This window comes from Pyrgilauda ruficollis, unplaced genomic scaffold (genome assembly GCF_017590135.1).
Source record: "Pyrgilauda ruficollis isolate IOZ18807 unplaced genomic scaffold, ASM1759013v1 scaffold120, whole genome shotgun sequence".
Classification (NCBI taxonomy): domain Eukaryota; kingdom Metazoa; phylum Chordata; class Aves; order Passeriformes; family Passeridae; genus Pyrgilauda; species Pyrgilauda ruficollis.
The window spans coordinates 1095399-1239577 of NW_024510322.1; the positions used below are offsets into that span (position 1 = coordinate 1095399).

Here is a 144179-nt window from a genome sequence, read left to right on the forward strand (position 1 = left end):
ATTCCGCCAGTCCTGTCCTGGTTTATATATTCTCCCTGAGGAAAAGTCCCTCTACAAATTTTACCCAGATACCAGAAAAAAAAGATATTTAAAATAACTTATTTCTGTAGAAAAACCTGGAGTTCTGGAAATGCAGGTGATTTCTGGAATCCTCAAAAAAAAATGTTTCCAAATACCCCTCTGACATTCAGGCATGCCAGATTGCCATATGGATATCAGCATGAATATTTGAATTCTAGCATGAATGCATTTTAATTCTAGAAAGTTTGGTCAATAAATTTTCCAAGAGTCTGAAGATAAAAACCACAGCAATTGCAAAGAAAAATATTCTAGTAAATCAAAAGCATTTGCTAACAGGGAAGAATACATAGATTTATGAGATTTCTTTTAAAGATTTGCTGCTTCCATAAAGTTTGCTGCTTCAAAGACTCATTTGTCTTAGCCAAATAGAAGTGTGCCTTGCTTAAACAACAGCCTTTTTGAAGTCGGGGTCAGTAAAGGGAAGCCTCTAGACTCACATTTGTGTTTTGCCATGCGTTTCTGCTAAAGAGCATGTAGCCTTCCTGAAGGAGTAGGTTTGTGCCTGTTTCTCAGATTATCTGGGCTGGATTTTTTAGTTGCAGCAGTTGTATGGGAGGTGGGGATGACAGCATGAGCTGGATGGCTTCTTTCATTACCTGACATCCATGATTACTGACATACACATGCATTTTCATTAGGAAATCAAAGCCAAGAGTAAGTCGAGGGCCTGGCGGGCAAAGTAAAACCAGCACATTTTTTCACTGTGGTCATGCACTAGGTACAATTTTCTCTGATAAAGGAAAGAACAGAAGAGCCAGGACACAGCCAGTAAAAACTTTCAAGTCTGTATTTGTCCTTCCCAAAGAGAAGAGGTAACTGTGTAGGCTTCATAATGAGTATTCCTCCCCATGGACATGCTGGAACTGATCCATCCTGAACCCTGTAATTCAGACACTGGATGGTCCTCACTAGCTTTGCTTTGCTTCTCCTCATGCCCAGCAGGAAGAGTCCTGCACAAGAGCAACTATTTAACTAGATGGACCAGATTCCTAGCTAGTGACAGACAGCTGGACATCTCTCCCAAGGACTTTTCATCCACATTGCATTTGGAGAAGTGACTTGGGAAGAAAGAATCAGGACACCCCAAGGACACCTTGCAGATTTTTTTCACCAGCCAGCTTAGGGAGTGCCGCCAAATTGGGAGCTGAATACTGCTTTTTTTTTTTTTTTCCTTTTGTGGCATTCATTCCAAGACAGAAGGGTCAGTTCATATCCTTTGATATCAGGAGGGTTGCAATTAAATTTATTGGTCTTGTTATTTACGAGCTCATGATCCTTAGGACCTCCCTTTGGACTGCAGGGTTAGAAGAAACAAGGGGGAGAGGAGAGCCCTGACATAACTTTGCCTCACATCCAGCCATGGTGTAGGCTTTTTCCTGATGCAGATGGGGTTTGGCTCACCCTTTGTGTACTGTTATACCCAGTCAGAAGTAATTTCTGTTCACAGCATTTTGGAGAATAAAATAAAGAAGTTCACCATATGACAAAGAAGTCTGTGTGTGCCCACCAACAAGTAACTGTGTTTGCTTCAAAATAGCTTAAAAAAGGTGAGGAACTTCCCTAGCCCTTGTATTCTTATTTGTGACACCCATGGTTTCCTGGGTGAGTAGAGTTGTTAAAAAGTTACTCACTTCCTCTTCTCCCACTTGTAGCTATTAAGAGTAGGTGATTTTGCTATTTGATGTGAGGTGCTTTGTTCCCTGAGTTTTCACAACTCTCACAGCAATATTTTGTTTTCCATCTTCAAGTTTAAGACATGTAATTCCCAGCCACATCTCTATGGCTAAAGTAAACACTCTGGTGCAGGGTGTGTTCCAGCAGTTCATGCCTCTGTCCCGCTCTCCGTGGTGTAGTTGTTAATTTGGTCTTGCACTCTTCTGTGTGGGTATTTTGGAACTGTATGTCCCAAAAGGCAGATGAACCTTCCTGGCTAGAATGGTTAGGAAGGTTAGCTCTGGAAGGCCCTGGTAGAACAAAAACATTCAGTAATTAAGGGATGGACACAAAATGGCACTGATCTGTATTGCTGCCCCTGAAGGAAGTGCTGTTTGCCATCTGAGTCATGATGTGTGGCCATGTGGGACATCCCAGATGGCTTTACTTAAGAAGAAAATTGCATCTCTTCAACCACCTTCAGGGAGGAACTGGGCACATAGTGTCTCAGGACTGAGACGTGGGATGGAACAGGAATCAGAGCCAGATATTTCATCTGAGGAAAGCAAGAGTAGATCTGCTCTCCCTTTACCCAGAGAGATTAGGTTCTCACAATGAGGAGTAGAAAACTGCTTAAGAAATTGAATCGCACAACACAATCAGTAGAGAAAGGCCACTGCAACAAAGATAAAACATAAAAGGTTTATATAGGACAGCATTACACAATCTCTGACCATATACTTCAAAAATAGGCTCATCTCAAAGGTGACAGACAGCAATCTGAACCACGTTCAGAAACTAATTCCTGAAGGACACTGAAAGTACTGGAAAATGAAAATGTCACTGTGAATACAGTATTAGAAGTAGTATCTTAGATCAGAACCCTTTTATGGTTTTTGTTGTTGTTTTCTTTTTTTAGAATTGTATTAATTTGCAGAAAGCTAACATTCATGACTTTTCACAGAAAATTCTCTCAGCCTGTATAAAGCAGAGGTAGCTGCTGGCTGTCTACAGACTGATTCGGTGACCTTCTCCCAGAGGACATCTCAGTACATTGCTCATTTCTGATTTTTTTCCCTGATAGCTCCCAGTAATCTGACTTCCAGCTTCATTTTAAGTCTTCTTTATTTCTTACATACTGATTTCAGCCACTTTATTGTGTTGTCTTAAAACACTAAAGTCCTAAACCAAGTTACTTAATTGAACAGCATAAATAGGGAGTATCAGACCCAGCATACATGGGAGATCTCTGTATACTCAGGGTAAATCCAACACTTTGGGACAGCTCCTCCCTTCTGAGCTGCACACAAGCATCTGCAGTGCTCTGTGAAATGCCAGAGTAACTATACAGGTACACCAGAAATACCCAGATTTGCACACATAAGTGCAGTTCTTCTGGTAAGGCCCAGACAAATGTGAAAATAAGAAAAATCAAATTGTACATACAGGCAGATTTTCTGAATAGGAAGATCATGAAACCTTGGCAACTGATAATTGTTTGAGATCCTCTTTTGAGATGCTACTTCAAATTCTTTACCTCTTTGTCATCACTGGAGTTGCATGTACTAAAAGCAGTGTCCAGATCTGGATCCAGCCATGACTAGAGTTCAAAGTGGAGCGCAGCTGCAGATTCCTGCCTCTGATTTGCCACTCTGGAATGGGAGTTATGCACACCTGTGACTTTGCAGGTCTGCAGGACTGCAAAGACTTCCTCTATTTTCTTCAAAAAGGGGAAATGGGGAGTAGAAATTAGACATAGTCATGCAAGTTTGCTCAACACTCATGAATAGTTGTAAAAATTCATTACATCAGTCCAACCAAAGCATCCACACCACACAATGGCCTGCAACCCCAGACTATCCAATCACCCTTTGCACTCTCAAAGGCGCTGAGATTTACAAAGGGCCAGGCTCAGAAAAGCTGAATTGTGATACAAAGAGATGATGTGCTCCGTCATCTTCACTAACTGTGCTCCAGATACTGCATAGGATAATGCGTTATCCAGGACACTTACTTCCCATAACCAAGGAAATGCTGATAAGGAGGACTGCCACAATGGAAAATATGAGATACCGCTTGCAGTTAAGAGGATAACGGAAAGGAAACTGCTAGGGAAGCTGCAAACAGCTCCTTGTGTCTCCTTTCCATCAGCTGTTGTGCCACCGAGCCAGGGCACAGCTGAGAATTCAGCCCAAGGAATTATTCAAACTAAATAGCATGTGAATTTTTTAAACCAAGTAATCTCTCTTTATAGAAAGAGCAGAGCTGGTCTGTGAGTTTCCCTCCTGCAGGCAGCATTAAATTCTGTGATTATACTTCTAGGAAGAGAAAAGTATCAGGATGAAATGGCAACAGTTAAATGCCATATATTCTTCACCACTACAGACAATCTAGAACTTGGCTTTTAAAAAGTTTTACTGTTCTACATTTGCATGATTGTCATTGATTTACTTTTAAAATTGAACAAAAGTTAATTACATTATTTGATATGCTGTTTTTCTTTTTAATGAATTGAAAGTCAATGGCAGCATGGAATAACACTTCCCATAGGAAGACCTATCCTATTAACACACCATTCCAGGAACTTCAGTTTGTTGTAGAAATTTTATTTTAAAGTCTTTATTAATGAAAAGAACAATCCCAAATGATTGAACATCATTGAACTGTCTTATTTCCTCGTTGGCATGGAGCAATTCGGAACAACCCAGAGTGACAATGCTGAAGAGAGGGACCACGTTAAAATGACAGAAAAGTAAGTATGTAAGTACATAAGTGAGAGGCTCTAGATGACTGGGGGGAGTGTAAAGACAAGGGTGGGGAAGGAGGGCACTCTGAAAGGCCAACTTCAGCCTGGCCAAGTTGAATTCCCGAGGTGCTCTGAGCACTGGGCAGTCTTTTGAGGCTGTTTCTTAACAAGGAATTTATTTGCTGCCCCCATTGCCTTGAGAAGGAGCCTATTTCTCTCCAGTGTGTGCAGGAGGAATCTACAGGGATGATGTGGCTGGGCTGAAAAAGTTGACTTTTGTGAGTACTCCCCACAGACGCTCCAGATTTTAGAAGAGAAAGTGAGAACACATTGTTCTTCCTGGGGAAAGGGAAAAACATGGAAGCCCTTGGTGCTTGGTAACCTGCTGGGCACAGAGTCAGGGTTGCAGTTGGCCCTTTCAGATGCTAATGTTCTTCTCTGAATTAAGTCGTGATAGCTTTATTTCTTCCATTCCAGAAAAAATGAACTAAGGGGGGATCCAAATCCAGCCCCCAAATTCTAGAAAAAAGTCTTCAAATCCCTTCAGCAATGGGTTCAGTCCCACACACTTTGCATCCTGGGGAGCAAACCCCAGGAAGAAGCACTCCCTGTTCATCCCATGCTCACCATGTGGGTATTTTGCTGATGAAGAATAGCAGTTACACTCAGATTTTTTTCATGTATGGCTTTTTTTGATGACAAGATGAAGACTGAATTCCCATGTGCTGTGTGGGAATTAAGGCTCCTTTTGCACTTCCGATCAGAGTTAAGACTCTGGCCTGGTGTCAAAACATCCCTTCCTCTTTGAAAAATGCTATGTCAGTAAGTAGCTGATTTTTGCCTCAGTGTGCTGTAAACCTCAAGGCGTGCTGAGGTATTCACATTATTCCCACTCTAAATTCAGGTATTTTAAAAGACTTTTTTTTTTTTTTAATGTTATTCTCTTTCTTTAAGTACTTAATACACTGGAGAGCACAGAGGTGGTGTCCCACATTTCCCCTCACTCTGGATTTGCACCAGTTTAATCCCATGGGGTGTACTTTTGACCTATGCAGCTGAGGTCAGATGTGACACAAGGAATAATGTGGAAGCAGCTGTGGAACGAAACATGAGAGCTCTTCAGCGTGGGATCCCGTACCAGGATAGCCTTTGTTATAAAACTACTAATGAAAGCTAATCTCTGAGTTGTTTCAAGTTTTTTTCCAGAGAGAAGTTGATTAAATCCAAAAGACTTTTCATTCCTTGACTCTGAAAACAGGGAAATTGCGTTATTTCTGAATTGAAACAGTCACTCCATTTAACTTTTGTAAATGCTGTCTTACAACTGCATTTCTTCTTACAACTTTTTTCTTCCTCCTGTAGTTTTCCTAGGTCTGGGTGTGGAGCAAAGTAAATAAAGTGAAGTATTAAAGCAAAAAGAGGGGGAAATTATATGAAAAGTGCTTATCACTAATATTTGAAGGAGCTGTTGATATTCACGTCCTATGGTCTACTGAAGTTTGTAAAGTACGTTTTATTTTTGTAAAAATATTTCCACAGTCTACTCTGCACAAATTGTCACCTGGGTTACCATTTGCCATTTGAATTGCTGGGTAGTCTTGCTGCATTGCCACCGGCTGCTTACAATATTTGCATTGTTCTGTACCCATATAAAAACGAGGCTTTTAAAAGTAACCTACATACCAGTTAAACCTGGTGTGTATTTACAGCTCTGATTATACCCTGCTCAAAGATGACATTCCAGGGAGGCTGTGGCTGTAACACATTAAATAGGCATAGGCCAGAGGACTTCTCAAGGTGTATCAGCAGTCACATTTTAGAGGGTTTTGAGGATTATTTGACAGAAAGTGTGTTTTATGTAATTTTTCTTGCAATTCTCCTGCCATAAGTAACAGTCTGCATCTCGATGCCTTGGTTAGATTTTCCCTAATGCTGAGCTGCCAAGTGTGCACAGATACAACACAGGCATTTGGCAGCTGAGTGAGAAACAGTGCAATAGATGAGTTAAATGAAGTTTAGATGCGATATGAGGAATAAAGTCTTTACTTGAGGGGGGTGAGGCAGTGGCACTGTCTGCCCAGAGCCGCTGTGGATGCCGCATCCCTGGCAGTGCCCAAGGCCAGGCTGGATGGGGCTTGGAGCAACCTGCTGGAAGGTGTCCCTGCCCACGGCAGGGGAGTGGATCCAGATGAGCTGTAAGGTCCTTTACAGCCCAAACCATTCTGCGATTTTTTGACTCTATGGAAGTGACGGCTGGATCAAGGACCAGGCCAGGAGCGGGAGGTCCCCGAGCGGCGGGGGATCCCCGCTGGCTCCGCCGCGCCCCGCAGGCCGAGGGCAGCTCCGGGCAGCCCAGCGCCGCGCGGCGCTGAGGGGCGCGGGCACGCCCCGTGAGGGCGGCCGCGGCGGGGAGGCGGTGCCGCAGGAATGGCCGGCGCCGAGCGGGGCCGCGGCCGGGGCCGTGGCTGGGGGCGGGCAAGGGCGGCGCCGGCTCCGTGATGCGGCTCGGCGTCGCCGCGCTGCCGCGGGATCGCTCCTTCCGCTGCCTCCCCGCTCGGGACGAGCGCTGGGAAGCGCCGCCGCCGCGGGCCGGGGCCATGTTGGGCGGCGGGGCCAGGGCGGCCAAGCCGTCCTTCGTGTCCTACATCAGCCCGGAGGTGCGGGGCCGGGAGGGCAGGGCCGGGCAGCCTCGGGCACCCCGGCCGGGAGCTCGGGGCGCGGGGAGCGCTGCGCGGGGCGGGGGGAGCGGGGCCGGGGCCAGGGCTCCGCCGGGCGCTGCGGGCTCAGCCTGCCGGGGCTGCCCCAGGGTGAGCGGCGTGGAGAAGAGCTTGGAAAATAGAGCTGGCTGGTCAGCGGAGTTGTTTCTGAAAGCCGCGGCCAGGTGTCGGGCTGCGGCTGTTCGGCCCGTAAGGTGGGACTTTCCGAACCTGTTGTTCTTATTGTCCCTGAGCAGCATCACTTCACGTCCTGCTCGGTGAGCTCCTTGCTCTCAGTTCCGCCAATGGAAAGCCCTGGATATCCTTCCTTAATAGCTCGGTGTTGAATCCTTGGCAGTGTGTGTATTTCTGTGTGTATCTGCGGTATTGTTCTGCCAGTTGTCCTTTCACTTATTTGTCGAAACTTATGTTGACAGTTTGATCAAAGTGACCTTAGGCTCACTTTACTGAGGTCATTTTTTTAGCACATGGTATTAGGTCCGTGTTGTTTTTCTGTATTCCATCATTCTTATTCCGGGTAAACAGCTGTTTTCCAGGAAAACCATTTGATGAATACGAGCCATAAGTGTTGGGATTTCCCCCTCCTAGTTCTTTGTGATATGTGTCAAACTGATTCTTCTTAATTTTTAATTCTCTTGAAAGCTTCTTAAGGAAGAGATTTTTGTCGATCTTGTTAGTTAGTGCAGAGTCTGTCACTGATAGGACCTTGGTGAATCTGCTGGGGTTTTTTTACACTGGATCTGAAAGAACAATCAGAGTTATTATGGCCAAAATCAGCTGTGTTATTTAAAACTTATGTCCTTAGTTGGTGATAGCAAATCCGGTTTTTGTATGTTTTTCAGTCCTGGTGGCTTGTAGTTTCATCAGTTTACTTTGAAAGTTTTATCTCTTTCTTGTATTTGCAAGTGAAAACAGATGGAAATTATAGGTACAAGTATTTCTGGAGTCAGCAAATATATCCCTGTCTGAGGTCACTTTTTCACCTTTGGAAAGTACCTCATACAAATATACAAGGAGCTTGACTTTGTGAAAGAAACAATGTCACTTGTTGGACTTACTGGAAGGCATTTCACCATTTAAATGAGTGTAGTGTAGGACTAAAGCTTGCTAGAAAAAATGGCTGGTTGAAAAGAGCGCAAGTAAATATATACATAGTGCAGCAAAATACCAAATAATAAAGAGTACTTTTAATTTGATTTTAAGTGCGGTGATGTAATGCTTCAAATATGATCCTGATGGCTGCAGGAAGAGTAACTAAGGTATGTAACACTGGAAGATGAGGCTCTTTATGAAATATCCTGATTCAGTAGACATTACTGTCATTAACTCTTTACATGTTCTTGCTGCTTTTAAGCCTCTCCATATTTCACTTAAATTTAAGAATTTAGTGCACTCTTGCAGCAAGAACTTTGTGTTATAGATGTGACTTCTGCCATAGAATGGATGTCGCTTTTGCACCTTCAAAGACAGAGTGAAACTGAGGTCTGATGTGATTAGCAAGTAAAGCAGATCTGACTTTGCTGTTGACTGCCTTAATGGTTACAACAGGAAACTGAAGACTTTAGTGGCTTTTATGAGGATTAAAAATAAAATTTTAGGTATATGATGAAATCTGTGAGACTATTTTGGTGTCTAGAAAAAGCATGTTGATTAAATATCCTAAAGTAAGCAGAAGTGAGCATCTCTCACGCCTGTGTGCACCCAAGAAAAACAACTTCCTGAACTCAGGTTTCCTGTGCAAGTTAACTTCCATGTAGTTGAATTTTAAAAGGAACTAGACTGGTAAAACAATGGAAATTCTAATTCCTTTTATGTGGAACATAGTTGGGTCAACTGGGAGCTTTCATCAGGACATTTTGACTTCCAGTTGCTCGGGGAAGAAGTGCTGGCAACAGGTGTGATGCTCTCTCTGGCAGGCCATGTCAGAAGGTGGAAAACAGCAGTTCAGGGACTTGATGAGCTTGAGATTTCAGCTGTGTAGGATTGGAGTTAATGGTGGGCTTCTCCATGAATTTGCAGAGCCTTTCCTCGAATCTCTTTGTACTTCCAGCCTGAGGCAAGATTTCCAATTAACCACTATGCAGTACTGAGCAATAGAGTCCTGTTAGCTGCAGCCCTCCCTTGCTTGCAGCCTCCAGCAGCCTCCAGCTTCTGTGGTCTTGTCCTGGTTTGCTTGGGAAGCTGTTTTAAGGCCTTAAACTGCTGCTTCCAGGGTAGGGGAGCCCTGCAGTAGGGAAATGAACAGGTAGAGCTGAGTTTTGGTTTATCCCCACCTTGTTTAGACCATCTTCAGATACCTGAGGGACACAGTAGGCAATATTCTGAAAAATAAAATGAAGTCAGCTTTAAGCTGCTGTGTGCGCTAATTTGAATATGAAATGAAATAGGAAGCAAAGAGTGAAAAGAAAATGCTGTTTATTAAAGGAACAGAACTAATTTTTGCTGTGAAATCCTAGAATGTCTGGAAAAGCAGCATTTTTAACATCTGACTAAATATAACCTAGTTAGGCTCTGCTGTATGGAACTGCAAATCAATCAGTGGTCTGTTGAGAGTGAGACCGTAGGATGTTGATATTAATGACACACTTCCCCTCAGAACAGACTTGGCTACCCTGCAGGAAGTGGGGTGAATACTAGGGTATAAAGTCAGTGTTTTGACATTTCAGATCACAGACTTAGAATATGTGTCTGTGGAGACAGTGAAACAAGGACCAGTGAATTACTTCTTGATTTCTAACTCTTTCAGACTTTGAAAACTGAAGTTATTTACAGGTGAAACAAGCTAGATCGTATTTTCCTAAAAATCTTAATTTGCATAAGAAATTAGATTTCAAATTTTATTTCAAGCTCAAAGTTGATATTTTTGCATGCATTCTTTAAAGCTAAGTCCTTCATATTCATTCTGTTTGGATGTTGTTTCCTGTGTTAGCCTTTAAACTGTGGAAGTAGTTCTGCTTCATGCTGCTTATCTCTGAAGTCTGGGGTACACCACAAACTGCTGGGGGTAATTTTCATGCCTCATGCGCTTTGTCTCTCAAATCCTGCACTGTTCTTAGCTCATAAACACTGTGAATACTTCTTGCTTGTAAATCTTGGTACAACATTGTGATCAGTCTTAAAAACATATGTTCAAAATTGGGGTGGTGGAGTTAAAGGGGGGAATAAGGAATAGGAGTTGGTGGACAGCTGGGCTGACATGGGGGAAACCAGGTGTTGATGTCAGAGGAGATGGACAGGACAATGTAAGGAAAGAGGAAAGGATAAGAGATGAAACAGTCAGGGAAAACACGTGCTATGATCTAACAGACTTCTGGATAAGGGAGCTGTGAAAGGAAGAAAAACAAGCATTTGGGAGATTATTCTCAGCAGTGTTATTAAAGTGTAGTAAGGACATGCTGTAGGTTGTGTGGCATACAATGTGGGATTAGGCTTGTTTGACCAACTAAAAGTCCTTCAGAAAGTACCAGGTATGTAGTGTGGTTTGTTTCTGGATGCAAAGTAGATACTCAGCATTTGCACGGATGTTTCCTCTTCTGCATGGAATTCCAGTGGAACTGTTCCACAAAAGTTTATTTTACTCAGGAGCACTGTATTCACTTGTTGGAGCACCACAACTGATTTGCGGGTCTTTCGGTACACAGTTTGACTTTCACAACTGATAACTTACTTAAGTGTATATTTATCTTTATCTCACCCCTCTTTTTAGTGAAGTAAATATGAAAAAACAGATGCTCATAGCAAACCTCACCAGGATGTAGATCTTCCCTGCCCAGAACTTACTTGTGGAAAACTATATAAAAAATCAAAGTATCCAATGTTCTTGCAGCACTATTTGCTGCCAGCTTTGAAAGCTGTCAGCTGTTTCAGACAGTACCTTTGATAGCCTGGAAGTGATCACTTGTTCCTTCATTATTTGAATCTCTCAAACATACTTTCTCAGCATTTTTAGTAAGTCTTGTTTTTCGTTGTCAGAATTACCTGTAGTGCAAATGTCCAGCTATGGATCAGTGGAAGCATTACTGTGGGGTAAGGTAAGGTAGGTTCAGAGTTTACAGTTTACAGTTTGAAGCAGCAGACTGTATGCATGGTGTCTCTGCTGGGGGTGGTGAGCAACATCCAGGATCAGTAGGCACATATATGTGTATCTGTAAGTCAGTAATGATGAAAAAAACCCCAAACAGATTCTCTTATCAACATCTGGATTCTGGCATGCAGGGAATGTTTTTCTCTCTTATTTCTAGTACACAGTTATTTACCTCCCTGTAGAGTGAAAGGAACTGCTTTCAGTTCTGGTGACAATGTAGGACAAAAAGCAGAAGTCATTTGGGATTCCTTTCCTGCTCCAACCATTAGGACCCTGTTACTAAAACATAATTCAACCTTGTTGTCCTAAACTTGGTTGCCTCACTCATGCCTTCAGCACTTGGGGAAGACTTGTCTCCCCAGACCAGCTTGAAAATACTTTAACCCCTTTAAATACATTTCTTTTGGAGGAGAGCTGACTGTAGTCCCTGGGTATTGCAAACTGTGCAGTTGTTCTTATATTTGGGTAAAAAACAAGAAGAGAACTTTCCTTAAGGAAAGAAGTTTTTGGTTTTCTGTTAGCAAGAAGGGGGATGTATTATGAATTAATTTGGTGTGACATGTCAGCTTGAAGTTTTGACATGATTTGGTACTCTCTACTGTTAAAATTGATAATTAAAGGGCATTGCCATATTTCCTAACATGTTTTGAGAGCCTGGAAGAAGGAATGTAGCACAAGGTAAGTGCACAGGTGAGAAGCATCTCTTAGAAGGAAGTTTCTAAAACCTTCCGCAGAGTTGACGTTCTTGCATCAGAAATTACAGAAACATAGTTAATTTTCCTTATTTGCATGGTGTCCTGAAGGTGACTGCTTTTAAGTGTGGCTGGTTGTAGGGTTTCCCCTGTTGTATCTTAAGTAAGTGACAAAATGCTGCTTGGGGCATTCAGAACAGGGGAGCTACAGATGAAAAGCTGTCTAGAGGTTTGCATGGCTTTCAGTCATCACAAATGGAAAGTACTTGCATGCTTAGCCTCAACAAATGGTCAGAGCATGAAGATTTCTGAGGTCCAGATGTATTCAGCAGCTTGCAGAAATGGGCAGACTTACTTCTGCTGCTTCCCTTTCTTTTGTTTATGTGCTCATCTGACCTGTTGATGAGCCAGTTCTGCTAACAATAGGCACTAACAATAAAACCAAATGTAGGATAAGTATATACTTCCCAGCTGATTTTACAAATCAAATTACCTCACCGTGTTGTCAGACAAATCCAGGGATAAAGGAGTGGGTGGGTGACTGTGAACGTGTGACTGATTACAGGGGCGTTGAGCATAATGAATTGAAACAGGCTCTTCAATTAATGGTAAGATCTGTGTTGCCCCAAAACTTATATTTGTTATAAAAATAAAGTTGAAACAGAGTGGAGATGGCAGCTGAATTTACATATGTGTTCCTACACAACTTGAACTGACTCATGGTGAGTTAATTTTTCTTTCAGATCTTTACCTTCTCACTGAAAAGAGCAAATACAAAATGTGACAGTAGTAAATTCTAATGTGTTTTCATACCCTCCCTAGGAAAATGAGTGCAGCAGCATGGATTCTTCAGCAGCACTCATGGCTTGAGGTCTAGCTATCTCTATATGTATCAAAACCACCGTTAATATGTTTATGTATTGATTGTGGGAATGTAAATGTTGAATTTCAAGTAGAACTCTTCTGGAGGCTTAACTCATGGAGTCTGTTGAATGTTGTAGGAATTCTGCCTATCATAAGCACTTCAGTGTCTGTAGGCTTTTTTCAAGAAAGTGAAACTGGATTTTACAAGGTGATCTCAGTGTTTGTGGTCTCTGATCTGCTGTGATGCAATTTGATTAAACTTCTAACTCCGTTCAGAAGATAACCAATTTTAACTTGTAACCAAAAACTTGTAACCACTTGTTCAAGGTTGTTTGCTGTTGAAACCCTTTATAAAAGCTTCATTTCATTTTAACAAATGGGTGTAAGCTCAAAGAACTTCTTTGGGGTCAGATTTTTTTTTTTTTTTTTTTTTTTTAATTCAGTTCAGTTCTGCCAAAACTGGCATAAACTGGTACTCATGGCAATAAGTACGAACAGTGTGTGGGCAGAACAGTAGTTATTACATTCTTTCTGGCATCTCCCAAAGTCAGAGGTGCTGGAAAAGCACCTGGCTGGTATAACTGTTTTACTGTTCTGTGGGAGTCATTGTTGGCCTGCAGTTTTCTGAGCAGTGTTGCATGTAGTTGGACACAAAGAGTGACTGTATAAGGCAGACTTGTTAAAGGCACTTGTAGACCCAGAGTTTAGTTAAAAGCTACCATTGGTGAATACACAATGCTGGGGGAAGAAAAGGTGTATATATTTCTCCTCTGAATGCAGAAGTATTCAGCTTAAGTCGTAGTAGCATTGTAGCTGACTTTCTAGCTGACAAACATGAACTTTGAGTAATATTACTTCTACGGCATCCACACTTAGAAGACAAAGGCAGCAAACTGGGATTTTTTTTTCCACTATTAGCTATCAGCTGTAGTTATGGATTTCTTTCTTCACACCACTACTACTTTCATTTTATAACATTTTTCTCTTTTCAGCCTATCTTGAACATCTCTGCTGTTCTTATGACATGGTTTCCTGGTGGTTTGGCTGTGCAGCCTTCAAACGTAGTTCTCGGTCTTCTGAGTGTGCAAGTGTTTATATGAATGGCAGAGGCTGTTTATTTTTGTACTCTCAGGGGCTTTTGTTTCCCTGTATTTAATCCAGCAGAATTATTACTGCTTATATCTTCTTTTGCCTTGAATTGCAGTAGCTGACTGGATGCTGGTGACAAACTAAAATTAGCTTGCTTACTGCTGTGGCCCTGGGGGGGGTGGTTTCCAGTTAACTAATGGTTTTCCAGAAAGACTCCAAAGTGCATGCAGAGTGATTTGGGCTTGGAGGAGGAAGTTCTGAACAGGCTGAGCAGGAAGGGTGTAGCATCTCCTCTAGGTTAATAGTCTTTTGGCTGGAGATTTTAGCCCAACTGTCAGTGCCTAAAGGCTAGAATAAGCGACATGGAGAATTTAGTATGTTTGCTGTGTGCAATTTGGGTCCAAACTGAAGGATCTCCTGTCACCAGGTTTTACCTCTTAGCTCCAATGTCCTGAAATACCTTTCCATAGTTAGTGCTGTTTATGTAACTGTTAGTGCTGTTTAAGTAACTTCTGTACTTTGGTTGAAATGTGTGTAAAACAATCAGAAACAGGGAGTCATGGATGAAACTTGAAAAACTGAAGGGTACATTAGAAACAATAGCAAGTCATACATGGAAAAGCTTGTGCATGAGCTGGGAGATGGTGCTATAACACTAAGTTTATGCTTGTCCGTTTAGGTGTTCTGAGAGAACTTTAAAAGTACTGGTAATGCTTTATTTCTGTCTGTTGCAGAAATAGTGCATTTTTTGTGTGCTCATAAATGCATGTAACTGTCACTGTGGATGTCAAAACAATTACTTAGCAAATAGACTTCTGACATTAAGTGGAAAGATCAAATTGCAGACGTAGACTCCTTTCATTTTGGAGGCTTTTTTCCTTAATTTTTATTTGCCAGAATGTGAGGAATTAAGGTGGGACGGTATAGTTCTTTACAGCATGTGAAGGTATGATCTTTGCAAGGTAATAATTACTCTTTCTCTCTTTAGGAAATACACATAAAGGAACCTATAGAAAAGGAAGTAAATCCTCATTTATTACCAGGTAACTGTTGTATATTACTAGATTTAAGTAATAAAAATCAGCGATTAATGAATAATACTTAAATATTTCCATGTCTGCAGGAAACACTCAGGTGACGTCAGTGTCACAAGTAGTAAAATACAGTGTTTGTTTTAACAGCCCATGCAGATTGAAGTGTTTTTTATATCTCGATCTGCATGCGATGTTGAAAACTGTATAAAACCAAATTTTTGCAGAGTTCAATATCCTCAGGTAAGCTGCATGTGGAGAATGGTCAATACTTGAGTTTGCCCTGTTTCTTAGAAATTAAATTGGGTGGCTTTTGTTTGGAACTGAAGACAAGAACTAGAGGAAATTTACCTTCTTGCGGCTTTGTCTCTGCTGTGAGTTACTTGGGCCTTTCAATTTTTCTTTTACTGTTAATATTTTCTTTTGTAATTTACAATTACTTTTTGTTTAAAAATATTTTCTAAGATAAGCAAAGACAAAATACATGTAAAATTTACAATAAACTAGTATTCTTTTGTTGGGTTTCCTATACTTTTTAGGAAAGACCAAGAGTCTGTCTAATCACATCTATTAAAACTTTACTTTCTGAAATTTGAAGTTCAGTTCCTGTGAATTCTAACACAATAACTTAATTGACTATTATTTATGCAAACTTGTATTTCAGACTTCCAAAATAGCTTTGGGACTTGTATAATAGTCAAAGTTATGAAAAAATAACTAAAATGAACCTGAAATAACAAATTCAAATGTTTCAGCATTCTTAAAGTTTAACAGTAAGGAGGATTGGAATAATTTTCAACTTGTTTATTGACTATATAAACTGCTCTTGCTGTGTTTTGTGGTTTTTTTTTCAATTACGTACTTGAATGATTACTATTCTACTGCCATTTGGAGTAGGCCGTGACACAGGTGCCTGTGGTTACAGAACTCCCAAACATTTGCAGTTCAGGGCTTCTGGAATAACATTAGTAACCTGGAAGATTAAGATTACAACGAAGATTATAGTTGATTCCAGGAGCTGCCTCGTAGTGCCTTTGTGTAACAGTGATGAACAGTCTTTAGGCGTACAGTTCTGAGAAACTGTCAGGAAGTTATTGCTGTGATTGAGATTTAACAATTGAAATAATTCAATTGTAAATGTCAGTTAATGTTGCAAGTCAGTGTTTCTTCTCCACAGGTGAACTGCTGCTCTGTGAAGCCAGCACAGTGTACAAGTATGTGCAAGAAGATGGGTCAAATCGTGGCACTTACGGGAAACTCGTGTGCACAAACTTTAAGATTTCTTTCCTTGATGATGATTCTGCTTCAGATGATAATGTAAGAAAACAAGTCGTCTAATTATGACTAAACAGGCTCTGCATAAATAATCATATCTTTCCCTTATATAAAGATGCAGAATGAACATAAATGTATAAAATTTGCTAATGGGTGCAGAAGAACTTGAATCAGTCTGCATCTGCTTGATCCTTTCTCAATCTCTAATGACTATTTGAAGCAGAGGCAGTGCAAGCATTTATGTGGACACTTAGATTAGACATAGTTTAAAACTCTTTATACTTTGTGAGTTGGTGAAGCTTAAGTTAAAAGAACCCATTGTTTTGAAAACTAATCAACAGTTTGTTTAAAGCTGATTCTGACTCTTTGTCTTGGTAGCATTTGTGGAAGTGTGAATGTCTCTGATGGTGGAAAACATCTGCCTGATTTGACTTTGGGCTACATCTGCAGAATCATTTCAGGCTGTACAAGACTGAGTAAGCTAATACTCAGCGGAAATGCTCTGAAAATTTATGTGGCTCAGTAAAACTCTGAATTATTTCATTCAAAGTCCAATATTTACTGAAAAGATTTTAAAACCTAGTGCTGTTAAGCTTGCAAACACTGAAAAAGCTAACAACTCCCCAAATCTTCAAAATTATTTCAATCTTTTTTCCTTTGGTTTAGGTGCTCAAATTGAGCTGTCAGAGGAGAATGGTAATGCCACAGTGCTTTAGCTAAGCTTAAGCATTGAAATAGTTTAGTCTATTTAGCTGTTAGGAGTGAAAAGAGAGTCTAGTGGCTCCCACATTCAAGGTGATCTTGACAGTTAAGGACAATGAGAATAATAAGATTTGACATGTGTTGATTGTAGTCAGAAGTTACTTGGGGTTAAATTTCACAAAGTTTAAACATTAAACTAAGGCTTCTGCAGCCAAGTACAGATTATTGGACCATCTGGAATTAATTAAGACAAAGCTGCAGAATCTTTTGACGTAAATCTCAAGTGATCTGTGGAAAGTTGGTAATGACCTTGCTAATTTCTGTTCCATTGCTGGCTTTGAACCTTGGGTTTATAACATGCCGGGTCAACTCTATTTCTGTTAACAAAAGCCCAGGATTAGCTACCTTCTTCAGAGTATTGCAGATGTGGAAGTAACTCGAATAAGGCTAACTTTGTTCACAATAAAATATAATTTGCTGTTGTAGTGTAAGTCAGCTGTTGGTAACAGTATTGAAAATAATAGTGTTTAATTGTGGCATCACTAAAATGCCATTTTTAACTCTGTACTAATGGAAAGGTAGAAGTGAAGGGAACTCCAAATCACTTCAGGTTTGGTTACACAGTAGATAAGGTAATTGAGTTGTGTGTGTGTCTTCACTTTACCCTGTCATAAATCTGATTTTAATGTTACTGTGTCCTTGGGATATTTGTTCTTTTAAGAGACTTTGTATTTCCTGCCAGGTTCCCATAGCAAGGAAACTTGTCATAAAAGGGATTGGATTACATGAAGCTACTGTATTTCCTGTTTACTGCAGTGATTCTAGTTTGAAAAGTGACTCTCAGTAGAAATGTATGCTTTGAAGCTGTTTGAAAAGTAAAAACTGTATCTACGTTTCAAGCGTGGTTGAGACTTAAATAAAGCTATATTGTGTGTGTAACCTGCATCTGTCTGCATTTTAATAACTGTTCTTCAGTGTCCTGCCTTACATAGCTTCTAAGAATAAGTAATGCTGATAGTAAAACAGTGCATGGAAAGCATTTACTTGGCAGAAGGTGGTATTGTAGTATGACATTTCTATGATATTTTTCATGTTTCTAGGAGCCACAATTTAAGAATAAGATTGTAGGAGAAAATGACATAACTCTGCAATGCGTAGATCAAATATATGGAGGTAAGTCAGCTTTTTACCCCTGGGAGACTTAAGAATGCTGGTGCTCCTTGTACAAATACATCCTTTTTAGAAAACCAATACATTTTTAAAAAGCAGCTGCAATTATACTTAATGATGAAATGACTGATAAGAAATTTATCAGAACCCAGTCTTATCCCTCAAGATTGTCAAATTAATTTTAATTTATTTGATTAATTGTCCACTGGAACTGACAAAATGATTCCTTCAAAATGCAGTGGTTCAAAGCGGAGAGTATACTGTGAAAAGTCCCTAAATTTGTAGACAAGGATCTTCCAATGTATCAACTATTTCTATAAATATAGATATATTTGATTCATTTGAGCAATAGCAGTACAGTTATCAAATTCTCAAAGAATTCTTTTTGTTTGTCTAAGGGAACTTTGTTTTATGAGATACATGGTATCTTCACCATATTAAAGGAGATAGAAAAGGAGGTTTTAATTGACAGTTAAATCTAGTGCTTTGCATGGGGGCTTAGAGATGTGCCAGAATTGCTACAAAAGGTTACTGAGAAGGGGGCAGATCATTTTAAGTATAGGAAGGCTTTATTGAGAATCCTATTCTTGGACTAATTATGACTATTCAGTGTGTTTATAAATGGTGGTGTGGATTTGTGAAGTGATCTGGGGCAGACCAGTGGAGATGGTTATGAGTCACTTTAGTTTTATGTACAGTGGCCGAGCTGGCAGCACTTGAAGTTGTGAAATGGTACATCCTCAAAGAGAAATGAGCAGAGGTTTGCCTTGGAGGCTTCTTGGTGGTTAAAAAAAAATTTAAAAAAATTAAGGAACTTAAAATGATCTCAGATGTCTGGGGACTTCCCCTTGGGTAAAACTACTTGTTCTTTATGTATCTTGAAACTTTAAACTTGGTGTGCAGTCAGAATGTGAATAGATACAACGCCTGAGCAGCTGGTTTGCTGCAAATTTGCCTTTTATCTTGTATGAAGTAATTTGATGGGTTTTAAAAGAAGAAGTTGAGGCTTACCAGTCTAAGTTGTAGGATGCTTGTTTTGTCTTGAGAAAACTTGGGCTTGAATTAGTTTCTTGAGAATTCTGGAAAGTCAGTCAGGGACAACTTTATCAACATTACAAGTACCTTTTTGATATTTACTTTCCTTTTTAATTTTGCAGTTTATGATGAGAAAAAGAAACTTCTAACAGGACAGCTAAGAAAATACCCAGAGAAGTTAATTATCTACTGTAAAGACCTTAGAGTATTTAACTTCTGCCTGAGATACACGAAAGAAGAGGAAGTGAAAAGAGTACGTATAGTAACTTAATTTGCTTTTCTATTTTTAGCTTGGTGTTGGGTGTTGTGAGGATGAGGGAAGGATGAAATGCACCCTGAAGCTTGGAAGTGTTTTCTGAAACATTTCCAGCTGAGACAGAAAGTAAAAGATTGATTTTATTGAACATTTCATTGTGCATAGCAGTTAAAAGACAAGTGCAGTGGCTCTTTAAAGAACACTGGAACTTGGGAGTGCTACAGGAAATTAGCTCCAGCTCAGACAAGCTGTAAAGCTGTTCTGTTTGTGACATGTAGTTTCACTTTATTTCAGACTTCAATATAGTGTTACTTTCCTGATAAATTTCATTTTTTTGAGAAGTTAGTCTCTACTCCAAACTAAGAGTCAACTAACTTTATTTAAATAAGAGTAATTCTGGAGGTTGAACACATATAATACTACTTAGACAAAGTAGGTACAGTGTCTTGCAGAAAACAGAGAAACCTTCCTGAAAATCAGGTTTCAGCTGTTGGGGATAGAACCCATCAGACAGAACCCATCTGGATGGAGGGGTTGGTAAAAAAAAGATTTTTTTACACTGACAATCTTGGTGTGTGTTTGGGTGTTAATTTTTGGTCCTTTTTTAGATCGTCAGTGGTATAGTTCATCATAGCCAGACTCCTAAGCTGCTTAAACGTTTGTTTCTGTTCTCTTATGCATCAGCTGCTCCAAACAACACAGGTAAACGTTTTTTTTTTTGATCTGTTTGTTGCGTAGTTAGTTTGTTAAGCAGACTGGGAGGTCTGTAGTTGAGTTTGTGCTCAGCTTATGGCTCTGTCCTGCTGGCAGGTAGCTTCAAAAGATTAATTTTTCTTTCGTTGTACATTGTTAAGCCTGTTGTTGAAAACCTCTAAGTTGCCTTCTGTTGGTTTTGGTGTCCTACAGGAAGTTTCACAGAAATTTTCCGAGGAGGAGTAGTGTCCCTAGATTGAAAACTTACTGTGATTAACATGTGCAAATGCTTTTCACGTGGTTCATCTAGAAAATACTTTGCTTGTTTTATCTGTATTTATCTGTATTTATCTGTATTGCTGCTGTGAACCAGACTTCCTGCTCTTAATTCTGAAATTACTGCATTTGCAGTGGTATCCTATGAGAAAGTATTTCCCCTTTTGCTCTTATTTGCAAGCAATATGCTTCTTCCAGGCAATTGCAAAAAAAGCATAGATTTGCAAGGCATCTGACTTCCTCTTGTATCTGACTTATTACATAATCTTCCCACTTGATCAAACTTGGCTGAATAATACATTAGACTGCAAAATTCAGGACAAAAAGTTGTCGGTGTACTTTCTAGCATTTTGTAATTCAGACTTTAGCTGAAATAATAATGCTGTTTTGAATTAGGAACCTGACCCTTAGTGGACCAGCAACACCAATTCCTTTCACAGAGGGAGGTTTTGATGTATGCAAGGTATTAATCAAACACCAAAATATGTCAAGGAATTTCAGGATCATTGAGATTAGAAGAAGCCTCTGGAGATTATCTAGTCATGTTCTTGTCCATATGCCCCTCTTCAGAGTAGGGTTAACTGCATCAGGCTTAGTCATGTCCAGTTGGTTTTCGAGTATTTCCAAGTATTGAGACTCCACAGCCTTTCTAGAGAGTCAGTTTCATTGTTTGACCTTCCTTGTAGTGAAAAACATTACTGTTATGTGTATGTGGGATTTGCTGTAGTTCAGCTTGTGCATAACTGCCTCTTGTCAAGTCACTGAGTCTGGATCCATCTTCTGTACTCTCCTCCCCTGTTCCACCCCAATGTTTATATACACAGGGAGATTGGTCCCTGCTGAGCCCTCTTTTCTGAGTGATCCCAGCTCTGTCTCTCCTCATATCAGGTGTTTTGAGCCCATTAATGATCACAGAGGGCCTTCACTGGACCTGGTCCGGGAGCCTTCAGAGGGGAGCCCAGCACTGGGCACAGCCCTCCAGCTGACAGCTTCATTCAGCTGGTACACGGTGGCCTTGCTGAATGCAGCCCAGGAGCACACTGTCTGTTTGCTGCAAGGAAGCTGCAGGAACTACCTGCTGGCTCAGGCAGTTCCTGCAGGCTTTACCTGAAACTGGTGTTCTGTTTCAGCTACAAACGATGGAAAGACTGCAAGCTTTTCCAGGTAGAGACAGAGCCTGAGAGAAGCCTACTCTTTAAAACACTGACATGCTGTCCCGCAATTCTTTCCTATTTTAATAGCTGTGTTCAGTAGTAAGTGGCTTGGTGTCATTCTTCATAAAATTAGTACAGGATAAGACAAATAGTCTGTGGAAATTGTGCCTCTCACAGTCTGAGAGACAGACTCTAAAATCCTGTCTCTAAAATCCTGTCTCCAAGAGCTCATCAATAATGTTCTGTTCCGAGCTGTAAATTTTTCATCTACCTTATCTTCTTACAGTGAAAAGTTTCAAGTTGCCATTGTATCTTCCATTCTTCCATGGAAATGATAGCTCTTTTTGCTATTTCAGGGTTAGCTGATATTGTAGAATGTTACTCAGTTAGGATGTGTGCTTAAAATTGACATTACTCCATAAATTATATGGTATTATGCAAGATCTCAGGCTAAATCAAGCTGCTGTCTTAACTGTTTCTGAGGTGGCTAAGTAGAATTACAGGGAAGAGTCTAAGTTGAAAGTATTGAGACTGAATTGCTGTAATTAATTTTCTGCTCTTACTGAGTGTCTGAGATGTTCTATTCAATGCAAAACTATTCATGAGGAAAAAAAATGGACCTTAAATGAAATGCAATATCTGAAATTTTTGTAGAAAGGTTTTTGGTGTGATTTTTAATTGTGCACTTAAACTACAGGATTAGATACCAGTCAGCTGCATTATTTGCTGCCTTTTAGGCTGGATGTGAGGACAGCCCCAGCTGAATGGAAGTTCTGTAACAAATTATTAGTTTCTGCAGGAGAAACTGTTCCTGAAGATGTTAGTAACAGCTGTATCTGATAGAATATTGCTGTTGTTAAAGATCAGACAGAGGCAGTGTGGTATACAAAGGCATTTTGTCTTTGACTCGAGACTTTTGGTACACAAGAGGTTCTGCTTACTTACCTTAATGGCAACTAACAGGTTTACTTAGGATTGCTTTGGTGTTAGAGTTCCTGACAGTCTGCAAAGTTAATTTTATTATGTCTGACAGATGGGAGAAACCAAACCGTGATGTTTGAGACCCTGGAGGACTGGCGTGATGAGTTGGAGCGGACCAAAGGGAATGTGAAATATAAAGCAGTGACAACCAACGAAGGCTACAGAGTCTCTGAAAAGTATGATTGCCCCAGTTAACAGTGAACTTTGGATGTGTGAAAATCAGTGCTACCTTTGAAGCTAGAGATTTTACAGGTTTTTGGGAGTCTTTTTAGGATATGGTTTCCATTTTTATTTATGGAATAGTTTGGTTTGTCATCTCAGGAGGTGATCCTGCACAACCCCTGATTCAAGCTGGGTTAACTTCAACATTAGGTACAGACTACTCAGGACCTTGGTTAAATCAAGCTTTGAGTATATCTAGGAGTGGAGAATAGAAAATATGTCTGGGATCTACACTTCTGTCATACTGGTTAGGATGACACTTTCTCAGTCCTGTGCCTTTACTGTGGTAAAATTTCAAGTTACATGCACTGGAGATTTTCCACTGTTTTTGTTGGGAGGGAGCTGGGTGGGGAAAAAGTAACTGGTTTAAAGTAAATCTGCAAAAAAGTGCCAGTGGAAGTTAAGTTGTGTTGCCTTTAGGAGAAGGTTAGCTAAGTTTAGCTGAGCTTGGCCACCAGTTTAGCTGAGGAGCATTCAGTGCTGAGCCATTTAGGATGTATACAAGGCATTGTATACTTCTACTGTTGTTTCATAGCAAATCTTGAAAGATCTCACAGGCCTTGGAAAGCAGTATTTCAGAGTCTTAACTATGTATTCTGGAACTCTCTCTTGGGAGACCCAAACTGAGTTTAAGTACTTACCTTCGTTGCTTCTCTGGACCTTGAACATCAATAGAGTTGGTTGATGCTGGAAATCCTTAAAAATTAAATTATGTTCTTGAATTAGGATGTGAACTGCTTAAGAGGCATGGAAACAGAACTAGTCATTTAGTAGAGCAAGGGTATCTTTTGAAACAGCAAAGTATGAGAGAACCAAGGTGATCTTAGCAATCAGTCTTAGAGGTTACAATTAATTGCACCTTTGCAAAGGCAGGAGAGTGTTGCAATGGAAATAGTTAAGACCTCAAGGTTGGGAAAAAAGCCTTATTCAGCTGAAAATTAAGGGACAGCTTTGAGGACAATAGAATTATCTAGGAGGAAAGATTATTGTAGCAAGGTGAATATATAATTAGAATTCCAGCTAGAACACTCACTGTCATTAAAAGGAACTTGGATATTGTTCTTTTTTTTTGAACCAAAAATTTCTTATTTGTTGTCTTAGGCTGCCTTTGTATTTTGTTGTTCCCATATGCATTTCTGAAGAGAGTATCTTGAAGTATGAAGGCAGAGGCATTCCTGTAAGTATATGTGCATGGCTAAGGGTAAGACTTTTACTGAGATGGCAGAATTTCAATTAACATCGCAGATGTTACTGCATATTGTTTTCAGAACTTTTTTTTAACAGTTGACATGTATACCTGGTCATCTACAGAAGGGAAACAGATGTTGGAAGGAGAAGTGCTTGATACATTCTGTATTTCACTGAACAGTGTAATATGTAGCAAAACATATATAACATATACATAACATAACAGCAAAATATGTATTTGCTGTTCACAGCTCCCATTTACTAATGTCTTGTAACCTACATATATTACTAGCCTGTCTGTCCATCAGCCTGTTTTCCATGAGACTGTGCTGTGTGGCATCTGGCTGGGGCAAGATACAGGCCTTGAAATGCTATTTGGATATTGAGAGGAAGATGAGATGATACATGTAAGGTGTAGCTGAACACCTCCAGTTACCTGGCTTGGGTTCTGGTAAGTGCTATGGCTGTGATGATGCAGTGTTTTTACAAAGTCAGGTACCCCAACTGAAAAACTAGTTCTGCAAGTCCAACAGAAAATGAAGTTAAATATACTGGTTTGCAGCCTGTAGCAAGCTGGGTTTGGCTTCCCGCCTTGTAGTTCAAGAACCAGTAAGACAGAGAAGATGGAAACAAGAAGCAAAGTAATCTCACTTGTGAGGTCTTACCTTAGTGTAAGTGTGTCCATTAAATTTGCCAAGGAAAACCATGTTAACTAAAACTATGCTCTTAAGTTAATTGGTCTCTTAAGTTAATTGGTCCATGGAGGAGATAGTTCTGTACTGTCCTGCCTAAAACTCAAAGTAGTGTGGTTGACTTTTTCTCAGACAGTCAGAGACCTATAACACTGGCTCTTACACAGAAGCAGAAGTGTTTGGGATTTTTTTATTCCATCTTGTGTTCACAGAACTGTAGAATAGATTGGACCTTTAAACAGCGTCTAGTCTAATCGCCCTCTGGAATGACCCAAAGTATCTTCTAGATCAGGTTGTGCAGAGCCCTGTCCAACCTGGCCTTGAATGTTTCTGGGGCTTCTACCACCTTTGTGGGCATCCTGTTCCACCCAGTGTTCCAGCACCCTCCTCATAAAAATTTTATTCCATATATGTAGTTCTAAATCTACCCTCTTTTAGTTTCAAACCATTACCCCTTGTCCTATCACAGCAAGACCTACTAAAATGTCTTCCCCCATCTTTCTTAGTAGCCCCCTTTAAGTAACGAAATGCCACAAAAAGATCTCCGCAAAGCTTTCTTCAGGCTGAGCAACCCCAGCTCTTCAGTGCATCCTCACAGGAGGGGTTCTCCAGCCTGTGACCATTTTTGTGTCCCTCCTCTGGGCTGACTCCAGCAGGTCCCTGTCCCTCCCGTGCTGGGAGCCCAGCTCTGGATGCAGTGCTCCAGGTGGGTCTCAGCAGAGCAGAGCAGAGGGGCAGAATCCCCTCCCTGCCCTGCTGCCCACGGGGCTCTGGATGCAGCCCAGGACACGTTTGGCTCTCTGGGCTGGCAGTGCCATGGCCGGGGCATGTGCAGCCTCTCACCCACAGCACCCCCAAGCCCTTCTGGGCAGGGCTGCTCTGGGGCTGTTCATGCCCAGCCTGGGCTGCGACCAGGGGCTGTCCCAGCCCAGGTGCAGCAGCACTTGGCCTTGTTAAACCTCATGATGTTCCCATGGACCTCTCCTTGAGCTTGTCTCAGTCCCACTGGCATACTGTCAAATCACCTCAGCTTGGTGTCGTCTGGAAATTGCTGAGAGTGCACTTCATCTCACTGACTGTGTCATTGATAAAGGAATCAAATGGTCCTGGTCCTAGTGCAGACCCCTGAGGGACACCACTCATCACTAATCTCCATCTGGACATTGGGAAGTTGACCACTACTCTCTGGGTGGGACCATTCATCCCTGAAGAGTCCATGCATCAAATCTCTCCAATTTTGAGAGAAGGATGATGTGTGTAACCATGTTAAAGGCCTTACAGATGTCCAAACAGATGACAACATCTGTAGCTGCCCACTATTCCAAGGCCTTGTAGAACTCTTCTGATTATTTCCAAACTGTTTCTGTGAAGCTAGTGTCAAGATAGCTGGACCATATTGAATTGTTTTGGAAAGCAATGGAAGGACAGTATAGTAATTTTTTCCACTCTTGATGATTATGAGATTCCTGTATCCTTCTGAGGTGCACCTCTTGGTTACTGTGAATTGGTAGCAGAGCTTCTACTTCCTGATTTCATTTGTGTAATATTCCTGATGAAAATTATTCTTACTCCCTGTTTCAATGCAAGTTTACAGATCATCTTGAGAGCTTCAAGGAGTAAGAAGTATGAATGAGGAAATTACGTGTAAAGGGAAATAATAAGAAGCTTTGAGGACTGATTTGGCACAAGAAATACCTGTGACTATGCAATCTGACTTAGCTGTGGAGTGTTTAATACTTTATTTTTTCATATGCCTCGATCACTCTTTATGCACAGTTCAGATGGAAAAATATCATTGCATCTATTGTGAGTTATCTGACGGCTGAACTATTAGAAAAATCTGATAGTGGAGAAACTGATGGATAATATATATATGTTACTTACAAGTTCAGTCTTGCTGTGGCATATATTCTAACATAATTTGACCATAAACTTTTTGATCAATTTTTTTTTTTTTTACCTGTGAGGGAAGTTGAGAAAGTAACATTTTGGCATAATCTGTCATTTTGTATTTCCCTGTGCCTGTGTAAATTCTAACTTAAAACTTGAAAGTGGTAATATAGTGTACTCAGGCATGTATTTTTGGTGCAGGTGTAGGAGTTTGCTTCTGTTGATGTTTGCTTCTATTAAATACACTAAAAATTCAGTTAAGCAAAAGCAGAGAGAAAATTTGAAATCACTCAGTCACTTGAGCAAATACATGGTATAGGACAATTTACTAGTTTTTCTCACCTGGTAAATGTCTTTCTGCAGATTTGGTGTTGGTCTTGCCATAACGGTGCTGCTCTTCTCAAAATGTCCTCATTTCCCAAAGAACAGGATGACAGCACTTCACAAATGCAAAAAGCCTTCTTGGATGGGTCAGTAATAGCTATTCTGTCCACAACACTTTGCTTGGTATGGACCTTGCTTCTCTTTTTCCATATATGCTATATCTTTTAAGCTTTTACACATCAGGAAACAAGTTCTGTATATGAAAGTAGTTTGCTGTAGTGGAATGTGTTTAAGCCCTTGACCCAATGGCATTGGTTACTTGTGCAGGGTTGGAACTTCACCCAAGGCTTTTTTCTGTGGAGCTGCATACACATCTGTTTCTGAGGAATATGTACTACCTATGGTGTGTTTTGTAGGTAAAGCAGCGGCAGAGCCTGTAGAGTTAATGGCTTAATTGTTTTGCAAGTAAGAGAAATGTAGACTCCATCTCTAAATGTGCATTTGCAAACTCAGTTTTTAAGAATCTGCCACTTTCTGAGAGCTAGGTTCATGTTCTTAATTAACTTGAGATAAGGTGTCCTAAAATGTCTGAGGCAGGCTGAGCAATTCACTACTGCAGCTTTCAGATGTGAAGGCAGACAGCACTTTTTCAGATGGGATAGTGAACTGAATTAGTTCAGCAGTTTGAAAAATGACAAGTTTAACTTAAGGGGAGGAGCACAGCTGTCTGACTGTTATGGCAATGACTTTTTGTCCTTTAATTTTGGCACTTTTTTTTTTTTAACTGCTGTTTGTCCTAGACAGAACTTCTCTCTCAGCAGCCACCTATTAGATCAGACTCATATGTACAATCTGTACACTGAACATTGGCTCCTTGCTCCTCATAGATGGAGACCTGTTAATCACACAGAATGAATAGAAAACAGCTTGACTGGGCTCTTAAAACTGCTTTTGTTTATAACATTAATTATACTTGCATAGGAAAGAGTTGTGGCCCTTCCTGCAGGTTCTCTAATACTTTTACCCTGAAATGGGAAAGATTAGATGGCTTAGAACTGTCTTTAATGCTATTTCATGATGTGAAAGTAAATAAAACTAGCAGTAAGCTGTAACAAGGTATCTTCTCCTATATTGATCCCTTCTCTGTGGCCATTTGAACTTGGGGCAGTATTGCTGGTTTTCTTTGCTGTGCAGTACTGGTATTTAATCACTGGAGTCTGAAATACATCTACAAATTGGCCATCAGGGTGTGTTCAAGTGCCATTATAGTAATAGTCTGAACTCAGGCACAGAGCAGATGTTTACAATTAGCAGTCTATCTTTTTAAAAAAGCTGTTCAGAGCCTGATCTTGCAGTATAAGTTCTTTGCTGTGTCATTTAGAAGAAGTACTGTATTTAGCCAGCAATTGCTCTCCCTCACTTCTCTGATCTGATGCATCTTCCAGTAGGTCTGGTAACCCATGTTTCTGATGTGGTCTCCTGTAGTTCTCACCTAAAGCAGGTTTCTGTGCTACAGCCTGCAGGAAGCAAAGCACTCTGCCCTGCCTGGAAAACTGCCCACAAGACCTCACTTTTGAAGTATGAGCTAGAGCAACTTTTCCCAGGTGTTGATAATAAAGAGGCCAGTGTGACAGCAGAGGTAGTTACTACATTGACGTTCATCTGAGCTCTGGAACCTGAATGCGTGGGAATGCTCTGGGTCCAAGCCAAAGCATCATCTAGCCTAGTTTTTTTCCTCTCCTTCAAGAGAAAAAAATCTGTAGATATATAGGGAAGTGCAAGATACATTGTCTTGTTTGGATCCAAATAATTTCCTTTACTTGTGTGTTTCATTAGAAGACCTAGCAGCTAGGTATGAGAATCTGGTTGGCAAAAGTCAAGAGAAATTGTAATCTTCTGCTGGGAGTTTTGGGTGTTTCTATCTATCTCTTCTTTCAGGATACAGCTCTAGCAGCCTTCTAGTAAAGTGATTTTGGTGTGTCTAGTGAAGAAAATAGTAAAGAAACAGTAGTAAAAATCAAGTAGTGCTTGTAATATTCATAACTGCACAAATAGGCATGAGTATAATTTTATTGGTGCCATGGTTAAAAGCATCAAATCATGTTATAAGCCTGTGGGCAAGCTTCCAAACATTACTTAGAAATGCATGGAGGTCAATAGCTTTCCAGAGTGTCTATCTTCTGGTATTACAGCTCTCTGACAATTCATGCCTATTAACTTTGTCTTCAGATAATAGTTGATGCATTATTTGACTTGTGAAGCAGAAGGCTTTAATCTCTTGATGGTTTGATTTAGAATCTATAAGACAATTAGCAAACCTCCCTATGAGCTCCTGAAGATGGATGACTTGTCAAGCAGCCTTCCATCTCTGCAAGATATCCAGACTGCATACACAAGATTTAAACAGCTGTTTTTGATAGGTAAGTCAGACTTTAAAGCAAAGCATAACAATGATGTGCTGTGACTCCTGAGTGCAGTAATTTTCTTGATTGGTGTCTTGATTTTGAGGGTGGTTAAAAGCAGATTTTAAAATATGTAACTGAAGACTGTGCTTATGTCTGGGATGTGAATGAAGGTTTGTAGTTCTTTGACTTAACCACCTCTTGCTAAGCTGTCACAGTATCTGAAAACTGCTTTTGAAGGAGTGGAGTCTTAAGTGTTAGTTGGATTACACTAACTGGAATGAAGTTTTTGGGGAAGATTTTCAGTCTTCTGTGGCCAAACTTTTAGCCTTTGGCTCTGTCAGGAGTAGAGACTGCTAATTAATTTTTGCCCTTGGTTTTGTTACACACTAGTCAAACTCAAATCGTATGAAGCTGCTTGTATTCTGTCCTTTAGAAAGCAATCAAATGGGAGCCATGTAAAAGTATGATCTAGGCTTTCAGACTTTTCTTCCGAGACTTTTCAACTATTTTGCTGTCATGAAACACTTTGACCTCACCTCTTGAGATGAAAAAAGCTCCACTCCACTTCTAATATGAGGTATTTGAGTTTCACACTGAAGATTTTCTCTAGAATACACTGTAAAATCAACAGTGAATCTTAAGAGCTAAAAACAGTTACCTTTTTCTGTGATTTCTGGTAACTCACCCTCTATAGGAAAAAAGCCTAAGCTTGAATTTAAGTCATTTAACTTCTGTCATGAAATACTGTGTATTTCAGTGATGTAATTGTATCATTCTTATATTCATGCAAAAGGGAATGTGTTGAAACTGCCATCTAGTAAGCGTTTGTTCTTGCAGTTTTTAAAATAAAGTTGGTTAGTACCTCACTGAGTATAGCACTATGCACTTTGTCTGAGAAAAACATTCAGATAACCTTTTGCAGAAGTACTTTGCAATAGTCTGAACACATTAACCATTACTTTTGTCCTGTACGTGCCTAGTTATGGGCAACTTGTCCTGGCCATGGCACTGCCAGCCCAGAGAGCCAGACGTGTCCTGGGCTGCATCCAGAGCCCCGTGGGCAGCAGGGCAGGGAGGGGATTCTGCCCCTCTGCTCTGCTCTGCTGAGACCCACCTGGAGCACTGCATCCAGAGCTGGGCTCCCAGCACGGGAGGGACAGGGACCTGCTGGAGCCAGCACGGAGGGGAGGCTGCTAAGATAATCACAGGGATGGAGCACCTTGGCTGTGAGGAAAGGCTGATGGAGTTAGCATAGTTCAGCCTGGGGAAGAGAAGCTCCAGGGAGACCTTAAGGAACCTTCCAGTGCCTAGAGGGACTACGAGAGAACTAGAGAGGGACTTTGGATGAGACCATGAAATGAAAGGACAGGGGAAAGTGGGCAGCTTTTAGATCAGGTATTAGGAAAAAATGCTTTACTGTGAGGGTGTTGGGATTTCGTGAAAACTATGTCTAATGGGACAGAGCTTTGAAGATGCATTCTAATATTTTTGTAGAGAACTAGTTTCTATGGCCAGGGTGAAAGAAATTGGGAGAGGAGTTTAAATTGTGTAATGAACAGGATGAGGTACAGAGGCATGGAGGCAGCACAGCTACAGGAATAAAACTCATCTATGCCTGTGCCTTTGAGGCATAGGTGCAAGATGCAGCAGAGACAGAAGTGTGTGAATGTGCTGGAATTGAACACTGGAAGTGTTTGGAGAGACTCTGGGAGGTGGGCAGTTACACAGAAAAATGTGGAACTGAAGCTGTTGTGGAAAGGGGGGGAGGAGGGAATTTTGTGTGTCTGGTTTCTCACTAGTAGAACCGTTGTGGGCCTTGTGCTTCAAGGTTTGTCTCATGCAGGAAATCTAATCTATTCTGGTTTTAATTTACTATATCAGGTTGTGAAAGCTTTCCAATATTTGTTGGCTGGCTTTGATAGAAATAAAAGCAATGGACACTTAGGTGGCATTTGAAAAAACATACAAAAGAAGTCCTAGTGAAATTCATAGGTGTTCAATGACTTAGTGGTATTGAACTTGGCCTCCTGTTTTTATATTTTAATGTCTTTTTTTAGCTGCAGCAAAAACTGTTTAAAACATCTTTGAGGCAGTCTTACATGCCATAAGTTTTTATAACCTAGTTCTAAAACCCATTGATGTCTGTGGCTCTGTTGGTAATGATTTTCAAAATCCAGCATCTTTAGGTTAAGCTTTATGTAGATCGTCATCTCTGATTAAATACTTTTATTCCTTTTCCATTTTGTCAACAGACTTATTTACCTGGTTTGAGTGCCAGGAACCTTCAACTTTTTCTAAAAGGCTGTGGTGCTATAAAACTCTGCTGGTGTTTGTAGGACTACTTCATTTCCTTATGTAGTTTTAAGGTGTCAGCTTTAACAGTGATTGAGATTAGCTGACTCCTTAGTATTGGTTGCTTTGTACCTGTTCATAACTGAAGAGTAATTCAATGGATGGCTGTTAATTATCACTGTGTATGTGTGAACAAACCAATTTTTGTTTTTCTCTTCTTTTTGCAGATAACAGTACAGACTTCTGGGCAACTGATGTGAAATGGTTTTCATTACTGGAGAGCACAAACTGGCTAGAAATAATCAGGTTTGCTAAATCTTCAGCTTTCTGTGTTTCAAATTTTTGGTAATTGCATTTGTAGTGGGTTTTCTAGCTAGTTTCTTGAAACTGAATTTTTTACTGCCAGTAGGAAAAAAAATTAAGGCAGGCTTATGGTCCCATTTATATATCTTATTTCTGCAACTTGAGTCAGTGTTGTTAACAGTGCAGACTTGTGTTAAGCCTTCCACTTTAAAGGATATGAGAAGTAGCAGATCATTCCAATTACAATTCTTCCAGAGAGCCAGTTAAAAATACAGATCCAGTAATTTCCATCCTGCACTGTCACCTTCTTTCCAAACTCAAGAATCCTGTTTGTTTCTTGTGTGAAACTATTCTATGTCTCTGACGGGCCTTGCCATCCTTCTCTGTACTTTCTGCTTCTGGAATGTCCTTTAGAATGAGATGAAGTGCAGTGTTCAAGATGTTCGGCCACTAAAGAGTTGTAAAAGGACACTTCTTCTCAGTTTTGTCCCCCTGCTGTGCTGATGGTTCCCTAAGTTCTCTTTTCTTCTTTCAGCAGTCCACAGTGAGTAAGTGGTGGAATGGCATTGGCTAACTTAAGGCTTGTTGTAGTGGAATGTTGAGGAGTTTTGTTTTCAGTGTTACTTTTTGCTAGCTCTTTGGTCTGTCTGTTTATTCTGTAACCAGCTAATTGCCATGGGGTGCGTCTGCAGTCAGCTCCAGTCCCTTCTGGTCTTAATAACAATCAGTAAATATTGATGGTTATTAACTCGTTAATCCAGAATTTAAATGTGTGTGTTTATTGAAAGATTCTAGTGAAGACCATATATATGTTGAGAAATTCATTGACATAACCAAGATCACAGGTAGGTTAAAGTAAATGCCAGGCTGGGTTCCTATCTTTAGGTTGTTTTGAGACTAGTCATTTCCATACTTGTATGCCTTTGGTTCCTGGATCAGCCTGTTCTTGGCTCTTGTAGTTAGTAGGAATGCCTTGTCACTTGTTCTAGATGGTAGAACAAAGAAGAATCCGACAACTCCACACTTAAGAAACAAATTGTCAGCTTCAATAGTGACCTAAGATATTGCAAGAATCCTAATTTGTGTGCAGACTTTTGCTAAGAATAACTAACTTCATGAAAATTTAGATCTAGAAACCAACAGTGTTACATCTGGTTTTATGTGATCTGTAATTCCACTCACTCTTCCTTGTGTAATAATTTTCTCTGTATTACTTTTGTCTGAGTGTTTATAAGAGCTGATTGCTCATACTTCCCTCTCTCTCTTGAAATCAGATTTTGGAAGAAATCTAGAATGTAGTACATTAGAACATAAATGTGGTGATGTTGACTCTTTCCAGGACAAAGAGCTGGTTCTTAGCAATGTGTGTGATGGCTGCTGTTGATCCAGAATAAAGTATTGTATCATAGCAACTGAAGATGCATGGTTAATGGCCAAATAAAATGTTCTTGAAGCTAAGCAGTTCTTAGTTTACACAAGCTAAGCATGGGTTTTGAGTTTTAAAGAACTAGTGAAGTTTCAAGTATAGCATTCTAACACTGTCTAGGGGAAACTAATATAACAAACTTTACTCCACTTTTCCTGTACCAAAACAGGAGAGTCTTGAAGAAAGCCATAGAAGTTGCTGAGTGTCTGGAAATACAGCATACAAATGTTCTCCTCATAGGTAAGAATTTAATGAGATAGTCCTATTATTGATTTGTTTAAATTCATTCTGAAGTAGCATAAGCTGTAAGTTTATAATTACGGTAGAGACTTACGAAAATTCATATAGAACTCAAGTAAAGACACCTGAATCTCCCACACTTCTGGAAATGCTTCCTGTAGTTAAAGAAAACATATTAAGCACAGTTCCAGGGTATGAATGAAAAAGCTTCTGATAAATTGGCAGGAGAGTCTTGCATATAGAAGAGGTAACATTCCTATTTCCAAGTTTATTTTATTTAAGGTCTCCTAGGCCCTTTGCTGTACTTTAAGGGGCAGGGGAACCATATCTACACAAAGGACCAGTAATATGAAAACTTTGAAAAATAACCTTTATATCTTCTAGACACATGTTGGATATTCTGCAGACTCTTTATTAAAAATACATGGAATAATATGCTTACTGTAAACATTTTGAGCAGTTTATTTTCCTAGACTGAGTAATCACATGTAAAACCAAACCAAAAGTTAACCATTAAGTGACTCCTGGATTGGTAATTTAGTTGAGTTTTTCACACATATTGCCATTTGAGAAGCCTAGCACAGGCAAGAGGTGTTTTCTGGAGGCACCTTTTGGAAAGGACTGTATGTTGCATGAGGAGGCAGTTTCACACCTTGTGAAAAGAGGTGTGGAGGATAGGAAGGGTGAGGACAAATGGCTGGGCTGAGGGGCAGTGTGTGCTTGTGGGAGACTGAAAGGCACTACTTATAGTAGTAAGGGTTGGGGCTTGGAGGTTTTATTGTCAAAGTACTTTCCTAGGATAAGCATGTAAGTAACCTTAAATTTGGAATCATGGATTAACTTCTCTCTGACTTGCGAAAATGTCTGTGCTGCTCTGATCCTGAAATAGTTTTGTTTATGTGAACATGGCAATGCTTTGCTTTCTTACATAATGTTTGAGGAATGGCTCAGTGTAAAATGTAGTTTCTGTTCTCTTTTGTAGAGGAGAGTGCTACTGATCTGTGCTGTGTAATCTCGAGTCTGGTTCAAGTGATGATGGATTCATACAGCAGAACAAAGTCAGGGTTTCAGAGCCTCATTCAGAAGGAGTGGGTGATTGGGGGACATGGCTTTTTGGATCGCTGTAACCACTTACACAAAAGTGAGAAAGAGGAGGTATGATTTTTAAAATTGTTTTCCTTACTTACTATTTATAACCTTACTCAGTATGAGGAGGGAATTACCTGTTAGTCCAGAAGTTCCAGTTACTCTGAGGATCTTGTGTTTTGTTTTATGGGTTGATGTTTGTACAGTGTCACTGGTTTTGCTGTTTAGAGGTCAGCAATGGCTTTATTATTAAAGAGAGCAAATGTAAAATTTCCCAGTCTTGGAGTCTTTTGAAAGTCATGTATCCTGTGCCCCTGAAAACCATGTTAAATGGCAGTAGCATCCACAGAAATAAGTTAATTGCCTCTTCCTGTCACATCTGGAGATCAACTTTTTACTGTCTTGCTTTTGGACTAGATCAGATTGCTATTCAAATGGAAGTAATAGGTGTAAACTGACTAATTCTGATCAAGAATTGCTATAAACTAGTTTTGCTTTGCCACCTTTAAAAGGCTTCGTAGTGGCAAGTTTCAAATTCAGAGTAGAAAATGCTCATCTCTTCTGTCAATAATTGGCCAAGGAAAGCTCAGATAATACTTCTTCAAATTTCAGCCAAATGTACATGCAGCAGTTCTGTAGTTAATCAGTAGTTGCCTTAAGATTTGTATTTGGAGACACTTGATACTATAAAATAAATAGTTTGCATGGTGGAACAATTTTAACTTTTTTTTTAAACTGATGAAATATTTTGTTTACTTAGGCTCCTGTTTTTCTGCTCCTGCTAAATTGTGTTTGGCAGCTGGTACAACAGTATCCTCCAGCATTTGAGTTCACAGAAACTTACTTAACTGTCTTGTCAGACAGCCTCTATGTGCCTATTTTTAGCACTTTCTTCTTCAACTCTCAACATCAAAGAGACACTAATAAGGTAAGGGTTTGGTATTTTGTGGATGCAGTGTTTTGGGGAATGAGTTTGACCAACAAATAAGGAACAGCCAAAAAAAGCTAATTCCCAACAGCAACTTTTTCCTTACTCATGGAACTGCCTGGAAGGGTGAACAAGTGAAATTTTGGCTATAGGGAGGCAAGTTCAGGACTTAGGAGTTTATGATGACAGAAGGAATACATTACCTGTAATTTGTAGCTGCAGTTTCATGTTTAGTGTCCTTCAGTGAAACTGGAGCTCCTTAACCTGCAAGGAATATCCAGCTGTCTGGCAGAATAAGTTATCTATTAAATTCTTGTATAGTATACTGTATATAGTATATATAGTGTATTCCAAAATCAACATCTCCTGAATGTTGATTTATATTTGGTTCATGCTCTTCTCTAGCCTAAGAAGCTGGAAGCAATGGGACTATCCTCTGCAAGGCTGCACAGAGACGAAAGGAAAAAGTGAAGATTGCTGTCTTTCATACAAATAAATTGTTGATCACAAAATCTAGACCAGTAGCACTGCATGACTGCAGTTCCAACTTTTGGTGTTTGGAATCCTAATGTGCCCCCTGTGTTTGAGGAATCCAAACAAGTCTATCTCTTGCCCAAGTTCCAAAATATCTTTTTTTTCTGAGAATATTTTACTTTATTTTCATCTGTGAAAGTCTGATTGCACTGTTGTTTTCAGTTATTGAACAGAAAGCAAGAGTGTTGTTGCAACTCTGTGTTGTTTTTTTTTTTCTGAAAAGCCAGTTTTTTTATTTCACCTTGACTTGGTCAGAATTCCCTTCTAGCAGTATTAAATGTGACCTGTTTGTTTTGGCAGAGTGGGGAAAGCCTCAAGACACAAAGTGGTCCTTTCAGATTCCTTACTGTGTGGGACTGGTCTGTGCAGTTTGACCCCAAGGCCCTGGCTTTCCTGAACAACCCTCTTTATGCAGAGAAACCAAAACCAGATAGAAGTCAACGGAAGACTGCACGGTTCAAAGTAAGATATGTGCTGCTAAGCTGTTTTTTAATTCTAGAAATATTTTGCACATCTCTTATTTCAAATGCCCTCACAGTGAAAGTATTGGTGCAGACTTTTTTTAATTGACAAAGTACATGTATACCTCAGACCCATCTGGATCGTAAGAACCCAGCTTGCATGCACCACAGTAAATAACTGTTTTATAGTTCATAGCTGTGAAGTTAGGGATTATTTTTCTTCATACTTCTATACAAGTCTGTTGGTAAGTCATGAGATTTAATATTCAGGCGAGTTGCAATGATGTGTTTGAAGGGAGTTCATTTAGTTGTTCCATGGAGTACCTGACTGAAATACAGAGGTTTGTAATTGCCTCCCTAATTTTCTCTGAGTGTAACTGGAGTGTGTGTGTGCACTTGGAGTGGGAGGGGGACCAACAACAGCAAAAAACTGTCTGGAGTATGGAGGATTATGGAAGGATTATGGATGGACCTCCTCATTACTGGCACATATCACAAACTCAGGGAAAAGTTTTTGGAGTAGCCTCTTTCAATTGCAATTCATTGGTTAAATTTTTTCTTGTATAAAGCATTCTCATGTGAGACACTGCCAGTATGATCTACAGAATTTATCTGAGATGCAGTGAGGGACCACTGGATAAAAACCTATAAATAAAGTGCTCTCTGATTTCTAACTAGCTTAACCTAAACATGGACACTGGCAATACTTAAATGTAAGCAAAGGATTTGGCTTTTTCAAAGACAATTGTTTTATCAGTGTTACATTTGGTTAGCGGGGAAGGAAGCTGGCTACACTCAGTATGCCTTGTAAAGTACTTGATGTATTGAAAAGTTACAATTTAAACACAGCCACTGCTTTTCTGTATAGGTCAAGTGACTATTGCTTGCAAGAAATTCCTGAATACAACTTTTTTTTTCTTCCTCTTGAAACTGCTTTCTGAAGTCCCACTCCATTAATATTTATCAGAGTATTTTGCCTTTTTTTCCTCTTAAAGCATCAACGGCAACTTTCTTTGCCACTGACACAGGCAAAGCCTTCCACGAAGAGAGGATTTTTCAGGGAGGAAACAGATCATTTAATTAAAAACATTCTGGGTAAAAGAATTGGCAAGTTCATAAATTCTTCAGATGAGCCCCCTAATAGCTTAAGGGAGTTTTATGACAGCTGGCATAGCAAACCTGTCGACTACCACGGTCTCCTGCTGCCGCGCATCGACGGCCCCGAAATCAAAGTCTGGGCACAGCGTTACCTACGATGGATTCCTGAGGCCCAGCTTCATGGTGGTGGAACAATAGCTACAGCTGCCAAGATTTTGGACTTGATGGAGGAAGTGCAAAGCCTGCAGGTGAAAATGGATGAAGAACACAGTCAGGCTGTTTCTGGAGATGTGCATTCTGTTCCCATGCTGAGAAATTCTGCCCGTTTGTCATCCTTGTTTCCATTTGCTTTACTGCAGAGACAGTCTGTCAAACCAGCTTTACCCACTAGCACCTGGAAAGACTTGGAAGATGAAGATGACTTGGTCAAGAGGGATGATGAATTTGTTGATCTAAGTGGGGATATGTTATAACATGTATATAGATTACAGTATGGATTGTATGTGGTTAAGCACTGAGTTTTAAATGTTGTGCTGTATCTTCATATAAGGAACTTGAGCATCTGCAAACTGTTTAATGGGTTTGTGGGGTTAAAAATCCTTGATTGGAAAGAGCTACTTGCTGTAATTAACTGAGCATGTTTTGAACCTCCATTTCACTCTAACAATATTTATTGCAGAACCATATTTTTAGCACAGGTGTAATAAAAATGGGAGTCTTGGCTGTAGCAACAATATGGCCACTATGTTAAAAAAAAAAAAAAAAAAAAAAAAAAGAAAAACAGCAAAAGAATACTTTCTGCTGTGAAGGTAGAATGATAAATGCATATAGCAACAATCATGCTATCTTAACAGAACATCTCTTTCCCCTTAGGCTAAGAGTACTGGGAGTACTGTGATTTGCAAATTCCCCCCACATGTAAACAGTGAAAGATGCAACTAACTGTGCACTCACAAGTCAGCTTTTGACAGCTGAGGAATACTCTTGTGATCACCAGGGGTTTTCTGTCTACTGTTGGATCAACAGAAGTCATGTGCTTGCCCCTTCCCCTTTGTCACTGTTGGTCTGTGTGGTGGCATGGTCACAGGTTGGCTGCTCTGAGCCTGTGCATGCACTTAGCTCAAGGGTCAGATGCAAGAGCTTAATGACACATTTCAAGTCTTAATGTATGGCTGCTGTGCTACGTGCCCTTGCTGCCTTGGAATTTTATGTTTGCTCTTAATTTTAACAAATTGAGATTTCAATTTGCCATGAGTATTTTTTCTCCTTTTAAGCAGAGGGAGACTTTTATTGGAACTTTCCCCCACTGATGCCAGTTGCCTTTAAGGCTTTCTGTAGCTTGCACTGAGACTCTCCACATAGCAGGGAAGACTCTTTTCCTGTAGTCCTGCAGGGAAGCAGGATTTGCAGTCTGTTACCACTTGCCATGAGTTGGTGGTACAGCTTATGAATGTGGTGTTTATAGAACACTCGTGTCCTGTTGCTGGATGTTATAACAGTACCTCAGTGAAAGAAGCCATAAAGAAATGCCTGTTGACTTGGATCTACTGTGTGTATGTTTATACAAATTTTTACTGCAAATAGTTATCCTTTGTAAAGCTGAATATTATTTGACTGTCAGATCTGTTTTTAACTCTTAAATTCTGTAATACCCCAAGAATGGATTCAAGTTTTAAAATCAGTTACACTGAGAGGTTACACATTGAATATTTTTTCTGTTCTCATAACCATTTAGAAATCCATGCTGGAAAACTTAGCTGGTGGATAAACTGTTGCTTAAATTTGATCAGCTCGGTGAAACTTGGGGATATTAAACTTTTGTTACAGACTTATCACTTCATACTGAGTTGTATTAATATATAGCAACAATTCATCAGCAGCCCTCTGAAAACAAATTCTCATAACTGGGAAAGGGGAGAGCTTGATGCAGCTATGCCAAACTGAAGCTTTCCAGCTCTTAATTGCCTTAAAATCTTAGTGCGAGGACAATACTTGAGTTTGTAGTGTTTTATTTAAAAATAGAGTAGTACTTTGCTTTCTTCTGTGATATTTACAGCTAGCACTTGCTGGAATGGGCTGTACAGCACATTTCCTTCAGGCTTAATTGTAATTCATGTGACTCATGTATGCAATAATACTTTGCATGTTGAATGAGCAGTGTATTTTTACGGTGAAGAAATACTTGTCCTTCTAAGGTCATTTGGGTTCAAGGGTGGAGTTTTTTAAACACTGCCATAAAAAAAAGGTTACAATGATTTTCTATACTTTCGATCAAACTGTTGTAATGTTTCAGTCATGAAGATTACATATTTGTATTAAAGAACAGATGTTGGACATCTTATTTGTACATAAGTTATCAAAAATATATATAGAAGAGAAGTATATATCTGGATTTGAACATGGGAACACTTCTAATGTAGAGTAAATACCATTGTTGCTGGTTTTCTGCACTGAAGGGATTGGAAATATACTTCATATTTTTACTCCAGGCTTTTGTTTATACCTCCAAGTTCTAACACTGAATGCAAGCTAGCAGTTTTACAGGTTTTTGTCTTCTTTTCTCCCTCTTTTTTTTAAATACTGTTTCTTCTCTCCAAGCTGTTTGAACAGTGTCAATAAAATATACTTTGAATTATTCATCCTGAAATAAGAGTGTATGTTTAAGGTCCACTTTGCAAGTGATGCACTAAATCACAGCAGACTTGACAATCTGCAGTGGCAAGGCTTTTCAGGTTATATCCTGATTTTTACAGACTGCGAGGGGGAAGCTGTCCAGTTTTGATCTGGCTGTACTTCTGATGCCACCAGTGCAGGAGAGAGGACAGTTCAGTGCAATGAAGTAGGATGGCTGTGGGAAGTTAAACGTGATCTAGAAATTGTCTGCTGAGTGTCTATATTCGGGGGGTTATTAAAGAGTGTTTCTGTCTTAGCAATATACTTCCCCCATGTCCAGGTTGAAATTTATTCTTGCATTGTTACACTAAGCCACTTGAAATTGCCACGGGGAGTGTTTCTCAAACCAGATGTGCGTTTGAGATGGACTGAGGTGGCCACAGTAAGCTGTGGAGTACAGGTTTTTAAATTACACTTTTTTTCCAAGACACTACAAATTGCTAGCCCCTGGTCAAAGCAGCACTAGTACAAATCACACATTAAAAACCCATGAACGTTACAAGACTGTGCCAGCTTTGTTCTTGAAGCCCCACACAGCAGTAGCTGTGGGTCATGTTGTACAAGGTGTGCCTCTGCCTCACCCACACCTGCTAAAGACCAGCAATTGTACTTTGACCGCTTGGCTTTGATTTAAGATTGTATTCACTATTGAAAAGGTTCAGCTGTTGATGTGCAGCATAAGGGAATGCAAACATGCACTTCATTAAGGTGTTACAGCCAGCTTGCCCTCCTGATCTTTTGCTCCAGCTGAAGCTTTTCCCTTTTGTGCTTGAAGCACAGAAGTATAATTTATTCCTTTCTGCTGATGATTTCTTACAATGGATGAGTTTTGTCACAGCAGAGGTCACCTTCATTCTAAACTACCTGGAGACCTCATGCAGTATTTATGGCTGGGTGCTCCTTCACAAAGAGCTAGGTTTTGCATAGATCTCTAAAAATTGTGTGAAGGACTTCATTTTCTAGGATAGGAAGGAGATTTTGAGTAGTGACTTAGCCGAGTCTGAAAAAAGCATTCTGTGTACAGAATTATACATGCTTTTCCAGGGTGAATTGGGGAGGGTGAGGAGTAGAAGGGGCAAAACCCTTCTGAGGGTCTTGCTTCCTTTTTCTTGATTTGTAATAAAGTCAGCGTAACAAATGCTTTTTGCCAGCATTTGCAGGATGACAGAACTTGGTGGGGTAATAGAGTTAACTTGGAGAGGAGTGGACACAGAAGATAAGGAGAGCTAATACTTGAGCTGGAGACATGTGGGGAAGGCACCACCTTGTTGAGTACAAAGGCAATGGGGTTCTTCAGCCTTTGTTAGAAGGGCATGGCCAGACATTTACACACAGTTCTGAGCCCCAGAGAACTCCCTCTGCTTGGGTGCTGAGTTTGACTGGGGTGACAACTTCAAAAATGCTGTGGAGGCTGAGAAAATGTAATAGAGGACTGCTACTATCTTGGCAAGTGTTTGGACGGGCAGTGGATGCACAGTGCTGCCGTGGTTTGGCTGCTGTAGAGCCCTGTAGAGCTAGAGCAGTAAATGCTGGTGCTCAATTGCAGCATGTTGCTGTGCTTTCAGCAAGCATTTGTTTTCCCTGGTTTTCGTGTAGCAACCCAGTAAAACGAATAGGCACTTACCTTAATGTTATCCCTTGATGCTTAAAGCAGGTGAATAAGACATGCCTATGAAAAGCATTTGTAAATTTTTCTCATGAACAGCAGATGTAAGAAGACTGATTTCCTGTGGCCTTGACTTTCTGGCCACCACTTAATTTCGTCCTTTCTTCTGACATTTCCTGCCCTCGCCCATGCCAGAACATCTTCGGTCTCCATCCATCTCCTCCCTGTTCCTAAGTCATGTGCTGTTCCAGCAGTTTATAGGTTTGTCACCGCTGGACTTGCTGGACAACTCAAGCGCTGTGGCTCAGTTCCTGGGGGACCGGGTAATGCTCAAGACTTGGCATGGCCTGGCCACGTAGCCTCCAGATTGCCTGTTGGAATCTAGAAAATTTTGAAATCATTTTTTGTCAAATACCATCAAAATTATTTAGTAGTTTTCAAAGCAGGTGACGGACAGAACATGGATTAGATGCCCAGAGTCGTTAGTAAGGAAATCAGGGTAGGAGAATGCAACAGAAACCTCTGTACCTGCAGCTCAGGCATGATCCAAATCTGAAGTTCTCAGGCTAAAAGCAATGCTTATCTCAAACAGGAAAATCTGCTCATTTGCAGTAAAGTCAGGTACCCCAGTTTTCTCTTACAGCAATTTTTTTTTTTTTTTTTAAAGTATTGCATTTTGTCTGTTTCTGGGTCCTGAAATAAAATTTTCCTTATACTGTAGAAGCCAAAATTCAGTCTATGGAACCACTACATCGGCAGCTGGCCTCGGAGGGGAAAGATGATCACCCCTTCGGGACGTCCCTCCACTGAATTTCCTGCAAACCAGCTGATATTTGTACGAATTCTGAAATTTACAAACCATAATTATTGCTATCTGAAGAAAAATTCCAATTAAGAACAGCTAACACTACTAGAAATAATGTGCAGTTTTGCTAATAGAGTGTAAGCCTTCAAGTCTTCTTAAGACTTTTAAAAGTCAGAACTCCATGGGTTCACTTTGCAATCAGTGGGACTAATTTCCTTTTGTTTAGGAGACATTAATTGAAAGTATGTTTATGCATGAATGTGATGACAGAGATGCTAATTTTATCTAGAGGGTGTAAGTGCTCATTGCTTTATGTTTTGGTGATGCAAGAATATATTTCCACTCTCACTCTGACCCCAATTCATAAATCAAAACAGAATGTTCCTCACCACCATCCTTGAGTGCACTATACACATGAACCCAGTTAGTTTCCTACAAGTCACTTCCTGTATTTTCCAGTTTCCCATCCCAGACTTTCCACTTTGGATTCACCATTAGAAAATATTTCTTCCTTTTCTGATGGTGTTCATTTAACTTTGGAAAATACTGGCTTTATACCTGCCAGCTGCACTTAGTTTTTCCTTTTGCAAGAGGCGGTGGGAATATTTGAAAGCCAGACGAGAAGTACAACAGATGACTTAAAACAGTTCTCAAAGTACAAGGTCTCTTACTTCCCTGCCAATACAGAGCATGGTTGTTCAGGAAGTTGTATTGTTATTGTACTATTATTGTTATTTTATTTTAATTTATTTAGAGTGAGTAAAATCCTCCTGCACAGCACTTTTTCACAAACAAAAACTGCATCAAAGCAAAAGCAGGGTGGTAATCCCAAAATGTGTTTTCTAGTGCAATACATCTCCTGTAGATTCAGCACTTCATTGTGATAGTGCCTGCACAAGTGACAGCAGAACGATGGTCTGCTCTCCCACCAGGTTTGGGATTGGGTTACACCCGATCTGCTAATCACTGCCCAGCAGTGCCCTCACACTGCTGCTTGCCAGCTGACTTTATGGAAATCAGTGTTTTGCTTTTGTGGATTAGCTTTCCATCAGATCAGCTCGTTGATCCAAATCACCCCGTGGGGATGCAGGGGGAAACAAGAGGAGCAGATTGTTTGAGGATGCCCCTCTCACTTGGCAGCCCCCAGGCAGAGCAGATGAGGTGAAAGGTGGAACCACAGGTGCTGGAAAAGTCACTCTCCAGCTGCTGTGCTGCTGAAAAAGAGATAAATCCTGGGAACCACCTCTAATGTGCAGCGAGCTGAAATGCTGTAAATAGCACGCATGGCCAACTCCAACTATTTAACATTCTGAGGGAAAACAAAAAGACAGGGAAGAAAGAAACACAATCCAAACCAGCTGTGTTTTGAGGTTGCCTGTAGAAGCCTTACAAGGATGATTTAAAGCACAGCTGCATTGGATCTGACCTGTTTGCCACAGCAGGAAGGTAAGTAAGGTGAGCAAACCCAGTGAACTCAGTTTATGGCCATCAAACATGTTCTGATGCTCTTCAGGCCTGTAGCTCCTTAGGCTGTGCTTTGGTTGGGCTGGCAGTCTTAAATACCATTTTGCTGCCTGGGCTGTGAGCAAGCAGTTTGAGGGCAGCTGCTGAAAAGCAAATATCGTGTTCTGACTTGTAATCTAAAAGCAGGCATTGCTCAGAAGGTGGTTTGGATTCCTGGTGCGTTCCTGCTGTTCTCTTCAAAGCTTCAGCCACACATAGGTGAGCTGATTGGTTACTCCCCCACACTCCTTTAGCATATTTTACTTACTTACTTCTCATTTGTATTTAGGTTTAATGCAGGTGGTCTGCTCAGTCTATAATCTGCCCATTATTTCTCTCAGGTGTAGAATCTAGTACTTTCCCTAATTTTCCATGAAAGTTTTTCTGCCTAATGTTGTTCTGAAAGCAATGGTCCTATTTATGATTCAAATTGCAGCTGAATAGCTGTCTGGCAGAAATGATGATAAAAAGGGCAAGTTAATGAAAAGAAGTACAGTAATAGTAAAACCATTACTCAATGGCTTGGAATTAAGTAAGAGGCTGCATGAATATGGCAAACCTCTGGAGTTCTGCAGGTAATAATGAATGCTAGAAACAGCTGAAATACAATTACCAGGGACCCAGAATGATTTAGACAGCAGGAAATTACTGAACATAAACTTTTTTATAATCTTTGGGTTTTATTAAAGTAGTAATAGCCCTTCTTGTGCTGGTTGCTGACATTAATATTCTGTCTAGGTTGATGGACATCCTTCTCCTCCTTGGACATTTTCCCTCTCAGTTATTAATGTACAGCCTGCTACCTTCCAGCTCCAGCCTCCGAAGGAAAATGTCTCCCCTGCTGCAACACATGGAGGGAAAAGTTGACTGACATCTTTGCATTTGTTAGGGGAGCATTGTAAATGGCTGTTCTCTGCCAAGAAATTTCTTTTGAAAAGTTACATTTAGTCAGTAAAATAACACCTGAGCATGCCAAACTGGAGTTGAAAAAAGGTAAATTTAATCACAGGACTGAAAAGGAATTCTTTAATACACCTGAACTGAAGAAAGTAAAGAAGAATTAACTCTTTCCTTGGAGAGATGGGGAAAAGACACTGGCTGGCTGTGCCCCTGCAGCCCCTGGAGGCCCAGGGGGGAGCAGAGATCTCCTGCAGCCCTGGAGGAGCCCACACCGAGCAGGTGGATGTGCCTGAAGGAGGCTGTGAGCCTGTGGGAACCTGTGCTGGAGCAGGCTCCTGGCAGGACCTGTGACCTGTGGAGAGCAGAGCAGCCCACACTGGAGCAGGCTCCTGGCAGGACCTGTGACCCCACAAAGGGCCCACAGTGGAGCAGCCTGTTCCTGAGGGACTGCACCCTGGGGAGGAGACCCAGACTGGAACATTCCATGAAGAAATACAGCCTCTGGGAAGGACTAACCTTGGAGAAGTCCATGCAGGACTATCTCACTGGAAGGAACCCCACACTGGAGCAGTGGAAGAGTCTGAGGAGTCCTCCCCATGATGAAGGAGCAGCAGGGACACCATTGATGAACTGATTTCATCCTCAATTCCCTGTCCCCTTGTGTCATGGGAGGAGTGGAGGCAGGGAAACCATGAATGAAGCTGAGCCTGGGAAAAGAGGGGGGCATGCTCTCCATAAAAAGAAGAAGGCCTTTTTAAGATTCATTCTTACTTCTTATTAATCAACTCTGATTTAATTGGCAGTAAGTTAAAGTAACATCTGCAGGTATTCATCCAGTTGCCATCACCCATGGTGGTAACTGGTGAGTGACCTCTCCCTGTCCTTATCCCAACCCATGAGCCTTTAATGTTATGTTCTGCCCCTGCCCTGTTGAGGAGGGGAATGACAGAGTGGCCTTGGCAGGTGCCAGCCAAGGCCAACCCACCACAAACACTTAAACACAACTGCATCCCTTAACAGCATCTCTTCAACTGTGTGAGCTTTTGGAAAATCTTTATGGCAGGATTTTCAGTCTATGGCTGAATATGGGGATTTTTGAAGGAATTTTGAATGAGTTAGAGATGGGATTTCTGAGTTTTTTTAGATTATGTTATTTATTTCTTTTATCTTTACATAGACAGGAAGGGTGAGTTCAGCTCACATTCTTACTGTATGGTTCAAAAGGTCACACTACCCTTAGCTGTAAGACCTTTTAGGGATTTCTTGACCAATAAAACACTGCTAATAAGGATATTTATGTTTTTGACCCAATGCTTAAGTATTTCATCTTATGGACTCATGTTACAGAGTAAGATTTCTTAGGCTATGATACACAAGGCTACAGTATTCTAAACTTCTTGTTTACCTTTGTGACTACTTTTATTTTTTATATATCCTAAACTCCAAAACTCTAAACCTTCTTAATTCAACATGTCCCTGCTTTAAATCATAAATCCACATTCTTGCTTCTAGTACCTAAGTTTGGAAGCCTTTTCCAAGGTCTCAAATCAAATCCTGTGTTTAATTCTAAACTTTAGCTTACAGGCTCAAAGTCCTGAGAACTCCTTACATTTCAGATTCCAACAGCTGAGTTTAAAAGGTGTTGACAAATATTTCATGTGTCTCTATTATTTGTTCAGTTTGTTTAACTGTTGGTCTGCCAGCAGGGGCACCCAGGCGGCCACGCTTGCAGGATGAGCTTGTTCAGTGAGAGTCACCCATTGATTCAGATCTCCTAAGCCTCCTGAATGTCTCCCTGGGCCTGCTAGGAGAAGGTACATGTTGCATAAATAACTGAGTTATCTCAGAGTGGCCACCACCAAATCCTCACTGATGAGCTATGGCAGTCTAGGCCGTCTGTCTCATATGGGGCAGGGAGTAGCTGTGCCACCAATCAGTGGCCACTTTGGCGGGCCAATTCCATCAGATTTTTGAGATGTGTTTGATGGCAGTGAGGAGCAAGAAGTGAAGGACTGCTCTGTGGAGAACTGGTAGAGGAGAAGCCTTTCAAAATGGTGCTTGGGTCAGGTGCTGGCTCAAAGAGCTGTGTTACAGAAGCTGTCCCCAGCTGTTTGATTTATCCTGTGCTCAGAGCAGCAGGGCTTCTTACATTATTGTAAATAAACCAAACTTCATCAAAGAAGCTTTTATTCCTGACTGGAGTAACCTATTGGACACTGAGCTGGCCAACTGCCCAGTCTTCCTGCAGAAGGGAAACTGGCAGATGAAGGAGAATTAGGAATCTTGATTTTTTTTTTTTTTTTTTTTTTTTTTTTTTTTTTTTTTGTAGCTTGTGAAAAAGAGCCAAAAAAGAAGGGAAACTGGGGGGTGAAGGGAAAATTGGAAATTTTTTTTTTTTTTTTTTTTTTTTTTTTTTTTTTTACTTTTGTCAGCTGTGCTAAAGAGCCATAGTAAAAAGTCTACTTTGAAATAGTTTTATCTGTCTGTGTATTTTCAAATTTCTGTGCAACATCATCTTTCCAAAACAAACGTGCCAAAGGAAAATGGTAAAAATGTCATCTTCTTCCCTAAACAGTCTTGGTCCTTCTTATTCTATGCTATATTTTGTCATGTTAATGGCAAAATGAAGTCCCTGCTACAGTTTGCTTCAACCACAGCTTCATAAAAATAATTTACTGAAGTTTTACTTCCAATGCAATAGTAAAGCTAAGAGCAACATGGCCTTGAAAAGCATCAGAAATAGCTTCTGTCATAAAACAGGATGTCAGAAACACTTAGCACTTTGTGCTAGCCTTGTGTTAACAATGATGAACACAAACATATTCAAATGTGACATTCATGTCTGAGGCCAATTGATAACCTTGGGGTCGTGCAGATGTAAGTAATGTTTTGGTTTTGGCTGCAGGGTGTTTATGACTGATGGTGACAGGCCAAGCTGGTTCTCCCGTTCCAGGCTGAGTTTGCACAGAGGGAAACAGAATACATTTGATTTAAAGAAGAGGGAAAGTCCTAATTTTGGGTTTGGGATTGTTTGGTTTTGGGTTTTTTTTTGCAGAGCTGTGTTTCAGAGTGGGACCATGCTTCCAGGATAAGGAGTGCTTTCTTTGCTTTGGCGCAGTGTCTGGTCCTGCTCTCCTGCTCTGAGCAGTGGGAGATTATCTTGCTGGGTTTCAGCCACAGGTGTGTTTTGACCACTAAGACCAGTAAAATCTTGTGTCTTCTGCTCATGCATTTGTTCTGCTCATGCATTTGCTTCTTGGGTCATGGTTTTCTAAAATTTTCTTTCTGAAGGGCTTAACTGTGTAGTAAACAGGTATTAATTAAAACCACTGTTTTATCCCTTAGCAAAGAGAATTAAGCTGGTACCTAAGTAAATATTAGGGAAAACACTTAGTGAGAAAAGGCCATACATACCAAAGTAGGACACCTTGATGCAGATGGCTGACTCATCAGTGTGACATATTCTGTGTTAAATATGGAAAGCTCAGAGGTCATTTGTTGTACCTCAGCAAGAGTACAATGAGATTTTTTTTTCTTCCAAAGATGCCTTGTAAACCAGGCAGAGTAATCTTGATTTACTGTCTATGCAGGTGAAAACACAGATACACTGTGCAGCTCCTCTCATTCCTCTGCTGCAGCCCAGGGCCTCCCTCACAGACGCATTCCTGCTCTTTGGAGGTTCCTGCACCACACCAGGGCCACCTTTTTAGGCTGCTGGATGTATTTTTATTACCAGTTATCGGCTGAGTTTCTCCACTAAGATTTTGTATCCAACTTCCATCTTAATTTGCAACCAGCGATAATTTAGCTGCAATCGTTTTCCATCTCTCTTCCTTGGGGAAGTAATTTGAGCCCTGAAGGTCTAATCCTGGCTTCACTGATGTAGGTTATTGCTGTGAGCATCCCACTGCCCCCAGGAGCTGTGGGAGGCAGATTTTTGGGACGATGTGTTGCATAGCCAGCTCTGAAGCTGCACAGGAAAGTGATCTGAGGGTCACCTGCCACACACTGCTGCTGCTCTAAGCCCGAGGCTCTGAGGCAGACAGATACCATTGCTCTGGCTTGGAGTTTTAATGTAAGTGGATTCAAGAGGAAAGGAAAGCTTATTCTGGCCAGATCAAGGTAACATTTGCAAGAACTTAGCACCTTTAGAAAAAAATAAATACAATAATCCAGAAGTAAGTGGCCCTCAGTGATAGACCAGTGCACTAAACTGAACAAGTGATGCAAGCACTTTTTCACACTTCCTTTCCTTTTCCTCCAAGATACAGAAAAGAGTTTTGGGAAACCACTCTCTTGCCAAGTTTTTCAAGACTGTTTTTGTCAGGCTCAGTGCTGCTGCATGTCTGGGCATGCAGGGAAATGCACCAAGCTGCCAGTTCACTCTGCAGCCAGCGAGGCTTCTGGATAGGGAGTCCTCCTTCCCCATAACGGCATTCCTAGAAAAAGAGTCCCGTTATCTTTCCAGCATTGCTGTGGATTTCTGGTGTTGTTTTAGCTCTCTTTGCCTTCAACACTGACGTTTCCAGTTCCCTATCTTCTTCCTCAATCTAGCTTTCAGGGAGAGAAAAAAATACACTAATAGGCAAAAACACAAGCATTCTATGAAAGTACAAGGCTGATGGTAAAACTGTATTTTTTCTGAGTTTTCTGATAGTCCCTGATTACTAGTAAGGTTTCTGCTTTGTTTGAATTCACGTGATAACTACAAATACTAATTTCAAAAAACAGGAGACATTATAGAATTACCTCGCTCTGTGTCTCATAGTTAAATATTGTACTTCTCAATCCTGAGATGAGCTCAGTTCGTTAGAGCATGGTGCCAATAATGCCAAGGTTGTGGGTTTGATCTCCATATGGGCCATCCACTTGATGGTCCCTGTGGGTCCCTTCCAACACAGAATATTCTGTGATAAAGTGATCTTTACTTAGTTCTGTACATGTAGCCTTATGTTTGGTGCTATATTAGTACATAGCAGGATGTACTCATTAATGTAGCTCATTAATGAGCTCATTAATGCAATCAGGACTTATGAAAATGTACTTATTCAACTGGACAGCAATAAATTTTTAATAATTGGCTAACCTTAGAAACAATGCTAAGATGCTCATCAATCTCTATTATGCAGTTAATGTCCTAAACAGCCTTTGTACCAACCATTCAAATTACCATAACAATTTTAATTAGGAATGTGGTTTGCAGGGTAGATTCACTTTAAAAATTATTTGCAGATCCCCTATGAAGAGATTTCTGTTTAAAGAGCAGCTCTTTTGCAGCAGATTTATGTATTTGCATAAATGGTAAAGCGCTTGCCAGTGAAATTGCTTTAAAAGCCATCCCATACAATGATATAGCAATAACACCATTTTACAATACAGAAGATAGATGTTTTTTCACAGATGTGATCCAGCGCAGAATTAACCCCCCCAAAATATCAATCCATGTTTGACTTGTTTTAGTCCTTTGGGGGATCAGTTCACAGGATAATACTCTGAAGCTCTCTACCTTGCAGTCAGCAGAGGCACCTGGATTACAGGTGAACACAGAAAGGTGACAGTTCCGTGGGGTGCTCTGAGTCCCACTTCTGAACTTCCCCAGCTAAGGGCAAGTACATCCCCTCCAAAAAACATCTTCTGGAATTTTCTCCCATTGCTGTAGTCAACCATGCAGGGCAGTTCACAGCAAGAGGGTGAGACAAAGTGCTCCCTAGGACTTGACTTGGATTTTATTCTTCCACGTTTTCCAAGCTAACTTCAGCGAACTAATTAGACACGCTTCCAGGGCTGCCGGTGCATTCAATCTACAAATGTTTATCTGTGTTTTTTGCTCCCTGGGTATAAGGTACTACAGAAGGTATTGACATCTGTGCCAGACTTAAAAACCTTCTGGCATTCCCTGTGATCACAACCTCCTGTCTGCCATCAGGAGTACAAACCACCCCGCACCAGCAGGGCATGCCACCTCTGCCAGGAGCAGCACAGAGAGTGCGATGCACTTGGCTGATTTCTCAGGAGAAAGGTAACTTGGAAATGCAGCTTTATCTCCCTCACAACAATTTTTATAGAGGCTCAGAGGTGGCTGCTACCAAATGCTTCTAGATTTTTCCTCTATTTCCCAGCTGCTCACACACCTTTTCTGAGTTATGTGACTACTACTCCCTGGAATCTGTACTTTTCTCCCTCACTGACCCCATGGCTCTGTTTACCTCATATTTACAGTTCTAAAATTACCACTCATTATTTTTCTCTCTGCATGGGTCTTTGGTCATAACAAAAGGGTGTAAACCTACCAAGAGTATTCGACTTTTATTCTACACACACTCCGAATGCACACAAGTACTCTCTATTTAGACAACATGAATGCTGCTCTAATCACTATTTATCTTGTAAATTACAACTCTGTGGAAACATTTTCTTTGCACCATCTGGCTTGATGTATTTTTTAATCAGTTGATAAGTATTTTTGTACATTGCAAGGAGCAGATAGTAAAGCATTTGTTACAATAGGATGTGAAGTAAAGATTTTTCAAAGCTGAACTTGTAAAAAATTCACTGCATTAAACATTTTAAATTTTGCCGAAATACCAAAGACAGTTTTGGTGAAGGTTTCATAGGGCTCATTTTGGACAATGAACATCTGTCAAGAAAACTGCATATTTTTTCTAGGAATGCTGCTTGAACAGGACCCCTGTGTAGAAATGAAAAGACATCTCAATTACAAACAGTACTTTGGCTAATAATTTTGTCCTTATGATTTCACTATTGTAATTGTAATATTAAAATAACCAGTACAGATCCTTTCTGGCAAAGAATTTCACTCAGATACAAGAGGGAAGATGCTATTACAATTCAAAGATTTCAGGAACTAGCAATCATTTCAACTCTCCTGGTGATAAGAAAATGAGAGTATCTGGAAATACTCAAAATAAAAAAATGTTTTTTAAATGAGCAAATGTGCACAGCACTTTCTCATGTCTGCCTTTGGTCTTCCTAAAATGCCAGTCACTCTTTTTCTAAAAATCCACAAATTATTGTAATTGCAGATAAAAAACTTAAAAGTAGCTTGTGCTGGTTTTTAACTCAAAGTCCTTTGAAGATAAATTTTATTACTAAGTGGCTGCATCTGATTTTTATATGAGCTCAGTGTTCAACACTGGCATTTATGCTGTTGAAAGTAGTAATTAAATACACAAATTTTTGAGAAGCCTAGAATATTGCCCTTGAATCATCCTAAGCTTAAAAGATGGGTATTGGAAAAGGTACACTGGCAAATTTTGACTTTATAAATTGACAATTTAAACAACATCCAAACAGTTGGGCATTTAAAGCCATGTTAGAGTTTGTTGTACAGCTAGAAAGAGTCATCAGTAAGTGGTTTTTTACTTAGAATAGTTTGCTGTTAGTGTTAGAAAACCTGTTCCTAAAACCAAGAAGAAAAGCCCAGGTGGTCCACACTGGCTACCAAAGGATTTATTTAGTAACCAAAACAACAGCAGAAGTAAAACAGGTGCAGCTGAAACTGAAAGAGACAATATTACATGATCACTGTGTACCAGACACAACTGCTGCGGTCAGTTGGCCATTGACTCTGGTCTCTTCCCACATACAGTATCACACACAAGCCCGCTCACTTGTCTCGCCTCCTGTCTCCGATCTTCTACTTCCTTCATCACTCTGTACCTTCCAGCATCTTGATTCTTCTTGGTAGTGAAAATCCTGTTCCTGGAGATCACACTGATAATATTGGACAGAACAAATCTCATAACAGTTTGTTTCAAATTATTTGCTGGCATTAATGTCTAGTCTAGCACTCAAGCAGCATGGTAGTGAAGACTTTTTTGCCTTAAGGAATTCCTGTCATCATTTGGTCCTGGTCCTTGGGTTTCCATACCCTGTACTCCAGCACAGAGCTCCTTCAGCAATGATCCTGTGCCTACATATGAGACTGCCCTGTCAATAGATCCCTGAAACCATACAGAGGAACAAGGTCTTTTTCTTGGCTGCTGTTTTTAAATCAGATCCTCACATGGATTCAGGCCATGGCTCCACCTGACACTTGCTCTTACTGGCCTAAGTGGGAGTGTCAAACCTTCACTGGGAGGGAATGGAAGATACAGGCAGGAATGTAAACAAGCTTGACGGGTGAAACCGCTGGATGGTGGAGCCATAACAGAGTCAGCAGCCTTCTTCTGGAAAACAACTCATGTTTTCTTGCTGTCAGCTTCAGAACATGCACCTCCCATTAATCAACTGTTCTTCAGGAGAAAATCTGCCCACCTATATCTTGTGATAGTACTGTGACAGGAGCAGTAGGACTCACTCTTTGTGTCTGGAGTTCCAGAGCCTGGCACATCTGTTAAGCTGAGGTGTCTGCAATTTCTTGCTTCAACCAGCTCTGTGTCATGCTCCTGATGTTCAAGTTGTGAAACATTTGTTTGTAGTTACCAGAACGTGAGCTTCTACTTCAGGTGTTAAATAAAGTTACTCTTTTGGGACCTGCTGTCCCAACACACCCTTGCAATCAGTTTGCCACTCACTTTTCCTGCTGACATCACTGAGATAATCCCTGCTCCCACGGAGAAGCAAATCATGGCAACTGCAACTAGCATGACAGAAAGTAACTCTCAGATCCATGCCTTTGCTCTTCTCGCTTTTATTTCAACCTCCCAGGTGGCTAGCAGCAATTAAAAATATCCTAGCTACTTCAGAAGACTACTGCACTGTGCCAGAGATGCGCTTAAGGATAAACTAGGATGCATTACAAGGTCAATTCACTGCAAGATGAACAAAACTACTTATAGACCACAGCCTGTGCTTTTGTATTATTACTTCTTAACAGAAGTGTTTTGAAGATTTTGGGCCTCAGCTCTCTGGATAACACTGGCATTGGGATGGGGGAAGAAGAGGAGTCTGTACCCAACAAGGTGCCCAGTGACAACCCAAACAATCAACAGTCAACCACACGTTGCAGTGTCGGGGGCTACAGCCTTCTGAGCTCCTGATAAAGCCATGCAGGACTCAGAAATATTTTTCAAATACTGCTTGGCACTGTAAAATAAAATTGCAGTTATGAAGGTCGTGACAAAGGATCTCCTAGGTGATATCCAGAGAGTGGTCCTCTCTGGCACACCAGCTCTCTGCTGTGTAGAAAGGATGAACAACAAAATTACGTGCTGAAACATGTCTTGTTTGCTGTCCTTTTCATTCAGATTTTTGTTTTGTATATCAGTGCTGCAGTGGTGTAGAAAAAAAAAGAAATTAATTGGCTCAAAATTCAATTCATGTGTGTTCCTAATTTGATTCACACTGAACTTCTTAGTTTATGTCCATCAGGTAATGAGTCAGAACTGAAATTAATAATGAAGAAATACTTTTGTTTGAAATGACAACATTCAATTTGTGCAAACACCTCAGTTTCTAAGTCAAAAAAGTGACTCATGTATAAGGAACTTCACTGGACACCTCATCATATTAAAAACTAAATTGATCAACAAAAATGATTAAACTATTAGTGATCCTAGTTTGTTTGCTTTTGTAACAAAATACAGTAAAGAGGGCAAATCAATAATATAATTAGCAACTTTTAAAAGACTATTAAAGCAACTATTTTAAAAGACTGATTTTTACAAAAATGAAGTAATGATGAGTCCTTTGAGGCCCTTCAGGAAAGGATAAAAAAAGACCAAAAAAAAATTATGAGCTGATAATGGACATTCCACTAGCTAACCTTTAAAATGCAATCAGGACAAAATGAAAATGTACTTAAATGCCACAGTAATCTAGTGGGAAAGTGAAAATAAGTGTAACAGCCCAAACAGTGCATTCTATTGATAAAAATGGAGACAATAAAATTGCTTTAAGGTAGGAATTAGAGAAAATGTAAGTCATGCTTGAATGTGAATTGAATGCAGGCACAAGGCAAATTATACCAATGATATTACTAAAGTAAAATGTAAGAATTGTTAACATTCCTGTCAGAAAATGTATTCAACAAATAGCTTTGCATTCTGGGAATATAGGTAAATATTATCAGACTTCACAAAGATTAAATTCTTTCCAATAACAGTACTTTTAAAAAAATTTAAACAGTAGCACTACAGCTAAGTGACTTGCATCAGTAAGCCAGGATAGCTTGCATACAGGTTTTCAAAATAGCTTTTTGGAACCTCTTTTTGATCTTTAAATATGGCTCTCAATAAACCTTGTGAGTTCCAAAGAATGGGAAAAAAGCTAATACATTGACTATATTGAAAGAAGGCAAAAGGAATGACCCAGGTTAATTACATGCCTGTCATTTGGACTGTAATCCTCAGGAAAATATCCAAGTTGCTCAGAGAGTACTAAATGAATAAATGTTTGAGTTTAATTACAACTCAGAAATTACATTTCCAGGAAACACATCTTGTAGTGCTATTGTCGTATCTCTTCCTTGAGCAAACGTTAATTTGATAAAAGTAACAGTGATGCTGTATCTTTCAGCTTTGGTTTGGCATTTGAGCTGGTACAGCAGGACATTTTAATTAACAAAAAACCCAGAAAGATAAAAAAAAATCAGAACATTGCACAGTGAGTGGACTGTGAATAATCAGCAAACCTCAAAAACCAGGAGAGGAACAAGCAGCAAACACTTGCATGAGTGATCCAGATCCTCTGGGGATCAGGACTGTCCATCTGCTATTCTTTTTTATGCTGCACCAAATTATCACCAAGTCACAATAGGAAGGGATGCAAGAACTGGGGGTGTGGAAAATAATGAAAGCTAAAGTCACTTCCAGAGTGACTCAGAGCTCTTGGTAAACAGGGTCCAGTTAGGAAAAAAAAAATAAAAAACCCCCAACAAATTAAAACACCAAACAAACAACTTATTAAAACCAACCATCTATTTATTGACATATTTTATTTATATATTAAATACCTATTTTACATATCTTTGTATTTATGTATCTCATAAACACAATATTGGTTAAATGTAATATTCTAACTGTGAACTAAAAAGTGTAAGCCATCCTTGCCTACAGCATGAACACCTTTATTCTGCAATAAATTACACTGCCTGAAAACTTACATGGGATTTATATTTGACAAGAATTTTTTTTGCGTTTTTGGTGTGCCACATAGAAAAGGGCTCAAGGTTTGAAAAGGTGCCCATCAACAGCAGAACTGAGGGATTCCATCTCCAAAATCTGAGGTGAAAACTGCTGAGGGTTCACCTGAGTTCACCTGACAGGTGCATGTATTTATACATAGAATCATGGAATCACAGCATTTGGGTTGGAAGAGATCATCTCATTCCAACCCTCTGCCATGGACAGGGACACAGAATCACAGAATCCACCAGGCTAGAAAAGACCTCTGAGATCTTTGAGTCCAGCCTGTGACAGAATACCATCGTGTCAACCAGACCATGGCAATGAGCGCCACATCCAGTCTTTCCTTAGACACCTCCAGGGATGGTGACTCCACCACCGCCCTGGGCAGTCCAGTCCAATGTCTAACCACCCTTTCTGTGAAAACATGCTTCCTGATGTTCAGCCTGAACCTTCTCTGGCACAGCTTGAGGCTGTATCCTCTTGTACTGCCAAGACAAGAGACCAAATCCCACTGGGCTACACCCTCCTTTCAGGGAGTTTGCAAAGAGTGATAAGGCTCCCCTTGAGCATTTTTTTTTGCCAAGCGCCCCCAGCTCCCTCAGCTGCTCCTCATCAGCATTGTGCTCCAGATCCTTCCTCAGCTCCCTGACCCTTCTCTGAACTCCTCACTGTCTTGTGAGGGGCCCAGGAGCGCTCACTGTGGCCTCACCAGTGCCGAACCCAAGGGCATGGTCACTGCCCTGGTCCTTGGGCCACACACCTTCCAGCAGCCCAGGCTGCTCATCGCCACATCCAGCCCAGCAGTCGGACACCGTTTTCTGGCTGAACTCGAATGGTCAGTCATGGGAACAGGCTGCCCAGGGACGTGCGGGAGTCACTATCCCTGGAGGTCAAGGGCCGTCTGGATCCGGCGCCGGTGATGTGGTTTAGGGGTTACAGGGGCAGTTCTGGGCGGACGGTTGTACTGGATTGTCTCGAAGGTCTCTTCCAACTTTAATGACTGCATGAAACCAAGCCTTCTTGCTGCTGTGCAAACGAGGCACTTGTGGAAGGGCACCCCTATCCCGAAGGCAGCGCAGCGCCCGCCCCGGGTCACGGCCGCGCTCCCTCAGCCGCGGGTCCCTTTCCGGCGCCGCCCCGCCCGGCGCTGCCACATCCTCCGCTGACATCAGCCCGCGCCGCCATATTGAGCCGCCGCCGCCGCCAGCGCGGCCGCCCCGGGACCGGCCCGCTCCCCATGACTGCCCCCGGCCGGGGCGCGTAGGGCGGAGCGGCTCCAGCCCGGCCCGTCCCCTCCCCGAGCCGCCGCCGAGCCCCGCTCGCTCCCCGCCGCCATGACTTCCCTGACCCAGCGCAGCTCCGGGCTGGTGCAGCGCCGGACCGAGGCCTCCCGCAGCGCCGCCGCCGCCGATAAGGAGCGGGGCGCCGGCGGCGGCCCCGAGGATGAAGGGCGTCGGGACGAGTCCGGCGACGACGAGAAGGGCGATTCCAAGGAAACGCGGCTCACCCTCATGGAGGAGGTGCTGCTGCTGGGCCTCAAGGACCGTGAGGTGCGGCCGGGGACGCTGGGCAGGGGGTGCCCGAGCGGACACCGGCTTTTGGGGGTGCTGTGGGGAAGAGGAGCCTGGTGGTGGGATGGGGTCAAGGGCGCTGCATAGTGAGTGTGGCTGTGGGCTCGGGGGCAGAGGGGATGGGGGACGTGATGTGCCTGGAACAGGCTTGGTGTTTTGGAGGAGGTGGGGAAAAAGGTCACGGATTTTGGGGAGGGGGAACCCGGCAGAGTTTGTAGAGCTGCGCTTTGGTTGCGGGGTTCGCAGAGGGGCTGTCAGATGAATACACATGAGAATGAGTATAGAGGACCCGGGAGGACCTGGGTATGGGGGCCAGGGCTTCAGGCCAGCGTTGGACTCGAGGGCCTGGGTGAACCTGGCACATTTATGCTCATTCAGTTTATCCATGCCTCTAATGTGGGAGAGCCCTCTACTCCTGTGGGTTTTGTCAGTCAGAACTCTGGTACTTATGAGGTCCTCAAGTGCTCTAGGATGCTGAGCAGCCCTTTTCTAGTAAGACTTTGCAGAGCAATACATGTGAAAAATATCTTAAAACTGGGGGAAGAGTTATATGACAAAAATGGGCTGTGAGTAATGAGAAGTGTGTCAAAATGAAGAAATTGCATTATTATATAATTCTGTATTTTTACTGATTTAATTGCTTGATAGTTTGCCATGATACTGTGAGTGAGTCATTGAGGAAGGTGTACTTCCACCAGTGTTGGACTTTTTTTCATTTGTAAAAGGCAGTCAATATAGAAAGCACACACACTGTGAAATGAGAGTTATGTCAGGGAAGCAGTTTAATTTGATGTGGTGTATGATTAAAGGGTGATACATCCTTACATTAGTGGTACAGTATTTGATTAGATAGATGTGAGGTACAGTATGGATTTGATTAAATGACCAGCTTTTCTTTTTTTTGTTAAGTGAACTTGCTTTTGTTTTTTAATTTATGTGACAAGTAAATAATTTAATCCAGTTCATTGATTTGAATGGAAGTCTCTTGAAACTCTGCCTGTTCAGGATGACAAGATAATTTGGGAGGGAAGCTGGTAAGTTATATGTTCTTTGACAAGGCATTGCATCCACAATAAATTTACTGGTTGATAGTGAATAAAGAGTGGTTTTCTTGATTAACATTTGCTTTTTAACACACATCACAGCAGCAAGCCTGTCTGGGTTCAAGCAGCATTTGGACAGTACTCTTGGGCACATGGTGTGACTCTTGGGGGTGATGCTGTGCAGGGCCAGGAGCTGGACTCAGTGATCCTTGTGGGTCCCTTCCAGCCCAGTTTATTCTGTAACTCTATGATCTGTGTATGTACCTGCTGCAATAGCATTGTATTTCTCTCTCAGACTGTGTGTTTCAGAGCATATTCTTGCAGTCCCGTCATTTCAGGTGGACCTTGCCATGGTGTCCTGATAACCTCAGTAGATAGTAATCTCTGCTTCTGCGTGTGAAATTGAAGGCTTGTTGAGTTGAATGCATATGAGCATTTCTCTTTCCACATGCCTGAATAGTTGGGGGAAAGTAAGTTAGGAGTGGAAGGAGCAATTGCTGGCAGGATTGGCTTAGGATACCTTACCTTGAGGAAGGTGGTATAAACTGGGTGATCTTTCAACCTGTTTTTTGACCAGGATTGTGTGCTAAATCTGCTGAGTTGGTGGGCATTATGCTGTAAAGATAGTGAGCATTGTGTCTGCCAGGAGGAATATGTGGCACAAGTCTTCGTGGTATATCAAAAGGCAATAGTTAACATTGGGTCTGAAAGTCTGCCTTTGCAATGGTGTGCATCAATGTTATAAATTATCTGACTTTGGTAAGCAGAGCAGTGACATACATTGAAGATGATCTATTATTCCTTTGTCTAGAAAAAGGAACTGAATGGTTACGGTGGCTTGGATATCCCTAAGTCCCTTGAGATTTCGCAGTGGAGACATCGGACAAAAAGAATTGGAATGTCATCTCTAGGGCAGGGGGCTTAAATGCAAAAGCTGTAGATACCCTCTTTGTGAGCTTTGTTAGACATGAAGCGTTGGGATTTAGACTTTGATTTGGACCTGCTTGTGCCCCTGTGTACAGGGTACACAATTTAAACCATTTGTCATGTGTTTTACTTCCAAAACTGGAAATAAAACTACAGGCTTATTTTTCAATGTGAATATTTTTTGTTCTTTGTTGTTCAAATGATAAGTAAGCAGAACCAGCTTACTTTACACATCTGGAAATGTTTTTCACAAAGTCTTTACTTCCAGTAGAACTGATGGACTGTAGCATTTGAGTGAGACTTTGTCAAGAGAGCAAGCAAAGCAGAGCAATATAGCAATATCTGTAAAGTGTAATTGTGAAACTATATGAAGTCTAAGGGACAGGCAAAAAAAAAAGCTTGATTGAAAATCTGTAAATTTAAAGCTGAGACTATCCTTCCTGTTTATTCCAAGAGGATAAAACAGTTTAATGTTTACTTTAAAATAAAAAAAAAATAAAATATAAGAAGTAGACTGGATTGGCCAAAGAACATATAAATAAAAAATATAAAAACAAGGACTCTGTTTTGGCCAAAGAATATGTTTCCCTATAAATAGGTACTTTCTCAGAACACTCACTGATACATGCATTAATAACATAGCTTTCAGATTTTTAGGGAATTTTATACACTAGTGGATGTGGCTTAACTTCATATGAACTGTATACAAAATAGCTCACATGTATGGAGCTACCTTTATAATTTCTAAGTGTACGTGGATGAGTCTTTGCTATTAGACAGTTTTTCAGGAAGATATTTAGTGATGCATTGATGAGTTCAGTGTTTCCAGGAGATTGTTAGATATTCATGTGAATCTTGTTTCTGGGATGGTGTGATGGTTGTGAGCAACTACAGGAAGACTTTTGAGTTGTTGTCTGGTTACTGCTGCAGTATGGATTCAGTGATGCGAATTTCTGGCAGCTGTAAAACAAGCACACCACCCCTCAATCCCCCCCTGACATCTGAACACAATTAGCTGCATTTGTACATGCTTCTTTGACATGGCCTTTTTGTTTGTTAATATTGTGTCCCCCACCAGTTTGGCCTAATTAAGTAGTACCTAATGTATGTGTTCCGATTGCTCTTTTCCACCAACAGTTCTTCTTCAATCTGTATTTTCTGTGTACACATAACTATTTTTGTATTCTGAAGTCAAGATAGGTTATAAGGGATATGAGCTGAAATATGTGCTGAAATGTGTGCTTGCTTGCATAGCATGACAGATGAGGTGTCCTTGGAGGAAGAAAATACATTACTAAAATTTTTCAGGGAGCCATCACAATACCTGCATGTATTTGGAAAACCTTCAGAAACTTGTCTGGAAAAGAGAGTCAGGTTGATCCATTTAAAGCAGAGCAATAGCCAGTTGCTATAGGAATGAAAAGCATGCACTGAAGTAAACCAGTGCTGTATTAGGTAAAAACCCCAGTATTGTGATAGGATGGGTCAAAGCCACAGCAAAAAGAAGTTACAGTGGAGAACTATGGAAGCAAAAGAAGGGAGTAATAAATATTGGAAGTTATATTCCAACTTATTTAAAAATAATAGCTAAGAGATGAGTACAGGGTAGCTGTTTCATTACAGGTCCTCCTGGCATCTTGTAATTCAGTGCCATAAAAATGGAGAGGTTGTGAGGTTGTCCTGCTATGTGACTTGCTCCACTCAATTTCATCCTTGTATGGTTTCTTCTGGTTGTGGGTTTGGGTTGGTTTTTTTTCTTTTTCCTCCTTTTTGAAATTTTCTGTTGGCGATTGTTGGGAATCTATTCAAATATAGCAGTGCACTGAGCTGCTTTTATCCTTTATACAGTTGCCACAACTAAACAAATTGAAGCAGCTAGAGAGACCTGGCACCTACCAAGATAAAATATTTATTTTACCTGTAACTAATTCCTCACTTGCTGAAAGAATACTCATGTAAAGTATGCTGAAAAACACCTGGCTGCTGCAGTCTACTGCAACATTAAATATTTCTTAGATTTTTTACCCTTTCTTAGCTGAAGACTAAAATGTCATTTGTGGGAGTGAAATATTGTTAAATCACTTAATTAGGTACAGAAATTATCTTGGATCTTCGTTGCTTATGTTTGGCCCTCAAAAATTTTGTTTACTGCTGAAACTTTGATTTTGCAGCATAGCTTTGTGTCCAGATAGGTCACATGAAGGTCTCCAGCTTACAATATTTTTCATTGTATTGAAATAAGCTTTTAGGGAAGTAGTGTGCCTGCTTCAGATAGGCTATTTTGCATTGACCAGATTAGTATTAAAATGTAGTTTCCTTATTATTCTTGCAAATATAAGTGTCTCAATTGGTTTTTGAATTTTATATTTTAATCCTAAAGGTGCTTGAGTGAAAGGTGGCATGGGAATTTTGACGACATTCAAAATGTGAGTGTTTTTCCTGCTCTTAAGGTTTGACTTAGTGAAATGGATACTGTGATGCAGAAATCTTGAGGTGATTTGCCTTTGTAAGAAATTAACAGGTTTTTAAAAGTCTTCTTTGTATTCTTTTAGTCTTTTTTTGTCTCATGAAAACAGTTTCAGCAAGAGGCTGAATGTCGACTTAGAAGCGCCCAAGTTTTGCTGGAAAATTTCTGAGACAAACAAGTGTAACTTGAAGAGGAGTCCACTGGGAATTCATTCGCATTGCAGTTGAAGAGTGATGTATGAATGTGTTGAAACCTGGACAAAGGCATGCTTTTTCTCAAATGTTCAGGGCCTAATAACAACAAAGTGTGTAATGTCTGTGGTGAAAAATTCTTTCTTTCATAGTTGCCTACCTTTTTGGTCTTTTTTATTTTTGTATTTCATGTCTATAGATAAATGACAGACTAGGAGAAGATAGGAGGTGTAGGAGGAGGAGTACCCCAATTCTCTTTGCTACAAGATGGGTAAAGTGCCTCTTTACCATGCTGCTGCTGAGTAAATCCTGCTTTTGGGCTCTTTTGAGGCTGATTTTGGATCATTTGCGTGCAGTGGGTGTAGCTATCCCTGCTTTCATAGCATGGTTAATCTGTAATTGATACTATTTTTCTATGGATAGCTTTTAGTGTAGAAAGTCCCTTTTTTATGGCAAGCTGTCTGGTGTAGGGCAAAGACAAAAACAAATGTTAGAGCATTTTTAGTAGTGCTTTCCAGTTTTTTACATGCTCTCAGAGCTTTCAATTAAGCACTCTTAAAAATGTGCCATAACTAGTCTTTCTCTCCCTTTAGCAAGCTACTTTTATTAAACATTTTGAATAAAGTATATATATAAGAAAGTTTTGCTCTTTACTGCTAAAAGAGAAATAATAAACTGAAAATAATATTTTATATTAAAGAAGTAGTGTTTTTTTTTCAGGTATTTCTTAATCCTAATGTAGATAATCCTAATTTAGTGCTGTATAGATAGCATTTATTTCAATTAGTCAAGGTCCGTGTAATGGACTTCTTTGCAAGGGCAAATTGACCAGACTAAGTATTGCAGACAGTATATTTAAGAATTACTTTCCTACTAATATTTACTAATATTTATCTAATCTAATAATTACTACAGCACATACTCATCTCTGTGTTGCATTACTGGGAAGAGGGAAAGCTAGTTTGGAGTAAATGTGCTTGGTTTCCTCTGCACAACATTCTCAGTCTATTTTTTCATAAGTTTTAGTGAAAGAAGAAAAAAATTAGTTAACTAGCTATGTGCCACTTTTAACTGAGTTTTTTTCTGGCTTGCAAACAGGTCTTAAATAAATTTTAGTAACTTGCTTTCTCTCAGAAATGTTGATAAAATGTTACTGCAGAATGATTTCACATGCGCTTTTCAGACATAAGAATTCTGAGATTGCACATAAAATAGTTCTTGACTGCTCTTTTCCTCAGTGTACACTGTATGTAAGCCTGGATGAGTAGGAGCATAAGTGAGTAGCAGCACAAAATCACTGTGCTGTTGGTCTGAGTGTGAACCGGCATTGTGCATGCCAAGTCTTTCCCACCTCCCCCAGTAAAACCTGCTATACTAAACTACTGCATTTCACTTTTTTCTTTTTTTCTTCCTGTGTTTGTGGTGGACTGTTGGGATAATAAACCCTAACAAGCAAGGTCTTTATAATGGGAGAGGTGTTGTATTCAAAGCTCTCTTTTTATTTGTGGATTTTACAGGATTTATTCATCACACTGGGAAATTAGTTGTCAAGCTTTTAGCATATCTTTCTGTTGCTGACACTCTTTTAAGCACTTGTAAGCTGCTTTTTGCTATATACTTTCCAGTCATCTGCCTTTGTGGTCTTACTAAATAGCATGATGTAGTTGTGTTATTTAGACTCCTTAGCTGCCAGACTGTCTTTTGTACGTGGTTTATACCAGGAGGTTTGTATTTAGCTTGTCATTCTTGTACAGCACAGCACATTGCACTTCCATTTTTTTTGTTTCAATAGACACTTGATTTTACTGTGGCACTTCCACACTGGGCAGTCTCTGCTACAAGAGAAACATTCTGTATGTATTATGATGTAATTTCAGTGTTCTGTCTTCTGCAGTGCACAGTGACCCGGCAAGTATATGACACTCATTGTGTAGCTTGAGGTAAATGTCAGGTGGATATTCTGACTGTACTGCTCACTCAGGGAGGGCTAACTGCAACTACATTGCTTCAGCTGGATATTGAAATGGAACTCCTGCTTTAGTAGCTTCTGCACTCTCAGTTTACAGTTAGTATATGTTAAATACTAAATGGAGGAACTTGTTCCTTTCAGTGTGAGAACAGTGCAGTGGGTGGACTTTTTATTTAACTTCATAACAAAGATGTTGACGTGGCATTATTATGAGTTACTCTGCTTCTTGAAGATTGCTTGCACCTGGGCAAATGAAACAAGTGAGGAACTAGAAGCTTGTTCTGAAAAGAACTGAAAGGAAGATGGGTAAGATTTAGGCTAAGAGCAGAGGAATCTCTCTCCATTATGTACATGCTTTTTTAAAGACCCAAACCATGACTCTAGAATTCCATCCACATTAATGACCAGGGGTATATTAACCAAAATTAAGCATTGTGCACCTCCCCAATTTGAAATAATACAGTGTTTTACACAGTGTTTTTAATTGTGGCTGCTGTAAAAGAAAAGGTAGAAGAGAGGGAAGGTGTACATGTTTTATTTGGATGCAGATACACTGTATTTGTAAACCTGGAGGACAGAATTATAATTTTAATAAATGTGACCTGCCTAGTCAAAGTTAGTGAAACCTCCACCTCTTATTTAGTCAGCCTATAAGGGGCCTGCTTAGTCTGTATGAGAAAGAATTAATAGATTCAGGTTTTTCCTTTTGTTTTTAAGAGAAGTGTACTGGACCTGTCTGTGGTAGAGTTAATTTTCGTCATAGCAGCCAATATGGTGCCATGTTTTTTATTTTTGACCAAAACAATGTTGATAACACAAAACAGTGGTGATAACATGCACCGTGTGCTTTCTGTTGCTGAGCAGTGTTTGCACAGCATCAAGGCCACCTCTGTTTCTCACTCTGCCCACCCCTTCAGTGGGAGGTGCAAGAGGCTGGGAGGGGGGACAGCCAGGACAGCAGACCCCAGCTGACCAGAGGGGTACCTCAGGCTGTGCAGTGCCATGGTCAGCCACAAAAAGAGGGTGGAGAGAGTGGGGTGGGTGGTCATAGCCAAGGGGCCTCCTGGGCATCAGTCTGCTTGTGGTAGGTGGTAAGCATTTGGCATCACTTACTTTTGGGGTTTTTTGGGGTTTTTTTTGGGTGGTTTGTTTTGCTTTTTTTTTCACTTTTCTCTCTCTCCCCATGCCAAAGTGACTGAGAGAACAGTTTTATGGGACTTAGCTGCCACCCAGGCTCAGCCCAGCATTAGGGGACACTAAATTCTAACGAAACATTTCTTTCATATAAATGTTAGATTTTATGTTCAGTGACAGTAGGAGGTAGAGTAGAAATCAGTTTGTTGAAATCAAAGGTTATTGAACAAACTAATTACGTCTTAATTTTGCACCAATATGGAAAATAGAGATTGGACACTGATGGAAGGTGGCTTTGCAAAAGTCATGCAAATATTTGAAGTCATTATCTACATGTGTCTACAGTTAATCATGAAGAAAGTTGGGCTTCTAAGTTTGTCTTTTCATTTCTAAATGAGCAAACTCTTAAATGTTGATCTAATCAGAGGTCTCATAAGGGTTCAGCAGTGTGTGTGCTCAAGTTGCCTCCTCTTTAGAAAATGTATGTTTTTTTTATTATCTTCATTTTAATGAGAGATGTGCCTGTGTAATGTGTGTGTGTACGTGCTTGAAAACATGGGCAGTAACATCTGGCTTTAGTGCTTTCAGTGCCTGATAGCAGCTGCTGTGTGTTACTCATTCCTAAATGCAGTGGCAGGTTAATCAAATACCTGACAAGTTCCTTGTCAAGAATACTGTGCTTTGTAGAATATGTAAGCATGCTTTCCTGAAGTATTTCTGTGTTTGATTGTCAGAACATTTCAGAGATTTCCCCCACTAACTTTTCTTCTATTTATAACTAGAGTATAATTTATGTTCCAGTAAATGGCTAATGATTTCATTTGCATTAAAAGAGGAAATCAAGAGGGACTGGAGTAAAACATCAAAGTCCTTGCCTTGTAGTACTCCAGTAATAAACACTCCTGCACTCTGGCTTGACTTTTTCTTCTTAATTTTAAAAAGTTTCATAGGTTAGGATGTACCATTAGATGTTCCTGCAATTTTCTGGGTTGAGAAGGTGGTGGCTTACTTGTAAGGTCAGATTTGCAGGAAAGAGCTATCTAGTACAGGTTGAAAAAGACCTAATGTAATGTGAAGAGGAATCCAGTTTATTTAAATTGCACATGATTGAAGTCTGAATATTTTTCCTTTGACACATGAGAAAATCCAGAATATTCCTATAGCAGTGTTTTACTTGAATATTTTTTTAGTATTTACACATTTTGGGCATCTTGTTTTTTTGTTTTTAGTATTACTGCTATGTTTTCTGATGGCACCAACTTGAGAAGAGCTGTTGACCCCTGGAAGTCATAAAAGCCCAGCAGACAGACCTTGGCAAGTCGGAGGGTTTGATACCACCAGCTGCATGAAGTTTAAGGAGGGCAAGTGCCAGATTCTGCTGTTGGGGTGGGGCAACCCCTGATGTGGGGAGGAGTGAGATTCTGGGGATGCCGCAGGCACATGGCAGGATTGTTTGGGGTGTCCTGTGCAGGGCCAAGAGTTGGGCTTGATGGTCCTTGTGATTCCCTTCCACCTAAGGTTATGGCTACCGGATATAGGTTATGATGCTGTGATTTCTGAGGGATGACTGGTAAAAGGGATGAATGTCTCCTAAAATTATTTTGTTTTCAGAATGTCTTCAAAATGCTTTTTCCAGCTATTTATTTTACTGTATCTGAAATTCCTGTGTTGCCCATTTTAGAGATACCTGAAAAATGAAACTCCCACTTTTGGTAATTAAATCTGTTGTTTGTCTATATAATACACAGAAAATAGCCTTCTCTGAATGCACCCATATCAAGTGAAGCTGGGTCATGTATTTAACCAAATATTTTAAAACAGGTTGGTCTGTAGAAGCAGTGAAAATCAATATATGACAAGACAGTAGGTATGAAAACCATTTAGTAAGGAAAATGGAGGGTTAGTATTTTAGAATTTGCTAATAATTAAGAATTTTATTGAAACGTGGTTGTCTGAACCAAATTTCAGTTTTGTGTTTCAGGATTGCTTAGTGTCTTGGAATCTAAACATAGGGGGAAAAAAATGCATGTGTTCTCAGCTTAAATATCATTATTGTATTCCAGAATTGTTTTGTGCAGGATGTTTTTTGTCTGTCTTGTTTGATAAGTCCATTGATGGGGGAAGACATTGAAACTATTATTGAAGAGTTATTCAAGCAAGACACCCTAACCCTGAACATTTGATTTTATTTTGGGTTATGGCCACACAGTTCCTTGCTGAAAGAAGTTGATTTGGGACTTGCCAAAGAATGCTGCCAGAGAAGCTGGACTTGGTTTTCTGTTTAAATCTGTCTGCCATTGTGCAGTACTGCAGTGTCATGGAGTATGAGATTTTCTTAGAGGTAATAAATTGATAGCTATTAAGAGCTAATAAACTGAAATATATATGTTGAATGTATATTAGAAAGTAAGAATTTCTGGGTCATTAAAGCATATGCATAATTTGATTATGTCAGCTTGTCTTGTTTGAGACTTACTGCCTGCTGCAGCTTCTGTGCTGTGATTGCATTCAGGTTGATATAAATTACAGTAACCTGCATTGGAAGGAAAAGAACAGATCTTTTTGGTTCCCTGAAGATGAAAATGGATCAGTTCATATGAGATACGTATGATGAGAGCAGTCTTACTTTTACCTTGAGAATTGAAGTAATTTTGTACATTCCAGCCTGTTCAAGGAATGCTGCAATAGTTTTTCCTTTTCCTTGCCTGCTGTAATTGTTTTCTGTTATTTGCATTTTCCCACATTCCTATAAATATGTTCAGTTAGGCTGGCAGAAAGACTTTTAATTGGTTCTCACTGGACTTGGAGGTGCTTTATATGTTTATTCAATCTAAGGCTCCTGAAGCTGAGTCAGAGGTTCACAGAGGTCTGTATAAGGACCTAACTGAGGTGGAACAAATGGTGGCTGGCTGCAGAAGAGGAGTTCTAGCATTGACCAGCATTTCTGTTTGTCATTGAAAACCTGGAAATGTTTGTGGACTTTTTTGCATTTTCTGCTATTGCATTTCAAGACCAGTTTGCCTGCTATTATGCTGTGAAGCTTCTTGTAACAGTATGCTGGAAGGAAAGACTGCCCTTTTTTTGTTTGCTTGTTATTTTAAGGGTTCCTAATTTCTAAGAGATCATCTAAAAATTATGTAATTTAAGTTTTTGACTGAAAAAGTCAGGTGTCAGATTTGTTGGATAAATACTTTATAAAACACACTCAGTATTAAGTTAAGCATGCATAGCATCAGTCTTGCTGACTCTGACCCCTTCAAGAGATGCAAAACTATATTAGTTGTATAGAGTCATGACATTCCTAAACAAATTACTAACTTTTAACAGCTTTTCATATCTAAAGAATCTGTAAACTTATTGCGGTTTTATTGCCCGGTAACTCAGTTACTGACTTCGATTTGCCTGTGATTTCTGCTTGTATATATGTTACTGCAAAGAAGATGTTTGCTTACCTGCAACAGTGTCAGACCATTTGTCTTTCTGCAATCAGCAGTTCCAGTCAGCAGTTTCACCTTCAGCTAGGAAGGATATGAACAGAATCATATACAGGTGTTAGAAGACAATGCTCCATACTGTTCTTTGTCCTCTCCTAGTGCTGTCAGCTGGTATCTCCATTTAATCCGAGAGGACGTAGTGCTTCCATTACAGAAGAATGCTGGTGATAGATGCATTTGGAATGCTTAAAATTAGTCTTTTGGGTCACCAGAATTAATTGAAGTTCTATGCTAAAACATTATTTATAATAAACCAAGTACTGTTGTTATCCTTTCTCTATATGTTCTGCTTATATTTTGTACTTTGCCTGTTTGGATTTGGGAGCAGCTCTAAGGGGATGTGTTGTAGAAGTTCTTCAGGTGATGTAAGTGCTTTTGAAAATTCAAAGTAATATTAGTAGTTGTAGAGAGACTACATAAGGGAAACAGTGTATTAAGATGGTGGTTGTCTTTTTTGAGAATATGATAGCCCAATGCCTTTCACTCCACTCATACTCTTCATTAAAATCAAAATACTTTTAGGCAGTGTTTGTTTCATGAGCAATCATAGCTGTGAAGCAGATTAAAGTTGTAAAGTTGCTCGTGACCAATTCTTACATTGGAGATAGGATGCAGAGGGAAGGAAGCAGACATATCTGACATGAAAACTGTTGCAGACCAAAGTTCCTAATAACTCTTCATCTGCTGCAGAGCACCTGGACAGTGTATGCTGTTAATCTTTTCCCTTCTGTTCTCCCCAGCTGTCTTTGTCATCTCAAAACTACTACTTCAGGAAGGAACTTGTTGACTAAAAAAGTGACAATTCTGTCACAATTGTGATTAAATCTGTTATGAAATACAGCTTGCCACAGCCTCTATTTCAAGATAAATTGTCTCTGATTGTCTTTTGCAGTAGGTTTCAAATGGGTGACAGATGATGATTTTATATTTTGTTCTCTCTCTACTATGTGTTGGCTAATAATAGGCTAGTAGGTGCCTCTGAAAGAACTTGCTGTTGCTTCAGAGAATCAGAAAGGGATGCTATTGCTGCCTTGTTAGATTTAAACAAAATAACTTCCAATTTATGATTATCAGGGGAGTCTTGCTGAAGTCCAAAATGGGGAGCTACTTTTTGTCTTTCCTGAGCATATTTTGGTCATGAGTGGCTTCAGCGCAGGTATCACAATAATATACTTTTTTTTTTTCCTCTGTTCTTTGTCCCACATACTAAGTTCTAGCTGAAACTATTCAGGTTATAAAAACTATTCAGGGTTTGAATGCAGTTTATCTATTGAAGTGTGGATTGTCATGGAATGGGATGTTGTTACATTTTGCTGTCTTTTCCAACTACATTCTTCCCCTTTTCCACACTATCTCTGAAATTTGTTAACTTGTGTGGTGAATCAGGTGAGGAAAATGTCAGTTAGCTCTCAGAAACACCACTTATTCATCTGGCTGACTACACAAATGCTCCTGTGGGCTCAGGCGAGAGAACAGCAGTGTGCTTCCATGGAGTGAAGAAATGCTGTGTCTTTAACAGCAGTTCAGGCTTTGGACTGCTTCCTTAGTTTAGTCCTCAAATGGCTGAAAATGAAGTTATGGGGAAGGACATACCTTCTCCAGATACATGCAGGGTCTTGTGCAAGGCTAAAATGAGATGTAGTGACATTGATTTGAAAGGTCAGTAAAACTGAAATTAATCTCTCCAAAGTAAAAAGTAGTGATTCAGGGTTGCTTGTGCTGGGAAAATAATTGAACTCTGGAGTATCATTTTGTCTTTTTTCTTTTCCTCCTGTTTTTCCCCTAGTGTTGCTCCCTGCCACCCTTAGTACCTCTAAGAAAAGAAGTTTGAATATGTGTATATATATAAAACATGAGTCTTTCTCAAAATTAACTACACACAGTGAGCATGCAGGTACATTTTTCTTCCATGACACTGCTATGTAAATGCTAGATGTAAGTAGACTCTTTGCTAATTGTGCTATTCAAAATGAAAAGCAGCTCATACAAAATTTAAACCAGCAGATGACTCAATTTACCTTTTCCAGTCCTCCAGGTGATCTGAACTGACTTTGAAAAGTTTTTTTTTCCCCAAATTCCACATTCAGTTTAGTTTGTCCGTCTCAGGCTTAAATTTCTTGACAATTGTTTCCTCTTATGCTCGTCTGAACAGTAGAACTGAACATTGTGGTTTTATCTGTTCCCAAACTATGTATTTATTATTCTGGCTTGTGTATTTGGCAAGGGCCCCTCATTGGACTTGCAGGTAATTGTCCTCAGTAACTTTCCCTGATGCCAGCAGGCATGGTGAATTTTCCAGTATGTTTGTCATCTGTGATTTGTGAGAACATAAAAATAGTCTGCCGCACATTGGAAAGGATAGATAGCAAGGAAGAAACACCTGTCTGGGAAAGCTCAACGCTTGTTTGTATATAAACAAATCCATAGTTTTGTGTCTCAGAGCTTTTATGTTGCTACCCCCAGCAGAGTGTTTGAGTGCCATCTATGCCAAAATAAGGAAAGTAACAGCAAACTCCAGAAAGTTTGGGAAGTGTAATTTTTATCTTTTATCATCTAGGTAGAGATTTTTGCAATTTTTTTAATCAAAATATATTCTAATAGAGAACAGGGTACCTGTACATTTAGAATTTACTGTTTACTAATGTGAAAGCTTTCTTTAGCCTGGATTGCACCTCCTGGCTGAGAAACCCAGAAGCTAAGGATTTGATGTCTTCTGACAAGACTGTAAGATTTATTACCTCAGAGCTGGGACTCGCGAACTCCTCAGGAGTTGTAGTTGTTCACTACTGCTTTCTGTTAGTTGGCCAGTTTCCCTTCTGATTGAGCTGCCATGACTGGAAAGAGTTTAACCAATATTTTATTTGTTTCGTCTGTGCACAAAGTTTCAGAAATTGCATTATTTACCAAATTTCAAAGTCTTTTTGTTTGTGTCTTTCATAATAGAAAAATTTGGAGTTTCCTGAGAACCGGAATTCAGGGGTTTGGGTAGCTGTAGTGATGTTTCTCCTTTAAAAGGTTCCCTTCGATTGTTTGGTTTATTTCGGTTGTGTATTAGAGATGTTTTAGTTCTAGATGTTTAGTTTCTAGATGCTATAGATGTTTATTTGTGTTTTGGTAGAGGGTGCTGAGTGAGGGTCTAAATACTATTGAGCCTCAATTTAAAATGAAAAGACTTCTAGTAAGAGAATCATAGTCTGGGCGTTATTATGTGCATTATCCCAGAGAAACTTCTGTTGTGGCTCCTCATAAATGTAAATTGAGTCTGAGTCAGGGCCAAAACTTCAACCTAACACTGACCTGTGATAATAAATATGAGGCTGTGTGGATCTGAGGATGGGCCTGAGGGTCCTGTTATGTTAAAATAAAGAAATACTTAATTTTTTTTGGAAAGTAGGCGTCAGTAACCCACAAGTTACTTTCACATATTGTTAAATGACTTTATGATGCTTTTTTAAAAAATATGCTGATTTCCAATTGCAGTGGCTCTGTGATCTGCAAAGTAATCTGCAATAGCTTGAGACTCTTTGGATTAGAATGCATTGGCAGCTGCAGTCTGTGTTCTGTAAACAGCTGCCCTTACCCACATGAGTTAAACACATCATATTTATTTATATTACTATGTGTGTATTTTGAAGCCTCAGAGTTGTAAGTCTGCAAGCATTTTGCTTTCATTCCTCTTGGATCTGAGGTATTTTCATGGATTTTTATTCTGCCCTGTTCCTTTCTTGTCTGTGCCAGGTATAGTAGAACTGCTGTTCACCTATTCTGAGTTAACTGAAGAAGTGGAGAAAGAATGTGTATTTATGTACACAGAAGGAAGAGATTTCTGTGGGAAGAGATTTTTAGCAACTCTGATAAATAAAACAAAGTATTATTGAATTAAAGATTACCCAGTATTTTCGGGGTCCTTTGTTCTATCTTTTATTAAGAAAGTTGGTTTTTTTTGGGTTTTTTTGTTTTTTTTTTTTTTAATTTTGTAACCCATTAGGGAGTACTCCTACATAAACGTAAGATGACATCTGCAGCGTAATTGCATTTTTTGCACTGTTACTGCTGGGTAACTTCGAATTGCACTTGTGAAACAGAAAATGGTGATGTTGATTCAGTGGGGGTCTTTCGATTTTGTTTTTTTTTTTTAGCTATTTTTTGTTTGTTTGTTTCAAGCAGAGTTAGTGTGACAGTAGCCTGGAAACTGTGAGAGTCATTGATCTGTGAAGGTTGGCTGTTTTGTGCTTAAGTGAAATGATTTTGAAGTTTTTTGTAAGTCTTAAATCAGCCTTAACTATGTAGAAGTCACTAACATGGCAGCAAGTATCTTCAGGCACATCTGATCATTTTTTGTCTTCTCACTCTGATTTTTTTACATACTTAGGAAATTATAGTGGTCATGGCTGCAGTGCCCTGTTGGATCACAGATAAGGTGTTAGCAATCTTCTTAAAGAAAAGAAAAATTACAGACAAACTTATGAATTTTAAAATCTCTTGGGTAACTTAATGGCTCTAAAGAGACTAAGTAGAAGCAGGAAGTGGAAAGTTAAGGTAGTTTTGGTAACTGGCTTCTGTTATACAATGGACTCTTTAATAGTTGGCAGTTTCAAGTGATTAATGAATAACTGAACAGGAATACCTGTGTGAGCTGGAAGTGGGTAGAAGGCAAGGGAATAGGAGAAAGTGAATAAATGCCATAGAAGCTGGTGGGAAAGAAATGACCTAATGAACATGGATTTTAAATAACTTATTCTTAAAGTGGAAACAGGATCTTCGTCTCAGCTCTGTACTTTGCCATACCTGGGTGGAAAGTCTGAGCTTTCAAAGTTAATATGGAAACAAGTGTTTGGTATAAACTTTATTCTAATTTCCCTTTTTGCTTGTCTTGCAAAACTAGTTTTTAGCTGAAAGTTTCTAGGTCAGGTCTGACGAAAAATGCTTTTGTGCTGTGTTTATATAAATAAACATGACAGTTGTAAACAGTTTTTTGATCTTTAAGTCATTGTAGATTTAAATTTTTGTCTTGCAAGCTATTCATAGCTTAAAGCTATTCTAGTGTGATTGCTGTCAGATAAAAATAATCTCCTGCTTTGTAAGTCTTACCCCCTGCTGCTTAGCAACTTTAATGAAATAAGTATTTCTTTGAGTTAGAGAGTTTATAAAGCTGTAGGACTGGCAGGAAGATGGATGAAGCAAAAATACTTGGTATTGTATTTGTGAGAAAACTAATACTGTTCAAGAGCATTAAATAGTAGAATGAGTTGCGCTTCTGCATGGTGGTGTTTGATCTTCAGTCAAGTGTTTTGAGACTGCTAGGAATTGGAATAAATGAACAGTTTTAAAAACCATGTCCCTGTCTTGTTCTGTGTGCTGTGATGAGCAGTGGACAGGTTACATTCAGGGAGAGGGTGGGATCAGGATGACAATTCCCCCAGTGAACACTGACTTCATCCTGGTCCACGTGTGCTTTAGATTTGTTGCTGTCTGTCAAACTTCATTATTGTTCCTGTTTTTCAAAGAAGTTTTGAAATTTTTTTAAAACTTCTGCCTTCCCATTAAAACAATTGAGTGGAAAAACAGAAAAGAAATTGGCTAATGACTCCTAACCTGTGAGCTAGCTTGGTTTGTCATCTTTTAGCCCTTGTTTCCTTTACAAATAGTGCATTATTCTATTTTGCCATTCCACTTCTCCATAAATTATTAATCTCCACCCCTTTGTTTCTCTTTTGTGCATCTTTTCTAGTTATGCTATATACCAATTAAAGTAGGTGTCAAGAGGGTGTTTGGATTATCAAAGATTAGTGTCTCCCATTCAGTTCCAGTTATTCCAGGAAGATTGCGTTAATTTAAGGATGATTTAGTTAGACTGTTGTGTGCTAAAGTGAGATTCTGTGTTCCTCAAAGTTCCTTTGATTCTGATGTCTTCGCATTAGGTGTCAAAACCAGCCCATTTATCTACCAGAACAATCTGGAAAGATCAGTTTAATGGATTGAAAAAAAATCCCTTTCCTAACTCTGTTAATAGATGTACAGTTTATGTGTGTGGAAATATAGTGTTCCTTCTCTAGAGGATCACCTGTTGTGAACTCTGAGCCTGGGGGGCGGAAGGAAAATAAGATGGTAACAGGATTTATTCTCATGACTTCGCTGTCATCCAGCCCACCAAAACAAGCAGCTCCATTTATGAAGGATGTAATCTTTTTGAACTGGTTTTCATTATTAGTTGGTTGCAAACTTTTGGGTGGTTGTGCAGTCTCCATCCTTGGAAGCTTTTGAGACACGCTTGAATAGAACCCTGAGCAGCTTGACCTGACTTCATAACTGAACCCGCTTGCAGCAGGAGGTTGGACTAGAGACTCGTGGTCATTCTTGACCTGACTTACCTTACCAGAGAGCCTGCATTTTCATGCAACCCTCAGCCTGTGGCCATCCATGTTAACTGCTGGAGCAGAGGAGTTTACATCTGGTAGTTGGTGCTGGGCGGGAGTGGTGTAGTCATTGAAAAATAGTAATTTTTAAAAGAAATTCAGCTTTCATTGCTAAAAAAAGGGAACAAGCATCAGCACTTTAATTGTTTGCATAATAATATGAAATATACTTTCTATGAGTATAAAGAAGTGTAAATTTATTGTGCCTGTGAGTTGCTGCTGTAGTTTTTTAGTTTGCGTATGTATTGTCTGACTTCAGAAATTATTATGTAGAGACTGATTGGAAATAGAATGTAGGAGTCATATCTTCCCTCTCAAGCAAATATTGTACTTTATTGTGTGTGTTATTTGGCAAAAAATGTCTGGTGCCAACCAAAATCTTAATTACAGAATGGCATTATAGGAGTAGCTGATACCTGCAAGGTATCAGCTCTAGAGTAGAAGGCTGATTAGATAACTTCTCAAATGCCTTTCCAAACTCATATTTATGGTGTTTTAAATAAATATATGGGACTTATTTCAGTAATTACCTTAGAGATTCAGGGCTTTTGTAGACTTTTCATAGGTACTGGTCATCTGTAGAATACAGCTCTTGAAAATAGCTAAGTACAAAATTGAAACAAATGTTTTCACATTTTTGGAAATCTGTAATCGATGGCATTAGTTAGAGACTGGTTTGTAAATTTAGTGGACTTAAAATATCTTTATATGTTGGCAGCTTTCATCTGCAAAAAATAATAAAATTGACTTGCTTTTGTTTTAAGCCAGTCTTGGTTATTGGTTAAGACAAATTTATGAAAAGCAGAGCACTCTTCTGCTCTTCCCCTACCTTGTCTTGTGTACAGCATCTTTCTCTAAAGTATCCTGAAATTGGTGTTTTTTTAGAAGTGCTTCACTAGAGGGACTTTGGAAAGATCTTTGTGAATCATATCAAACATTTCTCAGTGATTTTACTTTTATCTTAGATACTCAAATATTAAAAAAATATGCAAGAACATTGTTGACTACTCCATATAAGATAATTTTTTGTAAGATTTTTTTTTTTGTCATAACTGTTGAACAATGGAGTACAAAGTCAATAGTTGTGTTTCTAGATACTGATGAATAAATGTATTGGGTCAAGTGGTCTCTTCTGCCATTTAAGCAGACAGCTGTCAATGCAGAAGTAGAGAGAAACCACAGTAGGTGAGCTGTGCTTTGTGGAATAAATGTGTTTTGTAGTTTTGCAGTTTGTATAAGAACTATGCTTCAAGCTGTAAAAGCACATGTTTTCAAAGGATTTAAATGACAAAATGATAGCTGTTATAAATATTTCTTTGAAAGCTTTTTTCTTTTAGTTTTCTATGTTCAAGCCAAAAGAATGGGTTCTGTGATTTTGTTGATGGCCACATTTGTGTTTTCTGGCATACTCCATAGTTAACTTAATATCCATTTTTAGTTTATTATTGCTTTCCTCAGTGCCACATTGTTTATGTATGTAAAATCATATTAATGTTTATCAGTCACTCATAAGGCCATGTGATGTCAGTAATGCCAAATGCTTAATGTCCTAAAAATATTGTAAGTTTGTTTTGACTGTATAAAACTATACTTTATACCTCACAGTTCTTGGTATTGCCCTGTTTCATTCTGTATCATTTTCCTGAGGATTCCCAATTCTTCACAAGGCAGAGACTGAGTGTCAAAACTAACAGAGGATGAGACTGTTCCTCTTTCATGTTTTCAGGGCAGGAATGGTAGTGACTAGTGATGCTACTTCAAAAGTGTGAAAGCAGGAGAACTGCTTAGAGAACACAGCAAGGCCCTTTTTCTGCTCGCTTTCAGGTGGAGATGGGGATATCTTACTGTCTTTCATTCTTCACAGGGTTACACATCGTTCTGGAACGATTGCATCTCCTCGGGATTGCGCGGCTGTATGTTAATTGAATTGGCATTGCGGGGGCGTCTCCAGCTGGAGGCCTGTGGAATGAGGCGCAAAAGTCTGCTAACAAGAAAGGTGAGTGCAGGAAAATGGTCACATTTACTTGTCAGGCTTCACAAAATACAGGAGCTATAAATTACGACTGGTTCTAATAAAAAGCCTCAGGGTTTTTTTCTTTATGTGAACATGATGATTCTGAGTAATGACCTAAGGCAGATGTGCAGAGATAAAAGGTGTCTTGGTGGTGAGATGAAGTGCCTTGGAACATCTCTGGTACCTGTTCTGTGCCCGTGTTTGCTCTGGGGATGTGTTGCTGGTGCTGCTGCCAGCCGTTGGCTCTGGCTGGGGCGCGGCGGCAGCCGTTAGTCTGCCGAAGGAACCGGCTTTTGCAATGCCGGTGGGATGTGGGCTGGGGCTGAAAGGAATGGATAACTGCCGAATGCCAGATGTGTCCTGCAGGCCACCAGTTCACTTCTGCTCTACACAACGCTGCAGTTTGTGCTTGCATTGCATGGGAAGGAAACTGTCGTTGTTCTTGGGACCCCTGAGAACATGCATCTAGTTCAAGCATGAGGCTGGTGTGTTAAATTGTGCTCTCTGACCTTCAAGATGACCACATCTCTATGGTCCTTTATAGAATTGGGCCGAAGATTTGAGGCCTTTATGTTTTTTACTTTTACCACTGAATTTTCCCTTTGTACAAAATGTGCAAAGTCACGCTCTTGGAAGAATTTTTACTTCATCAGCATTAGAGGATACTTGTAAAATAAGCCTATTGAAAACCTGGTCAAATGTTGTCTGTCCACCACAAATAAATTCTCTTATGGCACATTTCTATGTCAATATTATCTTTTGCTAAATTTTAAGGCAAGCTTGTGAATTCCCTAACCTTCTCCCAGCTCCCTTCACTTCAGAAAAATTGAACCTCTGTTCTGACAAACAGTCCCTACTTCTTTTAGCTCGTTTAAGCATATTCAGCATTGATTAGTTTGCACATTTTTTTTTTCTCCAGAGCTTTTGGCTTCTTAGGCATTCAGTAATCTTCTTAGGCATTCAGTCAGGAGTTATTTTCATTCTGTGAAAACCTTGTCAGTTCTATCTACTTGAAATATCAACTGTGAGGTTGCTAGGTTTTTTAGGAAAATGGAAAAATAACCTGTATGTATATTCACTAAAGAATACAAGCAAAATTATTGGTCTGAGTTGTGATTGGTTTTTGTTTGATTGTGGTTGCGTGTTTTTTGCTAAATTTTATCATGTGGTTTTGGCATTGGGTAGATGTATTTGTTTAAAGTGATCTAAAATCTATGCAATCTGGAGGTTTTCTTTTTCTGCTGTTGTAAAGTATTTGAGATTCTTCTCAGTTTTCAGGCAGGAAGGTTCTATAAAAATAGGCATTAATTTAAAATTTAGATGAAGGTTGTTTTCTGCTTAAGTACTTCCCTGCAAATAAAATCCCTAAACGCACCACCTCCGTCAATTTAGAAATCAGTCTTGTGAATGACTTACGTTGTTTTGCACCTTATTTGAAGCTTTCCATTTACACTAAATTTCAGTTTTGTTTCTGTGTTGGCCACATTTAAGTCTTTACTCTGTCAAGTGTCCTCCTTGTCCTGCTTCTGCAGGCTTTGCTCCCCATGCCCTTAGCTTTGGCTGTGAAATAAATACTGTGCCTAATAAGTGGAAAGAGCTGTCTAATAACGCATCCAAGGTTGTAATTCAGGGGAGAAATAATTTATTGTGATCAGTTCAGTTTTTACTGGAACCACTCTCTTGATCATGTCATCAGGTGGGGCACAAGTGATAAGGTGAGGATGAGAAGAGGGTAGAAAAAGTTTTTTGGGCAGTAGCACAGATTTATAACCAGCTAACTGTGGCTTTAATCATATAATTAACTTGAAAGAATGATAGCTACAAAGATTTCCACTTAAAGCCTTAAATCAGGTTGATCTCTGCTGATAATATTTAGTACTTCAGAATGGATCAAGGTGCATTAAATCTATGATTGAATGCCATAGTCAAATGAGACTGAGAAAAGAGTGGACAAGGACTTGATGGACCTTAATGAGACTTTGTAAGTGGATGTGTTACACATTGCAACATCCTTGTAAATTTGGCTTAAGGGTATGTAATTGTCACACCATTTTGGAGTTCTGCCTACTGGGATCAGTATTAAAAACAAATAAATGTTGAGGTTTGTCAGTGGTTATTGAGAATAGAAGATGTACTATACATTGCTATACAGGATCAGAGAGCAAAGCAAATCGATAGAGTTACTAGAACCAAAAGGAATCCTAAAAATCCTTGGCAGATTTGCTTCAGTATTTTATTGCCATCAATTCTGAGCAATTCATGCAAGAGTGAATTTTGGTATTAAAACTAGAAAATGAAGTTTACTTAAAAATCTGTGCTTAATCTTTTAGCTTTGCTTAATTGCAGAGCTGCATTGTGAAAAATGCAAATTAAATATTCTGTATAATTGGAATTTCCTTAGTTGATAAGTACCAGGCAAATCTAGTACCTGATTCATCACTGAAAAATTGGAATAAAGAATATTTTTTTACAATCAGGCTAAGGACCAGCATCTCTGAAGAAACAGGATGTTCCCTGAACTATGGAACAGTATGACATTTCCAGAACACCTTTCTGACTACTCTGAAGTGTTAAGAAAAATAAGAGCTTTTGCTTCCTGTTTTTCATATCTGTGTGTGTGTGTGTGTATATATATATATATATATATATGGAATAGTGATTGACAAAAAAAGTTGTTTTCCCTGATGCTTGTAAAGTGCTAGCTTGTAAACTATTTAAATTGCCAGATAAAATAGTAACAACAGCAACAACTATTATTATAACAACTGTACTAATTATTCTGTAAATAAAGAATTATTTTATTTAAACGCACTGACTTGATGTAGTTTAATCTGGAAGTTTTCATTTGGTGCTCTTGATTTTCTCTTCTGAAAAAAAATTGTATTTGTGCATGGTTTCTATAACTACTTGTACTGGTAAACAAGCAGTTACTCATAGTTTTTAATTTTACTATGTTATTACTCTAAGTAAATTTTTTTGTTGTGTTTTCCTCAGTGAAGAACTCAGTTTTAGAAGTTATTAAATAAGAGACTTATATTGTATTGCATTTATTGTTGCATGTTAAGGGGTTTATTAGTACGTGGTGTTTTCCCTAGTACGTGTGGTTTAACTGTTATTAAATGAAACTCTGTTAGGTGGCAGTGTGTTCTTCAGAGCTGCAAAATTTGCAGGTGTTGTCATGAACCTATTTTACCTGTACATATATTGAAGAAAACTAGTTTTTGTACTTTTTTTTTGTTATTATTTTCATGCAACCTTATTGTTTAACTCAGTATTTTGAATAAATTGACTTGAAGCAGTAAAATAGACTGTATTCAGAAACTAATTTAGTGCAATGTACTTTGTATTGGGGAGGTAGCAAGGGACCTAGCTAGATAAGTGAGTTATTTTCCTTCAAAATGCAGCTTTTAAGTTTGTTATTAATACTATAATTTTAGCCCATTAAGGTTAATTTAAGTTACAGATAACCTCAGACTTAACGTATTTTGAATTAAAACACATGTAGTTTGGGGTTTTTTTAATAACAAAGGTTTAGGTTTTTCAAAGTTGCATATTCTTAAGAGAGAGTTTGTTATTTCAAAAAAATATATTTTGGTTTTCCTAACAGGTAGGTTTTTTATTGATGGGTGTGTTTGTCATGTATGAATTATGTCAAAATACTGACTGTATTTTATTCGTTCTTAGGTGATTTGCAAGTCAGATGCTCCTACAGGGGATGTTCTGCTTGATGAAGCTCTGAAACACATAAAAGAGACCCAGCCTCCTGAAACAGTACAAAATTGGATTGAACTGCTTAGTGGTAAGCCTTGCACATAACGTATTTGCTTTCTTTACCCAAATAAAGCTAATTATCTGGCATCACTAGAGATTATATTGCAAGGTTTTTTGAGAGAAAATATGCAAAAAAGTTAATTAGTCTGTCCTCTAGGGTAGTCTCTTGTTGATTGTAGCCTTTAATCAAATATAAGTAACTGTTGCTTTTGACTTAACTTGGTACAGAAGGGATCTGTATGGAAGTGTCAGAGGACATCTCAGCTCGGTGGAAGAGGTGCCTTCCGCTGGCTCTGAAGTAAATCAGGACTGCACCCTGGAGATGTAGCTGCCTTTCTCTGTGTTTGGAAATGATGGCTGATGGAAGTTGGGAGCCTGAGTGTGTGCACTGAGTATTCAGATCTTTCAATGAAGAAAGGAAGTGAAGAGCTCATAGCTTGCACACAAAACTTGAGGGTGATTTGGCCATTAATCATAAAGAAAAAATAAAGCATTAGGAGTTTTATTTTTTCATTAGCTGAAGAAATGTAATAAATATTTTTGAATGTTAGATACGTCTTGTTGATCAAAACAAAGTCTTCAAAATGAGTACTTTGCACACAGCTTTCCCTGTAAAGCTAGTAAATAGTTGAGGAAAAATGAAATGTCAGTGATCATAGAATTATGAATAGATTTGGTTGGAAGGAACTTTTACAGGCCATCCAGTCCAGCCCTTCTGCAGTCAGCGGGGACACCTTCCACTAGACCAGGTTACTCAGAGGACCATCCATCCTGACATTGGATGCTTCCAGGGACGAGGCACCTACCACCTCTCTGGGCAATCCATTCTGGTGTCTCATTTTGAAAAACTTCTTCCTTGTATCTAATCTCAGCCAACTCTCCTTCACTTTGAAATTGTTACTCGTGTCCCAGGCTCTGCTAAAATGTCTGACCCCATCTTTTGTGCAGTCCCCCTTTAAGCCCAGAAAGGCTGCAGCAAGATTTCCTTAGAGCCTTCTCCTCTCCAGGCTGAACTGCAGACAGAATTGATCACCAGCGTTTGTCTGTTTTCACAAAGCACATAAATGCAGCTTCCTTGGAGGAGATCAGAGCTGTACTTCAGTTGTGCAAACAGCGCAGGGAAAAACCCTGCACCGTTGACCCTCATCGTCAACAATGTGACTGTGAAGTTGGGAGTAGTGAGATTTGGAAGTTGCCTGTGTAAAATCTGCTACTTCTTAAAACCAATAAGCTGCAGAAATGAGCAAAATCTCTTTGCCTTTCTCTGCTTTCCTGTTTTCTTTGTTCTTCCCATTCATTCTGCACCACCTTAAACAGCATTCCTTGCACACCAGTTCATTCTCAGGTCCTTGCCATCCCCCGTCTCCTGCTCTTTGGCTGTCAGGCAGAGGGGAGACTGGACTACATGTCAGGAGGGGCATGGCTGCTGTGGAGCCATGCAGTTCAGTTCTCAGCTCCCCTTCCCTCTTACAGCCAGCAAAAACAATTCATTTTTCTTGTCCCAAATACGTAATTTGTGCTGACATTTCACCTCCTTTCCCAGTGCAATGCACATCAAGTTAGGACTGGCTCAAAAAAGGTCAGCTAATGAATGAACTAGGTTTTCTTTGAGCTAAGCTAAGGTTTTCCTGACCCTGCTGAGCTTTGGCTCTGGGAAGATGGTTATCATCAGTGCTGTGGCTAAGGCTTGAATCAATAATTTTTACTAACATATGTTTATTAATTACTAATTCTTGGATGGCATTAGTGTTCTTTGGTTCCCATGGGTTAGAGATCTGTCATTCTGAAGAAAAGTATTTCAATGGGCCTGGGCAGGGGTTTTTATTTTTATTGTTTGGTTGGTTTTGCTTTATTTTGCTTTATTTAATAAATTTATAAACTCTCTTAGAATTTTGCCTTGGAGACCAGGTTGATCCTGGAAAAAAATCTACTCTATCCATGATTATCACTGATGCAGAGTGCTGCTTGGAGTTACAGTACATGTGAGTTCAAAGCCATCATGTAAATAAATATGTGGACATGCAAGGTGATGTTTGCCAGGCTGATGTTTATAAGGTAGCTTCTAAAGAAAGCAAATGCAGGGAATATAGATATTTGCACCAAAATGTGAAGTTTCCTGGAGATGTAGCAAACATCTCTGTCCGTGTCTGCAAAGTGTCTGTGCAATTGAAGAGCTTGGTCACAAGGTGTCATCACAGCACTGACTTTCAGCCACATGGCAACGGCACAAAAATCTAGGAAATAGCCTTTGCCCTGTGAAGGGTGGTAAGGAAACCACTTTTTTGTGTTTGTGTGATAGTTTCATTTATGATCAAACTGGGGAATAGCATTCATTGATGTGTAGTTGGACTTCTGTAGTTCAGGCCTTGGTTGGGTTTTCTGCCTTTCACTCTGCAGTTGGAGTCACCTCCTTTGTTTGCTTATCTTGGCTGTTACTTGGATGCAGTGTGTGTCACCCTCCATCACAGTGGGAGAAACCTCAAAGTCACCTGTGGCTTACTGTCATTGTTGCTATTATTTTATGCTAACCAATAAATTTTTCAAAAGTTTTGTACAGAAATTCTCATCTAATTTATGGAAAACCTCCATCTATGTAAGAAATACTTAAAGTTGTTCTTTTTCTTGCCCCTTAAAATGCATAGTTTTTTACATCAGGAGGGGATTATGATAAATTCCTAAGTAAGCTGGAATTAAAATTTTTAGCCTGTTAAATAAGCTCTTAAGCAAAGGTAGAATTCTCAATGATAAACAGTTTTAGTTGGAGCTGTTGATGCTGATTTTGTGCTTTGTCAGTTCCTCTGTGCGTATAGTCACAGGCTCTGAAGGGCCCAGTTCTTCTGCCTTAACAAAAGGCATTAGAAATATTTTATATAGAAGCACTAAAGACTCTGTCTAATATGTGGATCATGTGAGCACACCTGTGTCACACACACTCTCACAGTGCATGGTCACTGTTTTCATATGGTGGAAGCAGGAGGGGGGAGAGGAGTGGAAACCTGCAGAAATAAAGAAAGGGACTGGGTAACTGTGCATTAGCTTGTCTCTGTGACAGAAGAAAGGCAGTAACTCTTCTCCTGGTCACTGACATGGTAAAAGGCTGTAGAAGGTGCTTAATTTTACTTCATTTTTATTGTTACATGAAGTAAATTAATTCTGCATAACTGGTTGTTTTTTTATTTTACAATACAAGATTGTTTATTTTTCATATCTGTAATCAAGACATGGCTTAGCTATCGTTTCATCCAAACTGTCAGGGTACCCCAGAGCTGCTCCAAGGAGGTTCTCCTGGTCTCTGCCTCCATGCCAGGGATCAGAGAAATGCTGACAGGAGCACAGTGTCTTGTAGTCTGCTATATGATTTTGACAGCTCATTCTGCACCACAGAGTGGAAAAAAAAATCACTGCAGCAGTGCAGCTTAAACTTTGTCTAAGTGTTGTGTGGTTTTCTTGCTGTTGTAGGTGAAACATGGAACCCACTGAAGTTGCACTACCAACTACGAAATGTCCGTGAGCGGTTAGCTAAAAATCTTGTGGAAAAAGGTGTACTGACAACAGAGAAACAGAACTTCCTGCTTTTTGACATGACTACACACCCTCTCACTAACAACAACATCAAACAGCGCCTCATCAAGAAGGTTCAGGAGGCAGTTCTTGACAAGTGGGTGAACGACCCTCACCGCATGGACAAGCGCTTGCTGGCGCTCGTGTATTTAGCCCACGCCTCAGATGTCCTGGAGAACGCTTTTGCCCCCCTCCTGGATGAGCAGTATGATTTAGCCACAAAGAGAGTGCGGCAGCTTCTAGATTTAGACCCTGAGGTTGAATGTATGAAAACCAACACCAATGAGGTTCTGTGGGCTGTTGTAGCAGCTTTCACAAAGTAACTGCGTTCAGACTGAAGTGTTCTCTCTTCTTTCATGTAAACCAGTTTTTTCTCTTTTTTTGACTATTCATGTTTTCTGTAATTTGTACCTTCTCACATGATGAATTGGTTTTTGTTTAATGGGAATTATAAGTGGTGTATTCCCTACTTCTCTATCTGTGTACAGGATTCTGCTGGTACAAGAGGCTTTCCTGTTTAAAACAACAGAAGAAGGGTGAACTGCCATATTGGCATTCCATTTCCTATTCGAGTTACCTTAAATACTTTGTTTAATTTTTCACCTCATTGTTATTGAAGTGGTTTGTCACCAAAGCTCCATGTTGAAGTGTCTGTCAGGACATTTTATACACAGATATTTTCAATTGCATATAACAAAATTACTTATAAAGCAGAAATGCCATTAAGCAGCTTTGTCAATAGTTCCTGTAAAATGCCCCATAAATTTTAATTTTCATGCAGGTCTCTTGTGTACTTATATTTTCATTAGAATGATAGCTGAGTCATAAGGCTAGTATAGAAAGGTCCAGTTGTTTCATAAACCTGTTTTGGGAGGGGATACATTCCATTATATTGTGTATATATAGTTCAAATTGTATATTAACAACGGCCCCATCTTAGTATTTTGCAAGATCTAATTACTTGTACACCTGGTGCCCCTTATTTGCTGTCAGCCATTGCCATCTGATGCAAAGAAAGGCCTCCTGCAGAGGTCCTGTGTGTGAAAGTTGTTTGTTTCCAGAGTCTCTGGAGTTTGCCATCCAGGTATTCTCAGTCTATGCATTGCCTTTGAAAATTAGTGAATGGAAAGAGACTGCTTTCTATCATTGGTACGTTTTTCTTTCCCTCCACTTCTGTATGGAAAAGACTCATGACCAGTACAATTCTTGAGTGCAGTTTTTGGTTTTGTATACAAATTAATGTTTGTCTCTTAAACCTTGAACTGTTTTACACTTCAAAAACAAAAAGTCAGTCCTAGCAGGTGTTGCATGTAAATGGTTAGCAAGTAATGGCAGCAGTTCAGAGAATTCAGATTTCTGTAATGGGATGCTCTGCTATATTTTAATTTTTATATATACAATTATGCTGATTAGCACACTATTGTAAAAAAACCCAAAACCTATATAAAACCCTGGCTTTTTAAAATTTATTGCCTCTTTGCCGCTGCTTGTTATTTCCCATTGGTTTCACAGTGTAAATATTATGCATTGAAAAAATTAAGTATTGATTTCTATACTTTTTTCATCATACCAATGCAGATTTATAGTGGGGCTTACAGGTGTTTAGAAACCTTTTGGTTAATATTCAGACCAAGAATACTAGATGGTGTATAACTGTAGAGTTGAAATTTAAGAGATCCCTTAATCTGTATACTAGCTTTTTACCTACAGTAAATAAACTATGATCTTGAAAGTGCCTGAAACAGAGTAAGCATGTCACTTATACTTTTTTGTTGCTAATTAGAAAAGTTTTATTGCCTAAATGAAAGCTTTAGTTTATATCCTTCTTATTAGAAAGGGAGAATTTATATTCTGTAGTTCAAACTGACTTAATCGGTGTTGCTCAGATCTGCAGGATTCATGGCTGGGACAGGCTGAATTAATTTGGGGAGTGTGCAACTGTGCCTGCCCTAGGTAAACCTCTTCAGTCTTGAGCACAGTTCTACAGCCTCATCTGTGAACTGGACTTCCAATTTTGCACTTCATTTTCAATCACTGAGATGCTTAAGTAGTTGACTTTAAAATACAACTTAAATTCATCATACCTCTATAACCTTTTTTACGAAAGGTTTTTGAAAATACAGTCCTTGACATTTAATGACACACTGTTCTTTCAGTTCTTAATGCTATTTCTTTAGCAAATGAAATTAAAAGTATATTGTAAAGTATTTCAAACTCTGGTTTACAAATAAAAAGACAAACAGTGTTCTCTCACTTGCAAAATGCTGTGTTGAAAACTTTGAGTGGCTTGGGCGTGAACCTGGGACATTGTCTTTTAAACATTTCAAGCTGTGATTGCTTTTAAGTGGGAGGAAAATGAAAATTGCTGTGTTGCTCTTATATTTGACAGCTTCTGGAATACTTTCTGTATACTTGGTAGTAGATGCAGCTCACAGCTTTCATTGTCTCTCTCGTGTGATCTGTTTTCTCATTTTCTGTTGCTCTTTGAGAGGAGGAAAAAGTAATTAGGGGGAAAGGTCAGAAAAATGGTGGAGTATGCAGGAGCAAGTTATGTGCACAAAACTTTTAAAATGGCTTTGAAAATCTAAGCTACTTGAAGCATGCTTCAGACTGAAAGTATCTTTCACTGTCCTTTTTCTGGCCTCTTCTTCATTCTGTGAGTATCTTCCATTTTCCTGCTGGTTTCATGTTTAGTTGTGGGGGATATTGGAATTTTATCATTGTTATGGTCTACATGGTTTAGAAGAAGTCATCCTTTTTTAATCCTCCCCTTGAAACATGATTTGGGGTTTTCCCACACAGAGGATAACTGCACACAGTATTTATCAGCTTTATTTTGCTTAGATAGGACCTCTGACCACGATGGGGAGAGTCTGTGCTGGACATGTCCAAGAAATTGGATGTAAGTGAGGAAGGGTTTGGGAAGAACAACAGTGTCTTTTGCTGGACCACCTGGTGTAAACCTGGATGTGCAGGGGAAATAGATGAGCTTTTGGTGTCCTGAGTCCTAAAATTGTGCTTCAAAAAGCCCAAAACCTCCAGGAAGGTAAGTTTGGTAGGTTAACAGGAACTGATTTGGCTGACATTATTGCCTTTGTTGCTACTTCAGGTTTTAAAAAAATGGTTAAACATGGGAGACTGTGTTGATGAGATTCAGGTACCATTCTACCTGTGGGCTGCTACTGCAGCTCATGGAGACCTACCTGGTTTCCAGACAGTTCTGTCTCCTCCAAACCCTTGGCTCTCAGTGGCTGCTTCAAGTGAAGACTCTTCTCCAAAGCCCGAACTTGAACATGTGCCTCAAGGAATAGCCTGTATTATTCAGGGACACATTATTTTAAAACAAACTTTCAAGTCAAAACCAGGATTTTGAAAGTTAAATCACCAAGCAGTTGTGTATGTGTACACACACACACACACACACACACACACACACACACACACAGACACACACACACAGAGACATTTTCACAGTCCTTGAGATTGACATTGTCCTCTCCTGTGTTTCTAGAGCTGGCATTACAGTGCTGTTACATGGACTGGTAGTGAAATGTGTGTAAATGATGCTTTTCAGGCAAAATTTGCCTAAGTGACGGTAAAAGGCTGCTGTGTGCTCGTGTGTTCATGCCATTTCTCCTACAAGGTGAAGATATGTATTAACTGATGTGTTCTCTGTGAACTGGACTGAATCTGTACTGTAACAAAATAAAGCACTCTTTCATGCTATCAGCTGCAGGTGGTTACTGCATATCACATGCATGCAATACCTAAAGGATATTTTTTTTCATTTGCTCAGTAATTTCCAGTTTTTCCTCAGGCTGCATTATTCACCAGTTTGAGAAACAACTTTTTTTTAAGGTTTTCATCAAAGCCTTAGCCTTGCCTTAGCTGGGCTTCAGGCAGCCAAAGTCCGTTATGTCCCAGTTATTCCTATTGTCCGTCTTTTCTCTGTGGAGGGGGAGTTTCCAGCTTCTGAGAAGTATGAATTTTTTGATAAAGTAATTTTTTTTAAAAAAAGAAATTTTGAAAAAGTAAGTTTATTCTGTGGAAATGCTTAATGCATTTAACAATTTAATTACTTAAGAAATGAGATGCTGTCAGGTGCTTTGTACTTGTTAAATATAAAGTGGAATCTCAGGTGTGTGTATGGGGTGACTGCATTGGGGCAGTGGTTGGGGAAGAAGTGTAGTCAAAGCTGCTGTCCTTGTTAATCTCTGAATGAGATCTGGAGTTTCCTCACAGTGGATCTTGCTTTCTCCTGCCCACAGAGCAGCAGCATGGAGCCTGTGCAAAGCTGATGGTAAGAAATGTCTTCTGACCCTGAAGAAAGCTGCTATAGAAAGACAGGAAAACCTGGGTCCCAGGACAGCAGATAGAAATAGGGAAGTAAATACTGATAAATAGTGGCCTTTGGCATTCCCCCTAACCTCCACCTTTCTGTACTTCCAGATAATTTGCTGCTTCAATTTTTTTCTCCCCTGACTCTGGGCTCTGGTCTTCTCTGTTTCTTGTCTTGTTGCTTGGTGACTTCAGCAACAGTCTGGCCAGAAGGACCAGGGCAGTGATTGTCCTCCTGTACTCAGCACTGGTAGTTCTGTGTCCACTTCTGGGCCCCTTAAATCAGTGGGGACATTTGAGATTCTGGAGCCTGTCCAGAGGAGGTGAACACAGCTGGGGAAGTGTTTGGGACATAAATTTTCTGAGGAGCAGCTGAGGGAGCTGGGGATGTTTATTCTGGAGAAAAGGAAGCTCAGGGGGAGCCTTGTCACTCTCTACAACTCCCTGAAAGGAGGGTGTAGCCAGGTGGGGTCAGGCTCTTCTCCCAGGGAACAAGTGACAGGACAAGGGGAAACAGTCTCAAGTTGTGCCACAGGAGGTTCGAGTTGGGCATTGGAGAGAATTTTTTTATTGCAAGGGTGGTTAAGCACTGGAATGGGCTGCCCAGGGAGGTGGCGGAATCACCATTCCTGGAAGTGTTCAAGAAACAACCAGATGTGGCACTTAGTCCTGTGTTTTAGGTGGTGGTTGATTAAAGCCCTTTCCCCTCTGATTTGATTCCCCATCAAAGCCTCGAGGAGCCTCCTCTTTTTCAGGAAATGGGTTTGTCAAAAGTAGCTGCCTTGATGGCTGAACTGAAGCAGCTGGTGGCCTGCTACAGCTCGTAACACCTGGTTTGTTAAGGTGAACACAACCTTGTGCTGATTTACCTTGAAACTTCTCTCTGCCAGCTTCTAAAGCAAGTTATAGTCCATGCAGCAGGGAGAACTTGCAGCTGAGGGTGATGACTTTACTAGTTCTCTAATATAAGTATATTTTGTGAGCCAGTGCTTCAAGGACTTGCTATTTCTCACTCAAACTTTTCCTACAGTGAGAGTGTTCTATACAACAATAATTTTCTCTTTTGGGCTTTCTGCTTGTTAAAAGAGTTGAGCTTGTGTTGCAGGTCAAAGAAGCAGCTCTGTTTGGGTATTTATTTTTCCAAAGGTGTAGACACACATTATTTACAAGGTTTCTCCATGTGTATATTATGTGTTTAAAAGGTAGGAGTGGGAGAAGAAAAAGGTATAATTATACTTACAGTGTGATGGAATAAGCCATTTATTGGCACAATGTACTAAAATGTTTTGGTCTTTCATTTGATTTCTTGATTACCAATTCATCATTCAGTTCATTCTTATCTAGTGCATCTGATGTCTGCTCAAAAAGGGTCTGCCATCATCATGCACTAGTCTTTCAAGATTTGTATTCTGTTGCCCCTTTCTTTTTTACGTTTATTCAGATCTTGTCTTTTTTTTGTCCTTTTGACATGGGATTGGTCTTGAAGGCAGATGTTAAAGAAGACTTTGGTGGTTGTAAAGTGCAATGACAGGCAGTTTATAAGCTTTCTTTGCTACTGCCAGGGCATATTTATAGGTCCTTCTTTGTTTCCTGACTGTTCAAATGAAACCAAATCATGTCTCAACCAGCTTTCAGAATCCCTGTTTAACTCCTTGAACTTCTCAGGACTTCAGAACTTCTGAAGAATACAATTTAAGTCATGAATAGGTTTTGCTGTGCTAAACAGAACAACTTCTACACACTTTTAAAAATCTCAGACCTTGTGTTTTCAGAGAACTTGCAGAAGAAATTTATCAAAACCACATCATTTTTCCAAAAAGGAATCTTATGGTAACCCACTCAGCAGTGGCAGTAAACCAAGTCCTTTGCAGAGAAGTCACACTGTTGCCTGAACAAAAACTGGTCCAAGGGAGCTTCCTGTCCTGGAAAGATTTGGGATTTCTCCGATCATTACCCTTTCTCAGTGTTCCTAAGATCTTACATGGATACATGCTTTATTTCTCTTCACTCCCACTGCATTTGGCATTGGCTATGGGCCAGGGGCCGGGGACACTCGGTGCCCCTCAGGTGATGTGTGAGCCGGTCTCCATCCAGGCAGGCCATGAGCTTCACATCCATGGCGGACCTGAGCGTCCTCCCCTGGAGCCTGCTCTCATAGCCGTCCCGCTCTGTGTGCCAGGGAGACCTCTGTGGTGGGGAATTCATCCCTGGAGAGCAGCAGAGGAGGCGGGCGAGCTGTGCAGTGAGAGTCTGGCTGGTGCCCACCAGTGAACGCGCTGCAGATGTGTCGGGCTGCGCCTGTGCCTGCGTGGGAGGGAGCAGCTGCTGCTCACAAAGGTCCCACTCAGCCCGGAAAGCGCCACGTCACGCGGGCGAGCGGCTCTGCTTGAAACAAGGGAGTGCACGTGACCTTCCTCAAGCTGGAATACGTACAAATAAAACAGGCCTGAAATAAAATGCGATTATAAACACATAATAACAACTGGGGTCTGTTTGTTGGATACGTTGCAAAAAGGAAATGGAGCTAAATTCACTGCATTAGTAGATGCCTCGCTGCAAGGATGTTGCCTGATGTTAGGCTCTAGCTTGAGAGCTTCCTTCTGAGATCCAGCTGAAGATTTGCACACATTTTAATATACCCAAATCTGAGATGCTCATCAAAAAACATCAGAATGTACAAGCAGTACTGATATGCAAAGAAATTTGCACACAGCATTTACAGACATTTGAACCAGCTCCTAACTTTATCTTTTAAGAGGAGACAAAGTTGTCTTTTGATTGTACTGAAGTATCCTTTTTTTTGAATTTTAAGTTCTTTCTTCTTGGACAAGGACCTTCTAGCAAGATCACATATGGCTGACAGCACAAGGGTTAAGGATTTGTGAGCCACACACAGCAGCTACGTCTGGCACATTTTCAATTTCTCTGCACAGCGATAGAGAGAAGCAGCAGCCTTAATTGAAGTATGTCCTCTGAAGGTAATTGCTTCAGAGATAACTAGAGGTACAAGCAGTTTGGTGACTATGTTGCTCTTAGTGTGTCTTGCAGGCTCTGTTCATCAGCAGCACAGAAACGAGTACAGAAACCCTGTGGGGTTGCAGTAATGAATGAGGTTTAGTTCTGCTTGGTCCTCAGCTCTTCATTTATACAGTCAAATGAGTCCCAGCTCTCCCACGTCAATGTCTCTGAGCTGCCCAGGGCTCTGCAGATTTGCCACTTGCCTATTTCAGATCTGCAGCCAACTGTCAAGGCTGCCGTGGGACCTGCTCTGCTCCCAGGCTCTTCCCCTCTCCAAGGCTAGGAGCCTCATGTCCCTGGGCTTCCCTCTCTCAGCCCTGGGGAACTATCAGGTTCACAAGGCAGCACCACTTGTGATGTCCCAGATGAGGCAGCCCATAGTGAGCACTGTGAGTCTGAAAGTGAGGGAGACAACCAAGGGGCATGAGAGATGAGGAAACGCTGATGTCTGCTCTTCTCTGCCTGCCCCAGAGGTCAGGGTGTGCCCCAAGAGCTTGGGATGGAGACGGGCAGCCAGCATCAGAGACTGCTCAGGGAGGTTGGATGTACACATCCATCCATCCAGCTGGATGGGATTCACCCCAAGGAGCTGACAGGGATGGACAGATTCAGCTGGGAATAACCACAGTGACTCAGAGAGGGCCTTGGAGACTGGGCCAGTGTTGTACCTCTCTTTGAGGTGGAGAGCAGGGTACAGTCAGCCTTGCCTCGAATCCTGCAGAGGTGCAGCAAATGCAGCCTCTTGAGGCCACTCCAAACATCTAATAGGGCAGGAGGGCACTAGGGAATGGTCCAAGATTCATTAAATCCAACTTGGCCTGACTGACAAAATTGCCTTCTGTGATGAAATGCCTCCTGTGGGAACTGAGAGGGGAGTAACAATGGATGCTTGACTTCAGAGAGGCTTTCAACACCATCTCATAATTTTTGGGAAAGAAGTTGCAGAAGAGCTTATCAACATCAGCAATACCATGTGAGGTGTGGCTTGGGGTCCCCTGGTTCAGAAAGTAAGTTGAGGAAATAAGATCCAGCAAAGGGCAGTCAGGATGATCCTGGGCATAGGGGACATGGTTACAAGAAGAGATACAAAGAGCTGGGATATTTTAATTTAGGGAATAGAAGGATGAGGGGTCCACAACCACTTAGTAGGGGAGTTACAAAACTAGCAGGGATCAACTCATCTCAGTAGCAGTAGATAACACTCCAGTGGGTGACAACATCAAACTGCACTTTCAGAGTTTCAGATTGAACTTCAGGAATTTTTTTTTCCCTGGGAGGGTGCTACAGCCCTGAAATAGATTAACCAGAGGCGCTGGGGTAGCTCCATCCTTGGAGGTCTTGTGCACTGGTCTAGACAAAGACACAGCTGACCGGATCCAGTGCTGGCAAAAACCCTTCTCCAAGTGGGAGGTTGAGCTGGATGACCTCCAAAGGTCCTTCTCAGCTAATATTTCTGTAATCCTGTGATTGGTTTCATTGCTTGGACTGTGGCTGCTAAGCTGGATACTCCAACAAGCTTCCTGCTCAAAAGGTTGGTCAAATAGCAGGGAAACAGAGGGTGGTCTGCACATTTTCTTTGAGCAGCAGAAATTCAGTCCTCACGATACTATTCAGCTTTGTCCTGAATGCCCCAAATTTTCACATGTGCCAGAAGCTTTGCTCAGTTCTTTCATGGGACTGGATTTAGATGCAGATTTTCAATGTCTAATTTGACAGATAAACTGGAGTTATTGCCAGCCAAACTGCCAGAATCAATACTTCTTTTGCAAGACGGTGACAACATCAGGCAGATAATGCACCAAGGGGTCTCATCCAGGCAGCAAACCCCAAGAAGTAACCTGCCTGTAGTTTGGCATGAGGTATGTGGGGAGAGGCAGAAACACTGCACCTCTGCCCACTACTGTCAGAATAGCAGAGCTGAGTTTTTTGAGCTTTTGCTATGTCCTTCAAGTCCATGGGTGTTATTTATAGTTATTTTCACTTGAAGAAAACCCTTGTTTTGCATACTTCTGTTAAATAAAAGGAGGTGAGAAACTATTTTTCAAAACATGAATTAATGGGATATTTTCAGCAAATACATACACCTGTTGCTTTCTTCAAAGACAGGATAGCATATCTGCACTGGTGAAATACTTGCCTTTCCTAATTAATGCACATTCATTTCTATGAATGAATATCAAGGAATTTAGTGGTGTAGCATGAACATGTATTCCCTGCAGGGATCTTTCCTGCTGTACTGCTCTGCACAGTACGAGACTCTTTCATTTACAGCATGATGTTCAGCATAGGTTCTTGTAGTCTCCTGTTTTTCAATTCAACATCATTTAAGTCCAATAAACAAATTGCCAGCTCTGTCCAACCTGCCTCAGGAAGAGGCAAAGTCTGCCACTTCTGAAATTAGCCAGAGCACCTATCCTAACAAACTCTTATTATTCCGTAAGGAGAAGCATTAGCCAGGATCACTTACACTCAATCAAAAACAACAACAAAAAAGAAGAGTTAAAAAGCAAACTCAGCTGCAATTCTGGTTTGCTAAAGAGTTGTACTCATATCATAAATTGTGGTAATTGTTTTTTAATTAAATTAAGTGTGCACATAGCTATATAATTAAAAAGCATGTAGGCGTTCCAGATTTCTTTAGAAACTACCCACCACTTTCAGTCTTGCTGTCTGCTTTAAGCCACAGGGCATGTGAACCAACTTTTCCAAATCTTTGGGAAAAGGAAGGGGAAGTTTTAAAACAGATGCTCCAAATTTTCAAAAAGACTGTTTTACAGCAGCCACTGGAAACTGGATCCCTGGGTACACAGTGGGATGTGCCAGAGACAGAATGGAATAGAAAGGAAAGGGTAGAGCTTTGAACTGAATTCACTGAAAGTACAGACTGACCCCCGTGCCCAGGGAAATCAGTGGCTCTGAAAGCATTTGTTGCCTTTGGAAGACAGTTTGTTCTGTGTGACTGTAAAAATGTTACATCATGACAATTCTTGCTCTTGTTGCCTTTGTTTATAAGTGATTTGTGAAATGTTATATTGGTTCAATTCTTGTCCTTGTTGCCTCTGTTTATGTGGTTGTGAGATCTCCATCTTTTATCATAGGACAGACCACGTGGGTGTTTCAGTAGGCACCCAACATTTAAGTTTCTGTGTTCTCTAATGCATGGGCTGAGCTTCTCAAGTTTTTACACGAAATGTACCTTACTTACGTGCCTCTCACTTCTAGGACTGAAGGGACAATTCTTAGTCTCCACTCTCTGTTTTCTCTAAATGAGTCACTTTGCTTTCTTGTTAGCTTTCCTTCATGACCTGCCGTATCGCATGGTTCCTAAAAACCCAACCCAAACCAAAGTAAAATGCACAGCATTCCACACAAGTTGGGTATTCCAGGTTGTAAAGAGTCACTACATATCTACATCATCACTTGGCATGCTCTGAGAGGGATAAGCTTCTCCTTGAAGCTCCAGGAGCTTGTGCCGTGGCTTTGAATGTGAGGAGAGACTGTCAGTAAATCAAGTCCCATCTCCTGAGCAAACCCTCTATCTGTTACCCACTGTGTATCATGGCTTTTGCCTACATCAGATTTTCTGGTAAGACATCCTGCCATGATGTAAGGAGATGTAAGGAGACTGAGAGCCTTACACTTCTTTTTCATGCTTCACTAACTTCATTTGGATGAGATTATTGTGGTGCTGATACTGTGCAAGGGTTCTACATTTTCAAGGCAAGTATCCTGACTGTAACTTCCAGCCACTATATTGAGATATTTCCCCTCTGAAGATGTGTTGACATTGAAATGAAGTAAATTCAGTACTTCTTCAAAGACAGACTGAACTGCTTAAGAACATGTCTGTGCAGAAGAGCACACACATTCTCTTGGCACAATTATACCAGTAAAATAAAGTGCTAGGCACCAACACAGCTCCCCACAAGGGCACTGTTGTTTTGGGATAGAAATAGGCTTTCTTTTCCCTTTCTTTTAAACTCCTTCCAAAGGGATCTTGGAAGCTCTCCGAGTGCTCTCTCCTGCCTGGGGGAGGATTTAAAGGGAGATGAGGAGCACCTGAGCCTTTGCAGTGGCTTCACCCCAAATGCCACACGTAAATCTGGAGATGCCCTGGGTCCATGATCCTCTTGGATGTGCGACATGAGTTTTTACAAGGGCTCATGACAGTCCCTGCCACTAGTTATCCTTCTAGAAAAGCCCAGCACCCCAAGACCTGCTGGGACCCCCTTCACCGTCACAGCCCATGAGACACACAAGTTGAACACTTTTACAATCACTTATACAGAAGAGCCATTTCTGATTTATACCTCAAAGATGGTTGCCTCAGAGGTTAGTTTTGGGGTTTTTTTCTGGTTTGTTTTCTTTTTAGGCTTTTTTTTTGGGGGGGTGGGGGGTGTAAGTTAAGAGCAACAGGAATATAAAGGCATGAAAGTTCCTTAGAACCTGTTTCAGCCTGTAAGTGGGTCACAAGACACAAGCGCTGAGTGAAATAACACCCACACAAATCAAATAAAAGAGTAGCTAACCTGTATTTAAGAATAATAATCTTTCTGGATGCCTTAGTCATAGATGTCTTACCAATGAAAAATTCAACACACCAAGCACTTAGTGGAGAACAGTCACAGAGTATGCCTCCAAACCCAGGTACAAAATTATCAGACTGACATTAGTAGTTAAATCACCTCCTCCCAATGCTCCAGGGACCTGGGATGCATGCAGTTTCCATCAGAAATAATGAAATTGATGAGTGTGAACCTTGGAAGTGGCTCCTAGTAAGAGCTTTATGATACTTCCAAAGTATCTCATTTGGAAGTTGGCCTCAAGAGAAAACAAAAAGAAAAATTCAACAAACAAAAGACCTGAAGAATGAGTGAGCAGGTAGCGCTGCATGAAGCCCTGCACGGACACAGCTGACATTGCTGAAAGACTGATGTTGCTGCGAAGAGCCCCGAGCTGAGCGGGGTTATCATCCAAACAGCTCCGAGAGCCTGCACCCAGCTTCCTGCCGGCAACTACAGCACAGGCCCAGCCGGCAACGCGGTCTGCTGTAATTCCCAGGGAAGTTTTGCGCGTTCCGGTGGCCGTGTCTGGCTGCTGGGAGGCTGCGGACGGGCACAGCAGTGGGTGTGCGGGGCTGGAGGCTGCGGGCGGGCACAGCAGTGGGTGTGCGGGGCTGGAGGCTGCGGGCACGGGGCTTGTCCCCGCAGCACGGCTGCTGCAGGAGCAGGGCACGAGTGAGGCCGCCTGGCGAGGCACCCACGGCAGCACCATCCCAAATGTCCGGAGGGGCTGGCTAGTTCTCGGGTTTCCTGCTGTCGGGATTACCCGAGTATCCCTTTTTCCCAGCCCGTCGGCCGAAGAAAGAGTCGGGATTCTTCGGCTCCTGTTCATAAGGTTGTTTATTGTCTATTTAAAATATTTTCTCTCAGATCCGCAGAGGTCTGATCTGCAAATCTGTCAAGGGCACACTGCCCGCCCCTGGGCTGGTGTCTACATTTTATACTATGAGTTTCGTATACTTATCATTATTTTCCAATACCTATCGTCTGTATTAGACTGTCTACTTCTACTGTAGGCCAATCTAAATGTGCCACCATCACCAAGAAGATGGAGGCTGGGAAGAAGAAGGAAGAAGCAGAGGACAACGACCATGTCCCTCCATCTTGCCCCCTAGACCCCCTATAATAAAATCCCCAAAACTCTATTTTTCACCCGGTGATTAATTCATTAGTACTCTGCTTAAACTTCTGTGACTTGTGATTCTTCATACAAAGTTGGTAATTTGCTCCATGGGTTAGGATCGAAATCCCAAGTGTCTCTGGCTTCCTGCCAGGGGCACAAGTCACGCAGGGCACCCAGAGGCGTGTCCTGGGTTCCGACAGCTAGTAAGCTAACAGACCCCTCAGCCTTCTGCTTGCTGGGCTGCCGGCCAGGGAGCTGCACGGTGCGTGGCCCAGCCCTTCGGGCCGCGCTGGCGCCGTCCGTGCCGCGGGTGTGCCCGCCGAGGCCTGCGGGCCCGCACCGGGGCTTTCCCGGCCGCGCTGCCCGGGGCCAGGCCCTGCCGGCCTGCGGCTTCTCCGGCTCCGCGCAGCTGCTGGGCTAGGCTTACTGCTCCGAGGTTTTACCGACAGAGACCAGTCTGAGCCACAATCCCTGCTGCCACGCCAGCCTGAGGTGAGCTCTCTGCCTAATCAGATCTGCCCAGCTCCTGTTGGCCCGTGTGGCAGCGGCGTGGATGAAGGGCAGCGGCAGCGGGAGGTGAATCAGAGGCATGAGTCACTCGGTTTTAACTTACCTCTTCTTCTCTGCTGGGAATCAGAGATAACTGCAGATAATGCAGTTGCTCTCCAGCTCTGGGCTTGCCCTGTTATCATCCTGTGCTTTCATGGTGAAAGGGAAGCGAGCAGGGCATCTCTCCTCCTGTACAATCACATGGTACCCGGACGTGTCTACAGAGTTCTGTCCTCCCATCAGCAATACTCTGGTTTATTTATTTATTTATTTTTTAATTGACACTAAGGACCAGAATGGGATAATTTCACAGCAAAAATGGTAACAGCTCACATGTAAGACAGCAGGAATGTTGGGCTGTTTGCACCTGTCAGAAAGGTCTGTGTGTGGTGTCCTGGCAGGAGCAATGGACCTTCCTCAGACATGCAGTTTTCCCCCACCTAGTCAAGCCTGAGTTTCACTGTGCCCTGATCCAGCAGCCCTTGAGCAAACCAAGGCAAGGACCTCTGTCCCTACAGCATCTAGTCCAGAGCCCCCACACTGATGGTGTAAATGACCAGAGTGCAGACTGGCTAAGGGGAGTGTTCTTGGTAGCCAAATTCTGGGGCACCAGAGAGAAATCCAACAGCACATCACAGAAATGTTTTCTGTATTTGTTAAGATGGCCTCGTGTTTGTCAATCAGTATACAGTCAATGCTTTCATGGTCCCACTGTTCACAGAAGATGGGTGACTCCCAGAAGTGCAATTAGTGGGGCTTTTCTTATCAAGCTGTAGTTCAGCTGTTTTTGGATGATGATGAGAACAAAAAATACTTTTATTGCCCATAAATACAGACCCTGAAATCTGTGGGAAGTTCCCTTTACCGATTGAAAACCCACTTTAGAAAGAAAACTAAAACTCCTGACCTTGAAATAGCTTCTATATTCTAAAAGCAGCACATCTAGCTGCCTGTTTCAGACATTAATCACTGCTGTATTTTTCACAGCATGTAAAATTTAAGTAATAGAATCACTGTCCCCATTGCCATTCTTGCAACTAAAAGCTGATAAATAGAAGCACTGACCTCAGCTGGTTGATTTAACCTGATGAGTCATGGTCTTGAGGCCACATATGCTTCCTCTCCTCTGCTAATATTCTTGTTCCTATTTATTTTTTTAAAGTGTGCTGGCATGCTGCGTACCATAGAATAGCTTCTCTAATGGGCAATTCCAGAAATAGAAATATCCCACTGGTTCCCTCTCCTTTGTCAGGGCTTCACAGTCCCCACTTAGTCTTGACAGAGCTGCAGCAGCTCAAAGAAACGCCAGCAGAAACAGAGGATGGGCAGAGCTCGGCTGTTGAGCAGTAAATTCCTCTTGAAGTTCTCTGTCCAAGAAGCAACCTGGCATATTCTTCCTTTTTGCATTGCAGGGACCTCAGCTGTAGAGAAAAGTGAAGCAGATGTGGGCTCTTCCACTTCAGCGGCTCTGGGAAGCCTTGTACCTGCCACAGCAGGTGGGTTCTGCCCACAGTAATAGCTTTGGTGTTGCTCTCAATGAGATTTTTCTCTGCAAAAGTCTCACTTTTTCATCAGAGCTGAACAAGAGTTCTGAATCACAGTTGGGTTGGCATTTCAGTCAGGATGGTGGCCCACAGCAGGCTCCTTGCCTTGGACTAGCATCCTCCAGGCCTGGGCACCATGCAGAAATGCAGAGTGGAAAACCCTTCTTGATCTCCTAGACAGATGTGGTTTGCAGCTCAGTGACTTTGGACATTTACACTCACAGGTACGATATTTTATGACTGGTTGTGACACTTGGTGCTGGAGTTTGGTTGGTGTGGTGGTGCTTGTCAAAGGCTGGCTTTGATGACATTGAGGGTCTTTCCACCCTTAATGATTCTGTGGTGCTGTGTATGAATGCCAGCTGTCCTCATTGCCATACCTGTGTTGACCTAAGCTGGTGAACCATGGTCCCAGGGCCGTGGGTGCTTTCTCCACCACCATCCAGATGGGTACAGGCAGGAGTGACTGTAAAAGGAAAAGGATGAGATGAGGCTGGGCAGATAGGTGTGCTCAGCACCTCCAGTCACACAGGTGTCCCATAGCAGACAGGATGCCAGTCCAGGAGGGGATGTGAAGGACTCTGGCACTTTACATCTTGGGCTAGGGAGGAATATAAAAGTGACTGATGGAAGGAGGTCTACCAGTATGTAATCTGGCATCATCAGAAATGGCATTTGCTCAATGACCTCCACCAGCCCTGTAATTACAACCTCAAAAAGACTGCAATCGATATCATTTTCAAAAGTTCTATGGCCCATGGTCCAGTGGCCTCCATGCAGACAGGAGCCTGTCTGGTTTGTAAGACAGAAACTTGGCAGAGCCCAGGCTGTCACACAAGACCCCAGAGGCCAAGGTTTTCACAGCCTGCAGGTGCTCCCAAGCAGGCCTGGCCCCTTGAAATAAAGATCTGATGGGAACTATTTCTCTACTGGCCTCCAACTGGGAGACAGAGTGAGAGGCAGGAGGCTCCTGTGCCTCTGCTGCATTCCTAGCTTGCAAACTAGGTACATGGGACATATCCTGGGAGTTACCAACCTGTTGCTGTGATGCCTTTTCCTCCCCTGTGGGCAGGTCTGTGGTGCTGCAGCTCCCTAAAGGAGTGGAGCAGGAGCAGCTGCTTGCTGAGCAGTGTTGTGCGGGTGGGGAGAGATGGGTTTGCACCTGGGTGTCCCTGGATCCCTTTGGCACCAGGTACTTGCTCAGATTGACATTGGCAAGGAAGTCTTAAAAAAAAAAAAAAAAGAAAAGAGCTGATGCAAAGGTCTTTGGCTGCCTCCTGCATAACAGGCACTTGGATCACACAAGTGTCACTTAGACCCCTTTGATACTCATGGTGTTTATGGCACTTACGCTCCTTTACTCCAAGCAAATTAACTCAAAATCAGTCTAAGCCTTCCATTAAACCTGACAGATTCATGATAAGGAGAAGGCTCATTCATTTCTCACTCTCAGAAAGAAATCGGCATATAAACACCTTTTGTGCTGATTCACTTCCATGTGGGAATTCACCAGGCTGGAGAGCCTGACGCGCTGCTCATTCTGGCCCACAGCTGGACCCGTCTCTCTTCAGGCGTATCTTCACTCCTCCCTTCTCTGGATGGTAATTCTCTGCCTTCTGACTCTTTAATGTCACTGAAATGGGATTTGTATGGGGGATATTTAGTAATATTGCATTAGTATTTGACATTTCATCTCTTGGAAGTTTTTTGATGATGTAATTTGCAAGGACATTTTTCATCACTGTAAATTGCACTCCTTCAGGACCAGTGTAGCAGTTTAATTTTCTAGGTCTGTCTTTTTGTCTCTTCCTCTCTATCAGGATTTCTGCAGATTTATTTGATTCACAGGTCCTTTGGATTTCTTATGCTTGTTACAATGCACCTGTGTCTCAATGGCACAGAAAAACATTTATTTGAAGTAACAGCTCTGGCTTGCAGGGCTTTGGATATGATACAAAAATAGAACTGTGTAGAAAACATTTTTTATTAACTTTTTCAGAATTCTAGACCCCAGGTAGTTCAAGCTGAATAACAACATGTTTGACCAAAAAAGGGGAAACCAGATATTGGTTGCTAGAAATGACCACTGAGGAAAGATCTGGGAGCTCTGAGAGATTTTTGCTGCTTCATGGGTCTCCATATCATATGCTCTGAGGACTACAGAATTCAAGCATGCAGTCTTTTTCATTAGCCAGTTAGTATATTTCTAGCCTTGGATCTCTCTTTTTCCCCCACCATGTTTATTTTTAGGGGTTTTGTTTCTTTGTTTATTTTTAACAATGACATAGAATAAATACAAAAGCAAATGTTACAGTGCAAATGCCTCAATGAAAAGATAATATTCAGAAAGGTTGCTGTGGCTGTGCAATGAGAGTCTGATAAATACTAACTGCAGACCACGCAGTTAGTGATATTCTTGTTCTTCTGGGTGTTTTTTATTATGTTTTTTTCCCAGAAAAGTTTTGTGATGAAGAATTTCTAACTGTAACAAATGAAATTTGGGGACAAACCTGTAGGAACAAAAAATAGAAACAAAAAAGGATGCTGCATATACTATACAGTTAAAAACTGACAGATTAAACTAAAAAGTCTCTTGTGAATATTGAACATCTATATGCAGTATTACAGTATTCCTGATCCACTAAGACATTCTGACAGTGCACCTAATTTCTGCCTTGCCCTCATTTACCAAGATGATTTTTCCTTTCTTCAGCACTTTACATCTGAGATTCCAAAAGCCTTGGACAGGCATCTGCCATATGGACCCTGGGGATGAACATGTAATTTTTTGTCCTTATTTGACATGGTAGAATATGAAGACATACAGTTATGGAGAACTCAAAAAAAAAAAAAACCTGTTGAGTGAGAGCTGCCTTTGGAAATGGTACATCCCTTTCAGAGCTGCTTGAATTTGCAGAAAAATCACTGCTGTTATGAGCAAAAGCTTTAAAATATCTCTTCCTTTCTTATTTTTTTCCAAGTTTAGAAAAATAGTTACTGGCAGATGGCCTGCAGTGCTCAGCACTCATTCAAACAGCACTGAAATATTAGGAATTTCTATCCATGTGTCCAGGCACACAGAGACCCACATGCACAAGCAGAGACAATTCTAGGATGGGTTTTAATGTGATTTTTCAAATCAAAGCATACTTGGAGGCAGATGTCAGACCAGATTCAAGCTAAATTTGTAGGCTGAGCTCATCAGAAGAATGGTACTATCTGACTGCAAAGGATTATAATGATGAACATGTGTGACAAGCATTTTATTGAACAACAAGTAGACTGTTTAAGGGATTTGTCTGCAGCAAGTGCTTCCTGCAAGGAGAGGACATCAGACTGGTTGTTTGTGTTATGAAATCAGGATGATCCCTTTGGTTCTGGTGGACTGTAGCCTGTGTTGGATAAAGCAGAGGGAAAGCAGGGGCAGTGCCAGTACCCAGGAACAGGGCAGTGCTGGAAGCTGGGTAGCCTTGGAGCAGTGCTTCTCCAGAACTCCTTAATCTCTTAAAACACTTCTCTTTGCACAGCCCCTGATTAATGTGATACTGACTAGGCACTGCCTCTGCTATTTGTGCATTAAGGCTGTGGACATTCCCTGCTGACAGATTGCTTTGGAAATGTTTAAGTAAGGCTTGGTATCTATTGCACAGTTATTTGATAACTCCTCGGTGCCGGTGCTCTGCAGAAAGGCTTCAATCAGGGCTTTTCTTATCATCCTGTCGAGACAGCACACACTCAACTGTTGTAAATAAAACATTCTGGTTTCTCCTATAGGTATGAGCAGATAAAGATTTTTGTTCAAAGATGAAGTTCAAATTGAAGAAGGTGCTTTTGAAATGGTAAATAGTTCTCTATACGTGGCCACATATTTAACAATGAAATCTAATGAATTCTATGACACACAGAGGCATTGCTGTAGGCAAAGGGAGGAATTGATTACCTAATAACAGAAATCAAAGAAAAGCAAACACAATGTTAGAGCTGACTTGATAAACACTGCACTTGATAAACACTGTATAAAGAGGGGGATGACTAATTTGCTGAAGAAATTAGCAAAAAGTCTTACTTTGATGAGAAGCTCTAAGATCTCTAGTGACTGATTTATTTTAACCTTAGGATTTGTCTATCTATTTCTTTGGTCTCTTGTCTACAGTCAAGATCATCCAGTGGGTGCATTTATCCTCTGAAACTGAAACAAGTGTTGATCTTGGAATTCCATGGAAGAGGATCTTTAGAGAACTGTGTCTTATGTATACCAAAATAATCTAAGCTCTTACCCTCAGGGGCTTGAAAAAATAATATTTCTATGAAGAGTTGTAGCTGCATGTTTGAATCTGAGACTCTTTGACTAGTAATATTGACTTTGGTCCCTTAAAGTATTTATATAGAGTACATATCTTAGACTTTTGCAGAAAATGAAAATTTAATGTGTGATATCCATAAACAATATATACCAAATGTACCTAATATATATTTTCTCATTTTAAATTTTAAATCTTGTTGATAATGGCCCTTTTGCTTCCTGCCTTTACCTCTCCACCCCATATGTTCAGGGCAGTTATGCTTTTGTTTCACACTAATTAAAACTAAATACCTCTTAGAGATTGACCACTTTTGTGCTCTGAGGGAAACCCATTGCATCTGAGGAGCTTTACATCCTAGTTAAGCTTTTGGTTTGTCTATGAAAATCCAGGAGAGGCATAAATGGAGAGAAATCCCTGGTGATGGATTAACAGCTCTTAGCTTGTTTTTCCCCCTTGCTGTAAACATGTAGGGTTTCAGAAAGGGGTGAAAAAATATTGGATCGGGATCATTGTTTTTTCATTATTACTGCTTCCGTTTGTGGTTGATGATCCAAATCAAAGCTGGAACAAAGTGGAATGTCACTGCAACAAATGACACAAGGTTGTGCAGAGCCAAATTGTGACTGTGGCTCTGAGCCTGGTGTGACTCTTCATTTTCTGTGCAAGGCTCTATCCAGCTTCCAAGATTTCTCTTTTTCAGCCCTTTTAGTCTCATATTTACTGCAGCACATTATGGAGGAGACATATGTAATGTGTTCCCTCTCTTGGGCTTTGCTTATGCAAAGAAAATCACTGTCACTGCTGCTGCAGAGGAAGCAGCACGGATGCATTCCTTCAAAGCAAGACAGCGTCCTGGAAAAATTGCTCTGCTTTTGAAGTAATTATTTCCAAATAAAATTGGAACAGTGTGCCCACCTGAGGACCATGATAACTCTGGGTTATTACTGTAATCATGCTGGTTAATTTTTCCATGTAGAATAGTTCATTTCAGCCTCCTTGTGAATGGAATTGACAATAGCACAGCCAGTGGTGGCTTCTCCTTGGTCTATTTCATACCAGTTATGTCCATGGGGGAGTCTGTGTAAAGGGCAGATATAAGATAAGAGAGAAGATTATTATATCATAATAAAATGAAGGGTACCAGTTTTGTTCCGTAAACACAGCAAAGCACAAGTTTTGCCAGTGGAGCTCACAATGTGTCAGGACTCACGCTGCGGTTTTTAAATCACAGCCTGAAATTTGGAAGCTGGGGAAGGGGAAAGTCATAATTCAGGTTAATCAGTCCCAGATACTTATTGCCCCACTTTTTGCTGTCAGTGGTGGCAGCATTATGTGCACCCTACCTGGATATGATGATGCTGTGCTTTTTCATTTACACCTTATTCTGTACCTACTGCTAGACAGTCTGTCCCCAAGCCATTAAAAAAAGACCTATCAAGTCAGCTACAGGAAAACTTCAGAATAATGTAAACCCCCCACATCTGGGGACTTCAGGGAGAGCTGAGGGCAGGTCACAGCTCAGCCAATCTGCCTGAATTGCTGGATGCTGTCCAGCCATCCCCAGAGCTCAGCAGAAGATGGACACTGCCAGAGTGGCATGGGTCAGGGCAGAAAATCCTGCTTGCTCTTGGAAAATGTGACAAAATTACAGATTGCTGAAGATGGCATTGGGATAAAGTGTTGTTAGGATGACAAAATTCTGCTGTGTAGCAACTCTGAAAGTACTCCATGTTTCTGAAAATATGCTACTGAAGTTTAGTCCTGCTGATGCAGCCACACAACGTTACATGATTTCAGGAGCATTTGGATCTCAAAAGCTGAATATTTTTCCGTTGGCTTAATCTGATCTTTCTCTCTGCTTTCTGGGTTCTCTCTTTTTCCTTGGGGTCCAGAACCTCTTTAAGGTTCCTCTGGCTTCCAGATAACTGTTTTAGTTTCAGCATTCTTCCGTTATCTAAAGCAATACAAAATGAGACTTGGGGCACTCTCTGGGAAGTGAAGTATGAAAGACATTGAGGGATATATTAAATCTCTACTCAGCTGGTGTCAGAAAAACACAGAATGCTACTGATGCTATCAACATCTGACCAGGCTGCAAAATACGAGTACTGCAATTCCTATATGTCAGCGTTGGAAGATCCATGCTCCTGAAATTAAGATTTTGATGCTCATATTGCATAAGAGGTGCATAACCTTCAGGAAGAGCAGTAGGAAAAGCAGTGTTTCTGGGATGTATAACAGGAGAATGTAAAATATTGCTGTCAGCCTTCAGAATGACTGATTCTGGTGGTAGATAAAGCTGGCCTTTCCATAGAGATCTGCAGAATAAACCCAACACATATAGTACAGTATCTTTTTCCACCTTTTGGCCTGAAATCAGAAGATGTAAGCAGTGATTGATTTACATCACAAAGCCAAAGGCCAACAGCTGCCTAGGAAAGCTTAGTGAAAGACATTGTTTATGATCATCAGCTTTGACTCCAGAGTGTAATCCTGCCAGAGGCAAAAGGCTCTGCAGCAGGAGCACCCAGCCTTCAGTGCTTTATATTTTTGTCTTGTAATTGATGCAGAAAATGGGCGAAATGAACACGACTGACTTCAGAGAGATTTAAATGATACTGTTATATGGGAGGAAAGAAAGATGCCACTTTCCATGCCATTTCTCTGTTGGCGTAACCCCTGAAATGAACAGAATTCCTCTGATTTGAATAAGTGATTCAGGCATAATCTGCTCTTTTGCCCTAGAGAGCTGTACAAATAGGCTGGACTTGTGTGTCTTAAAAAAATTAAGATACTGAGTCATCAGAAGTTAGTGCATGTATATATTGGTGATTCTGATCCTTACACTGCTCCAAAAGTTAATAACATTTGCTTGGCTATTGGATATTATTTCCCAGCAGAACTGATCAAAGGAAAAGTTGTGCTCTGAAATAAGGGGTTAGCAATCTGGTTGCCACGTGTCCTCTGGGAATTTTTCATGTCCCAGTGGGATATAATCCAGTTTTGAACTGGAGAGTCAAAAGGTATAATTCTCAGTTATCCTGCTTCACTCATCATCCATCTTGCTGTTGTGAGCTAGCACCATTTCCAGAGAGCTACCTGGCAGCACAGAGGAGTGATTTGCAAGCATGTCTGTTCTCATGGGGATAAATAATGAACTGAGCATCATTCAAAGGCAGGTTCCTAGAAACGGGGGAAAGTCACAAACGGGGGCTTAATTAGTTTCCTGTTGCAGTGCTTTTAGAGGCCTTCATACCCTGTGACTTTGCACTGGCAGGGACATAGGGCAGCATTAGCCAAATGGGGTCTTGAGCAGTGGCAGAACTTGTTGCACCCCCGAATCTGTTGCCACTGACATTTCATTGAATTGTGTGCTGGATTAACCCTGGCCCCGCAGGGAACCACCCAATGGGCTCACGCTGCAGAATGGAGATGCAAGGGAAAACCAGGGTGGGACAAGGGAGGTCCTGCTGAGTGCTGTGGGTTAATGGGGTCTGGCCAGGTGTTTGCTGGCAGTGATGGTGGAAAAAAGTCCACTTGCTGGGAGCTGCTCTCCTGCCAGTCCCAGCAGTTATGGCTCGCTCCTGTGCCTGGGATTCCCTCGCAGAAACAAGGTCAGCGACAGAAATCACACACCTGCTTTTTTGCACCTCATCCTGGAGTTCGTCAGTGTGAAAAGGGTTGGGTTTCTTTCCTCGTTGCACGATATGGCCTCGGAGACAACAGGCAAACCTCGCTGCTCTGCACGGAGGGTGGTCGGGGATGTGCTCTGCAGTACTGCTCTGTTTGCATGGAAGCATTAAGCATTCATATAATTCAGCTCAGCTCACAGAGTCCTTCCCGTGCTGAAGAGTCCTAAGGCACTGCCTGGTATCTTGTGGTGAGCCTGTCACTGCAACAAGTGCCTGTAGACAACCCTCTGCTCTAAACACTGAGCTTGATTTAGTTATCAGCCCAGACATTGCCATCACGAGCAATCATCTTCAAAGAAGTGATAGGCAGAGCATCTGGGCCAAATTGTAACGTGATTACCTGACAGAGTCTTTAATAAAGACAATACTTTAGAGACACTTTGATTGATCTGAATTTTTTTTTTTCAAATTTAATTTTAGAACAGCAGTGCTGGAAACACACTCCCTGCGCCTTGTACAGGGCCATGAGTCAGGAGAGGATTCTGGCTTGAAAGAAAGCAGACACTGACCATTCCCTTTTGCAGTGCTTAAGGAACGCAAACCTGAAAAAGCAACTAAACACTTTAGAATGCCGTTTCATTTTTATAATCTTGAGGTTTCTATTAAAGGACAATAAAACTTTATTAAAATATTAGAAAGGATCAGCTTAGATTTATATATAAAAAAAAGAAAAAGTGTAATTCACAGTTCATTTAAATCATCCTTGTAACTAGCACTGCCCGCTGAGCAAGAACAGGAGATAAAAGCGATACTAGGAAAACGTTTAAAAGACTTGAAAAAATCCCGATGTGCCCTAAAACATTAAAACCCTGGCAGAGAGCAACGCCTGCTCGGCGGGGGCCGCAGATCCCAGGCAGCTCCTGCAGCGGCACCGGCCCCCGCAGCGCGGTCGGTGCCCGGCCCCAGGTGTCCCGCGGAGGAAGGAGGGAGCCCCGCCCGCCCCGTCGGGCCGCCCCTCGCGGCATCCCCGCGCTCCCGCCCCGCGCTGGGCTGGGCGCTGCGCTCCCCCCGTGCTGCCGCCGCGGGACGCGGGGGCTGCATCGCCCGGCGGTCGCTGTGGTCATCCCGGCATCCGCACCGGGGGACGGGGAGGCGCAGCCCGTTCGCCGCTGCCACCGGGGCCGCATCTGCAGGGGGTCGGGGGTGCCTCCCCCAGTTGCCTGGGGGCTCAATCTCCTGCGAAGGGGCAGGGTGCATCTCCCCACCCCAGGGCTGGGGCTCTTCATCTTACCCAGAGTTGTTTGTGCGGGTTAGCAGCCCCTCCTCCGTGTGTCAGTGGGGTGCCTCCCCCGTGATCCCTGGAGCTCCATGCTTAGGGGTGCTGAGGGTCGCATCTCCTCTGCAGGAGCTTAGGGGAATGCGTACCCCATCATGCTGGGGGCTCCATGCCCAGCAGGCTGGTGAGTTGCTGGAGTCCATGCCCAGGGGCCAGTGGGGTCCATCGCTCTGTAGGTCAATGGGGCAGGTGTTGATAGGGCCCGTCCTGCCGGGGTTGGTGGGGTTTCATTCCTCTGGGGGTCAGTGGGCCATATCCCCTGATCTGGGGGTGCTTGTAGGGTCTCTGACCAGCCTCGTTCTCCTATTCCCGGCGTGCCTGCCGGGGACCGAGGGGCAGCTCCATCGCCTGCTGTGACACTTTGTCCTGTCTCCCGGCGAGGATTAGGTCATGTTGTGACAGTGCCTGTTACTGTCTTGCAGTGCGCAGGACCCGGGGATGTGAGGAAGCGGGGCTGCCGTTGCAGAAAAACAGCAACCACCCCCCACTTCCATGTACAGAGCAGTTTAATAAAATCAGACAGCATGTAGCATGTGGCCGATTTTCCCCCTCTAATCATCAGAAGGTAGTTCTCTGTGTCATTAAATACTCCTGTTCGCACAAAGCAGGCTGTGATATATGCAGTATTGTAACCCGGGGAGCAGTTGTGGATGAGATATGTAAGAGGAAAACATCAAGAGCTGACCTCAAACTCTGAAGTTAACTGTGTTGCCTCTGCTTCGGGTGGCCTGGGGTACTCTCTTAAACCTGTCTCAGTTTGTGACTATCTGACCATTCTACGTGGCCGTAAAAGGCTCTGATGCCCCTTTGAAGGTGCCATAAAGCTGTAAATGGGCTTAATATAGCCCATCCCGTTAACCTCAGTGCTTTCCCTCGGTTTCCTTTTAATGAGCAGCAATGCTCGTGAATTTCTCTCAACGCGCTGTCAAATCTTCTCTGCTTCTGGCTGGGAAAGAGCGCTGTGAAGCCTTGGGAGAGGAATCGTCCCAGAACTGCCTTCACTTCCTCGTCCCTGGGGGCTGCGGGAGTTTGTGGGGGACAGACACAAGATGCTGGCGCGCTCTGGCCGGTGCAGCGGCGGCGGGTTCAAGCCCTGTCCTTGCACCAGCCTCATGTTTTTAGTGGAGACATCAGGGCTTGCGCTGCGTTTTACTGCTGGCAGAGGGGCAGCCGGAGTGGCTGTGAGCAGGTGCTACCAGAGTGCTCAGCCGCCTTGGTGTAGGTTCCTCTGCCTTCATTTTAGTGCACACTGCAATGCCTGTACACCCTCTGCAACGCTCATGTTGGTGTGCAGGATGCATGTCCTTGCAAATACTGTGCTAATCCCTTGGGATGACTGACAAACTTCTGTAGCGTGCCTTCTCCCTCTCTTGCATGGGTCTTTGCACTCGATGAATTATCTGGGTAGCCAAAGCTCATGCAAATAGAAGAATAGGCTGTGATATTACTGATATTATTGAGTTAATAATTTTCTGAAAAACAAAATGCCTGAATGCAGATAGAATGGAAAATGTGTCTTTGAAGTCTTCTTTAAAATTATTCAGTGCCTAGCCTGGAGGAAATATATTTTTTTAAACTTTTATAAAACTCACGAACATTTTACAGAACTGGAAATGATTTATTTTTATTTTTATTTTTATTTTCTTTTCTTTTTTTTTTTTTTAAAGTATTTTGGTTTTCATGACATGAAAACATTTCTACATTCCCTTTGAAATGTTGACAGGGGAATGCTAGTCTAAAATCTTGATGTGTGAGTAGATGTTTAGTCTGGTTTACCAGCTCCTGAGCTGGCAAATACAGCTGCCAGCAGCTCTGCCAGCAGCACAGCAGAGCTGGGTCCGGCCAGGGATGCCCAGGCTTCCCAGTGTAGAAATCAAGACTCTGATTGTCTCAAATGAGTTGAAGTAGGGAGGGAAGGTCAGAGTCTAAGTGGTATTGCAAAGGATTTCCTGGGAATGCAGAGAGATGCAGCTATCTTGTGTGGCAGGTATTTACTGCAGGGGTTATTTGGCAATGCTGGTGACATCAAACCTTAATGTTGTAAGGGTCAAATTTAAAAGCTATTGCATATCTTCATGATATTGCCATGGGTGTTTTACTAGCTTTTCAGTAGCTTTGTGAAATAGGGAACATCTCTGGGCAGGATTGTGGCTGGGTGCAAGAGCGCACGCTTGTGTTGGGAGGTAGCGAAGGCTTTAATATAAGGTCCATATGCCTTAGCTCATATGCACAAGCATTGGGAAATGCTTCCTGCATTTAAAATCCAAGTCATTACATCTGTGGAAAAAAATCTTTTAAAAAAAATTATAGTCCTTGTACACTGCACACTTTGTGTCCTGAAAGGACAGCTGAGTAGCCCTAAATGAAAAGGTCTGGGTTTCACCACAGTAATATGTGAAAAGGTCTTATAATACAGACACATTTCTAAACTGTTCTGAATGTTGTTGCTAAAAGTAGCTTCTTTACTATAGTTGTACGCATTTCTATACTAGCTAAGATTTCTGTATATTATGATTGTCTCCAGTATAGAACTTGTTTTCTTGCTGGGTTTCCTGCAGGTGTTTGTGGGTGCTCTGTGTAGCATTCTTACCTGAAATGAGTTCAAACCACTAATAAACTCCATTAGACAAATGTAGAATAAAAAAAAAAAAAAAAAAAAAAAAAAAAAAAAAAAAAAAAGAGAAAAAAGTAGTTTTAACTGGGCCATGTTAAGTCAGGAAATACAGAGGCTGAGGCTCCAACAGCAATATTAACTTGGCTGCAGTATACATCCTGTAAGCTCTTTTATGACATTCACCTCATAGTGTAAACAGGAATAAGCACGTAGATTAACGTATGCAGAGAAGGAGTAGAAAAGAGTGTTGTTATGGATTTGCCCCCCTTGTCCCTGGGACAGCTGGGTCTTGCACAGAGCCTGGGAAAGCCTGGCACTGCCTTACGCCACGCTGGGCAGTGTGTCCAGTGCTGACTCAGGCATACCCGACTGCTGATGGGGTGAAAATAGCAGCAGCAAATGAGTAACTTGGGGTCTGTTTCTGTCAAAACAATAGCAGGGTAATGAGCTGTGTTTTGTTCTTTAAGGTGTGAGTTGTAGCATGTATGATGCTTGAGCATTGCCTCTTGTGCCTCTCCCCACTGGCATGTCTGGCCCTGCTGAGGCTGCTGGGGTTGTAATGAAGTGCAGTGGCTTTGCTTTGGTGAGCCTCAGCTTTCTGCTTCTATTACCCACGTGTTACAGTAACAGCTCTCCTGGCTAATTTTAACTGGATCATGTACAAAAGTGATTAAATGAATATTGTACTTTAATACAGATCTGCAATGGACCAAGCAGTATTGCTCTTTATATGATGTTGTCTTAATTAAAAACTGTGTTATTAATATATTTCACTGAATTGATAAATTTAGCCTGAAGGTCAAATAGTCTAATATGACCTTCACCATGTCACAAGACATTCTATCTTGTGCAGTTACCACTGCTCTGAGCTGCAGATTTGCATGCGATGTGGTGTCATCTAGGGCAGAGTCTGTGGTCCTTCAGCAGCAGCTTCCAGCAATGACAGAGGTGGTCTGGGTGAATAAAATTAATTTATGGGTCCTCTCCAGGAGAAAACAATTATCCTTTTCTGTCCAAAAAGGGCTCCTAATCAGTATCAGCACGCTGATATTTCTGCCTTGCTGTGACATTGTAAAGCTCTGCAAGGGAGGTGGGAGCAGACGTAATACTGAAATCTTATACTTCTCCTCTTATACCTGCCTAATGGCACCTCCTCTTCAGTGCAGCCTCCCAAGGATGCTGCTGGAGCATTGTCGTAATCCATGTTGTTGAGCTTTAATTTCATTATTGTTTGATTTAGCCAGCATTTTATTCATTTTCTCTGCAGTGTTAGACAGTTTGCAAAGGGAGTTAGTAGCTGGGTGGATAACAGCACTTACTGTGTGTACTCAATCTAAATTTCTCTCTAAATGAAATTGTATTAAAGTAATTTGGTGAAACTTTGAAATTACAGAAAGGCTGCTTTTGATAACTGAGTCTAACCCCCCCCTCCCCCCCCCCAACCAACTGTGTTTATTAAAATTATCATGATGTCACACAGAATGGTTCAAATCAAACAGAGTGTCTGGATCCCACTGGGTTTTGGTTCTGACCATTTTTGCTGTGTGAGAAGTGAAGGTAGGCACTTTGGGGTCTCACCATGGTGAATGGCCAGCTGTCCCATCAGCTCTCACAAGCGGAACAGTACCTGCCAGGATTTGTGCTGGGGGACTTGTCAGAAAGAACAGCATTGAAAAATGAGAAGACCATGGAAAATGGTCTGTTAACTACATTAAAGACTTCTGAAACTTCTGTCATTCTGCAAAAAAACCCTGTAATTTTTACACAGTGGAGCTGTCCTCCCTGACTCAGACTGGGAAAAAGACCTATTCAATGTTACATTTTAATCATATACAACACAAAGACTTTTGCTGTGCTGTTTAAAATCCAGCTTTCTTTCAGGCTGTGTTCTGCCGGGATGTTTTCATCCAAAACGGACTGCTGAGGCTGACAGGAACAGTCTGAAAAAGCAGCTCTAACCTTCCTTCCTGACACTTCAATAGTGACACCCACTGTGGGAAACTAGGGCATAAATGCATTAACACTTGTCACTAGGAAGAAAATCCTCTCCATGATGGGGACCAGAAGAGAGTGATTCCTAGATTCATGATACAAATTGGTTCATTATTTATTTCAATGAAAGTATGTAGGTGCTGCTACAATGAAAAATTAAAGTGCACTTTACAGAATACATATGAGCTGACACCCTGCCAAACCCAAAGCCTTCCTGACCTACAAAACGAAGGAGAGCTTTGATGCTTCCTCCACTCTTTGCAAATTCTCAGACAAACAGGCTTTGTCCAGAATTTTGACAGAGGTAGGACCTCCTGAAACAGATGCCAAACCCACTGTGTTCACTGTTGCCTTCCAGGGAAAACATCCTGCTTTGCCTCCTGGTATTACAGATCTGCATGAGAGCAGCCCAGCTGCTTAGTCTCCTGTAAATGCTTTGGACTTCACTAGGTATCCTCTCAGCCATGCCACCGTCCTGTTGCATGTTGTCTGTAAGTTCAGCAGTGCTCTCATCTTCCCAGATGGGTAAAAGACAGCTTGTTTCCTGCTGGAGCAGGGTTTTTCCGCTCCTCCAGCTGTATGCAAATACAACACTTGTATAAATCAGTAACTGTGATCTGACTGAAGAAACATGCTTCTGCTTCTCTCTCTGATTACAGGGCAAAAGCGATTGCCTGGTGGTGTGAGGAAAGTCTAACTTTAATACTGAGCTGTGTATTTTACTGGATGTGCGGGTCTTAGTATCACAGAATGGTCATGACTGGAAGGAACCTTCAAGATCATGGAATTCCAGCCTGCCTGTTGTGGACAGGGACATCTTTCACTAGATCAGGTTGCTCCCAACTCCTTCCAACCTGGCCCTGAACACAGCTTCTCTGGGCAAACTGTTCTAGTGCTTTGCCAACCTCACAGCAAGAAGTTTTTCCTACTACCTAATCTAAATCTGCTCTCTTTCAGTTTGATGCAATTCCCCCTTGTCCTGTCACTACAGGACTATAAAGTCTCTCTCCATCTTTCTTGCAGGCTCTCTTCAGGTCCTGTAAGGCCACCCCACCCCAAAGCCTTTTCTTTCCCAGGCTGAACAATTCCAACTCTTTCTGTCTTTCCTTGCAGGAGAGGTGCTCCATCCCTCTGATCATCCTGTTAAATAAAGATAATAAATCACACTGGTCCCAGTACAGACCACTGAGGAACACCACTTTTCACTGATGTTCACCAGGACTCTGAGCCACTGACCACTATTCTCTGGATGCAACCTTCTAACCAGCTTCTTATCCATCTAACAGTCCACTGATCAAACCCATCTCTCTCCAATTCAGAGAGAAGGATGTTATGGGATATCATGTCAAAGGCTTTACAGAAATCCAGATAAATGATATCTGTAGTCCTTCCTTTGTCTGCTGATGTGGTCATTCCATCACAGAAGGTCACTGGGCTGGTCAGTCAGGACTTACCCTTGGTAAAGCTGTGCTGGATGTCCCAAATCATCTCCGTGTCCTCCAAGTGCTTCAGCACAGTCTCAAGGAGAATCTCTTCCATGACCTTCCCAGGCACAGAAGTGAGGGTGACACGTGATTCCTGGAGTCCTCTTTTCTTCCCTTTTCAAAGATGGGTACAATGTTTCCTCTCTTCTGATCACCTGGGATTTCACCTGACTGCCATGACTTTTCAAATATCATGGACAGTGTCTTGCAAACCACATCAGCCAGCTGCCTCAGGGCTCTGGGATGCACCTCACTGGGTCCTGGGAACTTACACACATGGTGGTGCATTATTTACATTATGTATTCAGGTGGTCATCTCTGAATCTCCCACCATCTCAGGTGGTCTGATCTCTACTTAGAGTGGGAGGGACTTTGGATCCCCAGAGTCTCCATCCTGCTGTTTGTCCACTCGAGGGATGTGGGAAGATAGGTTGCCAGTGAAAACTGATGGCTGAGATCTTTTGGAGTATACATTTCTCAACACAAAGATCAAAGAGAGACAGAATCCATGGGTTTTGAGAAAGGTTCTGTCCAGAGTCTGCAGCAAAACACAAACCCCAAAGGCTCTGCTTACTTAATGCCACCCTAATGCTCTGACGCACATGGTGCAGCTCCTTTGTGTCCCCTGCACTGGGGAGGAGGGTGGATGGGACCCCTGGCAGCCACCTCTGCTCATTGTTGTGCCTGGCTGTCAGCACATCAGCTTTAATCAAGGCTGTCAGGAGCTTCAATGGCAACTGACCTCATGTTAAAGACTAAAGTCCCTGTCTCATATGAAGTCAGTTCCCTTCATGAACGATTTCAGATGACAAGTGGGACAGGTATTAAACTTTAATCAGCTGTTCATATTTAAAATATTAATCTTGTTCTTATGCTCTTACCTGTTTTCCCAGTGTGCCTGGGTTTGAAGGAGTTTCACAAGTGATGACTGTCTATCTTGTGGTCATCCTGGATCTGCAGTGCCAGTTTCCAATTTTCAAGCTCTCCTCACAGGTGTTTCTGCTGGGAGCATGCTTACCATGTTTATCTGGGAATACAAATATGCTGAATTCAGGCCAGCTTTCAGTTTTCTTCCCAGGCTCTCAGCAGCATAGATTATATTCCCCTTCTCTTAATCATCTTTCCCACCCTTTATTTTTTTACCACAGAGGAGCCTTCCTCCATATGGGTTGTATTTCAGTCCTCGACTTCTTGGGGTGAGTCCTGAGCAGAGAAATGTCTTCATTGCTGTGATGGGGCTTGGGCTGCAAGATGACGTGTGACATGTCCTATTCCAGCAGGAATCCATTATGGAGTAGAAAACATCCTCCTGTTTATCTTCTGAATAAAGCTATGAGCATTTCTGTATGGGAAATCTGGCCTGTAGCTCAGCTGGAAATAAATAAATGTAGCGAACAAATGGGTGGCACCATTCCAGAATGCACAGTTATTCAGGTTGGTGCACCGTGGCTGCTGAGAGGTGTGGGGCTCTGGGGAGCAGGGTGTGATGGGCTCAGCTTGGCCTGCAGCCTTGTCTTTCAGGCCACGTCCACATGCTCATCAAAGGATTTAAACCTCTGTGCTGTGAGTAGTGTGAAGTGTGGTGAATCACAGCTCCTGGAGGTGTAGGGTGGAAAGGACCTGCTGGGTCACCTGTGCTTTACTTTCAGGAGGATCCTTCCTAATTAAAGCATGACTGGTGATTGCAAGGTGTCTTATTTGGGTGGTTGAATAAATTGCTGTCCTCTCTGTGAGATGTGAAAGTGTATTTACTAATGTGCCTGTAAATGTCTCAGCTGTGAGGTTGTTATTTACTGCGCTATTGTAATGCAAATGTTTGTGGTTATGTTTGCATTGATCACAGAGTGCACACAAATTTTATTTCTTGCGGTATTTAGGCTTGCTGGTTTTTTTACTTCCTGCTGTATCTGTTCTGTTAGACACTATATCATAGAAATTGCTTGAAGTGTAATTGCCTGTCACTCAAGTGCCATTTTACAATATAGAGCTGTATCAATTAAAAGATTCTTCCTCCTCCAATTAATTTTGATTCTTAGGGGTAGATAGCATTGTTGTCTGCAGAGCATTCCACTAAATCATTTGGTACTTTGTACATTTATTTACATTTAAATGTATTCCATGTGAAAGGTAATGGCCTGTAGTTACAGCTGCAGAAAAGAACGTTCACTGTCAGGGTCTTCTGGCTGGCTGTGGTGCTCCCAGCATGGAGAGAGCCTGAGTGCTCCAGTCTGATAGATGTGAAATCACTGGTTGTGATCACTGTGAAATCACAGCCAAAGAGGGGCAGCTGCCCTCTTTTCATGTGCATCTAGGGTTGGGAGGTAGGGAAAGGTCTAGGTGTCATAGTTGCAAGTTTCCTAAATGAACTGCTTTTTCAAGTTTGTCACTCTGAAGAGCAGTATGTCCTACATGACTCTTTTGTGGGTGTGAGCAAGCATTGAAAATGGTAGCTCAGCTTGAGAAACACAGGGAAACTGTTGAGAATTGGTATTTCTTGTTTGGAGTGGTCCTCTAATAGAATCGCCTTTCAGTAGATACCGACAATGGAAAAATGGAACCTGTGAGTAGGAAGCCTTGACTGAGACAGCCTGCTTTGAGATTAATGATTTTATCTGTGGCCTTTTAATACATAATAGCTCAGGAGTAATCTCTCTGATGGTAGGCAGGGAGTCCTGCTGTTTGGAAGGTATGAAAAGACATCTTTAGTGTCTCTCTTCAGTGTTCATATGGGATAATCCTACCTTGGGGTAAGGCATGGCCTTAAATTTGATGGAGCTTGGATTAGATGTCAACTGATTTATGTATCTATAATGAGTAAAACTATTAGTCTGAGTCATGTAGGTATGCAAGGAAATATATTTTGAACTTTATGTACTATTAGATAGTCAAGACTGTGGACATTACATTAGCTCCTGGCAGTAATACTGCCATGGGCTCATACTCATAGGGATCTCTGGATCCAGTGTTTTTTGTTGTGGATGGGATGGAGGTGGCTGTTCCAAGAACTACTGTAAGCAGCTAAAAGTGACTACATTATTACTTTTTTATTTTTAACAAACTAGCTAGTCTGTTAAAAATGAACTTGATGTTTTCTGTAGAAGACCTAATACTTACCTTAAAATCACCTGGTGTAATTTTGGTTTGTAATTACCTGGAGTTCACCTGGCTGCACTGACTGTTGAAAACGGTTGGTATTTCAAGGCCATTGTGTGGGCTCTGAGTGTCAATGTGTGTGTGGGTTGTGTCAAGAGTCAACATCCCTTATTTGGGGAGGAAAAAAAGATCCATTGGGGGGGCCCATTTCTACAGTCAGAGCAAACCTGGAACACAACCCCATGTCTTTTGCAGTCATCTTTTTCTTTCCCACTCCCATTTATTTCATGATGCTGTTGGCACTGCAGGGACAGTTTGCTCTTCCTCACATCTGCACTCGGAAACTTTCTGTTTGCTGGGAGGTGCCCTTGGCAGTTTGCATTGGGGAGCAAACTGTGATTTCAGTTTAAATGAGCACTGCTTCTCTTAAATAAGAACTTGTTTAAATAAAGCCAGGTTAAAAACCAAGAGTCTTTACGGAAGAGCTTCCAGTTTAAACATGGCCTGGCAGGGATGTGCACAAGCTTGCCCGCATTTCAGAGAGGTGACCCTTTACAGCAGCATCCCTGTCTCCTTGTGGAAGGTGCTCAGGAAAGAGCAGGTTCTCAGTTTCCTTTAAATATTGCCAGATTCTGAAGGGATGGTGAGAAAAGTGGCCTATCTTGTGCTGATAAAAAGTGAATGTGGATTTTTTCAGAAACCTGTTTGTTTCAGTGAAGAGTGTGTAGGAATAGTAATATCTGGTGTGTTGGGAAAGGCTTATAAAGATATTCAGGACAATAAGCAGCTGCTTATTCTGGGTGCTGGTGTTCTTTCTTTCTGACTACCTGGTGTGTCAGGTACAAGCTGCTGCTCAGTCCAGGCCACTGTCTGAAGTGGTGTCCCAGAGGAGTTGTGTGTCCACAGGTGACAAGCCTGGAATAGTAAACCCTCTCCTTGTGCTAGCAGTGCTCTTGCTACTTATTGCTCTGCATTGCAGGAGCCCAAACTGATATCCAAAATATGAGTTCCACCTGCCCCTTAGTTTTCCTGACCACTTTAGTATTTGTAATCCCCCCTTTACGCTCCTGTTGCTATGAAGAAAGGCAACACAGGCAGGAGACCCTGATTATGTGCTTGAGATGCAATTAAATGGTGTTGGAAATGCTGCCAAAACATGAAAAGCAAAGGAAAAGGACAAATCTGGGTAAAAAATTATTTTCTGTTTCTTATATTGTGTGTATTATTCATAGATGGAAAATTATTTCAGACAAAGCTGTGAATTTTGTTAGCCCTTCTAAAAACACTAATTTTTTTTAAAGCTTCCCCGTGAGTATTATGGCCAACCTCATTTCACAGCTAGATATATTCATCTCTGTTAAATGCAATGGACAAAATCTACAAAACCCAACTGCTTAACATTATAAGCAGCTTGCATAAACATGAATTATTAAGGTCACAAAAGCTCCTAGAATCCAGCCAAAATGAGTGCACTGTTGCATTTCTTTTTTTCAAAACATGCATTAATTAATAACGGGCTTAGCACCCCAGACTGTTTCTCCCCCCCCCACGCCTCCATCAGATTTTGTTTTCATCGAGTGTCGCTTCTCTCTCTTCCTCCTCCCTTTTGTTTGGCTGGAGCAAAGGAAGGTGCCAGACTTCATCCTTCACAAGGCAATCATTCACAGCTGTGGTACCCTAAAATGCTCAGGCAGGTTGTATTGGGGCTATTACAACAGCAGCACACCCTCCAGAATGGCCAGGGGTTTCATTTCGTGCCTTCTGGGACTGCCAGAATAGGAGAAGGAGTCTGAAGACAGGCTGCCAGGAGCTAGAGAGCAGTCACATCCACATGTTTGGGCAGTGCAGAGAGGGCAGGGTGCTGACAGGAGAAATGTGGAAGAGAAGAAGACAATGAAGGGACAGCCCAGTTTGTGTACGTGTGAGCATTGTGTCATGGGCTGGTCCCCTCCACCTGGTGTGGGCATAGTCAGCACATGGTGGCCATGGAGGCATTGGAGCTGTAGGAACATTTGATGGGAGCTCCTCTCCAGCCCCTTGCAGCACAGGAAATAATTTCAGTGGCATGAATGGCTTCAGTGGAGAAAAGGGCTGCTGTGACTGAGGGGCCAAGCCCTCCTTGTGTGCAGAGTCAAAGCACATATAAAGTTCAGCACTGGAAGATACTTGCAACAAGGAGCTGAAGAAGGAAAAAAAAACCCCAGGAATAGAGTGGTGTTAATTTTTTTAAATGCATTAATTCAGTTGTGGTACTGGCTGTAGAGGAGGCAAGTCAGATTAACTGTGTGGAGGGAAGTGACCGAGTGGGAATTGAAAAGAACTTCAGTGGTGGGTGCTGGTGGTGTGGGTGAGGGGGAAGGCTGAAACTGATGGAACTTCCACAGGAAGAAGCATCTCAGATGAGAGAGCTCACTCATGAGACTCTATGTTTAGGAGAGGGGATGCCTGCAGAGATGGTCCTAAAATGTCAAAAATACTACAAGTGAATATTGCAGGTGAACTTGTGTATAAGGTGGTTGAGCCTTGGTATCCTGGAAATAGCAAATGCCTTGAGACTTCCTTATGTGGTTTGTACTGCAAGTAAACCCTCTAAGGCAGACACCTCTCTGTGCTTGTCACGAGTCAGTGTGGAGAAGGTGGGGACAAAGGCTGCTGGTTGCATCTCTGCTGTCTGTGGTCCTTGCATCTGCCAAAGAAACTCAGATAAGCAGGGTGTGGATAACTGAATCCCAGAAAAATGAAATCTTTACTTTTGGCCTTGCTGTGAGTCCACTTTGCTTGGTGCCCTAATGAAATGCAGCACAAATGCCAAGGCATCTCATGTGGGCTTCTAAAAATCTTCCCAGGTACCACGCCTGTGCTTTATCTGTGAGGAATCCAGTTCCTGCAGCCACCAGAGGAACAGTTCAAGGAAACACAAATGTTAAAGCCATTGCTCAAATGCCTCTGCTCTGGTGTGGGTACCTAGTTTTAACTTCTCAAACAGCAAAGAGGTTCTTCAGGATGAGTTTGGGGGAGGACCTGCCTCCACCATGCTGCGAGATGGGACACAAAGGCCACAGTGCAAACATTTGCCCCAAAGAATGATGTTTATTGGGCCTGTCTTGTTAAAAATAAAGAAAAATGTTTGTGCCATGCTGTATTCCGTCGTGGTTTTTGAAAATTAGCCTCATCAGAGGCTGCTTTTGATATATAATAAAAAAACTCTAAGCAACAAAGGAGCTTTAAAAGAAGCAAAGACTTGACATATTTGTTAATACTCAGGTTAGCAATGCATTAATTTTAAGGCATGCTTTTTTTTTTCTTAATAAAATGAGGACACTAATTAAAATTAATCCATTTATAAATCTTTCCACGTCCAATTTTAAAGCGTAAATAAAACATTTGCCTTGTCTGTCCCTTTTCACGTCCTGAGACAATACAGACCATGTCATTTTTAACTCTTTATGGTAATAAGCAGATAAAACTTAGATGAGTTGCTAAAAGATATAAAAATTGGTGGCACAGTGGAGATAGCTTTTAAAGTGCAGGAAGGATAGCAGTGGAAATGTTGGAAGTGCCTCAAAATGGGTTTTAATGCTTGCCTTTGGGATCTGCAGACTTGAGCAGTTTCTTGCCTTGGCTGCCTCCCTGTCCTCCATTCCCAGCCCTTTCACAAAAATCAGTTGCCTGTTGGCTGCCTTCCTTGAGGTACATTTTTCATTGTGATAATTTGCATTATAAAATACACAGGGATGAATTTACTCCAGTTTTGCTCCCAAAGCCAGGCAGGATTTTAGTGGGTGAGGTTGGAAAAAGAGAGGTGGTGGACCAATCCACGAATATGCCATATTTGATTAATTTACGTGATTTAAGAAAAAAAGAAAAAGAAAAGGCAATGGCGGGCCCATGGCAAAGAAATACTTTGAAGTTTTATTTCTGTGACATGTGAGACTGCAGTGTTGCCAGTGCTGAAGGTATTTTTCTGTGCCTGGTTTAGAAAGGAAGCTAAACACGACCTTGGGCCTGTGATTGTTGGTAGCTCCTCAATGTATGTTAATTAGTAAAGACTGTGAGAAAAGTAGTACAGCTGCTCAGGGAACTATATATTCTAATTTTTTAATGTGTTCCAGATATTATCAGTTGTGCCTACAGATCTTTGGTGCAGTTGTGGCTATGTGGAGGTTGCATGTGTCTGTGTACCACAGTAAGGCACTTGCTGGCAAAACTGCTACCCCTTTCCACAAAAAAAAAAAATCCCAAACAACCAAAAACCCTCTATAGGTGATACTTTACATGAGCTGTGTGTCTCTGCTTTGTCTCAGGCCATGCCAAAGTGAAGAGGTAGCACAGAGCAGGTCTGTAGTGTGTGAGGATGCTCCCCTCTGCTTTCATATGCAGATTTTTAATAAAACGAGTATGCATCTCTGCTTCTTCTCATTCCTGTCCCTGGGAAGTTTCATGTCCCTTGCTATCTTCTATCAGTTTTCTGCTCTTTGGTTTTGATGTCTGTTCTTTATAAATCTTCCAGCCTGAAATCTGGCCAGAACTGCCCCCACTCCTCCTTGGCATGACTAAAGCTGAGCAGCTGCAGACAAAGTGAAGGTAAGAGGAGAAAAATTGCAAATTCCCAGAGAAAAATGTGCAAACCAAAGTTATGCTGCCTTGGGAAGGGGCAGCTTGCTATGGTTCTCCTATAGACACAAGTGCTTGGTGGATTAGCAGATAGAGAGTTTAGATCATTGTTTCCAGCAGTGTTTGCACTCTAAATATTTATCCACGCTGCACAGGAGCATTGTTTCAGCTTTCCCTGAGAAGTTGTGCCCAGGTAGGAGGTTTGAGCCCCCCTTCCTCCCAAGGGTAATAGGATTTAGATTTGTGATAGCAAGTTTGTGGCTCTTAAACAAAGTTGCTGAGAAGGGCTGTTTTAAGCTGTGCTGCTGGTAATCAGTCTCCTTTTGTGAAAGCGTAAAGAGACAGATGTTGCAATGCAGGAGTTAAGGCTCCACTGGGTGTTTGCTCGAGGTGTTCTTTCTCCATGGGTGCTGCCATGGGAGCTGGGGGAATTCAGGAGGACACGGCTGGACACTCACCCTCCTAGTCTCCAGAAAATTAGAGGATTTCTCCTTGCAGAAAGCAACTTCTGCATGGTGCCATGGAGGGCTTTTTGTCCTATATGCTCAATTTTCGGTTTTAAAGTGCTGTGCAAAATGACTTCTTTGCTTCCAGACACAGATTCAGAGCTGCAAACCACCCACTGTACAGCTGCTAATGCACAGATTATCTCCACAGCCAACAGCTTTAAGTAATCAAACAGAGATAATTATACCTCTGTGACCCAACAAATAAACACCAGAATCAGGAAAAATCCTTTCATCCACACAATCCTACCCAGGCTTCCAAGGGCAGAGTGAAGAGTTTCATCAGAGCCCGCAGAGGTGTCACAGTCACCAGGTTTGTCCCATCCTGGATGGATGGTGAGCTGGCAGTGCAGTGGTGTGGGGTGCTCTCGGGAGGTCACGATGCTCTGTAACCTGATGAGACCATCTCTTGCTGCTGCAAAAGACATTAAATGAGTAGAGCATAGACTGGAAGTTGTGTTTGCAGTCCTGCTTTCACAGGAAAAACTGTGGCTTGGATAAGCTTTTGCTGATGACTTCAGCCTTTAACTTTCTGTTCTTTGGAAGAACACATGTTTCTCACAGCTATCAGGGGTTTAGCACCATTAAGAAAACACAACTGTTACATATTGTAACATCGCATCTGTGGCTTCTTTCTCACTGACCCGTCGCCACCAGTATCGAGAAAGAGAAGAATTGTAGCCCAGGAGTCATATCAGAAAACATTTTTTTGCACTTTGAAAGTCTGTTTCTTTTTGCTTTTGTTTCTCAGATCAGCTAATTGTGACCATTTTCTTAGAAATGAAGTCTTGGTGGTTTTTTTTGTTTCAGTAAATTCTAGTTGCTCTGAGCTTCTCTCATTTTCTCTGCCCTTTCCCCCTTTGTTCAAGTAAACTCATTTCCTTATTCCTGTTATTAAGGATACTTAGCATATTGTCATTGGGAAACAGCACTCATTTCTTCATGGAAAGAAGCTGCTTAATGTTTCATGTGTTGCAGTGAATAATTAAATAAAGAAAAATATATTAGCCCACAAAACTAGTTGGCAGCTGAAAGGAAGAATGCATTTGCAGTCTGCTGGGGAAAAGTGACACTCCTGGCCTTGTGTCTTGAAGCACAAGGGTAAGGTTTAAAAGCAAATAGGTCTGGCATGACATTAAAAAAATCTGGATATTTCAACTTCCCATGCATTTATAACATAAATCTTTAATTGTCATATTCTTGAGCTACTGGCTGTGAGATCAGACGTGGAATTGGTCTAAGAGCTAAGGAAACCCAGGCTGGTAAGTGGAATGAGATGTCAGCAGGGACCACGACCTTGTGAACTGTCAGGGATGGAAAGGCTGTCAGCACTCAGGCAGGCAGGGGGCCTGGCAGTCTGATAGTGTATGGCAGGAGCAGTCTCCATGTAAATAAGGGGTTTTATTGCCCTTCATAGTCCTTTTCACCCTTTCTGGGCTCTACACTCATTGCCCCTTTCCTTTCAGTTTTATAATGCATCTTGAAACAAAACTGTTGGGCTCTGTGAAAGTGGGGTGAAAGACTGGGCAGATGGGTCTTCTGTGCTGGGAGAAGACTGACTGCTCCCAGATGATCTAAATGAGCCATGGAATTTTTTTTCTTTCCAAATAAAACCAGAACAGAGCTGTAATTTTGCAGTGACCTTTGCGGTTTTACAAAATGAGATCAGACACTTGCCATCCTCATGGCAGAGAGAACCTTGTTCTAACAGTAATTCAGGGCCCAGTTACAAACTAGCATCTGTGCTGAGTGTCTTTTTCTTTACCTCCTCCCATCTAGTTTTTCCTCTCTCTGCACATATAATCTCAGATGGATAACATGCTTTAGTAGAATTTGCAGAGACCAGAGACCAGAGTTGTGTGGAGCAGGAGCTGCCTGTGCCATTGCACGTCCCTTTGGATTTGGTTAGTGTTGGTCTCATCAGCTCAGGTAGGGACCTTTGTGTTCTTTTTCTAGCCCTGTGTGCTGACATTTGGAGTCTGGATCACATAATTTCCATCTGTATTGTGCAATTGCCTTTTGCATTTTCTTTTCTGTGTGTGACCTGTGTCTCTGGCTGCAGTGGGGACACAGCGAGCAGGACTGCAGGGATGATGTGGATCTGGTGTGCTTGATACTCACCAGAGCGACTGCTCAACAGCCAGAGAACATCCCGCAGCCCTCCAGCCTTCACGTGCTCTGCTGCTCTGCCAGTGTGACTGGTCTGACCTCTGCTCAGAGTGAGAGATTGGGTCCAATTCAACTTCTAGCAATGTGGGGAGAGGCCTAGGGAGCTGTTGCAGCAACCTGGGAGAGTCTCCAAAATGAGGAGAAAGGGGACTTTTTATTTCTAAAGAGACACTTAGAAATTCTTGTCAAGGATTGCACTGAACCACTGCTGTTAACTCTTCTTCTGGCTTATCTAAGTACTGCTGAAGTTGTAACCTTTTAGATCATGTACACCAATTCTTCTCTTTAAATTGACAGACTTTGCACTGAATGGCTCATACTTGGTAAGACAGATACAGTAAAGTTGAGAAAAACTTCAAGAGGAAATGTGGTTTTTAATTACAATCTCCTGCACCTCATCTTTGGTAGCTCATCAGCTTTTGATGGGCTGTATGGCAGAGGATAGTGCCATTTTAAATGTGCTGCTTTTTTCACTGGCTTAGACCTTTCCTGTAGACTTGAATCAGCAAGGTAAATAACCACATATCTGCTTTGAATTGCATGAACACTACTGCTGAAATTAGCGACACTCTTCCTGCGGTTCATTTAGGATGCATGGTTGCAGCTGACCCAATTCCTGCTGAAATAAGTGGAAGAATTTCCCAGTATTCTATAAACCCAGGTCAGGTCCTAAATCCGTTTAACCCTTTGAGTGCCTGCACTGCTGTCTGCTAACCACAGTGTCATGGTTTGGGAGTAGTACAGATGCTGGCATGAATTGCATTGACCCATTTTTTTTTTCTGTAAGGAGCACCAAAAGAGGAGCTCTCCTTGCCCCAAACACTCTGCAGTTCATCATGTGATGCTGCTCTTTGTCACTATGTGATTCCTCCCCTGCCTTGACCACTCTTGATTTCATTCAGCAGAATCTGCATTTTTCCCTGTGCAGGAGTAGCAAGCAGGAGGAGTCACTGCATTCGAGAGTCACTAGGAGGGCAACGGCAGCCAGACCTGGAAATCCAGTAACCCTGGTACCACTGACCTCAGGATTAAACCCTGCTCACTGAAACATGAGCCCAGGCTGCCAAATTGCTCGTGATAAGCTTTAAAGAACTGGGAATAAAACCATGCCTGCATCTGTTTTCTTTGCAGCAACTTTTTAGCTGGAGGCTCATAACTGACTGCAGCAATGTGAATAGAGAGCCCCCACAAGAGACCTGGCATCACTCAGCTGAGCTCCAGGATCCCATTCTTGGGGTTTTGTTTGTTTGTCGTCTGGATTAAGGGGATTAAAGACTTAACCTTTGTACAGCCTTTCAAATAATAACTTGTTTGTGTTCGTACTGCATGTCAGGGAAGGGTTCCCCCCCACACCCCTGATTTAATGATACAAGTGAAGATCTGAGAGTGGTCAGGCTCATGTAAAGTTGTGTCTTGTGCTTTAATCCCCCCTAAATTCAGCTCAGTGCTCTGTTCTTCGTTTTGTGGTGTTGCTGGGATGAGGACAGGGTACCTGCTTCAGACCCCTATGCCAAGAGCTGTGAGATGTCATGTTAGTGGGGGGTCACAGTCTGAGCTGCCAGATCCTTGTCCAGCTGCTGTGCCTCTGGGGTGTGTTTTTTGTAATCAGAAATAAAATTCATGCTGCCAGATGGGACCCTGCTGCATGTCAGTCTGTCACTGGCTGGCTGTGACCGTTCCTTATCTTGGCTCTGGAGTGGCTTTTCTAAACAGGTTTCAGAGGTTTGTAGTTCTCACTGCAGCCCTTTGAGTGAGTGGCAGTGTCTTTTTTGAGATTCTTTTGGGATTTTTTTGGGGATTATTCCAACAGTGACTAAAATTTTCAAAAGTATCTAAGTGATTTAACAAATTTATTGGCATGTGTGAAAACAAGACTAAGGAAGACTCGAGAGCTGTATTTAGCTTGAACATTTTTCTTCTACTCCCTGTGCATACTCCACATGAAATTAAGGGAAAACCCAAGGCCACCTTTGGGATCAGCTGGTCCCACCTGCAGGTATATCATCTGCAGGCACGGCCAGGACTTGCTTTCCTCAATATGGTGCAACATCTGCATGGTCTGAGAGATGCCCAGGAGACAGTCAGGGAGACACAGATGTGGGTGGCCCTGGCTTTAAGATCTTGTCCTTGTCGCTGCTTCCTTGCGAATAGCACTGAACCAGGAGACACTGTACGTCAGTGGGAGTTTTGGAGGTTGGATTTTTTGGGGATGGGAGTCCTTGGGTTGAAGTGTGTGAGGAAAAGGCATTCCTCTGGCAGTTCTCCCCCTGGCAGGGAGGTTGACCCACCTGGTTCATTGATGGGTAAAAGCAGTTCAGTCTTGTGGGCGCTGTTTCTGGAGATGTGGCAGTGCCACAGGGTCCCAGCAGATGCAACTGTCAGCTTGGCACTCTGCAGACACTTGGTGTAGGGAAAAAAAAAAAATCTGTAATTTTGGCTCTTCCTGTTCTCAATGGACTAGATGTAACAAGGATGATACAACTTTATCACCTGGATCAGGTCACAGCTTTATCATCTGGATTGCCATCACATTTGGTAGCTGTTGTCCCCTCCAGCCAACTAACGCTCTTTTCTAGATAGAGCAGTCAATGTAAATAGTAATTTAAAAGCTACAATACCTAGAAAAGCCATGGATTTACAAGTCTGTATCCAAGAGTCTCTACTGTCCAGTCATGCTCAGGACATGAGTGACCACTGCTTTTCCTCCAAAGACAGCACAATACTGTGTCAGGCTCTAACAAAGGTTGTTACCATCAAGGACTTTACTCTAGGGAAATAGCTTTTAAAAGAACTGCCTCAATATTGCCTAAAAATGTACTTTAAAGAGAATCCTTAATCAAAGTGATGTAACAACAGGAGTATTTACTTTTCTACTTGACCTTGGAACAGATAAGTCACAGAGAGTTAACCATTTTCTGCATTTAGAGGGAATTTTATCTTGCAAGAAATTTGCCCTACCCTACTTAAATTTAGAAGATGTGAGTCCCCTTGTGTCTTCTGCACAGCAAAGGGAATACAGACTGAGCTTGAGCAATACATGTTAAATTTGCCAGCAGTTCTCCACTGCAATAAATACCTCTTGCAACATAACAGTGAAATCTGTGGATTGCAAGCCTGTGCTTTCTGGAGTATAATATACTTTATCCACTCCACCAAATGCCCATAAGGAAATTGTAAGTGAAATTAAACCACAATATGTGAGAGTGAACTTGCACAGACAGTTGATTTAGGACAAAAGCACCTCATTCTGGCTCCTGACTGTACAATTTTCAGTAGCAATTCACAGCAAGTACGTAATAGTCAAATAAGTTGGGTTGGACATTAAGCTATGTGGTGGGTAACTTGAAGAAATAGATGGAAATGTGGTTACAAATTTGAAACTTTATCTTTGGAAACTCTGTGTAGCATTTCTGAGAGCTCCACTTGACCTGCAACTGCTGGATAGAGGCAGTAAAAGTGATATAAAGGCAGTGAAAATGAATTAATTTGAAAAGTCTAAGTGAATATTAATAGGACCTGCTATATTCAACAATTTGCAAGCGTGTCTGGCATTTATAGATGAACTGTGCTGTTTGTTACATATTACATTAAAGAAGAATCCTGAACCAACATATCAAAATGTCAGACTAACACAGCATTTTTCTTTGATCTCCTTTTTTGTTAAAATGAATTATTGATAGCCTTTTCCGTGGCTGACAGGAGAGATTTCTGATTTTTATTTGCGTACTAGATTAAATCTCCTATTCCTTCTGTAGACAGAGGTCTTTACAACAACATCTAGATATGATATGTGCAATTGCAGAGCTCAGATTCTTTCCAGCAGGGAATGTTCTCCCCACCCATCCCGTGCTGCTGTGATTTCTTAGGCTGATATTTTCATTGGACGTCTTTGAGCAAACACACAGCCCACCCTGGAGCCAGCGGTCAGGACAAGGCTGCAATGGCTTTGTGTGGGCCCATGGACCACAGTGGTGGTGGGTGTGCAGCTCCACGGAGGGATCTGGAGCTGGTTTCCCAGGATCTGTGGAGAAAAACCTGTTTGTCTTTTCAGTGATGTGGCTTGGTTTTCCAGAGTGAGGTTAGATTTGTGCCAGGTTTCAGGGAGATGGGGTGCATGGTTCTGGAGGTTTTGGTGGTACCAGGGGATAACAACATCTCTGCTGTCCACTGTTACCTGGTTTGGACATCAGTAAAGCCTTGGTCACTGCAAGAGCTCTCAACTGCTCTGAGTTCTGTGGTTTGCAAAACTCTCTTTCCAAATGTCACCCAAATTACAGTTCCAGCAGTCCAGTGCTTCTTAAGGATCCACCTCCCCCCTAGAAGTTGGCAGCCCCCACACCCTTTTGCTGTACTTCACCTGCAGATGCAGAAGTGGTTTTGGATTGTTCTATTTTAAGGTCAGAAGACTCTGTCAGAGAAACAAAGCTTCCTCCTCATGGTCTCCTGTTTATCATGTTTAGCATTTTTAATTACATCCAAAAGATGCTCCTTGAGTTTGGCAGCTGTTGGGGCTCTTCCTCCAACATCTCTGGGTTTATTCAGGCACAAGAAAGGATTGTGCAAATTGTAGCCATAAGGCTCATGAAAGATTTTAGATTTGCATGGATTTAAATTGTTTCACTTGGTTTAAGTCAGAATAAATTGACTGGAAATGTGGGTGAGGGTGGCCCTAGGCAGAATGCTGCGTGGAGGACAGAGGGACACACTTATCTACTTATACTCCTCTATCCCCAAATGTGTTTCTGTTGCCTGCATCCCATTACAGCTTTGAGAAACACATTTCCCTCCCTGCAGTTGTGGAATGGGGGGCCAGCAGCCCTTGTCTTTCTGTGCCTCCAAGGAGATGCAGAGCCTGTGAGTGCCTTTCCCTGCCTTCTGCTGTCTCTCAGCCAGCAGGTCTGCTAGCTTTCTTCATGCTTTAATCAGGTTTTTTCTCTCCGTTCTGCTGACCCAGTTTAGGCTCTTTGAAGGCACGGCAGAGCTCCCCGGCGGCTGCAGCTCTGCCTTCGGGGGATGTGGATGGGCGGTGGAGCTGAGCAGACAAACGGCAGCAGCAGCACTCAGCCCAGAGGAGGAGGGTGGTTTTGGAGGTGTAGGTCTCCTTGGTTTGCTCCCCTGGGCACATTTGGGTGCATGTTTTTCTCTCCTAACTGCTGCATATGGCTTGCTGTTTTCTGCTTGTTGTTGGTGTTTTCTTGGGGTTTTTTGACTTTTTTTTTTTTTTTTTTTTTTTTTTTTTTTTGGGGGGGTTTTTTTTAAGGAGGTTTCATTTCAAGGCTGCTGGAGCACTCTGCAGTGGGGTTTCAGACACACAAGCTCACACTTCATGCCTTAATAGCACCTGACATAACCTGGTCACAGACACGAGCCAGGCAGATTATCCATCCCCCACCACTGCTCTGTCCCCTCTCCTGTCCCCTTTATGTAGGGCATCCTGTATCTCAGGCAGCATCCCCTGCCTGAATCCCTTGAGCAGCCTGAGGAGAGCCCTCCCTGCCTCTCCTTTTTATCCTGGGGTCTCAGTTTCGTGTTCACGTGCTGAATTTGGGGCTCTTTTCTCTGTGTGTGGGTGTGGACGCCGGCTTTGCTCCGACTGCACAGGGATGATTGCAGCTCTGCAGTAATAATTACGTGAGCCAGGCCAAGGAGTGATGGTAGGGGAGAGGATCTGCATGGTGGGATGACTCAGGGGTGGGGTGACGCAAGCCTGGGGCCTGACTTTCTCCTTGCAGGCTGCAGAAACTTCTCTCCAAAAAGCTGGCGTCTAGGTCGGGAGTGATTTACCACATGGCTGCCAGTATCCATTCCCTCTGCTTGGCACTAGCCCCACTCATTACTGCAAAGGCCTACAGGAAAAGCATGAGACCATTTGTTTGCATGGTTTTTGTTGGTATTTGGTGGTTTCCTGCCTGGCTGAAGGATCTCAGGTGGTGTAGGAGGAAACTAAGGACTTGTTCTCACGAGATGCTGTTTGTGATGAATTCCCTGACAGTTTACTTTTTGAAACTTGTATTACAAATTGATTTTATTTCGTCCCATGTCCTATTAACCAAGAAGTATAATTTTGGCTTGCATCCAGATTTACTTTAACCTGGGTGAATCTACATGTGTAGACATGCTTTGGGGTATTGGGGGTCTTCAATATAAATCTGGTCTGGTGTCGTGGCAGCCTTTGGCTGGCCCTTGCTGACTCTTCAGCACAGGATACACCACCTTGGGTTTCTTTTGTCATACTTACCATACTTTGCCATACTTTTTCATGGCTGGTAGGTTCAATCATGTGAGGAGGTCACCCACATGGGGACTCCTTGTAGCTGCCCTTCTGATAGCAGTCATGGTCTTGGTCTTCTACGCACTGCTGCTTGGTTTGTGGCCACACTGCAGAGACTGTTCATAGCCCATCCCTCCTTCTCCCTCCTTGCTTCTTTAGGTCCAAGCACTCAACCCTGTAAGAAATGGCACAGAAAGATGGACTTCTGGGTCTGCCTGATGGTGGCAGGCAGAAACCAGCTTGTTCCAACCTAGGGCATTTCCCATATGGGTGCTTTGCTGTTCAGGCTCTCTGTATGGACAGTTGTGTGCAGGTTCTGCTGTGCAGGAGATGCCATCCCTGTGTATTAAAGCAGAAAATGCTTTTTTTCTACAGATGATGTATTCTGATTTGTAACCTCTCTTTTTGCCTGTCCCTTGTCTCCTCATACATCTTCATAGGGGCTAATTTTAAATACTGGACCTCTTTATTCTAAATTTTGTTGCTGGTTCTATAATGCATATTTGTTATTCAGCAAATAAAACAGGGAACATCTGAAAATTAGTGTGAGTTGTATTTGCTAAAGTGGGTAGGTAGTGGCTCTGGAAGCTTTCCCACAGGGTTATTTTGGTCCTGGTCCTCAGGAGCTGAGCTGCTGGCAGGGCTGGGCTGTGCCAGGGCGCCTGGTGGTTTGTGGTACATACACAGGCTCTGCAGCAGACCCCTGGCTTCATCTTTCACTTGAGATCATGCCAGGATTTAAGCTCTGCAATGAAGGAAAGTGCAAAAACCCTTCTCCACACACATGGTAGTAATACTTTAAGTATATTTATAGAAAGGGCTGGTATTTTTTCCTGTTGGTGTTAAATTATGGTAAGAAGGATAGAAGTGTTACTACAATGCAGTTCTTCATCTCCTCAGAGCATTTATTCTCTGCTGTGTAACAACTCTGTGTGATACTGATGTTGTATGGTCATTTTTGGATCATTGCTCTCCTGTGGTCTAGGCACAGGTCTTGGAAACCCCGCTGTACCACCACCCCTCTGCTCCACCTGAGGGATTATCAGTGGGGTTTGTGTGTTTGTCACACAGGTTTGAGAGTTGTGTGGGGCTAAGGCTGAATATTAGAGGTAAGACATGGCATTGATTTTGGACTGATCCTGCATGGACTTGAGCAGAGCCAAGCCCTGAGACCAGCTGCTTTGCACTGCCTCCACAGCAGAAGAGAATAGTAGGAGCAGCTCAGCTCTTCTGCCAGTATATTAGTGCTTTAATTTTTAGTTATTTCTCCAAGAATCAGCTGTTCATGGTTTTTTTTCCCCTATGCAATAGCTGACTTCTTAAAAGCAGAGGCATGATTTCTTGCAGGCTGTGTTTTCCGTGGTTTTATTAATTTAATCAGTATACAGGTGTGTGTATATACATGTGGCTCTCTGACCAAAAATAAATGCTGTCAGAGCTTTTGCTCCTGCATTCAGGGCATAAAATCTGGCAGTGCTTTGGGCAGCTCAGGAAGCCTTCACACTGATGAATAGAAAAATCCGATCAATTGTTCCTTCAAAAAGCCACCTTTCTTTTCGAGCAGCTCAGACATGCGCTCAGATATATAATACAGGCAGCAGAACTGAGCTGAAATTAATCCAGTCTGTAGTTCCTGCAGTGACAAAATGTCTGGAAAACTTGGTAGCAGATTGCCCCAAGATGGCACTCTGTGTGCATGTCATGTTAAAATAATCTTATGGTTCTGAAAGACCATCTTTATGCACTGCAGATGTCTCTTCCTGGGGAGGTAAGGTGCAAGCCAGAGGTGACAGGCGTGCAGCAAATACTGTCACCCAGCCCTTGAGTGATGGTCAGTGAGTGATGGTCAGTGAGGGCATCAGGAGCGTTGTCAGAGGTGATGCAGGCAAAGATAGGAGGATCTGGGAAAGGGAACTAGTGGTTTGTGACCAGAACATGACCTAATATGTTTTCATCCTTTTACATGCTTTTTTTGTATTGATAAGGTGGTATAATTCCCAGATATACATAACACTTCAGGCAATTGTTTTACTGTTCCTTTATTTCCTCTGGGGCAGGGTACAATCCTTTGACTGGGAAGGGAGTTGTGCCCTAAGCAAAATCTGGCTGCTGAGGAAGAAGCGTTTCCAAGGGGTAGGTCCAAAATAATAAAGTAACTTCCTCTTCTTTTGATAGTGGAAAAAGTGCAGAAATGTTTTTAAAAAAGTGACAGCATAGAGGGGAAAAGATGGTACCTTAACTTTAGGTTAGAGATCATAGGATCATAGTTTGGCTTGAGTTGGAATGAACTTTAAAAATCATCGCATTCCAACCCCTCTGCCATAGGCAGGGACACCTTTCCCAAGAGCAGGTTGCTGAAGGGTCCTTCCAGCCTGCCCTTGGACACTTCCAGGGATGGGGCACCCAGAACTTCTGTGGGCAACCTGTGCCAGGTGCCTCACCACTCTCACTGTACTATTTTTTCCTAATACCTAATTTAAACTAAATCTTCTCTTCAGTTTGAACCATTTCTACTTGTCCTGTCATTCCAGGCTGTTGTAAATAGTCCTCCTCCATCTTGTTGACTCCCTTCAAGTACTGGAAGGCCACAATTAGGTCACCTAATTCTCCTTTCCAGGCTGATAAACCCCAATTCTCTCAGCCTGTCTCTACAGCAGAGGTGCTCCATCCCTCTGACCATCTCAGTGGCCTCCTCTGGGCTCACTGCAGCAGGTCCCTGTCCCTCCCGTGCTGGGAGCCCAGCTCTGGATGCAGTGCTCCAGGTGGGTCTCAGCAGAGCAGAGCAGAGGGGCAGAATCCCCTCCCTGCCCTGCTGCCCACGGGGCTCTGGATGCACCCCAGGATACATTAGGCTAAATTTTGGAAATTCTTAACTCCAAGAGGATTAGCCAAATGTATAATTTAATGAATAGAAGGTTGTCAAATATTTTTAACTTTGTTTTGTGTCTTAGGTAGTATGTGAGGGATGTTTTTGTTTCTCCTTGCAGAGTAATCTTTATGATTCTGCTTTAATGCTTTTTCTTATCTTGTTTATCCGAGAAACTGGAAAAGAGAATTCTGAAATAATTAAAGTTTTCCTCTTATTCAGTTCCTCTGTAGCTGTCATTTATAATTCTTTAATGATGTACATGCTTTCAATAAACCATGTATTTCAAAATGATTTGTAGAAGGAAAAAATCCTTTCACATTTTAGCATTGTATTTTTTATAATAACTTTTATCAACCTATGACTGAAAATTTGTCTCCATTTTCAAACTTTCTGTAATGGACTGAGATAAAATCTAATTCTGCACTTCACATACTCCATGGGCCAAACAGATCCTTCATTTAATTAATTCCATTAAGTGGGTTTTGCAGAGAAAGGAGTAATTTGCAGGAAGCTCTTGGCCCCGAACCCCCTTCCAAGCAGCTGGCAAATTAGGTACGACACAGGCACGTGGCAGTGGGTGAAGCCTTCTTCATGCGCGTGGAAGATGAAACCTTGAGGGTGGGATGTTTTCTGGAGCACAGGGATGTTACTCAGCAGTGCTGCTGCCCTCTGAGCCCGCTCAGGTGCTCACCCACCGCTGCCTTCGCGTGCCACCCGCAGCACGCTGCCTGCGCCGATGCAGACACTGGTGGTGCTGCTCCACGGCCTTGACAGCAGTCACTAACCTGGATTTGATGTGGCATGACAAGACACCAACTTCTGCTCTGGCAGCAAGGCTGTTCACGTGCAGTGCAGTCTGCCAGGGTCTCCCAGGACGTTCGAGCCGTATCCATGCGTAATGGCCTTGTGCAGCTAAGTGGAGCACGCTGTCTGAGATGAAAGTCGAATTTCAGAGCAGGCTCATTTCCCTCCCCTCCCTCTCCCTCCACCAGTGCCCCTTTCACCAGCACAACGGGATGTCTTCCTGCTTCCCCATCGCTCCCCAAAACACACAAGCCCTCCTTCCTGCGTGGTGTAACTAATCTGGTTTGCTGACTGAGATCTGCCGGGGCCTTTAAAGTGATGCCAGCTACTATGGACTCAGCGTAGCATGGCAGCATTTCAGAGTGAAGCTAAAAATCCAAATCCAATAAGCAAGGAAATAACCATAAAGAAGAAGCCCTGGTTTCCATTCTGTCCATCAGCTTGCTGCCTGATGGGGCAGCTTTGCACTAAAAGTTGGCCGTGGACCATATGTTAGAAGTATGAAGAACTCTTTTTTTCCTACTTTTTTCCTCTTTAAGCTCAAATCTATGAAGAGATGCATTTTTTAAAATCCTATAGGAAAATCACATTATTTTCAGTGATGAGCTCTCAGGCAGTTTGGATTCCTTTTTCTCTCTGTTGGGATTAGCAAACAGCAGCAAAACTCACACTTCTCTTCCTAAATCCCTGTTCAAAATGGAAGGAAGGTTACCCAAGCTCAGGTTTTGTTCTTTTGAGATTTAACTGAAAGAGAGTTTCAGTGAGGGGGTTGTGATCCTGTAAGGTGCTGGCTTTCATGAAAATTAGCAGAACAATTTTGTGAAAAATATTTGCATTTCAAGCGAATGCAGATTAGTAAGACTTTTATGGTGAAAAATACTTTTATGGTTTTGTTAAAAAAACCAGGTTAAATGATTTCTGGTTTGTTAAGTTTGTGGAGAGAAGATTAATTTTCAAAAAAGCATTAAAGAATCCCCAAAACTACGGAACATCATGCTGGGGAACAGGATATGACAAAAACCCAGAGTAAGGGGGACACCATCGATTGTGCCAGAATGGGTCCTGAATGCTTGCTTTTGGAAAAGAATGGAACAGGTGCTGGATACTCTGTGGCTCTCTAAAATGGCAGAGTGAGTTCTCTTCTGCCAGAGCATTCCAAGGGAAAACTGTTCTTATATGGTTTCATCAGGCCAATTTTAGCTTTTATTTTCTTTTTATTGTACAAAACAAATAAAGAAATCCTCCCCAGTGTAGGGAGGATTAAGAGTGGATAATCCATTTTTGTGACTCATTCTGATAAGAAAAGAGCTCATCAACTCCCTGTAGCCTTGCATCTGAAGACAGTTGCTGACAGATTGCACAAAATATGTCCCTGCATTTTTAGGACCCCGAGACAGCATCTTGCAAGCAGATAAAACCGAATAAAACCTGACAAACCATCTTTGTACTGGAGAGATGAGAGGAAAAATGCAGATATTTTATGTCAGAGGATTTGAATGTGAAGCTATGAAGAAGGGCACTGAGTTATAACTTAAACTCCTTAAATGTTCTCTTGAACATGAAGGATCTTAGTTAATTAAAAGTTATTGCATAACTGCTGCTGGGGAGTGAAAAGTTTATTTTTAATTATACTGCCTTACACGATGGTTAATAATGGTTACACCATGATAGAGGCAGAGAAAGCGATTTAAGTATACTTTTTTTAATACAGTGAAATTAAAAAGTGAGGTTGATGCATTAACTCATCCTTGACTTGTCCCTGGATTTGTTTCATGATCTCTGCTTCAGCACACAGTTTTTGAGGACAGTGTCTGTTTGTTCTGGACTTGTACAGCCCACGGCTGTGATGACGACTTCTTGAGCATGGTATTCATCACGATAATAAATAATCTTGTCCACTTTCAGCTTCTCCTTTGATCTTAGAATGTTTTGGCCAGCAGACTGGTACACATGCATCTGTAACTAATATGCCAACAAATCACATCTATAATTTATCGTAATCGTGGAAAACCTATTTCAGCTGGATGATTTCTTAAGTAATTTATTTAACTCTGGCTATAGGACTGTATTTTCTGCCTTGATACAAAGAACTGTTGGCTTTAAAAGCTGAGCATCCAACAGTACAATTAAGTATGTTTTTTTTTAACCAGAGACAGCATCTACAGAAGTGTTGCAAACACAGAAAGGGAAAGTAAGATAGAGGGGAACTGAATATTTGTGTGTAACGTAAGTAAAAGAGAATCTTGTTTTCTGTCTGACTTAAAAATATCTCCTATGAAATACTCCCTTCCCTCTATGAAGTCTGTGTGTGCCTTGTCAGTGTTAGCCAGCACTGGAGAGGTACCACTGTGAGGCTTTGGGTCATTAGAACATGCCTTGCTTCTGCATGCCGAGGGAGAGGGCTGCTGGAGGCAGCCAGGCTCTGCTCCACCCCCTGCTCCATCGTGGAGGGGCCGTGATGGCTGAAATGTTGTGTCTTGAAGTGTAATGTTCAATTTATCTAGACAAAATACTCATCTGGAGGAGCCACCACCGGCTGATCAGGCTGAACAAAAAACCAGGAAAACCTCAGCTCGCAGAGTGGTCCGGGGTTCACCCTGGTTAGACTTTAAAAGGTTTGTTTCTAGCCATGAACAAACTACTGTCCATTTACTTTTGCTTTAACAAGCACCTTTCCTACAAAAGGACTTATGATGATGATTATTGTTGAGCTGGCCTATACTGTGTAGGGTTTTTAAGCTAAATTATGATGGACACCATAATAGTTCTGAGGAAATCTGGTGTGAGACTTCTCTGCTTTATGGCCTTGGCCTGCCCTTTCCCCTCTTCAAATTCTGTAATTTTTGGAAGTACCTAAGACTTTTTTGAGTTACAGAGGGAAAGTTGGAATTGATTTACCACCTGACTTAGTGGGGCTTTGAACAGAAACTTACGGCATTTGAGTATTTCTGACAAAGTCTTGTCAGAGTTTAGAGCTTGCTTTGTAAATTAATGTCTGCCTCTCTTTCACGGCTTTGACTATTATTTTTTTAAATGGAAGCCATCACAAAGGGCTTAATTGCAGTGATTTTTAAATTATTTCGTCTTAGAAGTATTTGTCAGGGAAAAAGCATATGAAATTGAATGGATGTAAAAATTAATAACATCAGATCCTTTCAATAAAAGGGAATTAATGCAATGAAGATATGCAATATCAGGTTGTATCTATGGGATCATATATGCAGAGATCCCTGAAATCATTAATTCAGAGGGAATGACAATATTATCTATTGTTGATGTTACAATATGCTTTCATCCTGTTTGGCAGGGTGGTTAACACTCAGGGGTGCCATGTGCTGTTGTTATCATGCATCTGTATGAGCAGCAGGCTTGTGTACTGCCCTTCCCTTTCATGCTTGTCCATGTATCTTCAATTATCATCTAAGTATAAAGCCCAAAAGTCAGTAATTTGATTGTTCATTTGTAAGCTTCTTTTGTAAGTATGTGCTTCTTATGTCCTTTAGAAGGGCATAATTAAACTCTTTTCAGGTAGCTGGAAAAAGTAGGACAGGAAAGCAGGATGTCAAGTAACTCTTCAAACCAGTCTGGTCTCCCATGACCAGGGTAGGTCCTGGAAACCCTGGACTGGGTTTATGATGCCTGCATGATTTTGAGTGCTAGAATCCTGCATCTTTGTTTTGGCAAATGTCAGGGATATATTGCATATTGTTTATCATAATTTTCCTTAAATATTAGTGGGGGGTGTGTGCCAATTGTGAAACTGAAAGAAGATGCTTAATGGAGAGGCACTGAGGCCAGAGATGGTGTTGGGGGTGAGACTTGATGGGTGGAATGGTTCAGCTCCACATCCTCAAACTCCAGAAATATGCTGCCTGGGAAAGCAAGCAGCAAGCAGCAAATAACCCCATCTATACCCTGGGAATACATAATGGTGTGCATTTGGGTGTATGGTGTTAGGTGCAGCATTTGACATTACAGGATGGGGATGCAATAAAAGACTGCAGACAGCAAATACTGCTGAGCCCTGACAAACCTCATCAGTTGGCCAGCACATCAGAACCATCACCTTCTCAAAGGCACTTAGCCTTTTCTTTCCTCTTTGTTAATTAGATTCATGAAAAGAGTAAGTCTGTTTTAAACACTGGCTTACTGAGCTCAGCCAGAGAAATTGAAAAACTGGAATCTGTCTGCGACTGGGAGTTGTTGGCTTCTGCTCTGTGGCTCTCTGGGGAAGAGCTGCTCACTCTCACAGCTGGTTTCCCTGGGGTTTGGCTGAAAATCCTCTGCTGCTGCCTCCTTGTGCCTGTGTGTATCCCAGGGGCAGGCAATCGGTGTCCTGCTTCCTTTCTGGCGTTTTCACATGGGAGCCTTGTAAGTTTTAGATCAACTAGGCACCAAGACAAGGTAGAAATTAGATTCATTTGAGAGGGTTTTCTTTTTTTTCCTGGGTTTTTTTTGGTCGGTTTGTTTTTTTTTTTTTTTTGGCAGGGGAAGGGCAGTGGCCACTGATTTACTAATTTGTTTTTCTAACTCATGAATTTCCACCCCCCTAAATGTAACCAGAAAGGAGGCGGCATCACTTGGCAAAGGAACATTTAGGTTAAGTTTCGTTTTGCCGGAAATGTTTTTCCTTAGTTGTTAAAAACAGATTGAGGTTTTTGACAGCACAATGTGGTGTCCAGCCCGAGTGTGGGTGGCAGGGAACACTTTGTAGGGGGGTGCCAGATGTTTTTCTCTGCCTCAGGGGAATATCTTTGAAAATACTCACCCTTCTGGTGAGATCTGCTGTTGCACAAACTGCAGAAACTTAGAGGGATCCCAAACATTTGTGCTGCCTGTGGACACTGAGCTGGTGCTCTTGTACATCCAGAGCTCAGTAGGAAGCCGGGGGATCTTCTGTCTTCATTTGAAGCTCCGTGACCAGACGCTTCTCTGACTCATCATCTCCAGTGAACTGCTACTGCAAATTATTTGAATTTCCTGTGAGTCTGTAACCAAGGTAATGGCACTCGTTGTCACTGGTGGAGCTGGCTGTCCTGTTTCACTCATGGATTTTCTTTCTGATGGTACTTTGGGAATGGTTATCTGTAGGTTAATGACACGATCTCTTTTTTCTTTGGTGACTGAAAGTGTCTGCTTTGCTCTTGAAATCAGACCTGAAACTTTTCTTCCACTGATGTTTGCTTTACCCATGCCTAGCTACTATTAGACAGGTATTGACTTCAACTCCGTGAATATCTGTCTTTCTGCACTGTGCTTTGGGCTCACTATGGAAAATAAAAAATGTCTATGTTCTAGAGAGAGCAGCACAGCATTCTGTGGGAGTGCTCTCAGCCTTGTGGGGATTTGTGTCTGTCTTCTGATGGGTGTCTGTTTATGTTTTGAGGAAATTTCTGGACCAGAAAGTCAACAAAATGTAGGTCCAGAGGAATAATGGAGTTGCAGAATCCAGCTGCCCATCTTAGAGCAGAACAATATGCTTAGACCATTCTTGATGGATGGGTCCTAGCTTATTTAGCCTATTGTTCGAAAAACTGAATGCAAAAACATCTTCTACTAGCTTGCTCCACTGCCCTGTCCTTGCAGGTTTTTCTAATGTGTAGCCTAGATATTCCTTGTTGGCAATGAAGCTGATTAATTTTTGCTTTACTCTCAATGGGCATATAGTACAGTTCACTGCTGTCGTTTTTGCAGCCTTGCACAGCTTTGAACACTTAATGTGTTCAGACCTCTCTGAGCATACATACATTCCTCTCTTTGAGCCTTTCCACAGAGGGACACCTACCCCTGCAGTAAAATATCCAAAATCTGGAATATTTCTGTTGGTCACCTACTAGGTTGTCTGGGAATCTTTCTTACTGTATGCAGTGGAGATGATTCATGGAAAAATGCTGGTTATAATCTGTCATGGCTATCTTTATTTCTAAGAGTTTTTTTGAACCTCTTTATGAAGATGACTTTACCAGATATGAGTACATAAGCAAAAAAAAAATCTTCTTTAACACAAAATATTATTGAAGGTCCTTTTTATACAGCAACAATTTAAATGCTTCTTTCTTCCTTTCAAAATATAAGATGGAAATATTTAGGGAATCTTGGGTATTTCTTCTTCCTTCTTACCTCAAAACCCTGCCGCAAAAATTGTGCATCTTCCAGAATACCACAGGGCAATTTTGTAAATGTGGAGACAACCAGAACTTGAGTTGCTTTGTGGATTTGAATGACTTCAGACTATTTTCTTGCAGCTGAATATTTGACTGTGTGGGAGGGTTTTCTCCTAAAAGCAATGAAAAATCAGGGGGGAAGAAAACACTAAGTAAATTATAGTTCCAAATTTATTCAACAGAGCACAGTTTCCGTACCATGGATACAAATTATATCACTAATATTTTGCACAAAGAAAGGAGGTAGTGCCACAGACCTGCAATTAATATTTCATTTCAGCAAAATATTGTGATGTCGCTGTCCTGATTCTCAATATGTACAAAATCAGTGTGTTCCAAGCATTATTTTGCACTCTGCTTTAGTTTCTTGGGAGAAGTGTTGCAGCAGAAACGGGTACTTAGTTTATAAAAAGCACAGCTGGTGTCACTGGGAGGGATTTTTGTGCCATGTGATGTGGTGTGGTGTGTCCTCCCCTCAGATTATAGACAGCCAAAGTTAATTGCCAGTGTGATGCCAGGCTGCAGCCAGCTCCATGGCTGCCTGGCCTGGCCTCTTGGGCAGCTTCCCGTGCTACACACTCCAAAGTTTGGGCTACTATGAAAAATATGATGTGAGCATCTGCCTGCCTGGGCTGCTGCTGCTGCTCCCCGTGGAGAGAGCTGGGCACTGGCGTGGAAGGATGTGCCAGTCCCCCGTGGGTGCCTGTGTCAACAGGCTGGAAACACTGAGCAGCCATGCAAGCAGCAGCTTCTGGGTCTGGCCATCACAAAAGTGTGCAGGCTGGAGCTACTCCTCCAGCTAAGACAGTTCTAGTGTTTTGGGTATAACAAAGCAAAGCCTAACCTAAGGACGTGCGTCTGCAGAAGGCAGGGGATTTTCCCTTTTTCAACCACTTTTCTGCAAAACGTTCTAAGTGCTTTGTTGCAGTCAATAAGTACGTTGTTGAAGAAGGTTGATGGGCACTGCCTGGGCTTGACAAAAGTGCCTGTGACAGCAACACAGTTGGTATAATGACTTATATGCAGAGAACAAGATATCTGCATCCAAGACAAAGTGCTTTGTATGCTAGGACTTCTGCTGCCCACAGGTGCTGGGAGAATTCTTCATAACAGATGGGGTGCTCACAGTTTTGTTAAAGGCTTCTGTTATCTGTAAGGGCTGAACTCTGGAGAGTAAAACCAAAAAACCCACAATATTTACCAAGGGGCACTTGGTGCCGCTGCTTAGCTTTGCATTGCCATCTCTTTAGAAATGTGAAATTCTACTTTATAAATCAGGGTGGTTTCTTTTTTTCTACCTGTACGTGTTTCCATCACCATCATATTATGGATGTTTCCAGGTGCAGATGGTCATCAAATCATCATGATATTCCTGCCCGTGCAGCAGTGCAGCTTCCTCTGTGTCAGGATCCCATGGGGAATGTTTTGCATGCATGCAGCTCATTTAGGGAAGTACTTGGAACTTGCAGACCTACTGGGAATTGAATTTTATTTTCTCTCCCATGGTAACCACCAGTTTTTGCTCAGCACGAATGGCTGTCTTTCATCAAAAGACACATTTTTAATGGAGAAATAACTGGTAAAAAAAAAAGCAAGCTGCCATGCATTTAGAGACAAGATGTGCCTTAGCTAAATCATTACTTCTAGAAAAGTTGTTTAGCCGTGCTGGCACCCAGCTGCCTTCACCCTGGCCAGCAATAGTCTCCCACTAAACCACAGGACTCTGCCTGGAATTTTTCTTAAGAAGTAGTCCTTGCAAATCCTCATTTCAAGTTGCAATTTTCTCTTTACCCAGTTTCCCTGATTTTGCTAATCCAGGTATCCTTGATATCCCTTGCCTGCTGTATCTTCCCTGTGCCTCAGCCAATTCCCTACACTCTAATCTTTAATCCTTAGCTTGTTTTTCTGTTTTAGCCTGTGGTTTTGCATTAGTTAATCTGGTTTTGCGCACGCCTGGTTTATCTTGCAACACAGTGGGTTGCCCACTGATGATCACCTTCTCTACCAGTGCAGAGTCACCTCTGCAGCTCCTCTTGTTGGCACAGAAACATGCTGTTAGAAGGGCAGCAGTGACTGTGGGGATTGGCACAATTTAGGACAGGTCAGAAATCCTCCCAGAACTGAGTTGGGCAATTGGCTGGATTGAAGTTGGCACAGAAAAGCGCCCAGCCGTTGAGCAGGGGCTCTGCCCAGTGCAGCTGAGTAATCCTTAAGATGTTTCCTTTGTTTCTGTGTTGATATATAGTATTTTCGGCTAGTGTCCAGGCAGCCCACCAAATTCTGTTAACAGTCCGATCCTAAGGGGATTAGCTAATGACTTTCCATACTGATTGGGTAATGACTTTTTGGAAAGTGAGAACTCAGCAGAAAACAATCCTGGCAATTACAGTCTGCTCATGTCAATACTGCAAGTGTTGCAGAGCAGTTCCATGAATAAAATGGCTTAACTTCTCAAATTAAGTCTGTGTCT

The 144179-nt window shown here is 41.6% G+C and overlaps 2 protein-coding genes across 3 annotated transcripts; both read left to right on the forward strand.

Moving 5' to 3' along the window:
- The first annotated feature begins 6990 nt into the window (after window positions 1–6990).
- Window positions 6991–40225, forward strand: MTMR12 (myotubularin related protein 12). 2 transcript variants are annotated; one of them, XM_041490206.1, is made up of 17 exons: window positions 7050–7137; window positions 8401–8456; window positions 14915–14969; window positions 16135–16274; window positions 18035–18107; window positions 19262–19392; window positions 20004–20097; window positions 22552–22675; window positions 23823–23898; window positions 26855–26961; window positions 29111–29235; window positions 31740–31818; window positions 33411–33481; window positions 34464–34636; window positions 35328–35495; window positions 36330–36491; window positions 37486–40225. In XM_041490206.1, exons 2-17 carry the CDS (start codon window positions 8424–8426, stop codon window positions 38059–38061), a joined length of 2187 nt encoding a protein of 728 aa, XP_041346140.1. In that variant the 5' UTR covers window positions 7050–7137; window positions 8401–8423; the 3' UTR covers window positions 38062–40225. The 2 variants fall into 2 exon arrangements, with proteins under 2 accessions (XP_041346139.1, XP_041346140.1); XM_041490205.1 differs by lacking the exon at window positions 8401–8456 and having other exon boundaries at window positions 6991–7137.
- A 17126-nt stretch (window positions 40226–57351) lies between these two features.
- Window positions 57352–86455, forward strand: GOLPH3 (golgi phosphoprotein 3). Its single transcript, XM_041490204.1, has 4 exons — window positions 57352–57715; window positions 77242–77373; window positions 81076–81190; window positions 84622–86455. Exons 1-4 carry the CDS (start codon window positions 57500–57502, stop codon window positions 85044–85046), a joined length of 888 nt encoding a protein of 295 aa, XP_041346138.1. The 5' UTR covers window positions 57352–57499; the 3' UTR covers window positions 85047–86455.
- The last annotated feature ends 57724 nt before the right edge of the window (window positions 86456–144179 follow it).

Bases quoted from the DNA above. Each gene is read 5' to 3' on its own strand.
- MTMR12 (XM_041490205.1), top strand. From the start codon at position 7,078: ATGTTGGGCGGCGGGGCCAGGGCGGCCAAGCCGTCCTTCGTGTCCTAC. The intron at 19,393-20,003 runs GTACGTATAGTA...GTCCTTTTTTAG, and splicing joins AAGAAGAGGAAGTGAAAAGA to ATCGTCAGTGGTATAGTTCA. The intron at 22,676-23,822 runs GTATGATTGCCC...TTGTTGTCTTAG, and splicing joins GGCTACAGAGTCTCTGAAAA to GCTGCCTTTGTATTTTGTTG.
- GOLPH3 (XM_041490204.1), top strand. From the start codon at position 57,500: ATGACTTCCCTGACCCAGCGCAGCTCCGGGCTGGTGCAGCGCCGGACC. The intron at 77,374-81,075 runs GTGAGTGCAGGA...ATTCGTTCTTAG, and splicing joins AAAGTCTGCTAACAAGAAAG to GTGATTTGCAAGTCAGATGC. The intron at 81,191-84,621 runs GTAAGCCTTGCA...TTGCTGTTGTAG, and splicing joins TTGGATTGAACTGCTTAGTG to GTGAAACATGGAACCCACTG.